Consider the following 144,179-nt stretch of genomic DNA (forward strand, 5'->3'; position numbering starts at 1 on the left):
GTCTTTGTTGGAACCTCCTGAGTAGTGTCTCTCCATTAGCTGCCCATCGGGTCCCAATACCAAAACCAGGGGCATTATATTCTCTTTCTCTGTAAAATCAAATGTGACCTAATGTGTGTATTTCTGGTCAAGGCATTTCCTGCTGGCCCAAATATAATAATGTTTTACTTTCCCTGCTCTAGCCTGGCAATCAGTGCAACATACTGCTGTTCAGACATCTGAGTTTAGGTGTTGAGCTCTCAGGTCAGCCATGGCTGTACATGAAGCAGAGATGGTATGATCAAACCCTATTAGTGAAAAAGTGGCATACTTTGTATTGTTCTTGTGATGCAGGGGTATCCCTTGAAATAATTTGAGTCCTCTTGAGCGCTCACTGTGTTAGATATTTGAGAAGCTGCTAGAACCTAGTCAAATCAGCAGTATGTACAGCTAGACTTTTCATGTTTGTATACAGTCAGTAAACAGGGTTATTTTGGATCCAGCTGTGCCCCTCTGGTTTCCTGATGGTGTTACTATTATGTAAAGAGCAAAAGACAATAAGACAAAAGACCACAATTCAAGTAATTCCCTCTTATCAACAAAAGCAACAGAGGGTCCTGTGGCACCTTTGAGACTAACAGAAGTATTGGGAGCATAAGCTTTCGTGGGTAAGAACCTCACTTCTTACCCACGAAAGCTTATGCTCCCAATACTTCTGTTAGTCTCAAAGGTGCCACAGGACCCTCTGTTGCTTTTTACAGATTCAGACTAACACGGCTACCCCTCTGATACTCTAATCAACAGTTAAGATTAGGGCTGATGGGCTTCACAGGGTGATATATTCAGTCCATCTTCACTGGATCAGGCATATTACAAGGTGTGGCCTTGAGGAGAGTAGAAAGAAGAAAAGGGAGCCTTGAAGATCACCTTAAAAAAATCTCCACTAAATAAACTCAGTCTGCTTCTTTGAATGGTGTCTTGTTTCAGAAAACAGCAGAACTTGTCATTGCTGGCAAGTCATAATCCAGGGCACAGTCGTCACAGCCTGGTACAGATTAGAAGTTCACTGACTTTTAAAAAAAGAACACGTCCTGTGAGAGTGCAGTAGCTCAGCTTGTAGTTCTTGTTCCACCATTGTGCCCTAGAAAGTAAGAACAGAGAGAGTGAGCAGAGGCTAAAAAGAGGACAAATACTTAACCAGGACAAATACATAAAGAAGAGTGTGACCAGATTCTCAGATGCCGTAAATCTCAGTGGCTTTATTGACTATGATGGAGCTATATACATTTACACCAGCTGAGGAGCTGGAGACTGCATCTCGTAGAGTTGGTACATGAGGAGCAGAAGCTACATTACTAAAAGTAATCTGCAGAGCCAACAAAGTGTTACTTTTGAGGGTACATAGTTCCAATAAACTCAGGAGTGTTGTTAGCAGCTTGCATACAGAATTTAAGATGCTCTGGAAATATGGAAGAGGAATCCAGCTGCTGGGTGGCAGCTCTCTCAAAGCATTCTTAGTTCCTTGCAATGACCTGTTGAACAGAATACTTCACAATCTTTGACAATTAAATGTCTTGAGTCCAACAAAATGAAAAGAACTAGCTGAAGTGTCTAATAAAAGTAATGGGAACAACTTCTTCCTCAAATGAAACAGCTTAAAAAAAAAGAAGAAATTGGAAAAAGCTGAGTCAGGCACATACAAGCAGGGAGTTTTGAGAAAATTGCACAAGGGGTGTGTTGCCATTACACCAAGTCATGTCTGAACTTTGGTCAAGATCCTTCTAATGCTTTTGGGAGTAATTTCTATTCTCATGAGAAGTGATCCCATTGCCTCCAGTGGGACTTGGGTATAGGCTATGCACATGGGTCTTTTAGATCCCTTGTTTATAAAGTTACAAGTGATTGAAAAATGCATACAGTTACAAGGGTGAGGCACTGTTCATGGCCATTACCTCCCTTCCCCTTGTTTTTTAAGATGGTCTTGTAGTGTTATCATTTGGGTGGGAGTTAATAAGAGTTATTTAAAGGGAAGACAGTGTGATCCATGGTTGCTCTGCTTTCTTCCAGGAGTTCCCTAGCAGCTCTGTTTGAAAAGGGCCTAGCATAATGGTGCCTCAGCCTTGGCTGTAGCCTCTAGACATTACAGTGTATAAAGACACTATTATTAGGTTGTCAAGGATCCCTTTGGGGTGTTCTTTGGGGAGTCGGAGAGGGGAAAACTAGCCAGGTAAAGCAAGTGAACTTGCTCTTCTAGTTCCGTAGTGCAACTTCGCTGAGTCAGCAAGTGAAGTACTGAATTCAGCACCCTTGGAAGGTGAAAAGCTGCTATCCTTCATTCAGTTACTGGCCTACAGTACTAAAGGCCACATATGAACACTGTTTGGAAATTGAACACTATTTTTGGATTTTTCATTAAGTATACTTACGGTGTGAAACTGTCACCCAAGAGAGCCCATTGTACCAGGAATCATGTCGCCTCCAAGCAAAACCAGTCTTGGGCAGAATATGGAATATTTAATTCTTCACACAACCTTCATAACAATTTAGGAGAGAAAGTGAAATGCTTTGGTTGTTGAAACTGCAGGGGGATACAGTAGGCAGAATACAATTGCTTGTGTTACCTTCCTCCAAATCCAAGCTATTGGCCTGGTGGCAAGGTCTCCTCAAAGTAATAAGACTGGTTAGAACTGTAAATTATGACAGCGGTTCTCAAACTTTAGCAACCCAAGGACCCCTATTTTGATTTTAAAATGTTCAGGTATTTCCCCCCGCCCAGTCTTTGCCCTTCCCCGTTCCCTGAAGCCACACCCCTTCCCTGCCCCTTTTCTGAGGCCCCGCCCCTGCTCACTCCATCCCCCCTCCATCGCTCACTCTCCCCCACCCTCACTCACTTTCACCAGGCTGGGGCAGGGGGCTGGGGTGCAGGATGGGGTGCGGGCTCTGAGAGGGAGTTTGGGTGCAGGAGGGAGTGAGGGGTACAGGCTCTGGAAAAGAGTTTGGGTGTGGAGTGTGGGCTCTGGGCTGGGGGTTGCGATGCAGGAAGGGGTGAGGGGTGAGCTCTGGCTGGGCGGCATTTACCTTGAGTGGCTCCCAAAAGCAACCGGCACATCCCTCTGGCAGTGGCTCCGAGGCAGGGAAGGGCCAGGGAGTTCCGTGTGGTGGCCCTGCCTGTAGGCACCGCCCCCGCAGCTCCCATTGGCCACAGTCTCTGGTCAATGGGAGCTGTGGACTCGGCCCTCAGCGCAGGGGCAGTGTGGAGACCCGCTGACCACCCCAGGCACCGCAGGGACATGCTGGACGCTTCTGGGAGCGGCGCGGAGCCAGGGAAGGTAGGAAGCCTGCCTTAGCCCTTCTGCACCAGTGGACTTTTAGTGTTCAGGAGGTGCTGGGAGGGAGGGGGAGGAGTTGTGGGAGGGTGTGGGAGGAGTTGATTAGCAGGGCCCATGGATCCCAGTTTCAGAAACACTAGATTACAAAATTGCCAGCCAGGGAAGAGAAAGACTACTTAGATATATCATGTTAATCTGCTGACAGTGTGGAAAGAACAGGCGGGACTCCTTGTCACTCCTCACTCTGTTCCCTCCTGAGCCTGAGCTCAGCACAGCCTGGCCCAGTCTATGTTGGTTCCCAATCCAGAGACGTTGCCAATCAAAGAAGGGATACAACCAGAACAAACTGGCAGTTTCATAAATTCATCAGCACCTTCCTGTCCATATTTTTGGCTGGATTTATCTGGTGTCCCACCATATAGAAACTGACCTTGGATGAAAAATGTGAGAGAATGGGCGACCACTTCCAGGAAAATGTGGGAGACCATGCAGCATGAACTGCAGAATATGTTGAACCTGGGTGTCATTGAGGCATCACACAGCAAGTGGCGAAGTCCAATTGTTCTCGTGCCCAAATCAGAAGGTTCAACAAGGATGTGCATTGACTTTTGAAAAGTGAATGCAGTATCCAAGTTCGACACTTATCTCATTCTTCGAGTGAATGAATTGCTGGAGAGGTTGGGAGTGCCAGGTATTTATTCACCCTTGATCTGACCAACAGATTACTGGCAGATCCCCCTCACTCCCAAATCCCAGGAGAAGAGTGCCTTCTGTATACTCATAGGCTTATTCATTTAAAACCATGCCCTTTGGTGGCATAGGACCACTGCCACATTCCAGATGTTAATGGACAAAGTGTTACCACCACACAGGCATCTGTGGCCATTTATATTAATTACGTTGTCATTTACAGTGAGACCTGAGCTGACCACATAAAACACCTCACAGTGGTCCTACAGGCACTCCAGGAAGCTGGACTGACAGCCAACCTCACTAAATGTCGTTTGGCCAACCATGAAGTGAACTTGCTGGGATACACTGTGGGCAGGGAGACTGTTATGCCCATTGGTGAAGGCCAAAGATGAAAATGAAGGCCTGATCAGAATGCCTGATTCCCTCGACAAAAGAACAGGTACACCACTTCTTGGGGCTTGCAGGATATTACAGATATTTCATCCCTGACTTTACCACAATTGCTGCCCCTTTAACAGCTCTGGTGAAAGATGCCTCACCAAGAGGATCCACTGAACTGAAGCCCATGCCAAAATCTTCTAGGTATTAAAGCCTTCTAGGTGACTGATTCAAGAACCTGTTTTGTTTCGCCCTGACTTCCTGGGGCCTTGTATTTTGCATCTGATCCTGGCCTTGGAACCACACTGTCACAAGAAGTGCAGGGAGAGAAATATCCTGTCCTTTATCTTAGCAGGCAGTTGTTCCCCCAGGAATCAGCCTATTTGGTGATCAAGAAGGAGGCCCAAGCAGTAAAATGGACTGTAGATGCCCTATGCTACTACCTATGGGGTCACCTGGTCTGGTTGGTGACTGACCAAACACCCCTACTATGGCTGCAGTCCATGAAAAACCACAATTCCTGAACCTACCCTGAGCTGGCAGAGATCATAAAAATGACTGGGGGTGGGGTCTGTTAACACAAGTCCACTTGGCGACTCTGGAGCTCAAGGGGAGGATGTGTGATGGGATTTTCAGACCCAACACTAAACCAGAGCAAGGCATGGAACAGTACTGGGCCAGGGGAGCCCTGCCCCATAACAGGTGCAGGGCATGCTCCACAGGGAGGGACAATGGTAGCCCAGTCAGAAGGGGGAAGGAGTTACAGGCTGCACCAAAGAGTGAGGCTGATGCCTGAAACTGTGGGCAGAGCAACTGCAACTGTGGTAAAGCCACCCCAAGAGCAGTGATTCATATTTTCCACACACGCCTAGCCCCACTTTGGAGCTGAGAACCCACAAGAGTCCCCAAAGAAGGGGACATTATGCCCTGGAAGACATAGCAGATACTAATAAGACTGTGACCATGTTCAAAATGGAGGAGCCAGAGCCTGGTAGGAAGTGACCCGTGAGAGAGTGTAACTTGGGGTGGAACACTGTGCTGTCCACACACTGCAACTCCCTTTAGGGCCCTGGTTGGAACCTGATGGAGGAGGAGGGCCTGGGTCCCCCTCTCCTGCTCCACTCTGTCATGACAGAATCCTGAAGCGGTGAACAGGGGACACAAAGGGGAGACTGAGGCTTGACATATACAACCTGACAGGATGCGCAGATTAAAAAGAGTGGTGAAGCCAGGTTCACCCGCTGGCCCTGTTCATACAAGACTCAATCCAACAGTTTCTGCTGTCATCCTGGGCAGAAAATTAAATAGCCCTTTCCCCACCAAGGTCTGCCCACTTCTCTCTGTTGCTGCATGGGCTGAAGGGGATGCTTCCTCCCTCCCTCTTCAGAAGCTCCAGTCAGAGATTTTAAACAAGAACCACTACCAACACTGGGCCTCCAGCCCATAGTATTGTACTGCCCCAAGCCTTTTCCTTCCGTCCTGCCTCTTGACAGACCTTTTCATAGCACCCCAGGCTCAATGCTTTCCAGGTTCACTTGACAGAGAGCCATCACAACAGATCTAAGCTTTCTGAAGAGCTTCCCGTAAGAAGTAGCTGCTACCTCCAGAACATCTTACAGAATCATGAAAGACTGCGTTATATGCTATTTCATCTTCCATCACGCATTGCAGCCTTGCCTACAATTCCCAGAAGCTGCAAGTCCCAGAATCCTTGGCCTTAAAGGACCTTGAAAAAGGAATGGTTTATAGAATCATAGAATCATAGAATATCAGAGTTGGAAGGGACCTCAAGAGGTCATCTAGTCCAACCCCCTGCTCAAAGCAGGACCAATTCCCAGCTAAATCATCACAGCCAGGGCTTTGTCAAGCTGGGCCTTAAAAACCTCCAAGAAAGGAGACTCCACCACCTCCCTAGGTAACGCATTCCAGTGTTTCACCACCCTCCTAGTGAAATAGTTTTTCCTGATATCCAACCTGGACCTCCCATACTGCAACTTGAGACCATTGCTCCTTGTTCTGTCATCTGCCACCACTGAGAACAGCCAAGCTCCATCCTCTTTGGAACCCCCCTTCAGGTAGCTGAAGGCTGCTATCAAATCCCCCCTCATTCTTCTCTTCTGGAGACTAAAGAATCCCAGTTCCCTCAGCCTCTCCTCATAAGTCATGTGCTCCAGACCCCTAATCATTTTTGTTGCCCTCCGCTGGACTCTTTCCAATTTTTCCACATCCTTCTTGTAGTGTGGGGCCCAAAACTGGACACAGTATTCCAGATGAGGCCTCACCAATGTCGAATAAAGGGGAACGATCACGTCCCTCGATCTGCTGGCAATGCCCCTACTTATACAGCCCAAAATGCCGTTAGCCTTCTTGGCAACAAGAGCACACTGTTGACTCATATCCAGCTTCTCGTCCACTGTGACCCCTAGGTCCTTTTCTGCAGAACTGCTACCTAGCCATTCGGTCCCTAGTCTGTAGCAGTGCATGGGATTCTTCCGTCCTAAGTGCAGGACTCTGCACTTGTCCTTGTTGAACCTCATCAGGTTTTTTTCTGCCCAATCCTCTAATTTGTCTAGGTCCCTCTGTATCCGATCCCTACCCTCTAGTGTATCTACCACGCCTCCTAGTTTAGTGTCATCTGCAAACTTGCTGAGAGTGCAGTCCACACCATCCTCCAGATCATTAATAAAGATATTAAACAAAACCGGCCCCAGGACCGACCCTTGGGGCACTCCGCTTGAAACCGGCTGCCAACTAGACATGGAGCCATTGATCACTACCCGTTGAGCCCGACGATCTAGCCAGCTTTCTATCCACCTTACAGTCCATTCATCCAGCCCATACTTCTTTAACTTGGCGGCAAGAATACTGTGGGAGACCGTATCAAAAGCTTTGCTAAAGTCAAGGAATAACACATCCACTGCTTTCCCCTCATCCACAGAGCCAGTTATCTCATCATAGAAGGCAATTAGGTTAGTCAGGCACGACTTCCCTTTCGTGAATCCATGCTGACTGTTCCTGATCACTTTCCTCTCCTCTAAATGTTTCATAATTGTTTCCTTGAGGACCTGCTCCATGATTTTTCCAGGGCCTGTAGTTCCCCGGATCCTCCTTCTTCCCTTTTTTAAAGATGGGCACTACATTAGCCTTTTTCCAGTCATCTGGGACCTCCCCCGATCGCCATGAGTTTTCAAAAATAATGGCTAATGGCTCTGCAATCTCACCCGCCAACTCCTTTAGCACCCTCGGATGCAGCGCATCCGGCCCCATGGACTTGTGCACGTCCAGTTTTTCTAAATAGTCCCGAACCACTTCTTTCTCCACAGAGGGTTGGTCACCTTCTCCCCATGCTGTACTGCCCAGTGCAGCAATCTGGGAGCTGACCTTGTGCGTGAAGACAGAGGCAAAAAAATCATTGAGTATATTAGCTTTTTCCACATCCTCGGTCACTAGGTTGCCTCCCTCATTCAGTAAGGGGCCCACACTTTCCTTGATTTTTTTCTTGTTGCTAACATACCTGAAGAAACCCTTCTTGTTACTCTTAACATCTCTTGCTAACTGCAACTCCAAGTGTGATTTGGCCTTCCTGATTTCACTCCTGCACGCCTGAGCAATATTTTTATACTCCTCCCTGGTCATTTGTCCAATCTTCCACTTCTTGTAAGCTTCTTTTTTGCGTTTAAGATCAGCAAGGATTTCACTGTTTAGCCAAGCTGGTCGCCTGCCATATTTACTATTCTTTCTACACATCGGGATGGTTTGTTCCTGCAACCTCAATAAGGATTCTTTAAAATACAGCCAGCTCTCCTGGACCCCTTTGCCCTTCATGTTATTCTCCCAGGGGATCCTGCCCATCTGTTCCCTGAGGGAGTCAAAGTCTGCTTTTCTGAAGTCCAGGGTCCGTATTCTGCTGCTCTCCTTTCTTCCTTGTGTCAGGATCCTGAACTCGACCATCTCATGGTCACTGCCTCCCAGGTTCCCATCCACTTTTGCTTCCCCTACTAGTTCTTCCCTGTTTGTGAGCAGCAGGTCAAGAAAAGCTTTGCCCCTAGTTGGTTCCTCCAGCACTTGCACCAGGAAATTGTCCCCTACACTATCCAAAAATTTCCTGGATTGCCTGTGCACCGCTGTATTGCTCTCCCAGCAGATATCAGGGTGATTAAAGTCTCCCATGAGAACCAGGGCCTGCGATCTAGCAACTTCTGCTAGTTGCCAGAAGAAAGCCTCGTCCACCTCATCCCCCTGGTCTGGTGGTCTATAGCAGACTCCAACCACGACATCACCCTTGTTGCTCACACTTCTCAACTTTATCCAGAGACTCTCAGGTTTTTCTGCAGTTTCATACCGGAGCTCTGAGCAGTCATACTCCTCTCTTACATACAACGCAACTCCCCCACCTTTTCTGCCCTGCCTGTCCTTCCTGAACAGTTTATATCCATCCATGACAGTACTCCAGTCATGTGAGTTATCCCACCAAGTCTCTGTTATTCCAATCACATCATAGTTCCCTGACTGTGCCAGGACTTCCAGTTCTCCCTGCTTGTTTCCCAGGCTTCTTGCATTTGTGTATAGGCACTTAAGATAACTCATCGATCGTCCCTCTTTCTCAGCATGAGACAGGAGTCCTCCCCTCTTGCGCTCTCCTGCTTGTGCTTCCTCCCAGGATCCCATTTCCCCACTTACCTCAGGGCTTTGGTCTCCTTCCCCCGGTGAACCTAGTTTAAAGCCCTCCTCACTAGGTTAGCCAGCCTGCTTGCGAAGATGCTCTTCCCTCTCTTCGTTAGGTGGAGCCCGTCTCTGCCTAGCACTCCTTCTTCTTGGAACACCATCCCATGGTCGAAGAATCCAAAGCCTTCTCTCTGACACCACCTGCGTAGCCATTCATTGACTTCCACGATTCGATGGTCTCTACCCCGGCCTTTTCCTTGCACAGGGAGGATGGACGAGAACACCACTTGCGCCTCAAACTCCTTTATCCTTCTTCCCAGAGCCACGTAGTCTGCAGTGATCCGCTCAAGGTCATTCTTGGCAGTATCATTGGTGCCCACGTGGAGAAGCAGGAAGGGGTAGCGATCCGAGGGCTTGATGAGTCTCGGCAGTCTCTCCGTCACATCGTGTATCCTAGCTCCTGGCAAGCAGCAGACCTCTCGGTTTTCCCGGTCGGGGCGGCAGATAGATGCCCCAGTCGTGGAACCCCCATCCCTAGGACAGTGCATCTTTTGCCTTCCAATCGGTGGAGTCTCCTTCTGCTCCCTTCCCTCAGATGAGTCATCTAGTCCACTCTCCGCATTAGTACCTGAAGAGAGAACATGGAAACGATTGCTCACCTGTATGTCCATTGCTGGTGCATGGACGCTCCTCTTTCTCCTTCTGGAGGTCACATGCTGCCAAACCTCTTCACAATCCTTCTGTCCCTGCTGTGCCTGCTCTGAATCTGCAGAACATTGTGGCCATAGAAGCATCTCCTGACGTCTGTCCAGGAAATCTTCATTTTCCCTTATGCAACGCAGAGTCGACACTCGTTTCTCCAGCCCTCGAACCTTCTCTTCCAATATGGAGAACAGCTTGCACTTTGTACAGACAAAGTCGCTTCTGTCCTGTGGAAGAAAGACAAACATGGCACAATTTGTGCAGGTTACAACAGCTGTTCGCTCACCTTCCATATCACCGTCCTCTTAAGAGCTTCCTCAACTGCTGCAGGAACTACTCAGAGAAACCTGCAGATGAAAGCCTCAGTGAGTTCTCCCCAAGCGAGCTCCCAGGCAAACTCCCGCTGTTAGCCTCTGCTGTTCGCCACTCAGCTGGTTCGCTGCTGACTGCCCTTATATACCAGTCAGGCCCACTCAAGGCCCACCTGGAACAAAGCACTCCCAATTCACACTTTTCAAACAAACAAGCAAGCAATCAAGCACACGGTCAAACTGACCAACTGTCCCAGCAGCAGGCACTCAGATACTCACCAACACAGCCCCCCTAATGCAGCACTTAGCGTACCTCCTCTTGGACAGCTCCCAGGCAAACTCCCACTGTTAGCCTCTGCTGTTCGCCGCTCAGCTGGTTCGCTGCTGACTGCCCTTATATACCAGTCAGGCCCACTCAAGGCCCACCTGGAACAAAGCACTCCCAATTCACACTTTTCAAACAAACAAGCAAGCAATCAAGCACACGGTCAAACAAAGTTTAGGCCCAGCCATGCCCTGAGGGGGGCAGACTTGCGTTACATGAAGAAGTTGTGAAAACTGAAGACTTTCACTGTAGTCAGTGATATCTCTTGAAATGCTAGAGGACAATAAGAGCTGAAGTTAAGTTGTGCATCCCTAGAATTGTCATTTACTACACCTTTGAGCAATGCTATACATGTGTCAATCTCTCTCACTGTTCAGCCACTGATGTGGCATGTGGGACTGGGTATCAAGTATCCTACTTCACATTTTTGTGTGAAAAAGCAAATGGTGCTTGTTGTCTTCTGCCCCAGGACTTTTTCTGAAAAATTGAATGTGTTTGGGAACCTAAGTACAATAGGGAAATATGATTTTAGGTAGCATGAGGAAGTATTCAGAAAGTGGAATGCTCATTACTGAATTGAGAAAGGGATTTAATCTGAAGCAGGTAACAATCTTTTATCCCATAAATTCTCATTTTGTCAAGCTGTAAAAAACAGACGTGTCAGGGTAGTTTAAAAATGCAAATTTCGCTTGCAATGCTCTGACCCTATTCTGTTCTAGATAGGTTCTTGTACTGTGCTCATCGCCACAGTATCCAAGCACCTATTAGTACATAAGCAAAATGACTAATATATTTCATGTGTTGTTTGTTCTCTCCTGGGGGAGATTTGTGTGCAGTGGAATGTTTTGTTTTTATATTTTTTTAAAAAATAAATAAACATCTTCCAATCTATTCATGTTAGAGAAGGAAGGGTCAAAAAAGAGCACCTTACACTTGGAGTGGAAGGTGGTGCAGTTTGTTATCTGTCGTGCATATAGATTAAATATACACATAACTCTCTTGCACTTTCCAAAGATCAAATATTATTTATTTAGACAATTATGCTTAGCTCTAGGTTCTTTACAATAAGTAAAATATACAAATGTCAAGGAATAATATCCACAAAGTACATATTAACAAAATAAAGTCAACTGTCCATAGACCTCAGTAATATTGCCTGTCCTCATAACTTCATATCTGATCACTTACATCCCTCAACCCAGCTCCTGCCAAAAATCCTGAAAGAAAAGATAAGCTTCTTTGCAGAATGTCCAGAAGTTTAACAAATTCAGGCTCTTACCAGACAATGGGAGGGAAGCAAGTTTTGTAGTTAAGGATCCTTTGCAGGAATCATCCTGCCAAGATGACTTTAGCTTTGCCATTTCCATTGCTGAGGTGGTATCTCAGGTATCCAAGTTTCAAACCATGTAGTACTTCCTTGTGTTTGTATTCCCATAGGGAAACAGTTTATAGGAATCTGGCAGGTAACCACCTCAGACTGCAGATCACTGGTATAATGTGTTCTGCAGGACATACAGCTTAACATCAAACATGACATAGCACTGTGTGTAGGCAGGGCCTGTCATAATTAAAATTGTACCTATTGGCTGTGGCTAAGCCTAGGATCCAGCTTGAAATGTCTGAGGACTTGGGCTCTCTGTAGGTTACAGATGACCTGTTATAGATGAAGTTAGAAGCACGAACACCATCCTGATGTGTGATAGCAGAGCAGGCCTTTGAGGACACATATTCTAGACTTTGTTTGTGTCACCTTCTACATATCTGGAGATGTTGGGGCACTCTGGGCTGGCTGGACCAAATGATTGAAAAAGGTGTTTACTTCTATTATCATATTTAAGTGAATTTAGTAATGTGCATACTTTAATGCTGCATCTGCTAGGCAGATCAGTATCCACTTCTAACATGTTCTTATTTACCTAAATGTAGTGTATTTTTATTGTCACACCTCTGTGCCCACAGCGAATCAGAGGGGAAAGGAGACTCAGTCACAGATGAGGGCAGGCAGCAATATCACTGTTGCTCTCCCCTGGAGTTTCTGCTGGGCAAGTGTAGCATTAGCCTCTGCCCTAGGCTCATAGGAGCCCTGTCAACAAAGGTTTCCAAGGAGTTGCACTAATCAGAATCTATCCGTGTCCTTGGCATAGTGGGGGAGGGCGGCAGTTGAGTGGAATCAGCCACCAGTCACTCCCTTTACTCCCTGTGACGGGGTGTTCATTGCACACCAGCCTTGAAAGGGTTAATGAAGCTGAGAAGGGGGCCAATTAACTTGATAGGCCACACCTGAGGGGAGTTATGCTGGGTAAGCAACCGCTGATTAGGAATAGAGCCCAGCTGAGAAGGAACAGGCAGTGCTATGATAAAGCCAGGAAGTTGACAGCAGAGGGGGCATGGGAAGGCTGGAAGATTTTCTGGTCCCCGGTGAAATCACTCTGGAAACTGAAGAAGAGCCTGTTAGAGAGGGAGAATGGATACAAAGTAGAGGGAAAAAGAGCAGAAGCAGATGATGATGATTTCAGCAAAAAAGCAAAGCCAAGGAAGGAAATAAACCAAAATGTTATAATTGTAAGATTCCCTAGCCCAAGAAATAAGAGTAGGTGATGTTAACCCTATGAAAATAGCTCACTGGATTAAAAAAAACCACCATAGGGGTTATTGTAAGAGTTAGGAGACTGTAAGATGGTGGTCTTTAAATTCACTGCAAAAACAAGCTGATAAACTGCTAAAAACTGAAATGCTAGGGAAAGTTAAAATAGATTGCCAGCTACCCAAGTATTTGACTGAAATAAAGGGGGTAGTATGTGCGGTGCCATTGGAGCTGTCCAATGTTGAGATAACCAATAGCATAGAAGAAGATAAAGTGTTAGTAAGTAAGCCACTTAGTAAATAGTAAATTTAATTAGTAAATGAGGAGGAGAAAACAAGCCATTAACAGCTGTACTGATTACATTTAAGGGACGGACTGTACCTGAGAAAGTAATACTAGGGTCCCAGATATTCAGAATCAAGTCATATAACTCCCTCCTCCCTCAGGTGTAGTGAGTGTGGTGGTAATCACAGTCTGGGATATAGAGGGTGTACTGTGGCTAGGCAAGCTAAAGAGATACAAAAAGACAAAAATTGTTAAAAACATATCTTATGTGTAAACTGTAAGGAGACTCTCAAAACATCAGGTGGAGAAGGAAGAGACAATCAGCACAGGAAAAGGGGAACTGCAGGTAGTCTCATTCTATAAATAATATGATAAACATTGTGGAAGGAATAGCCAATGATATACTAGTAATAAAAAAAGAAAGGCTTGTTTCATTTATGATAATGATAAATTTTACACCACAAACTGGGAAAAAATCAGAAACAATGAAAATTTTAACAAGGGCAGTGGAAAAATACCTTTATATCAGCAACTTGGCAATGGACCATATTCATGCAATTTTGAATAAAATTAATGGTGAAATATGACTAGTATGGGGATCTCAATCTTTTGTTGGAATGCATACAGTTTGATAGCACATAGTCAAGAACTAAAAGAAAATAGTCTGAAAATGTCATATGTATCCAGGACACATGGTTGGTTGAAAAGCTTACTTTTAAAATTCCAGGGTATATTGCCTCTAGGCAAAACTGAAAACTAGGAAGGAGAGGAGACATTTATAATTTCATAAGGAAAAAAATTAAACTACATAGCAGTAGAGAATGAAGCAATGAATGAAGAAGTAAGCCTAGAATATAATGCTGGTGAGATCCCAATGCAGAATAGTAATACTTTTTTAAGGATTTATGATAGCTATAACCCATGTGGGAAACTTGAAAGTCCAGAGTGACAAGAAATAGTGAAGAATGCTAAAATACCATATATCATATGTGATGACCTAATTAGTCATAATAAATTATGGGGAAGTAAGACAGCTGATAAAAAATGGTGCATGTTTAGAAAAGTTCACTGAGGAAAATAATCAAGTGGTTTTTAAACAATGGCACCCCAACTGAATTAAATGCAGCAGATGGTAGTTTTTCCTGCTTAGAGCTGGGAATTATAATATATATAGCAGCTATTGTAAAGAAATGCAACTGGGAAACATATAAGGAAGAAGGAATGGGCATTAATCATTTCCCTATACTTATTACTAAGGCTCTATCTCATTCATGATATTGCGAAATTGCGGATCCCACAGTTTTAGGCTTCCATTGCAATTTTGATTTAAATTGGCTTACTTTGCACAGTCCACAATTTTGCATACATTTTGAGTATGCAATTAGTACTGCACTAACATTGCAAGATGTAAAAGGCTAAAGTGACTGGACTCGATTTCTACAGTAGATGTATTAAGACTTTTAGTCTTCTGAATTTTATATTGTACCACTCACTTTTTTTGTTTTAGTGAATAGTTGCAGCAAAAATGTCTGGTTATATATTAAAAAAAAAGAAAGAGTGCTGAAAGAAGTACTGTGGGTAGATAAACAAAGATACCAAGACATCAGAAGTAGGAGCAGCCCAGGGAAACAGTCGCAGGGTTTGGAACTGTGACTAGATAGCAAGTGTGAAAAATTGGGACAAGGGGTTGGGGGGTACTAGGCACCCATATAAGAAAAAGCCCCAAATATTGGGACTGTCGCTGTGAAACCAGGACATGTGATCACCCTACTAGTGACTGGTAGGGGAACTTGGGCCCTCACACTATTCTGGTTTCCAGCCCAACAATCAGCAGCCAAGGTCTTGGCTTTTCTTATATAGGTACCTATTACCCACCACCCCCATCCTGATTTTTCACACTTGCTATCTGGTCACCCTAGCCACTGGGGAAGTGGCCCAACCCAGGCACTGGAGCAGAAGGCTGCATAGAACTGTCATCCAATGGGTCTTTCATCCCTGGAAGGGTGAAAGGACTATACCGACAAGTCTGGGGCCCTTAGCACAGGGTCAGACATGAGTGTCGCCTTAAGCTGGTTAAAGGCCTTCTGACACTCATCAGTCCACTGAACTGCATTTGGCTGTTTCTTTTTGGTTAGGTCTGTCAGTGGGGTGGCTGTAGTGTGGTACAAATCACCTATAATATCTGGCCAAGCCTAAGAAGAATTGGACCTGTTTCTTTGACTTTGGGACAGGTCACTTTTGCATAGCATCCACTTTGGCCTGTAGGGGGTTGATAGTTCCTTTACCCACCTGATGTCCAAGGTAAATCACTCTGTTTAGGCCTATTTGACACTCTTTAGCCTTAACAGTTAGTCCTGCCTGCCTGATGCATTCGAAGACTTTTTCCAGGTGCTCCAGGTGTTTTGCTCATGAATCAGAAAAAATAGCTACATCATCGAGGTAGGCAACTGCAGATTCTCCCAGTCCTGCTAGGAGACCATCTACAAGTTTTTAGAAGGTGGCGGATGTATTTCGCAGCCTGAAAGGGAGCACATTAAATTCATACACGCCTGCCTGGGTGACGAAGGCTGACCTTTCCTTGGCGGGTTCATCTAGTGGTACTTGCCAGTACCCCTTGGTTAAGTCTAAGGTAGAGATGAATTGGGCGTGTCCCAATTTCTCCAATAGCTCATCTGGGCATGGCATTGGATAGTTGTCGGGACGAGTTACAGCATTTAGTTTACGGTAGTCCAAGCAAAAGCGTATTTCCCCATCTGGTTTGGGAATTAGAACCATGGAGATGCCCATGCTCTATTAGAGGGGCGGATTATACCCATCTGTAGCATGTCCTGGATCTCCCTTTGTATAGCAGTTTGGGCATGAGGTGACTCCCGGTAGGGTGGGGTTCTAATTGGGTGAGCATTACCTGTGTCAATGGAGTGGTATGCCCGTTCGGTCCGTCCTGGGGTGGCTGAGAACATGGGCGCAAAGCTAGTGCACAGCTCCTTGATCTGCTGTCGCTGCAGACATCCAAGGGTCACGGAGAAGTTCACCTCTTCCACGCCACCCGTCACTTTTTCCTTCGTAGTAGACACCTTCAGGCCACTCCACGTCATCTGTTCCCTGGGCTGTAAACTGGGAAACCTTTAATTCTCTGGAATAAAAGGGCTTAAGAGAATTAACATGGTATACCTTAAGCTTTATGTTGGAGGTGGAGGATGCTATGAGATAGTTAACAGCTCTTAGGTGCTCCTGGACCGTGAATGGTCCTTCCCACGACGCTTCCATTTTATGGGCCTGGAGCGCCTTTAAGATCATGACTTGGTCTCCTACTTTGAAGGACCGTTTTCTGGAATGTCTATCATACCAGGCCTTTTGCTCTTCCTGAACATCCTTTAGGTTTTCTTGAGCAAGGGCTAAAGAGTGTTGGAGGGTGCTTTGTAGGTTGCTTACAAAGTCTAGAATGTTAGTTCCTGGAGAAGGTGTAAACCCCTCCCATTGCTGCTTCACCAACTGTAATGGCCCCTTAACCTTGCGGCCATACACAAGTTCAAATGGTGAAAACCCTAAACTGGGATGTGGTACAGCCCTGTAGGCAAAAAACCACTGCTGCAACACTAGGTCCCAATCATTGGAGTGTTCATTTACAAATTTACATATCATGGCCCCCAAAGTTCCATTAAACCTCTCCACCAGGCCATTGGTTTGATGGTGGTAAGGGGTGGCAACCAAGTGATTCACCCTAGGAGCTTCCCACAGGCTTTTCATGGTCCCTGCCAGGAAATTAGTTCCTGAATCTGTAAGGATGTCGGAGGGCCAACCTACCCTGGCAAAAATGTCTGTTAATGCCTGGCACACACTTTTAGCCCTGGTGTTGCTTAAGGGTACTGCTTCCGGCCATCGGGTAGCAAAATCCATGAAAGTCAGTACGTACTGCTTTCCTCTGGGTGTCTTCTTTGGGAAAGGACCCAGAATATCCACAGCTACGCGCTGAAATGGGACCTCAATTATGGGGAGTGGCTGGAGAGGGGCTTTGACCTGGTCTTGGGGCTTTCCCACTCGTTGGCACACCTCACAAGACCGGACATAATTAGCAATGTCCTTGCCCATTCCCTCCCAGTGGAAGAAGTTCCCCAACGGGTCTTTGGTTCTGTTCACCCCGGAATGGCCACTGGGATGATCATGGGCTAAGCTCAAGAGCTTTACCCGGTACTTAGTTGGAACTACCAACTGTCTTTGAGGATGCCAGTCTTCCTGGTGTCCACCAGAAAGAGTCTCCTTGTATAAAAGTCCTTGTTCTACAACAAACTGGGATCGGTTAGAAGGGCTGAGAGGTGGTGGGGTGCTCTGTGCCACCACCCAAGCTTTCTGAAGGCTGTCATCTGCTTCCTGCTCGGCCTGGAACTGTTCCCTTGATGCTGGAGACATCAGTTCCTCCTTGGACTGCGGACTTGGGCTTGGTCCCTCTGGAAGCGGTGCAGGTGGTGGGGTTGTTTCCATTGACTGTGAACTGCTCTCTGCTGGTGCACTATGTGGTATTTCAGGCTCTGGCTGAGCCTCTTGGGTGGGGTTCAGCCAGTTCAGGCTTGCTGGTGCCCTCTGGTGTTGGAGTTGTAGACGGGTTTGCAAGCACTGGACTCAGTGCTGGCAATGGTTCTGGTGCTGGTTGCGTTGCCAGTTCCAGTTCTGGGACTGGCTTTGGCTGGGTCTCTGGGATTGGATCCACTATGGCTGTTGCAGTCGTTGGCAGGGGATCTGGTTCCATCACCTCTGTTTGGGTCTCTGGTAACACAGACGGGGCCCTGGTGGACAGCTCAGGAACAGGGATGGATGTGAAAGCTTGCTTAGCTTGGCTGCGGGTGACCATTCCCACCCTCTTGGCCCCATCAGTAGCATGGGGATGGGATAATTGTCATAGACTGCAAAAGTCCACATTCATGACCAGCCCTTGTACAGGACAGGCAACTTGGCTGTAGGCAAGGTTAAAGAGTGTGACATGAAGGGTTGAATTGTCACCGGAGCCTCTGGGTTGATGAGTTTGGGGTCCACTAGGGATTGGTGGATAGTTGACACTAGGGCCCCAGTGTCCCTCCACGCGATAACCTTCTTTCTGCCCACTCTCAAGGTTTCCCTTCACTCCGAGGGTATTTGAGAGGCATCTGGGCCTGGGGATCTTTGGTGTGATTGTGGTGTAATGAACTGTAATCGGTTGGGGTTCTTGGGGCAGCGGGCCTTTATATGTCCCAGTTCATTACATTTAAAACATCACCCTGCTAAGGTTCACCGGGGCGAGGTTGGTTGGGGCAGACTGGTGTGGTGGGGTGAGAAGGCGTCTGGGGTTTTCCTTGGGCTGTAGATGGGGCCTGGGTTGCCCCTGGTGATAGGGTTTTGTTTCAGGTTGCCCCTTCTGATATTCGCTCCAACTGCTACTAGTTTTTTTCTTTTCTGCCACCTCCACCCATTTGGCTCCAATCTCCCCTGCCTCGGTTACAGTTTTGGGCTTCCCATCTAGGATGTACCTTTCTATTTCCTCAGGAACACCCTCTAAAAACTGCTCCATTTGCATTAGGAAGGGCAACTCTTCTGTGGATTTAACACTTGCTCCTGCTATCCAGGCATCCCAATTTTTCCCAATGTGGTAGGCATGTCGGGTAAATGACACGTCTGGTTTCCACCTTAGGGCTCTGAACCACTGACGGGCATGCTCGGGTGTTAGCCCCATTCTGATTCTGGCCTTGTTTTTAAAAAGTTCATAACTGTTCATGTGTTCCTTAGGCATTTCAGCTGCCACCTCTGCTAAGGGTCCACTGAGCTGCGGCCTCAGCTCTACCATGTACTGGTCTGTAGAGATGCTGTACCCAAGGCAGGCCCTTTCAAAATTTTCTAAGAAGGCCCCAGTATCATCGACTGCCTTGTAGATGGGGAATTTTCTGGGATGGGAAGCGGTACCTGGAGACTGGTTGTTAGGGTTGGCTGGTATATCCTGCCTAGCCCTTACCAATTCCAGTTCATGCTTCCTCTCTCTTTCCTTCTCCTCCATCTCTTTTTCTTTCTGCTCCATAGCTCTTTTGTGGGCATCCTCTTTGGCTTTCTCTTCTCTTTCAGTAGCTGCTTTCTCGAGTTCTTTTATTTCGAGCAGTCTCTTATGATTCTTTTCACTTTCTTCTGCTGCCAGTCTGGCCAGCTCTAGTTTAGTAGCAGTGTCATTGGTACTCATTTTCCTGCTTTGTTGGGCTGGGTTACACCACCTCTGCAGTTCACTGAAACTGGGATGCACTCAGCTCAGGGCTGCTTAGTTAACAGAGACTTTCTAACTAGCTATACCCGAGAGGTAGAAAGAAAAAAAAAAACAATTCAGCTTGTAAATTCCTTTTGCTGGCTGCTTGCTCACAGCATGAAACCTTCTCTTAACAAAGACCCTTGTTAAAAAAACTTAACACCTCTGCCTTCAGGCTAAGAAATAAGATATGTATCTACCTTCCCAGTTCTGCTTTCTAAGCAGCTACACAGGAGAAAAAAAAATCTTACTGGCTTTTGGTTTTAAAAGATCCCACTGCTCTGCCACCATCTCAAGGTTCCTTCCCCACTCTGAACTTCAGGGTATAGATGTGGGGACCTGCATGAGAAGCTCTAAGCTTAACTACCAGCTTAGATCTGGTTTTGCTGCCACCACTCCCAAGTGCTAACTCCCTTCCCTGGGTAGCCTTGAGAGACTTCACCACCAATTTCCTGGTGAACACTGATCCAAACCCTTGGATCTTAAAACAAGGAGAAATTAACCATTCCCCCTCCTTTCCCTCCACCAATCCTGGTGAGTCCAGATCCAACCCCCTTGGATCTTAAAACAAGGAAAAATCAATCAGTTTCTTAAAAAGAATGCTTTTAATTAAAGAAAAAAAGATAAAATTCATCTCTGTAAAATCAGGATGGAAAATAACTTTACAGGGTAATCAGATTCAAAGAGCCCAGAGGAACCCCCCTAGCCTTAAGTTCAAAGTTACAGCAAACAGAGATAAATACTCTAGCAAAATGTACATTTACAAGCTGAGAAAACAAAGATAAACCTAACACGCCTTGCCTGGCTGTTACTTACAAGTCTGAAATATGAGAGACTTGTTCAGAAGAGAGCATGGATTGATGTCTGGTCCCTCTTAGTCCCAAGAGCGAACAACCGCCAAAACAAAGAGCACAAACAAAAGCCTTCCCCTCACCAAGATTTGAAAGTATCTTGTCCCATTATTGGTCCTTTGGGTCAGGTGTCAGCCAGGTTACCTGAGCTTCTTAACCCTTTACAGGTAAAAGGATTTTGGAGTCTCTGGCCAGGAGGGATTTTATAGTATTGTACACAGGAGGGCTGTGTACCTTCCCTTTATAGTTATGACAGCCCCTCTCCCCACAGCTCTCTCCAAGTAGGCCATAATGAAGGATAATGTTGTACCCCCCCAAGCTAAAAGCTAGAGATCAGTTTAGGATCAGAGCTATGGAAAGGAACACTGATGAAGCTACAGACAGAATATTATATATATTCCAATAGCATTATGGAAAGTAAGTGTAACATCCTACAGGATGACAAAGTATAGTGTATATCAAGAAAGGCTAGAGGAATTGCCTCTGGGGCCTAAGTCCCAGATAGTTCTTTCAGGATGTTTATTTTCTCTTCTACGTTTTCAGGAGATGGATGCTTCATTCCTTCCTAAATGAAAGTCAACCAGCATATCTACTATGGTTTATGAGGCCACAATTTTTGATGTTTGTAGGTGAACACAGGCACACTATAGAAAGGTGATGTGCTTACCCCTGAATGTACAAATACTGAAGTAAAACTTGCAGTCTTTTTATCCTATTCCATGACTAGCTGATCTGCAAGAGATCTGGCACACCTGTGACAACAACTATGTGAACTAATTTGTTATCTGAAATGCCTCTACTGCAAAAAGATGACAATTATTGTATGTCCTCACATAAGGTTTAGCACAAAATTTTATTTTTCAGATAGTCCACTTCCCTTGTATTCTTCTTGTAACTGAATTAAATGTGTCTGCTGGGATCTACTTAGGGGAACATGGATTAGATTTTTTTTGTTCTAGTGATGCATTTATACCTTGAAAATGCTTGCCTGCCTACTTAAACATTTTGCTGAGAAACAAATTTTCTAATTGCAATACAAATCTTAAATTTATATTGTGACTTTCTTCTCCTGCCTTATCTTTAGAAATGTACATCTAGTAAGTGTCTGATTTGCATTGTATTCTTTCATTTGTCTTTTTATTTCTCAAGATTCTGCTTTGCACTGGATAGATTTATTCCAAAAGGCTTGCAAAAACGAACACTTATGTAACATGAAGAGCTTCTTCATACAGTGCTTTATATTTTCAAAGCACTTCTCAATCACCAGGTAATCAATCAGCATTAATAAACAAAATTAGAAAAAAATCCTGTAGAACAGGGATTGGTAAATACCCTTGGCAGTGAAGGGGCTAATAAAATAAGCACAAAAATAATTAACATCAAACTGATGCACAGTGTAATTGTTGGTACTTTCGTGCAACCAACCCTACACAAAGAATTTCAGACACTAAAAATGCTTCAAGTATGTAAATGTCCAGACAACCCTATTTGGCTTTAGCTTCTGTCTGATCCACGTCAGTGTCCAAGTCTGTCAGACAACAGTAGAACAACATCTGAACATATTTTGTTGTTGTGGCTGCAAAATAAAAAAAAAAACACATAGATGAGACAAACTTACAATAGAACTTTGGTCTTTTATAAACTTTGTGTCCAAGGATCTCAAAGCACTTTGCAAACATTAATTAAGCTTTGCAACATTTCTGTGAGGGGGATTAAATCCATGTTTCCAATGGGTAAATCATTCACACATCAAAGCCCCACTTTGAAATTCTTAATTTTTAATCAGCCCTTCACTGAATTTAATGGAAATTTGTAAGAGCTGGGATCAAACTGAACAAGGAGCCTTTCAAGACTAGTCTGAGAGTCAGTAGCAGAGATATGCATAATCATCTGCAGCTACTAGTTTCTGAACCTGCGTCCACTAAATTAATGATTTAATAATTTAGGAAACTTTCTGCTGATGTTTACATCAGCTCACATCAGTTTATTTATACAAGTTATGGCATCTGTCCCATCCTACACACACACACACACAACCACTTTTTCAATTGTTCCTGGAAGAGAGCACCCAGAAATAAGTATGTGTACAGCCCTACAGGACCACCAATTTTTTCCCCAATGCAAATGTTAGCCCCTTACCAATCTCAAATATCCATCATTATAGCAGTATTCACATTTTAATTGGGTACCAAAATAGGTGGTCTCCTCTCACTCAGATACTACACTAATTGGCCAGTCAGCGAAACAATACAGTGATATGGTACTTTCAGTCCTCCAGACCAAAAATGAGTGTGTTTAGTCTTTAGAGAAACAAGTTGGGTGAGGTAATATCTTGTTGGACCAACTTCTTTGGTGAGAGACACAAGCTTTTGAGCTTACACAGAGCTCTTCTTCAGTCTTCAACACTAGGAGGACTTTTGACCGAGCCAATGTAAATTATTCCTCCATAATGACTTATAATTAATGTACCGTAGGGTGACCAGACTGCAAGTGTGAAAAATCGGGACGGGGGTGAGGGGTAATAGGAGCCCATATAATAAAAGGCTCCAAATATCGGGACTGTCTCTATAAAATCGGGACATTTGGACACCCTAATCTACTGTAATATTTTTATTGAATCTACATGCAGGAAAATTCTGTAAAGTTGCATAGTTCAGGTTATTTTTTCCTCTAAAACATATAACAAACACAGCAAAACTTCCTAGACATGTAATGCATTATATATTTAAAATTTCTGAGGGAACAAATTTTACAAAAAATCCAGAAAAATAGCTAAGATTTTTTTTGTTTTCTGACAAGGTTCTCACAATTTATATTTACAGGTGCCTGCATGTAGAGATGTACATAATCACATACTAATGTAAAACTACATTGCTTACCAGAGAGCCACTGAAGACATTTAGGTTTCTTTTCAGATGGTAAATAAATTCCCAAATAATATGCAGGAATTCCAGAGAGGGCTATGCCAATTCCAATGAGGGTATTGATTGTATCGCTGAAGAGAGGAACCAGGACCAGGAAAATGGAACATAAACAGTATACTACAGGAAAGAAGAGGCTGAGCTGCAGATACAAAAAGATCAACATGAATTAAAAGAAACAACGAAACATACTGTTGAAAAATGTGAGGCCTTACAAACTGAAGCACTAATGAGGCCTGCCTGTAAGGCTTGCTCTGCCTGGAAGAGGGAGAGGAGCTAAAAAAGGGAAAGCTGCTACAGAAAGGAATGGTGAAGAAAAGGAGGGTTGCTTCACCTCAGAGACTGCTGACAACAGAGACACATCAGCCAAGAGGGAAACACTGTCGCTAACGCTGTATCGACCAGCTGTGAAGCAAGATGCCCCAAGATGAGGGGCTGGAGTTAGATCTAATAAAAGACAATAGACCTATTAATAGGCCAAGTCCAAAGAGCTGAATCTAGAAAGATGGCCTGAGAGACAGGCCCCCTTTCCCTTCACTTGAAAGGACCTTTCTTTTCTCTTTTTTGGTTTAACTTGAGGACCCTTCATATGCTACAAAGTGGGGGGAAGGACATTATAAATGACCTGAAGAGTCTGGAGGAGAATTGGGGAATCCGCTCTGCCCCCCAGGTGTAAATACATGTGTGTGTCTGTATCTGTCCACCCTGTTTCCAGGACTGCACAAACTCAGCTCCAATTGACATTTATGAGAGATCCACAAATGCAGTAAGAGCAGAGCACTGAAGCCGAGTGCTACCATGCAAGGAATTTTTTCTCTAAGCTTCTACTGTAGAATTTTTATCATTTGTATGTCAGAAATTGAATGAACCCAGCTTGACTTTCAAGAATCTAGTTAAGTTTGCAGAGGTGGTAGTTAGAAACACATCATTTTGCTTGTAAAATCAGTAAATCTGATATGGAAATAATTGGAAAACAAGTAGGGAAGCCCACAATAAACTTTTTTACAGATTCATTTCTTAAAGTAGAATTACACTTTGATACCTAGCCACTGTTCTCAAGAATGGCCTTTCAAAATGTCATGACATTTTAAGAGCTAGCTGTAACTTATAACACAGAGAGAGTTTTTGTATAAATATTATTTTTATGTAAGTAAAATATAAATTGAGGAAAACAATCCACTGTGCGTGCACAAAATTCCATGCAAAAATGTGAGGTCAGCTAAGCAGGCAAAGAATAATAGAAATTAATAATTTGGCACCCAGAGTCAGCTTATATAAACTCTCTGGGTGCAATCTTGGGTGTACTGAAGTCTATGGCAAAATTCCCATTGATTTTAATAAGGCCAGGATTTCACCCTCTCTCCTCTTTTCTGCCTATTATCTGGAGAGTTTGTAAATTAAGTGTGAAGACAGTACGTTTTATCAAGGCTATTTGTTGTCAAGCAGGGCTGCATATGGCAAAGCGTGGAATACAATAGTTCATTTTTACAACTTCAAGATTTGTGGGCTGCAGCAGACCCATGAACAGTTTGTGTTTCATCGGTCTGATGTCCAACAGAAAGCAGAACTGGCTGGTCAAAAAACAGGAAAAAGATTGAGCAAAATTTCCCTTGTTGGTTGTTGTGAGGTGGGTTTTTTGTTGTCTTTTTACATTCAAAATGTGAATGAAAGATCTTGTCAAACTTGACATTTCAAAAAAATTGACTAGCTTTGGAGAATTAGAAAGTTTACTAGCTTTAGAGAATGTACTTTAATGCTGATTGTACACAGGAGTTCTATTTTTGTTGTAGATGCTGGATAGGAATCAAAACATTTTGCCCTTTAATAACACACAAACAAAAACTGATGCTGGTAAAGATGGTACAGGAGACTGTGACAAGACAGAGTCAAAAATAAAAACGTCTTTGGAAAAGCTTGTGAAGAGGTATTAATTTGTATTCTAAATTCACTTGTCTGACTGAATGTAACACTCCTCTATACTTGAAGAGTGTATAGGGTACCATTTCTTGGAGGACCCAAGTAGCATTAATACACCTCACTCTCCCACTACCATGTGTGTCTTGGATGGCAAAATATATATGGATGAAGGGAAGAGGAAGTAAAGTACTAGTCCTACAAACGAAGGAGAGGTGGAACTATTGTCTGGCAGCTCAGAATTTCCCAAACTATAAGAGGTGTAATCAAACCTGAATACCCAACTGTGCCAGAGCCCTAGGCATCCTGTAACTATGGCAATGTAAAGATCCATTATGAGAAAAAATGACTACACAAAAATAAGGGCCTATCCAGCTACACACTATGGACTAAGGAGACCTAGACAATTTCATTTTAAAAACGAAGAGGGTTTTAAGTTGAACAGAAGCAAAAATGAGTCACAAAATCAATAAATGTCAATTTTTATACTATATATAGCAAAAATACCGTAATAGATATCCTTCTGAAAGCTGGGATACATTTTGCTCCTTAACTTGTGACAGTGTATGTTAAAAGGACTTTTGTGGCTAAAAGAGTAGCATATAAGGGAAATTCTGACACATCCTTAGTACCAATACTCAGGGCCAGCTCCAGGCACCAGAGAAGGAAGCAGGTGCCTGGGGCAGCCAATAGAAATGGGCAGCACTCCGTACGTTACTGGGGCGGCACCTCCCGGTCTGCAGCGGCAATTCGGCGGCGGGTCCTTCGGGTCCCTCTCTTCTTCTTCGGCGGCACCTCAATTGCTCCACTTGTAGTCGATTGGCTTTTTATTTATTTATTTATTTATTCCGCCACTTGGGGCGGCAAAAAAGCTGGAGCCGGCCCTGCCAATACTGTAATGTATATACAAACAGATGCATTGACTGTATATTATGTTTTATTTCCTTCTGTAATGTACTTACTTTAATAGGCCGTGGCCTATCAGGCTGAGTACGTCTCAGGTATATTAATCCTGCAATAGACAGCCCAACATACAGCCAGTAGTTGAAGCTGTAGTAATTAATGAGGAGAAAGACATCTTCCACAAGGAGGTAGAGCAAAGTCATTAAACCCTACAGACATAAAAGGTGGGGGGGGGAAAGCTTTTTTAAGTAACAAAATAGTTTTCTTATGAAACAAAAACATACTATATATTAAGTACTATATATCAAAGGCCTGATTTTAGTGGTGCTGAGCTCCTAAGTTCCAGCTGAAATCACTGAGAGCTGTGTTCTCAGAACCGCTAAGAAATCTGTAAGTGCACTGGTGGACAGTGCTCAGGGAATGGCCAGCTGTTCTACATTTTGTTTTCTCCCCACTGCTCAATGTGTGGCCCCATGCCTTTTTTACCTCACACCAGTCAAATCCTGCTCTGAAGACAGAACCATTGATTTCCTCATGAGCTTGTCTATGGTGCTCATTAGCATAGTATCTGATTGCTTCACAAATGTTAGTTTATCATCACAACACCCCTGGGAGGTGAGGGGGTCATATCCCCAGTTTACATATGGGAAACTGAGGCACAGAGGGAATAAGGTCCAAAAATTTCCACCTCTGTGGTGTCTAACTTGAGACACCTAGAACCTGTGTTGTCAGAGTTCTGAACATTATATAGTGCTCTATATAAAGCACAGCTCTCATTGACTTCAGTTGCAGCAGTGAGTGCTCAACACTCCTGCAAATCAGATCCAGGGTCTCAAATCAGGAACACAGAAAAAGAAGAACAGATAATTAGTGACCACCTGTGAAAAGTGTGGTCTAGGGACTTGCCTAGCATCACAGTGAAAACTCTGGCACAGGCAGGGATAGAATCCAGTTCTCCAGGATGACATTCAGCTGCCTTAACCATGAGGCCATCCTTTCTCTTCCTGAAATCCCCTGGCTTATTCATGACTCCCCTTCCAACTTCTAAATTAGGCAAGGGCCCAACAAACAACAACCTCGTTCAGAACACAGCCCTGATCTATCCCCAGAGCAGATCCATTGTGAGCACTGAATGAGGTAGGTGTCCAGTAGTTAAAAATAGCAGGTGATCATGCAATTAAAGACTGTATCATAATGCGTACAAAGGGGCACAGGCAGTTTTTCTGGCTTGTCCTAGCTTTTGAATGCTTGATTATGCAACCTTAATAAATGTTCTTTTGATGTACTTTGTGTGTAATTTCCTCATTTTTTGAAGAAGCAAATTGAAAAAAGAATTCCATCATGTGGCATTATACTGACACCCACATGGTTCATCAGCCACATTGGAACCTTTGGACCCACTTCACAGACCTCTGCCACTTGAACTAGCAGAGTAACTGGTAGCAATAGTAGTTTGTCATCTGCTCTGTAGACCAGCACTAGAGGGGGATGAGACATCCACTTTGCCAGTGGGTTTTACAGATATGCTGACAGCAAAGGAATGGCGAAACTCAGGAATCTTGGGTTCCAATCTAGATGATGGAAGGGAGTGTTCTCTAGTGGTCACAGCGCCTTCTTCCTGCCCTCCCCCACACAGCCAAGCTTGACTCCTGTTTCCCCAGCCCCTCCAATCTGTACCTATTCCAGTCCTTGTCTCTGGCTCCTTCTCTTTGCCTACCCAGTCCCAGTCTCCACTCCTCAGGCTTCTCGTCCCAGTCTCTCCTTGGCTCCAAATCATTCCCAGCCTCCCCACCCCACTGGCTCACAGTCCAAGTATCCTGGCCTAGCTAATCCTATTTTCTCTTCCCTCTCCCCTCCTCCATTCTCCAGTCCCAGTCTCATCAGACTCCTTATCCAATCTATTCTTTCCTCCACCTGCCCTGCTCACAGGCCCACCTCTTGTCCTCTCGGCATTTGTGTCCGGAAGCTTACACCTCCATTCTGCATGGGTGCCAGCAGTTTGAGCGGGGTGGGGAGGTGAGGTGTCTTTGAGGGTATGTCTACACTGGGATAAAAGATGCTTGGCCTCGGGCTGCAAGAGTGGAGTGTCCTGGGCTCCAGCTTGACCCTGAATGTCTATGCAGCAATTTTGTTTTTTAGCCCCACAGCCTGAGTCCCACAAGCCCAAGTCAGCTGACCTAGACAGCCACAGTCATGCCGTGGGTCTTTTATCCCTGTGTACATGTACCCTATGAGCATAGGAAAGAGACACTCCCTGCTCTCTGTTCTAGTGCCCAGTCCAGCCACAGCCCAAAACAGCTGGGAGCAGCCACTACAGGGAAAGTTCTGCTTCATCCTTGTTGCTCTGGGCTGGTGGAAGCATGGTCAATTGCTCTATGGGGACAGTCAATCTGATCAACAGTAGGAGCTGTCTCTCCTAAGCATGTGTCAATGGAGACTCTGAAAAGGCTTATCTCTTGGCCAAATTTGGGCAGATTTTCATAGGGTCAGCAAAAGGCACATCTCTGACACAAAGGCCACTCCTCCGCCAAATTTCAGTTAATTGCTCCAAAGCATGCGGGCACTAGAGCTGTTCAAAATAAAAAATTTTAAAAAGTCACCAGGATTTTTTAAATTGGGCAAAACATTATCATTCCTTAGCCTCATTCTCAGAAATTGCTGGACTGTTTTGATGCAAATTTTCCAAAATATTGATGTAGGCAGGCATCTGGCATGTAAAATTTCAACCCAAATGGTTAAATTTTGGCAAAGTTATAAGCAACACTAAACAGAGCCTCATAATGGGGAGCATTAGGCAACCTCACTAACAGTCGGTGCTACTGGCCCTGGATATATTTTAAGAGCATATTAAAAGAGGGTACTCAGGCCTATACAACTTCCTACAGTATCTCTCTGTCATGCCCCTTGCTCCCCTTAATGAATGCTTCTCCGAGGAATAGTCTGGGCTTGAAGTATACTCTAAAGGTCACCAAATCCAGGTTCTGGTGAACCAAGAGAGTATGCAGTTCTACAGACAATATATATATATTTGACTAAAACATGAAGTAATTTACCTTTCATTTGTTTTCAAATCTATTAATATTTAAAGAGAAGTTCTCTCCCTTGCATCCTATTTTTTTTCTCCTCATCCTGCAACGATGTCATAATGATGAATTTGTAACATCACAATCATTTTCATGGTAACTGGCTGATGTCACAAATCCAAGACTATGACAACTTCACTGCAGGACCAAGAAGAAAACACAACATGGAGTTATGAAGCGAAAAAACTAACTCTTATTAAGACATAACTATCAGAGAAGGTTACTGGCATAGTAACATGCTTCTTCTATACAGTGAAATCTGTGTTTGTGACCACACTTAACAAGGAAACGTCCAACTAAGGGACTACCTTAAAGTATCCCCCAAACTTTCAAATGCAAACTTACCTTTACCAGGTGAGCAACTCACTAACATTACCAGGGACTGCCTATGTTTAGTCCTAGTCACAGCCAAATCCTCTTCTACAGCTGCTACTGCATTGTCCCTAAAGCTCTGTGTGGGGCTAATGAAGACACCTCACATGCTCATGAGATTAGAGTTTGTCAAAAAGGGATATTTCCCCCCATCTCCTTTTTAATTTTGAAAAATTTCAACCAGCTAGATATTCCCCATTTGTTTTGAATTTGGAAATTTAATCTGTGGCAAACAGTATCCCTGAACGACAAGTCGCACAAGCTGAACCATCACATACTAGCCTATTCAGCATTTAAGAGTCCCAGGAGCTTTGTCATGGAATTGTTCAAGTAAACTATAAGGCAACCTTTATGAAAAAATGTAGTCAGTCCTCTAGGTGGTTACTTACCCCAGGGTTCAATGTCATCACTCATTCTTTCTTTTTTCTATGGACTGCTAGATTTGTCAAATTTTCAAACTTTACTCATTTTATCTAACGCACTATACTGATGTAGGGCTTGATCCTGTCCCACTGAAGTCAATGGGAGTTACGACATGAACTTCTAGGGATACAGGCCCTTAAATTTAATAGTAACAATAACAACACAAATATTTATATAATTATTTTGTATTCAAAGCACTTTACAAATATTAATCAGTCTTCACATCTCTCTGGTAAGGTAGGCAAATATGTATTGTTTTCCTCCTTTCTAGAGGAGGAAACTGAGGCAGAGATATTCAAGTGACTTGCCCAAAGCTAGAAGAAGAGTCAATATCAGATCCATAATTAGAACTGAGGTGCTCCTAGCTCACAATCCACTGGACAAGATTTTAACTTTTAAATATCTGCCTTCAAACAAACACTGTACAGGACATTGTATTTCTGTGCACTGAGAACAATTAAGCAAAGATTTCTCTCTCTAGAAGTGTAGTAGAATGTTCCTCTTTTTGAGCTTTCTACAAACAATTGGACTTCAATGAGAGTTACAGTATTTGGCCTCAAAGACTGCAGAACTGAGTCCAGATGTGAATGAGCCCTAAAATCTCTGAATCTTAACCACTGATTTATTAAAGAGCACAACTGAAAGAGTGCATTCTTCCCTCAATAAACACAGAAATCTTCTATTCTTATAAATGGGAATTATGTTCACGTGTTAAGAGAACAAACCCTTCCCACTGATACAAGTGTAATTCCCACTAGTGGGAATATTCAGACTCAAATGACTCATTCCTAGATTCCTACATTAAGGCAAAAAGGCACTTTGATCATCTGCATAAGACAGGCTATAGAATTTCACCAAGTGAAATGAATAGTTTAATAAGCAGCAATAAATGCTTTATGATGGATTTCCCCCCCTCACTTTAATCTATTTGATTTCTGGATTAATACTTGCAATCATTTGTACTAATTTTGTATCTTACAGCTCCCTGTCCCTGTGTCCCACAATCTCATTTACAATGAAATGTTGCTCTCGCGCCATAATATCTCATTTTAATTTGTAAATAAGATTTTAAAATACCTATAAGTGCCCATCACAAAGAAGATTCCTTTGTGCAATTAGAGAAGAACAAAGTAAATATGGATGTAAAAGTCTAGCTTTAGGAACCCAATTTTAAATACTTTGATCCAAGTATTTTAAGTGCTGTGACAAATGTGTGTATATATTGTTTTAAAATTCTTATATACTTTAGCACATGACTACATAAAGCATTCTTCATTGGGAAGCTGGTAGTATTTCATTGTGAGTCAATCTTCCTCTTTCCCAAAGCCAACTAAACTAATTCTCTTTTTAGCGTGTGGTATTCACCGAAGAATTTCAGTATGTGGCTTTGTGAATATGCAAACCCACACAAAGACTTAGGCTATGTATGCACTACAGCTTACGTCGGTATCAGTTTAGTCAGGGGTGTGAATAAGCCACCTCGCTGAGTGGTGCAAGTTACACTGACCTAAGTGCCGGTGTGGACAGTGCTATGTCAGCGGGAGAGTTTCTCTTGCCAACATAGCTACCATCGCTTGTGGGGACTAGAGTAATTAAGTCGATGGGAGAGCTCTCTCCTGTCAGCATAGAGCATCTGCACTAGCCGCTGCATCGGTACAGCTGTGCGGCTGTAAACTCTGTGGTTATGCATTTTAAACCTTCCCCTTTTTCTAACCTAGATCAGAACACAGAGACTAATTAATGTTAAATCTTGGATAAACTGAGAATTTTTGTTGCAATATCCCAACTATTTTTAAAACTGATTCAGATAAACCCCTACAGGTGATTTTAACACTAGTTTGGGCTGATTAACCCTACTCTCTGGGCCTACTTCTCATTCACACTAAGATCACTTTACCTGGGTGCCCTTAGTGTAAATGAGAATCAGGCCGTGTGGCTCCAACTGTTTTAAAAAACAATTTAGTTCAACTAGCTATTTTGGGGAAACTTCCCCAGTGTAGACAGGCCTGGAAAAATGGAGTGTAAAAGGGATTCATAATACTTTACCATTTGCAGAAAATTCCCAAAATAGTGAGGAAAGAAGTGGAGAAGTACTGTTACTTACATTAAAGAAAAGAGCAGGGATTGGTGTGAAACACTTTATATGAATCAAACTCAAACTATCAGGAAGGTGTCCTTCTCTGGCTCCAACATAAAAAAGCCTAACACAAAAGGAAAGAAAAAAAGTCTAATTAGCCAAGCAGAGTCCTTCTGTTTTTCCACAAAGGCAGAACCAATTATATTTTTTGTTGCTGTTGTAAACATTTATGGAGAAAAATGCTTTTTTGTTGTAAGTACCATTCTTTTGTCCACCTTTGCCTTTCACTGGATAATAGACAGTGCTAGTGTACATGCCAGGGCACAAAAACGTCTCCATCATTAAGGAATTATTTGACTTAATGTGACAAATGTAGATCAGACTGCTACTAGGTAATCAGAAGACTGCACTTGCCCCATTTTAAGTAGTCCTTCGTTTGAGAGTTCCAATAATAAAATCTGTGCTACTGAAAATAGTACTTCACTGCAAGCATATGTTTATTGTAGAAACATTGCACATTGCATTAAATATTCTTGAAAGAACTTCCTGTAGCCTGAAATATTCTGAATGCTATTGCTCCTATAATGTCAAAAGACCCTACCAGGACTATCAAAAGCCACCACAATGCTTAGAGAGGGGCAATTTGACAGCAAAAAAGGTATATAGTCCAGTCCAATCCTCTGTGCTGAGCATGCTTTCTTTTTTTGGGGGGGAGGGGGGGAGCCATATCTGCACCTTTGCATAGGTGGAGAAGCTCCATGCAGTCCTTTAGGTTGTAAGCTCTTTGGGACAGGGATAGTCATTTACTACTATATGTTGGCACAGCCCTAGCACAAAGGGACTTTGACCTGGTTTGCCTCTAGTCACTAGCACTAACTAACTAACTAACTAACTAATGCCCTGTGAATAGCAGTGGGAGGGAGAATGTAAGTTTCAAACAAACAGCATTGGAATGTGCTGGACTTGTCTCTTGAATTTGGTTCTTTCATACTTATAGCTGTAGACACAGAAGATGAGACCTACAGTATTATAGCTGCATCTTGGTTTTAAGTGTTTTGGTTTTCTTCAAGTGTTTCAAGTATATACCTGTCCACAGACAATATGCAATTATGCTAAATACGTCGCTATAAAGCATGAACTATTAGCGTTGAAATAAATATTTATTAACCCAAATATTAAAAACTTAATTTAGATTCAGATTAACTTGCAGCTATACACAGACAATTCACCACATTTGTTAGGCCAAGGGCAGTGTTGCTCCCCACAAATGAATAATAACTCCACACTAAACTTGCATATTCTGAATTATTTGCTTTGGCGTTACAGAAAGATGACCATGGAACTACATGATATTATTGGACAAAGATGGTGCTAAATGATGTCCTTATATCCTTGGATTGTGGCATTTCTTCAGGTTTGGTACTTCTAATGTATTCATGCACATGGCAACATTAGCAGACTTTCAATTCTGTTGAATAGGATCCGTGTCAAATTTATGAGATTGATGGTATGTAAAGGTCAATTCTGGCTTGACTGAAAGAAATTTTTTTTTCCTTAGGTGGTCCTTGTTTTTCTGTTTAAAGCAGTTCCAATACTGTTTATTATTTATGAATTATCAACAGGAACTATTATAGGATCAGTTTCAAATATCACAGTATAGCAATATCCAGCAAGACAAATGTCTTTGACAGATGAAAAAGGAAGAATACAAATATTCTTCAGTGTAATAGAAATAAAGTTGGACTATTAATTGACTCTAAAATAACACCGCTACTCAGTCATGCTATTTCTCACTGGAATCTGGAGGTGTGCTCAGAGGTCTTTGTTTTATTTATTCAGATTTTATCCTACAAGCTCTCTCAGCCACAGAGATTTGTGCTGGGCTTTACATACAAATAAAAGAAGAGAGGCGCATGCCCTCAGCGGCCTACAATCATAGGGCCACACTATGGCAGCTAATTACTGCTTGGCAAAGGAGGCTGTGCTGAGCTGTACTGCTGCAGCCAGAGCACCTGGAAACATTATGCCAAGACATGAGTGTACCTCATACAATGCCTCCCAAAGCACCCCACCATGAAGGGGTAGTGAATCTGCTGTGTCACTAACTAGAAGGGGCAGTATACACAGAGGGACAATGTTACAAGGCCTTTTCCCTACCATGTCTCATTTCTTTTGGGATGGTTCACTCCGCAGGTGGCACTAATAGGAAACATTCTTTGTGCACCAGGAATGCAACTGGTCTCAGCCATGCATGGGAGTCTTACACCCTCCCTCCCTATACCTGCCCCATCTTTACCCTAAATTTCTTGTAGCAAGTCTGCCAGTCAAGTTAGAACAAAGTGATAGAAAGAAACTCAATGGTCACTCCTGTTAACATTCTACTGCTACCTTTAGACTGCATTCTTAACATAGAGTGCATTACTTTTATCCTACAATACTAAACGCCTGAAATGGAGATAGTCACAGATTCTTAACTTCAGCAGGTCCCACTGCAATATATTATTAAATGATGCCACTTACTACAAAGTGCTATTGATTGTCCTTTGAGTACTGCCTGCCTTTTACATGTTTGATGTTTCATACCTGGAAGCTGCAATAGTTGATGAGTTTAATCCACCATAACAGGACATGGCCACTGCAATAGGAATTATCCACTTAGCATAACTAAGGGTTTCATTACCAAATGTCTGCAATAGAAAAGAGAGCGCATGAGGCTAATTACATTAAATATGCAATGACAGCCTTGCAAAACTGTCAGGAAAATTTATCAGTCCAAGCACAGAGTCTCCTAGCCCATTCTTTACCATGATGATAATGAAAACTACTCCTGCTGAGTGGGTGATTGGAATTTTGAAAGGCTGATCAATGCTAAAATAAATCCTACATTAGCATTAAAACAAAATTGGATTTTTGTTAATTTCTGTAAATTGGGTTTGAAATAGTGGTTTTCATGCAGATTAGGATGTATAAATCAATTGTTGAATTGTGTGTTAATAACTATAGACTTTCCGTATTGTATAATATGTTGACTATATTTGTTTGTATTTTGGGGGTGTGAAATGCTAATAAAAGTTTGAGCAGCGCTTAGCAACAATTTGTCTCAAAACTATTTCTGCCAGTGTAGAGTGTTCAGTGACAACACTGAACATCATGAAGCAGAACTATAGCAAAATTGGTTTATTTAAAACAACCGCTACATCTAGGTCATTGTTAGGATCAGGATTTACAGAGATTATACAATGGTTTAACAAGCATCAGTTCACAAAGAGATATGCATTATGTCTGAGCCATCACAGTGTACTGGTGTTATTACACAGAAACAAGTAGTTATAGCTCTTAAAAACACACTAATACACGAAACACCTTAATTGGCAGGGTAAGAAATCTGCTGTATAGGGGACCAAATGAGAATCTTCCACCGCATTATACGTATTATAAACATTTGCCTTAATAAACTTCACACAACTTACCACTGCCACTGCGTCGCTTGTTAGAAGAGCTGGCATGTCCAACACTACATAGTATGCTATGTTGGTCAGCAAGTAAATAATGGTCACAATAGGCATTGAAATTGCAATTGAGAGGGGTAGATTCCTACAAAGAGAGAGATAAAATGGTATTGCATCGTATTAAAATGAGAAATGCTCCTCCCAGATACAAGTGGGTGAGGTAATATTTTTTATTGGCCCAGCTTCTGTTCGTGAGGGGGACAAGCTTTTGTGCTTACACAGAACTTTTCTGCAGGTGTGGGAAACTTATTCAGGCTTGCTCCACAGGTCGATATAAGCTGCCAATCTAGCTGCGGAAGTGTCTTCACTTAAATTTGGCTCCTGTCAATGTATGTCATGCCTCTCCATGCTGATTCAGGCTTTGTCTACACTTTCCAAAGTAATCTAGTATCGAATAGTATCAGAGGGGTAGCCATGTTAGTCTGAATCTGTAAAAAGCAACAGAGGGTCCTGTGGCACCTTTGAGACTAACAGAAGTATTGGGAGCATAAGCTTTCGTGGGTAAGAACCTCACTTCTTCTGACTTGTATCCGAAGAAGTGAGGTTCTTACCCACGAAAGCTTATGCTCCCAATACTTCTGTTAGTCTCAAAGGTGCCACAGGACCCTCTGTTGCTAGTATCGAATATTACCCCTAAGAATGTGAACCTTTTAACCTTTAGGCGTAGACCAGGCCTTGGAAATGAACGTTTCCAGAACACTAGTATAACTCTTTTGTCTCTCCCCTTTGCCCCAGTTTATTATTACAATTGATTTTGGCTCATTTCCTCGAAAGTAAAATACAGCACTGGCTGACCAAAAAAAAAAAGGGAATTTCAAAGAGCCTGTGGAAGTTAGGCACCCAGATCCTATTCATTTTCAGTGGAAGTTGGGTGCCCTAATTCCTTAGGTGCCTTTGAAAATCCCATCCTAAAAAGTAAAGAAAATAATGTCACATATGGAGCTATTGACTTTTTGATATAATACATCTGAAGAGATAAAGGGAAATCACATAGTGGTATGGTGCTTAGTAGGTCTTTTCAAAAGCTAAGGAGTTTTTTATGGATAGTAGTTTGATTAATTTAAAAATTAGGACCCCTCCGCCCCCTGAAATACACACTGAACTCATCCATTGGGTTATTGAACAATCTATCTTGTCATGTTTTCATAATCTTTGTAACACTCTTTGGGGGATTTGAGAGTATGCACAAACCTTTCAGGATTCCTCATCTCCTCAGTGACATAATTCAGGGTATCCCATCCAGAGTAGGAAAAGAGGGCTGAATACAGAGCAAGTGCTATACATCCTACATCAGTTGTTGAACCTTCAAATGGAGCTTTAAGATTTTCTGTTTCTCCTATGTAAATATTATAAAGCAGTTATAGGTTATGTTTAAATGTTTTTCTATGTTATCTACGTTAGGTATATACACTTCAGCTAAACAAAATAAAACAAAAGCTACTATTCTCAGACCATAAAACCTTTTAAAAATATATAGATATTTTCATAGCATCGGAGATATAAAAAAGCTTAGTCAGTTAGAGACATCAGAACATCTCACAAAGAGTGACATGGAACTACACATGTAAGTAATGTTTTTCCATATTTGTTGTCTGACTATTATGGGACTATTTCTGACTTGATTAATAAGGGACTGCCATTGACTTCAGTGGGACCATTCACACCCTCTGTTAAAAGCCCAGGAGAGTGTGACCAGTGGATAGGATGGGAATCAGGAGGCTATAGTTCTATTCCTGGCCCCTTCTCTGACTTGATGTACGACTCACGTCATGTCACATCTGTGCCTCAGTTTCCCCATCTATAAAATGGGGATAATTATAGTTACTTTCTTTTTAAAGCACTTTGAATTCTATGGATAAAATTGCTATATAAAAGCATAATATTGTCATTTTTAGAAGTTAATTTCTGTAATGCATGTATTAATGTGAAATCAGATATGATGCAATTCTAATTATCTACAGATATCTTTGTAGATTTATTTAAGCATCCAGCAGGGGAAAAACTCCTGGGGTCCAGGTTTTCATTAGCATGCTAAAGAAACTGGTTTGAATAAAAATGTTTACCTCAAATACCCAGGGAAAGTGGAAGTGGAGGAAAGACTTTTAAAATTACCAAATATGCAGAAGGAAATTGAAAAATCACTTATGAATAGAAATAGAATTATGTATTATGGGTGAGACGACCATTCAGACATTTTACTCAGTTAGGAGCAAAGGGAAGCCTTCTTTATAAAGTCACCCTGAACACTAAGAAGGTAGTTAAATATGTGGAATTCATGGGTTACACACAAGCAGTAAGCTATGGAGACTGACAGAGTAAAGTTTGCAGCTACTAGTGTTTCACCTTTGTAACAAAATCTCATACACAGTTACTGTTAGAATTGGGATAGGTGGGGTTAAATCATAGGATCCATCTACACTCCATGAAGAGGGACTACAGATGTGGGTCTGTGCTCACAAAGAGAGACACCTCTGACTTTAGTGGTATCAAAACAGAGTGACAGGGCCGAGAAACTTACCTTCTAAAAACAGCATGGTTTCAAAATCACAAACATTCATAATGTCCAAAACATAAACACATTTGACTATATCAGGAATACGGAAGCTAGGGGAAAACATAACTGTTCTCAGTAAAATAACTGCTGAGCGAAAAAATATTGACCTGATCACAAATTCCTGAGTTTCCTTCATCCCTCTCCCCAACTTCCTATTGCTTCACCATTTTAATACCCTGAATCTATTTAAATATAATATAGATTAGGTTACGCTCATCCCCTACTAGTTTAGGGCTTGTCTATACTTACAATGCTGCAGAAGCTGTAGCAATTAGTGAAGATGGAGAGTGTCTCCTGTTGGTGTAGGTACTCCATCTCCATGAGAGGCGGTAGCTATGTAGCTATGTCGACAGGAGAAGCCCTCCCATCGACACAGCGCTGTCTACACCGGAGTTCAGTCAGTATAAAGCATCACTCAGGTGTGTAGATTTTCCATACCCCTGAGCAACGTAGTTATACAGACATAAGTTCATAGTGTAGACTAGGGCTTATCACAAGGATTGGCAATCTTTGGCATGTGGCCCATCTGGGAAATCCGCTGGCAGGCCGGGATGGTTTGTTTACATGCAGCATTTGCAGGTTTGGTCGATCGCAGCTCCCACAGACCACAGTTTGCCGTTCCAGGCCAATGGGGGCTGTGGGAAGCAGCGTGGGCCAAGGGATGTGCTGACCGCTGTTTCCCGCAGCCCCCATTGGCCTGGAATGGCGAACCACAGCCAGTGGGAGCTGCGATCGGCCGAACCTGCGGATGCTGCAGGTAAACCGTCCTGGCCCGCCAGCTGATTTCCGCTGATGGGCCGCCAAAGGTTGTTGATCCCTGGCTTATCAGATGACTTGACTCCCACTGAAAGCTCTTAGCATTCTTCATTCACAACAATAACATTTGCTACCTCTCCATCTCCATTTCCTAGCCAGATTAGAAAATATAGTAGAGAATGACTATCAGCAATGTTCTCCTCCCCCATTCTCACTCCTTGTCCTTAGAGCTATGTTCAGCAGTTTGCTTCTGATCAGAGCTGACAGATCAGAGACAACTCGCATATTCTGACCTACTAAGGCCTGTTTACACACCAAAGCTATACTACTTTTCCTATACCGGTATAAATAGTTCAGCTCCCTGAGCCTGGAGACAGTAATATCATTATAAAAGTGTTTGTGCCAGTGTAGCTTATTTCTGAACAGGAACTTATTTGTTGCTCATGTATTTCTATTAGTCTGTCTTGTCTTTTAGAGTGCTAGCTCTTCAAGAGAGAGACTGTTTTTTACTATGTGGTAATACAGTGACTAGCACAATGGAGTTTATAATCCTGGTTGGACCCTGGTTCTCCCAGAATACAGACAATAAAATATCATCCTAAACCCTGTCTTTATTATAGGCCTCGGTCCAATAACATTTTCTCTTCTATTAAACTGAAACTCCTCAGTCCTATCTACATTATGGTCAAAAAAGTGACCACATAAAATGGTCCCTACATATGCCACAGGACTGCTCCCTGTACATATTGACTAGGGGTGTCGACTAATCGCAGTTAACTCACGCGATTAACTCAAAAAAATTAATCGCAATTAATCGCCGTTTTAATTGCATTGTTAAACAATAGAATACCAATTGAAATTTATTAAATATTTTGGATGTTTTTCTACATTTTCATATATATTGTATTCTGTGTTGTAATTGAAATCAAAGTGTATATTATTTTTATTACAAATATTTGCATTGTAAAAATGATAAACAAAAGAAATAGTATTTTTCAATTCACCTCATACAAATACTGTAGTTCACTCTCTTTGTGGTGAAAGTGCAACTTACAAATGTAGATTTTTTGTTACATAACTGCATTCAAAAACAAAACAATGTAAAACTTCAGAGCCTACAAGTCCACTCAGTCCTACTTCTTGTTCAGCCAATCGCTAAGACAAACAAGTGTGTTTACATTTACAGGAGATAATGTTGCCTGCTTTTTATTTACAATGTCACGTGAAAGTGAGAACAGACGTTCACATGGCACTTTTGTAACCAGCATTGCAAGGTTTTCTAAAGATAACTACAGCACTTGATCCAAGGTTTAAGAATGTGAAGTGCCTTCCAAAATCTGAGAGGTATGAGGTGTGGAGCATGCTTTCAGAAGTCTTAGAAGAGAAACATTCAGATGCGGAAACTACAGAATCCAAACCACCAAAAAAGAAAATCAACCTTCTGCTGGTGGCATCTGACTCAGATCATGAAAGTGAACATCCATCAGTCTGCACTGCTTTGGATTGTTATTGAGCAGAACCCATTATCAGCATGGACGCATGTCCCCTGGAATGGTGGTGGAAGCATGAAGGGACATATGAATCTTTAGAGCATCTGGCATGTAAATATCTTGTGACGCCGGCTACAATAGTGCCATGAGAATGCCTGTTCTCACTTTCAGGTGACATTGTAAACAAGAAGCGGACAGCAGTAACTCCTGAAAATGTAAACAAACTTGTTTGTCTGAGCAATTGGCTGAACAAGAAGTAGGACTGAGTGGACTTGCAGACTCTAAAATTTTACATTGTTTTATTTTTTAATGTATTTTTTTGTACATAATTCTACATTTGTAAGTTCAACTTTCATAATAAAGAGATTGCACTACAGTACTTGTATTAGGTGAATTGAAAAATACTATTTCTTTTGTTTTTTTACAGTGCAAATATTTGTCATAAAAATAAATATAAAGTGAGCACTATACACTTTGTATTCTGTGTTGTAATTGAAATCAATATGTTTGAAAAAATGTAGAAAACATCCAAAATATTTAAATAAATGGTATTCTATTATTGTTTAACAGTGTGATTAATCACACAATTAATTGCGATTAAATTTTTTAATCGCTTGACAGCCCTAATATTGACACATTTATGGCTGCTTACTTTTCTGACAAAAATAATTTTTTACTATTTTTTTTTAACATTTGTTAGCATTGCAGAGTTTTCTCTGTGTGAGAGCAAGTCTGCAAAATGAACCTGGAATCTGAAATTTGAGCAGTCCTCTTTCTGATTCACACATCATCACTAGCAATAAAGATTCTACAAACGGAATTTGGTTAGCAATTCTGCTGATGATGCACAAACCAGAAAGCATGCAGTTTGCATTTCATATCCCAGGTTAAGTTGGCAGAGCTGGCATTTATTTAAAAAAATCTATTAATTGGAACCTGAGGAAAATTTGATCTGGAACCACTGACAGCCAACAAATATGCTCTAGTAAGCAGAATAACTTATTAGAGTATAACCATGTTGTAATCCTTATTGATCCTCTACAGCTAAAAATGAACCAAGGGTAGATCAAGGCAGTTTAGGCTAAAGTGTGATTTCAAGGTTGTATGAAGACTAGGGTTCAGAATTGCTGGCACTGAAAACTTTTCCTGTTCTCATGAAAATATTTGGCCCCATATTGCAAACTATTGAGACGCTGGGTCCGAGCCTGGGTTAGCATGATTTGTGTGTAGATGGAAGGGGGCTAGCCTTGAACGTGAGTTTGAACCGCGGGTTTACATTTTGGTGGCCCAAATGTCTACACTGAAATTTTATAGCCCTGCAGAACAAGTCCTGTGAGCCCAGGTGTGCCGTGGGTCTTTTATCACAGTGTAAATGGAGCTTAAAACATTCTACAGAGCAATATAGCTGTCACCTCTTTTTCAGGAAATTAACAGCTATTGCCCAGTGCATAACATTTTATATGAAAGTGTGGATTCTGATACTACTGTATAGATTTTGACTCTCAGATACTGTTCAGTTTTTTAAAAAAATGTCTAAAATGAAATATATTCTTACCTTTACTAATTTTATAAAGACCCACCGAGATGATCATGATAAGGGCCATAACTTTTGCATATGTGAACAGATCTTGTACTCTGGTTCCCCACTTCACATTGACACAGTTAATAAATGTTAAGGTGCCTATTGAGAAAAGGAATACAAATGAGATAGGTGTTTTCTTAAATAATACACCTTTCAAGAAAATGAAAGTTACAAGTACAGAAAAACTCTTTCAACACTTCAGAATTATCTAGACTTTTACTGAAAGCAATAGAAATTTACTATAATTAATTTTTAAGTCAGTTTTTATTTTTTGTTTTTTAAAAAGAACTAAAAAACTTACTGCATGGAGGCTGCCATTTCCTGGTAATAGGTTGGAAGAAAGAGAAATTAGGAGAGGAAGGAAGACATTCTGCATTGAAATCAGTGGGAAAGCACTGGGTTTTGAATTCTGATTTTAGGACCAACCACTGTTTACTTTATTTGAGTCATCTCATTGATTTCAGTGGAGCTACTCACATGAAGTAGGCAGGATTTTGATTATTATTTATTTGGATTACAGTGGTGCCTAAAATCCATGATGGAGATTAAGGCTCCATTGTGTTAGGCTCTGAGACAGTCCCTGCCTCAAAGACGTTGCAGTCTAAATAGACAAAGAATGCAAGAAAGGAATCTACATTTCACATCAGGAGAACTGAAACTATGTTGCTTTTCCATGGTCACACAGGAAAGTCTGTAGCAGCGTTGGGATTTGAATCCACATTACCTGAGTCCCTTCCTTAATCACAAATCCAATTTTCTTCTCTTGGGCCCTCACTTTATATTTCTTTGTTGCTAGCCAGTAGAGCTGGTTTGAACATTTTCACCCAAATATACTGTTCTGTCAAAACCAAAACATTCCTGGGTCCAGGTTGAGGCTGAGCAAAGAGAGAGACTCTGTAGCCTGTTGGTTAGGGTATTAGCCTCGAAAGACGGGGGTTTAAGTCTTTACCTGTTTGGAGTGATCTGGGATGAAAAACTCTGTTCTAAACAGTGAGTTTGGTCTCCCAGAACAGGGCCTTAACCACCAGCCTACACATGAACTCCAATGGTTTTTGTGAAAACATTCAGAAGGTTTTGTTTTCATTCCAATGCAAAACAAAAACAGATTTTGAAATCTCAAATGTTGCCTGGAAATGGAACTGTCCTCTTGTCAGCTCTACTAGCAGTGCCTAGGAATTCCAGATGGAGAGCAAATGTGCATACACCTCTTTGGAAAACATCCCCTTGTCTTGCCTTATTCAGGCAATCTTATTGACAATCTTTCCTCCGTCGCACCAGCTTGTCCTCAACACTATGGCCAACCTACCATCTGGGACAATGATCTAGGAAGGAGGCAGAGATTAGAGACACACTATTTGTCAGGTGGGTGGGTGGATGTGCAGTTACCTATTAGGTCATCCATTTAACTCATCTACTCAGTGCTTATCAATGCAGAATTTCCATTGCAATATGTTCTCCAATTCTTTGCTTGAGACATTTAAAATTAGATGAACAATGGGACTTCACTCACTTTCTTTGAGAGAGACTTTCATAGTATAGCAGATCACACTGTTAGGATGCTTTTCCTATTGCTCACCTTACATTTACAGAGGGAAGGAAAAAAGAAACTACAACATGGAAATGCTTCTCCTTTGGGGTCAGATTCTATACTGACTTGTGCAACCATGTGGACTGTGCGGGGAGTGTCTGAAGTTGCAAGTCAGCAAAGCATTTGGCCCTTAGAACTTCAGACTGGATCTCAGGAAGGAGCAACCAGCTGTAGCAATATCCAAAGATCATTTAGAAGCTATTAGCTGCCACGTCCTATTAGGAACTTAGTAACTTATTCCCTTCTCAGAACAAGGAACAGTGTGTGTGACTCCTTGTGTCACACTTTGTTCCCTGGTCTAGTCCTGTCCCTGACTCAGCTAAAGTCATTTTATTGCTAAACCAGATCTCCACCGAGCCGTGTGCTGATGGAAATAGCCATTCAGTTTAGTCAGAGAAGTTAAAACCTAATGAGGTGACAGAATAGTTTGTTAGTTGCCACATGTCAGCAGCACTAGAAGCTCAGGTAGTGGAGGGGCACTCTGCCATCATATCCTACCCCCAGCCCTCAAGAGAACCAGGGCTGGCTCCAGACACCAGCTTAACAATCAGGTGCTTGGGGCGGCCAAGGGAGAGGGGCGGCACCTGCGGCAATTCGGGGGCGTTAGGTCACTCACTCCCTCTAGGAGCGAAGGACCTGCCGCTGAACTGCCGCCGCCAATCGCGGCTTTTTTTTTTTTTTTTTTTTTTGCTTTTGGGCGGCAGAAATGCAGGAGCCGGCCCTGGAGAGAACACAGAGACGTAGAGGAGGTGACACGGTACAACTCAGCACTGCAAAATGGAGATGAGTAGGGGATGTGGGCACATAGCATGAATCAGCAAAGTTAGAGACGAGCAGCAGGGCTAACTGACTCTTCCCTCAACGCAACAGCAGCTGGCTATGACATGTAGAGTACCCTGGAGCACTGGCTAGGGACAAGGATTCCTTTTTCTGTAGCCTTTAGTAGGCCTTTTTCGACACAAGTTTCTCTCAGAAAATCTCCCTCATTTGGGCTTTGCTCCAGTGTTTTATCCTTTCATCCATACCTCACTTTTCTTTAGTTTTAAATGGGAAGAAAGCTATTACAGCCATTTAAATTATATTGCAACTTAAAAATTATTCTTTACAATGGTGAAAATAGTATCCAGTATATAAGATGCCAATCCTGTAAACACTTACACACATGCTTACCTTTATTACTGTGAGTAGTCCCGTTGATTTCAGTGGGACTACTGTGCCCTTTGAGGTTTGATACACCATGGCATTTCTCCTTTATATACCACTGTGATGCCAATGAAATCAGTGGTGTTACACATTGGCACACAACTGGAGTAATGCAGTGGTAACAGGCTCTTGGTCTAAAAAATATTAGATTTTACAGTGAATTGTTCTAAGACAAACACCTTTTTAATGTCAGAGTAGGGTCCAATTTGAAACATATCTATCTGAGTGATTTCTCTAAAGCCCACTCTATTAACAAATGTGGTGTGCACATTAAAATAGGATTCCGTTCTCTATAATCTAAAATCACCATCTAGGCACTGGTAACTTACTTAACTTACTTACTTAACTGGTTCCTTATTCCTAGAAGAGAACATTTGCTTTGACAGAGTTAGTAGCTAAGACCATGACAATGCCAAGCATCAAATTATATATTTCGACTGCCAAACCAAACATCTCTCTCAACTGTCTCATATTTTAGATCCAAATCTAACTCTTTCCCACCTTATGTTCTCCCTCTTTTTATGTCTGTAAAAGAATGGAATCAGGAACTCTACTTGATCAGGGTATGGAAATTTTCATAGTAAGGAATGGAACCCCCAAAGTTTTGCTATTTTAAAAAATGAATTCCTCATTTCGAACTGATCCAGTGTTGAATGAAGTGAATGGATGAACTCCCATTGACTCCAATGGGCACTGCAATGGGGCCTTAGCATGTGGGACATAATTGAAATTCCAGGGTCCTATATTTGCATATGGACAGATTAAATGCTGTGAAAGCCACCTACTCTAACACATCTGTATTGGGAAAGATCTAGAAAATAATTTTTATTCCTTTACCATCTTCCTTTGTTTCAGCAGAGAAAGCAATTAGAGCAGGGGCGGGCAAACTTTTTGCCCTGAGGGCCACATTGGGTTTCCGAAATTGTATGGAGGGCCCGTTAGTGGAGGCTGTCCCTCCCCATACAGTCAGGTGTGGCCCAGACCCTGCCCCCTATCTGACCCGCCCCCCCCCGCTTCTCACCCTCTGATGCCCCCCCCCCCCCCGGGACTCCTGCCCTATCCGGCCCCCTTGTTCCCTGACCACAACATCCCCCGACCACCACTCTGAACTCCCCTGCCCTCAATGCAACCTCCCCCCCGCTCCCTGCCCCCTTACTGCGCTGCCTGGAGCACTGGTGGCGCTACAGCTGTGCTGCCCAGAGCACCAGGACAGGCAGCCGCACTGCCCGGCTCGAGCCAGCCACACCACCGCGCAGCACAGAGCACCAGGTCAGAGTGTGGCTCTGCAGCCCTGCTGCCCAGAGCATTGCACCAGCAGCGCGGTGAGCTGCGGCTGCGGGGGAGGAGGGACAGCAGGGGAGGGGCCACAGCGGGGGAGAGGCCAGGGGCTAGCCTCTCTGGCCAGGAGCTCAGGGGCCGGGCAGGAGGGTCCCACGGGCCACAGTTTGCCCACCTCTCATTCTTTTAATATCCTCTAGCACTTAGAGGCAGAGTTGTAGATTTCTATGAATGTAATTGCCCCAAAAGGAGGCTGCTCTAGGTGAAAAATTGTAGCTTTTTAAGTTAGCTCAAGTGAATAAAGAGTCTTTTCGCTCCACTTGAAATTATTTGACCACTGAAAAATATTTGATTTAGGATTGTTGATGTATCCTTTCACTTTCAGGATCTTTATTTTATTTAAAAACTATGCAGATTGTGGGATAGCAGCACATTGTAACTAATGGTGTTACAAAACAGAGCAACTGATCCACATGAGGAATACAGCAAAAATCACTCAGACAGGATCCAAAATGAATGCTTAAAGAAACTGCTGTAATTAAACACCATTCCCCACCTCCCATTTAGTAGTTTATGGAACAATACCAGGTTCCATCTGGGGAGAGAGAAATAGATCCCGTGTGTGCAAGTATGGAGATGATCTAAATCAGTGGTTCTCAAAGCTGGTCCACCGCTTGTTCAGGGAAAGCCCCTGTCATCTGCAGGTTCGGCCAATTGTGGCTCCCACTGGCCACGGGTTCGCCGCTCCAGGCCAATGGGGGCTGCAGGAAGGGCGGCCAGCACATCCCTCGGCCCGTGCTGCTTCCCGCAGCCCCCATTGGCCTGGAGCAGTGAACCGCAGCCAGTGGGAGCCACGATCGGCCGAACCTGTGGACGTGGCAGGTAAACAAACCGTCTCAGCCCGCCAGGGGCTTTCCCTGAACAAGCGGTGGACTGGCTTTGAGAAGCACTGCTCTAAATCACAGTTAAGCTAATAAAATATATTAGAATAGATCTACTTTCTAATAAATTAGATATTTAGAATACTGAAGAATGAGGAGGACGGCAGTGTAAATCATGGTCTCTGTTTTTCAGACGTTAACTTCCTGTCTGCCTCAATGGGGAGTGTTAAAAGTATAAACAGGATTAATTGCAGAGAAGACATTTTCTCAGAATTCACAGCATACACTACTCTGTTATACTCATTCCTTAATATACACTAGCTGCATCAGCTGTCTTTTAGGGAATGCTCTGTCTTGCCTCATGGACAATTGATCATGCTGTTGCATATACCAAGAGCAGCACATAGATTATACACAGTTCTGTGTATGTGGCTCATAAGGTTTTATACTACCATCCACCACTGTAGTATCTGAGCACCTGGATAGCAGAGGACGGGACTCAATGCTGGTCCCTTCCAGTCCTATGTACCTACATTTACCTTCAAGGCTTCCACCTAAAATCCATAGCAACAGCAAAGTCCTTAGTGGACTTCATGGAGTGTCCGGAACTTCTACCTTTTGGGGGTCAAAACTCTGCTTGAGGTAGAGCTTTTGGTTTTTATTTTATTTTTTAAGATTTTATTATTTTTTTGGTTGGTTGGGAGGGGTTAAGGAAGAATGTCAGTGTTTCACCAATTTTCACTCACAAGCAGTTACTGATTTATCTGAGGATATGTGAACATTTAAAAGCCCATTGAAGCCAAAGGGAATTTTCCCATGGACTTCAATGCAGACTTTGGGTCAGGCTCTTGATCCATAGCAAAATGTTTTCTTTTCTATCACCAATCATAGTGTCTCTCAGCCAAAATGTTGGAAACCCTCCCTTCCTGCCCCCCCAACTCCCACTACCAACCCCCACTACCAACCCCATATCCCACAAAAATTCAATCCAGAAGAGAGAGAATACATTCTTATGAATTTGTCCTAGGTAAAAAATTGTTATTTTCACAGAAAATTAAGGGGGAGGGTAATCTGACAAGGCTTTTATGAGTACCTGCATTAAATTAATTCATTTCTACCAATCACAAACTTTACTTACAGATGCAAGCAGCTGCAATCAACCTGACTGCTTCGTATGGTGGCTCACAGGATGGAAAAATTGGTTGAACAATATAATTAGCAAATGTAATTGCTATTACAGCCTGAGTTGTTGGTTCAATAATGAGCAAGGAAGACCACAATCTGATAAAGGCTGTGAATTCACCAAAAGCTTCTAGTATATAAGCATAGCTAGCTCCTGATTTAACAATGGATGTTCCCAGTTCGGCATAACACAAAGCTCCAAACAACGAAAAGATCCCACCAAGGGCCCAAATGAATAGTGAGAGTCCATATGAGGCACTATACTTCAAAACACCTTTGGGTGACACAAATATCCCAGAACCAATCATGTTCCCTACTATTAAAGAAACACCATTAAGCAAAGTAATTTCTTGTTTCATCTTCATTTTTTCTTGCACATTTTCAGCCGCTTTGTCCGTTTCATGTACTCCATTCTTGGATGAGTTTTTTTTATTACAGCATATGATCCAGGAGCCTGACATTACCTGAAAATGAGTAATGAGAAAGAGACATTTTTTAATGCATATCACATATGTGATTAACTCTGTGATTAACTGGATTAACAGAATCCACCATCATGATCAGTATTTATAGGTAGGGCCTTATCGGTAGGCTAATTTTGATTAAAAAACAAAATCTACCTTATTGGTAGGACTCCTACAATTACAACATTGTGAAATTTCAGATTCTGTCTCTCTTCCATCAGCAACATGGTGCCACTTCAATGAACTATTTACTATCCCTAAAGTTTGTCCATTTCAGTACTGGAAATAAAAAGGGAAAAGTTAGAGTGAACTGATTTTGTTGGGCCAATCTGTGAACTCTTAATAACCTATTACCAAAAGCAAGTTCCAAACAGGAGTTTTGCACAGCATAATATGCTTAAATGACCAGAGCTTATGATTGCTATCAGAAAATGCAGAGCACCTGGCTTTTTTGAAAGTGCCACCACCAAGATTTAATTACATACATAAGTGTTATGCTGCTCAAGACTGTGTCAATGTCTATTGACTTGTAAGTTGACAAATATAGATGGAGAGGGTAGCTCTGCCTATATTGAATATGCCTGAACACTTTCTGTTATAAGATCCTATCTTCAGTTGCTTATAATTTTGTCAAACTTCAACCATTTGGGCTAAAATTTTCCATCTCAGGTGCCTGGCTCACTCTGATTTTTTTTTTATATAGTTTCAGCTAAAAAGTACAATTGTTTCTCAGAATTAAATTAGGAAAACAAAACAAACCATTGTTAGGCCCGCATTAAAATAAAATCTTACAACCGCTTTGTTGAGATGCTTTAGCACCTCCATGAAGAAGAGTGGGGCTTGAAATTTTGCAGGGGCATTACATGGTATCAAAAAATATGGCTTTTGCCAATCCCATGAAAACACGGTCCAGTCATAACCCTCCAAAAAACTGCACTTTGTAAAGACTTCTTAGCATTTGGTAATAAAACTCTACAAAACTTCATCTGCGCTAAGCTTGCTCCAGCTCCGGAATGAGTAGCTCTGTTTATCCTTGTGAGCTGAATGAAGCAGGGGTCCTGTGAACAAAATAGTCCATGATCATTTAATTAAAGACTATCATAGAATCATAGAACTGGAAGGGTCCTCGAGAGGTCATCTAGTCCAGTCCCCTGCACTCAAGGCAGGACTAAATTTTATCTAGACCGTCCCTGACAGGTGTTTGTCCAACCTGCTCTTAAAAATCCCCAATGATGGAGATTCCACAACCTCCATAGGCAATTTATTCCAGTGGTTAACTACCCTAACAGTTAGGAAGTTTTTCCTAATGTCCAACCTAAACCGCCCTTGCTGCAATTTAAGCCCATTACTTTTTGTCCTGTGCTCAGAGGTTAAGAAGAACAATTTTTCTCCCTCTTCCTTGTAACAACCTTTTATGTACTTGAAAACTGTTATCATGTCTCCTCTCAGTCTTCTCTTCTCCAGACTAAACAAACCCCATGTTTTCAATCTTTCCTCATAGGTCATGTTTTCTAGACCTTTAATCATTTTTACAAGTTTCAGAGTAACAGCCGTGTTAGTCTGTATCCGCAAAAAGAAGAACAGGAGTACTTGTGGCACCTTAGAGACTAACAAATTTATTAGAGCATAAGCTTTTGTGGACTACAGCCCACTTCTTCGGATGCATATAGAATGGAACATATATTGAGGAGATATATATACACACATACAGAGAGCATAAACAGGTGGGAGTTGTCTTACTAACTCTGAGAGGCCAATTAATTAAGAGAAAAAAAAAAAAAAAACTTTTGAAGTGATAATCAAGCTAGCCGAGTACAGACAGTGTGATAAGAAGTGTGAGAATACTTACAAGGGGAGATAGTCAACGTTTGTAATGGCTCAGCCATTCCCAGTCCTTATTCAAACCGGAGTTAATTGTGTCTAGTTTGCATATCAATTCTAGCTCTGCAGTCTCTCTTTGGAGTCTGTTTTTGAAGTTTTTCTGTTGTAATATAGCCACCCGCAGGTCTGTCACTGAATGACCAGACAGGTTAAAGTGTTCTCCCACTGGTTTTTGAGTATTTTGATTCCTGATGTCAGATTTGTGTCCATTAATTCTTTTGCGTAGAGACTGTCCGGTTTGGCCAATGTACATGGCAGAGGGGCATTGCTGGCACATGATGGCATAGATCACATTGGTAGATGTGCAGGTGAACGAGCCCCTGATGGTATGGCTGATGTGATTAGGTCCTATGATGATGTCACTTGAATAGATATGTGGACAGAGTTGGCATCGGGGTTTGTTACAAGGATAGGTTCCTGGGTTAGTGGTTTTGTTCAGTGATGTGTGGTTGCTGGTGAGTATTTGCTTTAGGTTGGGGGGTTGTCTGTAAGCGAGGACAGGTCTGTCTCCCAAGATCTGTGAGAGTAAAGGATCATCTTTCAGGATAGGTTGTAGATCTCTGATGATGCGCTGGAGAGGTTTTAGTTGGGGGCTGAAGGTGACAGCTAGTGGTGTTCTGTTATTTTCTTTGTTGGGCCTGTCTTGTAGGAGGTGACTTCTGGGTACTCGTCTGGCTCTGTCAATCTGTTTTTTCACTTCAGCAGGTGGGTATTGTAGTTTTAAGAATGCTTGATAGAGATCTTGTCGGTGCTTGTCTCTATCCGAGGGATTGGAGCAAATGCGGTTATATCTTAGAGCTTGGCTGTAGACAATGGATCGTGTGGTGTGTCCTGGATGGAAGCTGGAGGCATGTAGGTAAGTGTAGCGGTCAGTAGGTTTCTGGTATAGGGTGGTATTGATGTGACCATCGCTTATTAGCACAGTAGTGTCCAGGAAATGGACCGCTTGTGTGGATTGATCTAGGCTGAGGTTGATGGTGGGATGGAAATTATTCCCCCAAGTCATTAAATACCTCCCTGGCTTTTCCAGTCAGTCTGGTCAGCAGGACAGGCATTCGCTGACCCTCGGGGATCTGGTACAGATTGCAGAGGCGTTCAAAGGTAGACAAAAACTCCTCTATATCCTCAGTATCATTGTAAATGGGACACATCCTTTCCCAGTTTTTCTCATGGCGGGGGGGAGGTGGAGTACCAGGTGGGGATGACTTTCTCCGCTCTTCCATTACTTGGAGCTGAAGTCTGGCCGTCTCCTGTTCCATCCTGTGAGTCTCCTGCTCAGCAGCGAGCAGCTCTAGACGTCCCTTACGAGCTCTCTCTTCTCTCTCATCAGCCTCCTTCTTTCTTTGATCGGCTTCTTTCTCTCTCTCAGCAGCCTCCTTCTCTCTCTCAGCAGCCTCCTTCTCTCTCTCTCTTTCTAATTCTGCTATTTTTTGCTTCTCCAGCAATCGAAGATCTGCTAGCTTCTGTTCATGCTCAAATTGCAGTTTACTTGTCACCCTTTGCATTCTAATTTTTTCTGCCTCTTCTGCAGCCTCAGGTAAGGGCTGTGCTCTTGCCCCCTGATCACTGGCTATTAACAGGTTTCTCAGTTCTTGATTTGTAGCTTTCTTTCTAAAGCTTATCCTCTTTTCTGAACACAAATTTTCCAGGGCTTTTTTGCCAAGTCCCTCATATGCTCTTTGCTCAGCCATTGCAGCAGTTCTTTAACCAACAAAACTCTCAATCCCAAAACTCAAATTTGGACAGCGTGGGGTTCTGACCCAAAGCTTAATTGACCTGGTTCTGTGGATCCTGCCGACTACGCCACTGTGACAATGCAGTTCTGGTGGAACCCAACTGAGAGTGCCAACTCAGGACAAATTGCTCAAACAGGGCAGTTACAGCCCCAGGCTGGGGTTTTTTCCACCTCTAAGGCAAACCAAACCAGCCAGACTAGGAGGACTTCGGTCTCACCCCCTGGCTAACCGCAAGTCTCACAAGCAATCTCCTTAGACACCCCAGTTTCCCAGTATTACCACCAGTGCCACTCGTTATGGGGACAAATGGTTATGAATACCAATACCCCAGTAAAAGAAAAAGGTTCTCCCGATCCCAAAGGACCAAGCCCCAGACCCAGGTCAATATACAAATCAGATCTTATCCACAAATCACGCTGTTGCCAATCCTTTAGAATCTAAAATCTAAAGGTTTATTCATAAAAGGAAAAGGATAGAGATGAGAGTTAGAATTGGTTAAATGGAATCAATTACATACAGTAATGGCAAAGTTCTCGGTTCAGGCTTGCAGCAGCGATGGAATAAACTGCAGGTTCAAATCAAGTCTCTGGAACATCCCCCGCTGGGATGGGTCCTCAGTCCTTTGTTCAAAGCTTCAGCTTGTAGCAAAGTCCCTCCAGAGGTAAGAAGCAGGATTGAAGACCAGATGGAGATGAGGCATCAGCCTTATATAGTCTTTTCCAGGTGTAAGAACACCTTTGTTCTTACTGTGGAAAATTACAGCAAGATGGAGTCTGGAGTCACATGGGCCAGTCCCTGCATACTGTGCTGAGGTACAAGGCGTATCTGCCTTCTCTCAATGGGTCCATTGTATAGCTGATGGTCCTTTAATGGGCCATCAAGCAGGCTAGGCAGAGCTAACACCATGTTGTCTGGGATGTCACCCAGCAGCATAGCCTAAGTTTGCCATACAGACAGTATAGAGCCAATATTCCTAACTTCAACTACAAAACTGATACATACATATAGACAGCATAATTATAACCAGTAAACCATAACCGTGTCTTAGACACCCCATTTGACCCCCTTTATACAAGATCTGGGTGCCACTACCAGACCTTGGTTGCAACAATGATCTATATGGTCCCAGATTATATCAATAACGTCACAAGTTTGTTTTTTTTTTTCTCTTAATTAATTGGCCTCTCAGAGTTAGTAAGACAACTCCCACCTGTTTATGCTCTCTGTATGTGTGTATATATATCTCCTCAATATATGTTCCATTCTATATGCATCCGAAGAAGTGGGCTGTAGTCCACGAAAGCTTATGCTCTAATAAATTTGTTAGTCTCTAAGGTGCCACAAGTACTCCTGTTCTTCTTTTTGCGGATACAGACTAACACGGCTGTTACTCTGAAACTTGTCATTATGCAAGGCACTGCATTTAGCCGTATGGAATGGAAATCCATCAACCTCATGAAAAAACTCGTACAGATACAGACAGACATCATCTTCCTTTCCAAATGCAAGCAGATGGACATCATACCAAAAGGACTAAAGGTAAAAAATCCATTACAATCTACATATCACACAGACTATGCTGAGAGACTGTGTCACACACTCTCAAAGAAACTGCGAAACCACCTGATCAGCATCCTATACAGCAAACAGGGAAAGATTAAGAATGAGCTCTCAGAACTGGATACTCTCATAAGAAACCAACCTTCCACACAAACTTCCTCATGGATAGACTTTACAAAAACTAGACAAGCCATTTACAAGACAAACTTTGCCTCTCTACAAAGGAAAAAGGACACTAAACTATCTAAACTGCTACATGCCACAAGCAGCCACAACAGTAGCTCCCTTAACCCACCCAGCAATATTGTTAATCTTTCCAGCTATACTCTTAGCCCAGCAGAAGAGTCTGTCCTATCTCGGGGCCTCTCCTTTTGTCCCTCCAGACCCATGAATATGATACAGTTCTGCAGTGACCTAGAATCCTACTTTCGACGTCTCCGACTCAAAGAATATTTCCAACATACCTCTGAACAGCATACTAACCCACAGAATCCTCCCTACCAGCACTACAAAAAAAAGGATTCTGCATGGACTCCTCCGGACGGTCGAAACAACAGACTGGATTTCTACATAGATTGCTTCCGTCGACGTGCAAAGGCTGAAATTGTGGAAAAGCAACATCACTTGCCACATAACCTCAGCCATGCTGAACACAACGCCATCTACAGCCTCAGAAACAACCCTGACATCATAATCAAAAAGGCTGACAAAGGAGGTGCTGTCGTCATCATGAATAAATTGGAATATGACCAGGAGGCTGCTAGACAGCTCTCTAACACCACATTCTACAGGCCATTATCCTCTGATCCCACTGAAGATTACCTAAAGAAACTACACCATCTGCTAAAAAAACTCCCTGACAAAGCACAGGAACAAATCCGTACAGACACATGCCTAGAACCCCGACCAGGGGTATTCTATTTGCTACCCAAGATCCATAAACCTGGATATCCTGGACGCCCCATCATCTCAGGCATTGGCACCCTAACATCAGGCTTGTCTGGTTATGTAGACTCTGTCCTAAGACCCTACGCTACCAGCACTCCCAGCTATCTTCGAGACACCACTGACTTCCTGAGGAAACTACAATCCATCGGTGATCTTCCAGAAAACACCATCCTGGCCACTATGGACGTAGAAGCCCTCTACACCAATATTCCACACAAAGATGGACTACAAGCTATCAGGAACAGTATCCCTGATAATGTCACAGCTAACCTGGTGGCTGAACTTTGTGATTTTGTCCTCACCCACAACTATTTCACATTTGGGGACAATATATACCTTCAAGTCAGCGGCACTGCTATGGGTACCCGCATGGCCCCACAATATGCCAACATTTTTATGGCTGACTTAGAACAACGCTTCCTTAGCTCTCGTCCCCTAACGCCCCTACTCTACTTGCGCTACATTGATGACATCTTCATCATCTGGACCCATGGAAAAGAAGCCCTTGAGGAATTTCACCATGATTTCAATAATTTCCATCCCACCATCAACCTCAGCCTAGATCAATCCACACAAGCGGTCCATTTCCTGGACACTACTGTGCTAATAAGCGATGGTCACATCAATACCACCCTATACCGGAAACCTACTGACCGCTACACTTACCTACATGCCTCCAGCTTCCATCCAGGACACACCACACGATCCATTGTCTACAGCCAAGCTCTAAGATATAACCGCATTTGCTCCAATCCCTCGGATAGAGACAAGCACCTACAAGATCTCTATCAAGCATTCTTAAAACTACAATACCCACCTGCTGAAGTGAAAAAACAGATTGACAGAGCCAGACGAGTACCCAGAAGTCACCTCCTACAAGACAGGCCCAACAAAGAAAATAACAGAACACCACTAGCTGTCACCTTCAGCCCCCAACTAAAACCTCTCCAGCGCATCATCAGAGATCTACAACCTATCCTGAAAGATGATCCTTTACTCTCACAGATCTTGGGAGACAGACCTGTCCTCGCTTACAGACAACCCCCCAACCTAAAGCAAATACTCACCAGCAACCACACATCACTGAACAAAACCACTAACCCAGGAACCTATCCTTGTAACAAACCCCGATGCCAACTCTGTCCACATATCTATTCAAGTGACATCATCATAGGACCTAATCACATCAGCCATACCATCAGGGGCTCGTTCACCTGCACATCTACCAATGTGATCTATGCCATCATGTGCCAGCAATGCCCCTCTGCCATGTACATTGGCCAAACCGGACAGTCTCTACGCAAAAGAATTAATGGACACAAATCTGACATCAGGAATCAAAATACTCAAAAACCAGTGGGAGAACACTTTAACCTGTCTGGTCATTCAGTGACAGACCTGCGGGTGGCTATATTACAACAGAAAAACTTCAAAAACAGACTCCAAAGAGAGACTGCAGAGCTAGAATTGATATGCAAACTAGACACAATTAACTCCAGTTTGAATAAGGACTGGGAATGGCTGAGCCATTACAAACGTTGACTATCTCCCCTTGTAAGTATTCTCACACTTCTTATCACACTGTCTGTACTCGGCTAGCTTGATTATCACTTCAAAAGTTTTTTTTTTTTTTTTTTTTTTCTCTTAATTAATTGGCCTCTCAGAGTTAGTAAGACAACTCCCACCTGTTTATGCTCTCTGTATGTGTGTATATATATCTCCTCAATATATGTTCCATTCTATATGCATCCGAAGAAGTGGGCTGTAGTCCACGAAAGCTTATGCTCTAATAAATTTGTTAGTCTCTAAGGTGCCACAAGTACTCCTGTTCTTCTTTAATCATTTTTGTTGCTTTTCTCTGGACTTTCTCCAATTTGTCCACATCTTTCCTGAAATGTGGTGCCCAGAACTGGACACAATGCTCCAGTTGAGGCCTAATCAGCGAGGAGTAAAGCAGAAGAATTACTTCTTGTGTCTTGCTTACAATACTCCTGCTAATACATCCCAGAATGATCACTTTTTTTGCAACAGCATTACACTGTTGACTCATATTTAGCTTGTGATCCACTATGACCCCCAGATCTCTTTCCACAGTACTCCTTCCTAGGTAGTCATTTCCCATTTTGTATGTGTGCAACTGATTTTTCCTTCCTAAGTGGAGTACTTTGGCATTAGTCCTTATTGAATTTCATCCTATTTACTTTTAATTTAATTATTTAATTTATGGAGATATCCTATCTCCTAGAACTGGAAGGGACTTTGAAAGGTCATCGAGGCCAGCCCCCTGCCTTCACTAGCAGGACCAAGTACTGATTTTGCCCCAGATCCCTAGGTGGCCCCCTCAAGGATTGAACTCTCAACCCTGGGTTTAGCAGGCCAATGCTCAAACCACTGAGCTATCCCTCCCTCCAATACTTCAGACCATTTCTCCAGTTTGTCGAGATCATTTTGAATTTTAATCCGATCCTCCAAAGCACTTGCAACCCCTCCCAGTTTGGTATCATCCGCAAACTTTATAAGGGTACTCTCTATGCCATTATCTAAATCATTGATGAAAATATTGAACAGAACCAGAACCAGAAGCGATCCCTGCAGGACCCCACTCGTTATGCCCTTCCAGCATTACTGTGAACCAGTGATAACTATTCTCTGGGAACAATTTTCCAACCAGTTATGCACCCACCTTATAGTACCTCCATCTAGATTGTATTTCTCTAGTTTGTTTATGAGAAGGTAATGCGAGACATTATCAAAAGCCTTACTAAAGTCAAGCTATACCATCATCTACTGCTTCCCCCCATCCATAAGGCTTGTTAACCTGTCAAAAAAAGCTATCAGGTTGGTTTGACACGATTTGTTCTTGACAAATCCATGCTGACTGTTATTTATCACCTTATTATCTTCTAGGTGTTTTCAAATTGATTGCTTAATTATTTGCTCCATTATCTTTCCAGGTACAGAAGTTAAGCTGTCTGGTCTGTAATTCCCCGGGTTATCCTTATTTACTTTTTTATAGATGGGCACTATATTTGCCCTTTTCCAGTCTTCTGGAATGTCTCCCATCTTCCGTGACTTTTCAAAGATAATTGCTAATGGTTCAGATATCTTCTCAGTCAGCTCCTTGAGTATTCTAGGATGCATTTCATCAGGCCCTGGTGATTTGAAGACATCTAACTTGTCTAAGTAATTTTTGACTTGTTCTTTCCCTATTTTAGACTCTGATCCTACTTCATTTTCACTGGCATTCACTTTGTTAGACGTCCACTCGCCACCAACCTTCTTGGTGAAAACCAAAACAAATAAGTCATTAAGCACCTCTGCCATTTCCACATTTTCTGTTATTGTCTTTCCCCCCCATCATTGAGTAATGGGCTTACTCTGTCCTTGGCCTTCCTTTTGCTTCTAATGTATTTGTAGAATGTTTTCTTGTTTCTTTTTATGTCCCTAGCTAGTTTGATCTCATTTTGTGCCTTGGCTTTTCTAATTTTGTCCCTACAGACTTGTGATATTTGTTTATATTCATCCTTTGTAATTTGACTGAGTTTCCACCTTTTGTAGGACTCTTTTTTGAGTTTTAGATCATTGAAGATCTCCTGGTTAAGCCAGGGTGGCCTCTTGACATACTTCCTATCTTTCCTACACATGGGGATAGTTTGCTCTTGTGCCCTTAATAATGTCCCTTTGAAAAACTGCCAACTGTCTTCGGTTGTTTTTCCCCTTAGACTTACTTCCCATGGGATTTTACCTATCAACTCCCTGAGTTTGCTAAAGTCTGCCTTCTTGAAATTCATTGCCTTTATTGTGCTGTTCTCTCTCCTACCATTCCTTAGAATCATGAACTCTATCCTTTCATGATCACTTTCACCCAAGTTGCCTTCCACTTTCAAATTCTCAACCAGTTCTTCTCAATTTGTCAAAATCAAATCTAGAACAGCTTCTCTCCTACTAGCTTTCTCCACCTTCTGAAATAAAAAATTGTTTCCAATACATTCCAAGAACTTGTTGGATAATCTGTGTCCTGTTGTGTTATTTTCCTAACAGATGTCTGTGTAGTTGAAGTCCCCCATCACCACCAAGTCCTGTGCTTTGGATGATTTTGTTAGTTGTTTAAAAAAAGCCTCATAATATATATGCACAAGAGGACCAAATTGAGGTTGAACATTTGAATGCTTGACTTTGCAAACTTAATGTTCTTTTACCATAGCTTTTATGGATGTACTATTTATATTAGGTGTATCAAGGGCTAAATATGCATGCCTTCACTGTCTTTACCCTTCTTGCCCTGCCTGGTCTAATTTGTTCCAGGACATTTTAGTTTGGGGTGGGCCAATTTTCATCTTTGACCAGGTGTGAATGATCCCCCCTCATCTCTAAATGCTGGACACCCCAACACTAGGGTTATCATCCTATTGACTCTCTCTACAGTGCAATCCAGGAGGTGTAAATCCAGCTCCTGGAGAAATACCCATGCTAGCTTTGATTGAGCTAGAGATCTAAAAATAGCTATGTAGCCACAGCTGCACGGGTGGTGGAATGGACTAGCCTGAGTACAATCCCATCTGAAACTCTAGAGATACACTTGGAGCAGTCCCCACAGCTCTTTTTAATGCATTAGCTTGATCTCAGTTAGTACAGCCATGTGTACTGGAACTGGAAATTACACCTGCAACTCCACTGTAGACATACCCATTGTTGTCTGAGCTAGCTCAATCCAAGGTCACACAGGTATGTCTACATGTGATGCAGTCACACCTCTCATTGTAGTGTAGATTTACCCTATATAACAATAAATTATAACTTGCATCATGGAGACATATTCAACAAGTGCTAAGTGATAAGCAATGCTCAGCCAGGGGTTTAAAAGGTGTGAACTTTTCTACTGAAGAGATAGTCAGTCAGCCTGGAATTTTCAAAGGGCCTTGAAAGTTTGGTTCAATGGGAGTTACTTGCCTAACTCCTTAGGCACCTTTGAAATCCCCAGCCTTTAATGCAGACAACACTAAATAAAGATTAAGGTGCTGAGTACTTCCTATGAGGTGCTGAGAACCCCATCTCCTATTGATTTCAGTGGAAATTGAGAGCACTGAGCACCTTGGAAGGTCAGACCTTAATAAAGATGAAATACAGACAAAATGCATCAAATATGCATTGGTCTTATTCTTGTATTTCAGGCCATTTGGGGGGACAATCTCTTAACTGGGATGATCAGCTGCCCACCATCAGAGAGTCCCAGATCAGAGACTTCTGCTACGTCATCATCACTGAATCTAGCGCACATGAACTAGGCTGTAGAATCAAGGTAAACAAAGGCTTTCCAGTTTCACACATAAAGTGAGTGGTGTCAAAGAAGACAAATGCCATTTAAGAATGAAATCTATTTTCACATTTCCACTGTGTTTATCAGTAACAAATGCACATTTAAAAAGATGTTTTAAAGGCTATAATCCATCACATTGTGTCCTTAAAGCAAACAGAACAGTAACAATATATTTACAGTAGAGATAATGATTGAAAAAAATAGCAACGCATCTTTAAGGCACACACATTTATATGAATATGCTTGGTTGGACGTGCAAAGAACAGATGGGCCGAGAGTCACCACTGTACCTGAGGAAATCCTGCTGTGTGGCTCAAACTTCAGAACACTGACACTGAACATAAGCTACGGCAGATTCTAAATAGAGCACTTATGGCATGATCATGCCACTGAACACATTCCAGTGCAAGAACGGGCCAGGCGAACAAAACAAGATTATGCATTGTGAAGAAGCAACAGCAACAAAAACACTTTGCTGTGAAGCAAAACTTCATCTTCTATGATGGGAATACATAATTATTCAATAGGAACTTAACAGCTCCACAGATAGTTGTTCTTACTTTTATGTTTTTAAAAATAGGCAGCAAAATAATACCTAGTGTTGTCCTGCTTGGTTACTGTGCTCAAAATGTTTGTGGTTCACACAATCAATCCCACACACTCAATCCCACACTTTATCATTACCACCATAAGCATGTCATTATGGATGAAATAAAGGGAGAAGCTACTGTACTCCATATTTAAGAGTGGTATTAAAAAGAGAAAGTAGAAGCTTACCAGTTGACGCTGCTTCCTTTAGGGGAAAGACTGCTGTAACTTAAGCAACTGAACAGTGACCCTTTAACTTCCTTCTATGTCTAAATAAGCAAGCAGCTGGTTCACTAGGAGTGGAAAGTGATATGGATATAAGTATGAATAACTCTCTCTCTCTCTGCCTCCCAAAGGTTCAATTTAGCTTTGCTGTCAGTTGCTATTTTTAGTAGGAATATTAAAACCAGCAGCAGCTACCAAAAAAGAGGATGTGGGGCTTCTATGAAACAGGGTGTCTCCAAACAAACCAAGTGAACCAGAAGAGACAGTGCAAAAGTCAGAAGCCCTATTACAATATCTTAGAAAGGCACATTTATCAAGATCAATGGAAGTTTGTTTATTTATTTTAACGCATTTATCCACAGTCTCTGTTGAACTCAAAGATAGTGTCCCAGGTGACCAGTTAACATTTTCAAAATGAATGTAATCTCTCATTCACTGCAATGATCACAACATGAGCCTTTTGACAATGTGATGGTGGAAGAAGTCTGTTTTCAGGAAAGTGCATGGAAGAGCCGGGCAGAAATCTCTGTTTACTGTGCAGAAGGAGGGAGAGCGGAGGTTGTCTGCTAATTTCCCAAACACTTTGTTAACTAGCACAAGACAGCTGGTTAAATGAAAACAATAGATCTCACTTTACTCCAAGTACATTTTCTGAAAATTATCTCTGTAGTCCATCCAAGAATTTATAACGCAGTTATTCATTACGTGAAAAGCATGCTGACAATCTGCATAAATCTTATTTCAATTTAATGTGCTTTTGTTTCAACTAAGATTTAAAAATAAGTAAAGTAAAGAAGGACTTACCAAGGTGCTTGAATTTGTCTTCTGAAAGTATATAGTACCCTCTTTACAAAGTATTCTTGGAATACAAAGGCCAGGATGAAGCAAGGTACAATATCAAGCCAAAGAGGCCAAACAAGGAAATAATCTCTGGAAAGCAGAATAATAAGTTAATGAATGCAAGAACACTAACTTACCACCCTTGTTTTCCATGATCTGCTGGTGAACTGAGAGGCCAGTGTGAGTACAAGAGTTTACACTCAAAAATCAAAAGGCATCTGGAAAGAGCTGATCAAGCAGGTCAAGAGTTTTTGGCCACTGGACTGTGTCAAGACATCTGACAATGGGAATTAATAGGAAAGCAACTAGTAAAAAGATAAAAATATGTTTAATTAATGTGGATGTTTTTCCCATTCCTCCACTGATCCCAGCCCTAAGGAAAGCAAGTTGCAACATAGTATTAAAATGGGTAAAATTAATTGCAAAACAAAAAGCCTCTAGAACAAATCTGGTAGTGCTATTTGTTACTTTTCAAATACAAGCTTGTACATTTTTTTTATTACATGGTGGGGCATGTTTCTTTAAAAAAAAAGGACGCTAAAGGTCTGAGAAAGTCTATACTTAATGTAATATTGTAATGGCTGTGCTTTTTAAAAGCAGTATTAAAGGAAACAAGACTATGCAAGGCATTTTAATTAAACACTCCTCAAGCTATTTTTGCCCATGGATGGCAGGTATTTATACACTACGTTTTCTAAATTTAGTTAGGAATGTATATGTTTAATACTTGAATTGTACAACATTCATTAGCTGGCTGCATCTCTTTAGAGTTACACAAATCTGCGATTAGGTAAATTATGATATATCAAAAGGCTTCTTGGCAACAAAATTGTTTTGAAGACATGTCACTCTGTTTAAAAGTACGATAGGCCCTGCCTCACACGCCTCAATCCGGGAAAACTCTGTTATATTTAGAGTATATTTACATTGCAGATAAACACCTGCAACTGGCCCATGTCAGCTGGTTTGGGCTGTGGGGCTGTAAAATTGCAGTGTAGCCTTTTGGGCTCAGGCTGGAGGAGCAATGGGGGAGAATCCCAGAGCCTGGACTCCAGCCATACCCTTACGGTCACTTAAAGGCCTTTCCATGCTGCTGCACTCTGTAGTACAAGTGTAAATGGGCCTAAGTGTAACTGAGAAACAGGCCCCCAATCTTGATTTAAAGAACGATTAACTATTCTTCTTATTTAAAAAAAAATGTGCCTAATTTCCACTTTGAGTTTGTCTAACTTTAGCTTGCAGCCACTGGATCTTGTTATGCCTTTGTCTGCTAGGTTAAAGAGCCCTCTATTATCAGATTCTTATTCCTGTGTAGGTACTTTTTGCCTATTTATCTGGAAAATATTAAATGCTCATACCATAGCATGAGCCAAATATCCATAGCATGAGCCAAATTCTGCCCTCCATTTTGACTCAGTAAAAGTGTCTTTTATATTACGGTTAGAACATTCCAGCCCAAACAGTAGTTGACATTTCACAAATATCTACAAGGAAAAGTGCTTAGGTCAACATGAAGAGAAAACAAAATGAAACAATAAAGAATGTAAGATAAGCATATTTCCCTTGTATTTGCAACCAGCAATAATCCAGCAAGTTCACTCAGACACACAGCTGATGATCATACTAATATCAGAGGTGTCTGTGATACTGCATTACTACCTCAAAATCTTAAGCAATTGTTCACAGTTTGGCAAGGAACAAGAATCCATTTATAATTCATTTGAAAAAAGGGGGAGAGGATTTATTTTACATTGTGTTTAGCTCATACTCATTTTCTGTATTCCTCCACCCCCCACAGACATAAGGAGTGTGGGGGTTAGAAAGGAGATTGTAAATCACTATGTAGAGTTCCTTAATAATGTATATGTTTTCCTCATTCATGTATAAGTCCACAGAATTTGATGGATAAACCGATAGTTACAGTATATAACTCGTTTCTCCCATGCTAGAAGAATGCACTTAGCTATTCTTCTGTGCGTTATAGCTACACAAATATATATTTGATTTTGGAGAGATGAGGGAGAGAATAATATTTGACTGAATTAAAAACTACTGCCCCCCCCCCCTTTTTTTTCTATTCTCCTCCTTGTATTGCCCGGAAGGGCTCTTTTTATACTCTGCTCCTTGAGCCAAGAGTTCTCAGGTCACATTGCTCTCTTTGTGTGCCTATGGCCTTGTCCATATGCTGAATCAGAGCTATGGTGCAACTGATGTAACTGCACCATTGGTGACCTCTACCATGTAGACAACAACAAGCCAGGGATTGCATTTATCAACATGTCCTTGTTCACCTTTGGGATCAGCACCACTGCAGCTGTGCCGACTGCATTCAGGTTTAGCCCCAACTGAACAGACAAGGCCTATCTCCTAGGGTTACCATACGTCCGTTTTTTCCCGGACATGTCCGGCTTTTATTTCCAAAAAGCCAAACATGTCCGGGAAAAATATTCCCTGGCTTACCTTAGAGCGGGCACCGGGGGCTGCTGTGCTCCCTGACTCCTGGGCTCTGAAAGCGCCGAGCTGCCCGAGCACTACCGGCTTCGGGCAACCCCCATGCCTCTGGACCCTGCGCCCCCGGCACTTCCCTTCCCAGGCTCCAGGGGCGCAGGATCCAGAGGCATGGGGGCTGCCTGAAACCAGTAGCGCTCGGGCAGCTCGGCGCTTACAGAGCCCAGGAGTTCAGGGAGCACAGCAGCCGCCGGAGCCCGAGAGGGGAAGTGCCCGGCCGGGGGCGCAGGGTCCGGAGGCATGGGGGCTGCCTGAAGCCCGAGCGCTACCGGCTTCACGGTTTGCTGGGCAGCCTCCAGACCCTGTGCCCCTGGCTGGGCGCTTCCCCTCCCGGGATCCAGCTGCGCTGGAGAAGCACCGGCCGGGGGCGCAGGGTCTGGGGGCTGCCTGGCAAACCGTGAAGCCGGTAGCGCTTGGGCAGCCCTTTTCGCGTGGCTGGGAGGAGGGGGAACGCGGAGCACTCAGGGGAGGGGGCGGAGTTAGGGTGGGGACTTTGGGGAAGGGGCGGGGAAGGGGTGGAGCCGGGGTGGGAAAGGGGCGGGGCCAGAGCCCCGTGGAGTGTCCTCTTGTTTTATTTTTTAAATATGGTAACCCTACTGTCTCCCCAGGATGTTAGTGGTGGTGGTCTGAATGAAAAGTGCAGGAATAAGTTGTTCCTTTGATCCCAATCCCACTGAATCGACAATATCTCATAGCAAGCACCCACAGACGTCAAAAGAAGTTTATTTTAGTGAGGATATCAGGGTTTGGCTCCAGAGCAGTTAGTTACCAGAAATTTCAGATCTTCATTCAGGAAAGTCACTGAATGTTATCTGGTACTATTTGGCGCTAGAACATTACGATTGCATGCTCCAGGGAAGAAAAGGATGGGGGAATACAATCCTAGTACTTCTTCCAGGTTATTCAGGATTTTTAATTTAAGAGCCAGGAGAAATATAAGACACTAAATGTCCAAATTAAAACCTGCTATACAAATTATTCTCCCAGGTATTTTCAAAATATATAACAAAAAGGTAACCCCTCACCTATCTTACATTATACTGTGCTGGCTTTGTTACACAGGCTCAAAAATACATGAGCAATATTATTTTTTAAAATGTTACATTTTCAAGACAGCTGTGACTCACGAACCTCTTTGTTCCAACTGTCAGAGAGCACAGAGGTGCATAGAGTTTTACAGGAATCCCCTGGACAGGATGTATGCATAATAATTCACTAAAGGATGAGGTCTCTACCAAGAGCCAGTATCCCATCATAATCACTGCAAAATCTACGTACGCATAATATTTAAGAAGTTACATGTCTATACTGAAAATTATGTTCTTAAGGCAAGTAACCAGCAGGTGACATATCTTGGACAGGTTCCTTTCAAGCAGGAGGTAATAGAAGTTTATTGCTCCGTCATGTGGGCATTGGGCATTGTCTGACTCAGCAGATGTCTGTTTGCATAGTGAGCCAAATACTAATAAAGCGTTTGTGAAATCTTCAAAAGAGGAAATTTACAAGAAGAAATAAACAGTAGGAGGAGATCCTGCCTTTAGAGTAAAGACAATGGATTGTTGGGGTATATCTGGGCATTCACACTTCCCCCTTACCCCCGCAGCTCCTTCACTGAGGCTTTATGTCTTATGAATGGAGGGTCACTGCTAAGCTTGGCTGTCAAACATTGGAGGGACTTTGGGTGAGCATTCCTCTATTAAAACATGAAAGTATCTAGTTAAATAAGTCTACGATCTAGAATGCAGCTTATGATTTTATTTTATATGTAACTATTTGTTTACAATACTACTTGCTATCACTTGAATCTCTGTACTTTAAGGAAACTTTTAGTTGTTTCACTATAAACCAGGGGTGGGCAAACTTTTTGGCCTGAGGGCCACATCTGGGTGGGGAAATTGTATGCAGGGCCATGAATGTAGGACTGGGGCAGGGGATTGGGGTGCGGGAGGGAGTGTGGGTGTCGTAGGGGCTGCAGTGTGCAGGAAGGGGCTCAGGGCAGGGGGTTGGGATGCAGAGTGCAGGAGGGGGCTCAGGGCAGAGGGTTGGGGTGCAGGAAGGGTGCAGCAGGGGACTCAAGGCAGGGGGTTGGGGGCTCAGGGAACAGGGTTGGGATGCAGGGTCCAGGAAGGGTTTAGGTGTGGGCTCTGGCCTGGCGCCGCTTACCTCGAGTGGCACCGGGGTGGCAGCGGCATGCAGCAGGGCTAAGGCAGGCTCCCTGCCTGCCCTGGCCCTGTGCTGCTCCGGAAGTGGCCAGCATGACGGCAATGGCTCCTGGGGGTGGGGTGGGACAGGCGGCTCCGCCGCACGCTGCCCTCGCCTGCAGGTACCACCCCCAAAGCTCCCATTGGCCGCGGTTCCACGTTTCTAGCAGCGCACAGAGCCCTCTTCCCCCTCCCTCTCAGAGGGGCTGCAGGGATGTGGTGCCAGCCACTTCCAGGAGTGGCGCGGGGCCAGGAAGCCTGCCTTAGCCCCGCTGCACCACAGGGCTGGAAATCTTGGGGCCAGATTGAAAGCCCTGATGGCCGGATCCAGCCCATGGGCCGTAGTTTGTTCTCCCCTGCTATAAACATATCTAAGGGGTGTGTTAAGGGGAGCAGTGAGTTGAGGTGTAACTGGTAAGCTGGGGTGTACAGCTTCTTTGGCAGCAGTGAATCTGCGAATACAGTGGCCCAGGGGCTGGATCCTTCAGGGAGATGATTGGAGGACTTGGGCATTGGGGCATGCCTATTGCTAACTCAGAGAGAGCAGGACCTGTGTAGGCCTAAATGGGAGTGCTTGTGCTGCCTGGGGCCAGTGGGTTTTGGGGAGCTGACCCCTGGCAGGCACAGACAAGACTTCCTCTAAGGGCAGGTGGTAATGAGTGCCTCACAGCTGTGGATATCCCAGGAAGTGTCGCAACAGCATCTTAAAATATGTCTACCCTGGTGGCAGTGTATAGAGTACAGGCATTGCTCCCCAGCTAGTGTGGGTATAAACAGCAGGGTAGATGGCAAAGTGCAGCTTAAGTGAGTTGAGTAGAACGGAGTGCCCTACATGTCTGACTGTCCAGGCTATGGCTCTGTACAGCCCAAGCAGTACCTCCCAGGTCAACACTACTATTTTTAGCAGCGTAGCATCAGGCTGCCTCCCCACTAACAGAGCATTTCTCTGCTGCAGGGAAAGGCCATAGCAGGAGAGGAGGCAGTGAGGAAAAACTCCGGCAACATGGAGCTGCTGGAGCCTTTCCCTGCTCCTGGAGTTTTTCACTGCCATGTGTAGCTACACCCCACAGTGACAAGTGTGCATGCAGCCTGCCTTTCACTGCAGCATGTAGCACCTGTACTTACACCCCAGCATAAGTGTGGCATTGTAGGGGGAGAATTTCTGTATTTCTATTCTGGCTGTTAATACCCACACACCATTTTGAATCCCTGACAACAACTAGGAATGCATCTTGGCTGTCTTTCTTCCCCCTCCTTAGGGACAGTTTCCCGCCCTTTCATGTGACATGTGATCTGCCCAGTAAAAGCACGGCATATAAGGGCTAGCACATCTGAGGGAGGGTGCTGCCCATCTCAGTGGCAGAGTGCTGTACTCAGATGTGTATGCCAGAGCACCACACCTTAGGGTTGTCGGAGGGTTTAACACACTTGCACGCAAGGGTGAGCTGCCACCTTCTCATCCAGATCTTACTTACACCCACGATGCCACAGGGAAGAAGGAAGAAGAATCACCAGCATTAAGCAGAGTTACCACCTACCTGTCGCCTGAGGTCCACTTCTCACCCTGCCGAGTCACCTGGTCAGTCCTGGACCCAATTCGCGCCGTGAGGAGGCTCCAGACAAGTTGCAAGATATGGTAGAGATCTTTTAAGTCCTCCATACCCCTTACCTGGGACCCGTCTTTGGGAGGGAGTAAACCCTTTTGGTCACAGTCAGTACAGTTATAGTGTCACCTTTGCCTATTTAATTTACTTATCTGTGTTGAGAATCCTTTATACTATACCCAGTTTATTTACTTTGTTAAACTATTGTTAGTCTAATAAACATACCGGAGTTTTACTCCTGCACTTCCTTGTTAGTTTTTATTTTGGGCAATCTTAAACCCCGATGATAGAGGCGGGTAGGGTGACAAATCTCTTGACTGGTCTCCGGCCATTCTAAATCCAGTCAACAGCATAGCCTTAATGTTCTCTCATTTTCAACATGCTGAGCAATAGGTGATGCCAGCTGAGAGCTCCTGCCGCAGTTGCAGGACTATCTGCACCTCTGTTCCCTCTCTGAGGACACCCTCTCGTGTGTCATGCCTTGGGCCTTTACCTCTCCTGGAGTGGAGTTCACAATCCTGTCACTCTCCGTGCAGCCCCTACAGTACCCTGTGTATCAATCATGCTTACCTAGTAGGTCCAACTGAGTTCAGCATCTGCAATTCTTCCCTTTCGGAATCTGTGACCAGTGGTATCCAGTGACAAAACGGTGTTCTTCAAACCAAAGTATTGTTTATTTTCACAGTTGGAAAAAACATTTAGAGAAAAAAGGATTTCCACACCACACAGAGTTTACACATCTATCTTACCCTTAAGGAATGGTAACCTGTCTTTGGGTAACCTAGACAGGCCAGATTTCTTCAGACCCCTCACACTGAGTGCCTGTATCTCAGACTCATTCCTCCGAACAACTGCCCTAACCTTGAGAGGGGTTTCTTTTTAAACCTGACAGTTCTCTGCCCACGCTTTTTCCTATCCTGACATTGTCTCTTAACATTCCTCAAGTGTCTGTGGAGAAATGGCTTATCTTGAGCCATTCTTTTCCCCTTCCTGCTTGTTTTTCCTTATAGGCCCCTATTGAACCAAATCAATATATTCAGACAATAAACATACCAATAACCAGGTCAACATACAGCATTCATACATTTTTTTACAGAGCACCTCTAATTCCATCAGAGCTCTGGATTTGGTTTATGAGAAAAATCTATTTTACAAACCTCAATTAAAATTATCATTATTTGCAGAGATTGTGGCAGTACCATCCTTGTGCTAGATGCTTTCCAAACTTCTAGGCGCTTTCCCCACAGTCCTCTGTTCTCTTTGTTGTCCTTGAGGCAGACAAGTGCTCACCTGAAGAGCTGGTCTTGGTATTTAAGGGTATGCTTGCAAAACAATTATTTTTAGGGCCTTTATATCCTAGACAACAGATTCCCATTTGCACAAGGCCAGGCCTGGGATTTTGGGAGCATCAGGAAGATGGTTATTTGGATTGCTATTTGGATGGTTAACTGGATTACCAGCTATTTCATCACTGCACAGCTGACATGCCCCCAAACTCTTTGCATATTCAATTTTTAGTCAAGAGCTGAAAATTTTGTATTGGTCACTTCTGATGACCCGTTAGTTACCTGCCTTCAATTGAAAAGAAACTGACATTTGAAAGAACAGGTCAGCAGCAATAAATGAGTACCTAATTCCCAGTTTGGTACACTCAGGCTGCTCCAGTATAACTTCACAGTAGGACAAGAGCCGTACCTCCATCATCGTCCTCTCCATGTGTCACATAGTACATCAGACTACTGAATACAAGATCATAGACTCCTAGCTACTCTGTGCAATTCATTTTGTTTTATGCATTAAAATATATAGTTAAGAATTAAAAGGGAAAAAAAGTTAAGTTTCCAAGTGGCACACTAGTATACTTTGGCTCTAGAAATGCCGTAGGATGAAGTTCTTGTCAGTCACAGGGGCCAGGGTTAGTTCCCTTGTCAGCAAAGTGCCCAGCAGGGTTTTTAAGACTCTTCCTCCATTTACTCCCTTTCAGCAAAACCCATGAACCAGACGAATGTAGATTCATAGACACACACACACACAAGTAGAATCTGCCATAAATGGATAGTTATAAATGCAATTCTTTTCTCTCCACCAAATATGAATGTGTCGTCCATATTCTCAGTGAATACTTATATAGTGTTGTAAAAGATACATTCAGATAAAACAAAACAAAAAAATGCTGGGCACAGGTCTGTGGCTAAAATGCTGGACACATGACTAGCTGATGGTCAGGTTTTTGTTTAAGATATCAGTAGCAGAGATTATTATTAGTCTACCAAATAAATTATGAACACAGAAATCAAGACCTTGATTCAGCAATACACTTAAGCATGTGCTTAACATTGTGTTTTTCTAAATTGGGGCCCAAGTCAGTAGCTGTTTGGCTCTGGACATTTATAAGTTGTGAGGATAAAGATTTAACAGAATTATTTGGAAAGACAACCAGAAGATGCATACTTGTGCAATAAATGTATACTTGTGTGAAAACCTATGCACTGAAGTTATACACAGCATGTTAAATCTTACTAATAATCTGTCTTTATGCCTTTGGAGACTGGTGGAGGTATCACCCCCCTTCTGAGAACAGTCTAGAAGAAAATCAGTCTTTGTTTCAAAAGGAAGGGAAAAAAGGACAAACTTATACCTAACTATGCTAATACTCTTCCTAGGTTTCCCCTTTATCCCTGCTAAAGTTTACTTCTTTCTTTCACCGAGACCTACAAAGATGAAGAAACAAGATATGTAACAATAGTGTGTATAGCTTATTGAAGAGCATTGTAATCTGTTATGAATTTAAACTAGCAAAATGAAAATTTCAGCCTTTTTATTAAGGTACTCCTTGTATTAGTGTACCACAAGAGAACCCAATCCCATAAGCAGACACTGTTTCTACCATATATTTAGCAATGCCCATTCATTACATTTATTTGATAAAAATAAAGACATCCTGCATCATTTCAGAGGGCGAGACTGAGACCCAGGGGTAAAACCATTAATGAATTAATGGGAAGGAGTTGGGGATGGAAAAATGGAAGCAATATCCAGGCATGCAGGTGAAACCTATGGTTACAATATTTCTTTTCTCACTGTACTGTTCCAGTCCACTTCCGATTTACTCATTATCATTTAGCGCCGTCTTCAATTTTGCTCTCAAATTTGCAAGCAGCATGTCTGGTACAGTCAATTACTGATTTGTCTAGATCTTTGGCACTGCTCATCTTCATGTCTGAAGTGCTGCTGGGCCCTATGACAATTTTATAGTATAGGATGAGCCTAAAGGAAGAGGATTTGCAATTATTTATTGGTGCAACAGTCTTGCATTTAAAAAAAAAGCACATTGTAGGGACATTATGTAGGTCTGGCATCACTAGCAAGACTGGCACAGCTCACTATGCCATATTCCATCAGTCATCTTCAAATCTATTCTATAAAAAGTATACGCACTGGAGCTTGGCATTGTCCCATTAGGTGCTATTGGTGCCCCAGTCAGAACTTTTACATTAGTAACAAGTTTAAATATCTGCACAGAAACAGGGCTGAAATGCAAAATTCCAATTTACTGCAAAAACGTGAATTTAGCTAGTAAAGTCTGCAAAAGTTTACAGTAAATTATAGATCACATTCTGGTGACTCAGTTCACAAAAGAAGTTAAGACAGATACTAAAATATCACTGCCATGTTTAAACACATAGGCAAGCAGTAACGCACAATTTAAACCTTGAACTATTTTGAAATGGGTCAGGCCCTAGCTCATCCTCCAAGATTTTCCAAGTATCAATAATTTGGATTCTTCATTGATTTGGCTTTTATGACAAGGGCAGTAAATTACTCATGATGTTTGTAACCTTCTTGGAGGGGGAGGTGGGATTTTCAATTGCAAAATTCTTATTAATGCCAATGGCATTCAGTGCACAGCATAACCGAACAACTCAAATTCTTACTGCTGTAAAATGTAGATGGTGTGTATGTGCTGCATCCAAGAAAATTAAAAAGCTATAAATCGGATTTATAACCATTCATACTGTATTAAATGTGCTAAAGAGAATTAAAACAAAATCAGATTCCTCCTCTCAGACTTCTCTCTCAACAATGGCTGTCCCTCAAACAAGAAAGGCGGAACACCAAGGGGGTAGTCTGGAGGGAGAGAGGGGATAAGAAAGGGGTATTGCCCACCAAACTGAAAGCCTCAGGCAAGCACAGAATTCTGCCCCACTCCCAACCCGCACATCCCCATTGGCCTGACTGGAGCTGCCCTCTCAGCTATAGAAGTGCTGAACACCACTATTTTCAGTGCTGATAGAGGGGATTGCTACAGATCAGCACACAACACTTTTCCTCCAGGAAGTAAGTACACTAGCTCTGCAGCACTCTCAGTGCTTTTGTGTCAAAGGAGGTCATGTGCGTTTATTGTGTTACTGCTAACCCACCTGGGCAGCTTGATCATTATACACCACATAAAATCAGTGCTTACTGCAGGTCATGTAGACGTTAAAAATAAACTGGAATTAGAAGCTTGATGGATCAAATGCAACATTTTACATTTCACATGTGATTTTGTGTCAAGTTTGTGGAGGCAAGAGATGAGTTAGACAGCAACGTTCTACCAGATCACATGCTGGTCTGTGGATCCCATCACACTCCCTTTGACTGAAATGGGAGCAGGTGCAGGTCTTGTATCATTAGGTTTACTACTTGAGTGAAGAGACAAAATTAAAATCTAAATACAGGCATATGGCAGTCTTAGTGTTCTTTAGGAAGGAACAAATCTACCCAGAAGGGTAATGTGAAAATAGCTTACAACAGAAATGAACATTGGCAGAACTCTACAGGGTTGGTTGTAGGGTTTTTTCCTTTTATATCAATCCTACCACGATAGTGAGTGAGCAGCATCCCCATCATTTGAAGACAGTTACAACTTAAAGGATTTTTATAAATGGAATAATTATGATTATTTAAAATAGAGAATAGGGAACATTTTCTCTTTTTATGTATAATAAAAATACTTTCAAATACTTCATTAGAGTGTATGTCTTTCCAGTTGCTCTTCAAAATGACTAGTTTTAACCTTACAATGTAACCTTAGTTACATCTAATTCTTTCGCTTACCAGACTTACATAAGTGCAATAAAGACCAAAGCAATACAGATATAAAGTAACCTTTCAGAAACAGAAACCTACTTGTAAGGAAACATTTACATGGCTTTATACTGATATGATAAATTTAAAGATGCAGTCTTAGAAGCAGATGATAAATCTGGGTAAGGCTGAAGGCCCATCTGTTTATTGTCTTTCAACTTTTGTATTATAACTTTAGCAAACTCCTCTCCTTGGCTGTCAGTAGTATCAAGCAGTTGTCGGACTTTTGACGTCCTCGTAGGTTTGGTGCTGATAAGTTCATAGTCTTCTTTCATGATTAAATCCCTTGATAGGAGGGCATCCAGAGACTGGTTCAGACATGCTTCAGTCATCTGGCTGACAATGTCCTCTCTCCTAATTTGGATCCACTGGTGAGCTACATCCTGTTGCATGGATTCCACAGCAAAACCTAACATTGAAGAAAGATTCAGAAATCTAGTGTCATAGTTGCAGTGAATTTATAGTGCTATAAAATGAAGAGTGAGTTGAGAAAGAATGGTCCCAAACCATACCTGTAGTTAAAATAACAGCCTCGTAATACTCTGCCAAAATGTTGCTACATTAATCCAGATTAAAACTCTGTTAATTGTACTAACTGTTAATTAAAATATTTCTTTAGTTATTCTAATGCTGGGTCTTTATTTCTTAGGGGAAGTAAAAAAGTTACAAATACAGCTGCTCTTCCTAAAATGCCACCATTATTCTGAAACAGAAACTCGATTCTTTCAACCACTCCCACCACCAATGCCTCTCCCCGACACAAAACCACCTCCTCTTGAAACAGCTACAGGGATGGATCACAACAATCTGTGATGATGCCTTTTTTTCCCTATTAAAACAATGTCATTCCTTTCACCTTTTCTGGCTTGCCCTATTATCCCATTCTTATGTTTCTTAAAACTACCACATTACAGACAGAAGAATGATAATTGGTTAAGACACTGGACTAGGACCCAAGACCAGCATTCAAACCCTAACTCTACCACAGACTTCCTGTGTAATCTTGGGCAAGACACAGTTTCTCAGTGCCTCAAGTCCTCATTTGCAGAATAGAAATATAACACTTCTTTTCTCCTACCCTATGTCTGTAGGAGAAAGGCAGGATTAGCTATACCTTGACCATCCCTGGTAAGTGTTTGTAATTGTACCATTCTGCATTGTAATACCCCTTTAACAAATACCACACTGAAGCAGAACCATCATACACACCTCAGTCACACTGTATGTGCCATCTTCCTTATCCTGGAAGTAAAGAATTTCCTTAAACTGGAAATTCTTTAGAGCAGTATTGCCTGCATATTGTGTTTTGTATTGCTTTGTTAGTGCTTAGTAAATAATAATAGGCCTAGTCTTCCCTTCAGACACATACACACAAATTGGTAGTTGCACATCAAGATTGTGAAGGCATCTCACTGACCATTCATTGTTTCCCTCTGATATTAGTGGGATTTAAAACTCCATCAGTTTGTGTTGTACCTGGGGTAAGTGCTGATGACTGCAGCATGTGTGTCATAGGATTTGATGCGTCTGAACAATCTGCACCAAATGAGGAAGGGTAGCTGTGGTAGGGCACATACAATTTAGCACTCTGGGCTGGAGAGATATTTTCATCCATGCTAACAAGAGAGCACGGTCCTTCAGAACTGTTGTCTTTACCTTAAATAAAAGAGAAAGAATCACATTACTTTTAGGTTCAGGAAAGAAACAAAAACATGTTAAAAATTATTTACAGCACCCTTAAAAAAATTGTTAGTTGCATGCCTTTCATGTCTGTTCTCTACAAACAACATTCAGATTTTTCATGAAGCTAAGGTTCACAGCGCTTTTACATTTTTTTCTTATTTTCTGTCAGCTTTGGAGGATTTTTTCTTTGCCAAAACATGGTTGAGAAAACCAGGTTTGGTCTGTTCCAACTTTAAAAAGCCTTAAGCAGCAGAAAATTCCACAGTGGCTAGACCAACCAGAGCTCTGACTTCCAACTTTCATGTTGTCAATTATTTCTTATCAGATTTATTTTAGTGCCTTTTATTTATTTTAGCACAACAAGTGCAGAGGGGCTAAACCTTCCTAAAAGAGACTCAAGCAGAACGGTAGCATCTCAAAGACTAATCGTGTTCTTTATTGGAAGTCCAATAGAAAAATCTGCTTTTTTATTTGTTCTATTAGCTATCTCTTGTGAGGATTCCTATATACCTTCATAAAAATTTCATATGAAATCTTCTTATGTAATTCATGTGGCAATACAGGTTTGAATACTAACTATGTCTAACTTAATTCATGGATAGACAATTCATTCAACTGCAGAACTGACTGAGTACAAGAACAAATGACATTGTGAAAGAGATGCAGCAGTATGGTAATAGGTTTACCTTAATGCAGGGCCTGATAGACAATAAAATCATAGAATTTATATGGACACCTTAACCAGTGTAAGCCTAAAACTGTATGTCACTTAAAGGACCCTTTACACCAAGTTTGTATCCAGACACATCCAAACAACAGATAGGTTTCCATTTTTTAACAAAAGTATAATGCCAAAATAAGCAGTTTTAACACAAACATTCCCTGCAGCATTTGTATTTTATTATTTTTATTACCATAGTGCCTAGGAACTCTAGTTATGGACCAGAGTCCCCTTTTGCTAGGCACTATACAAATAGAAAAAAACCACAATATTTGCAACATTGTGCCAGTGCATGAAAATCTGAGAGTTGAAATTGATCATATACAAAAGGTTAAAACACAATCTGTATTGATTATTCAAATCAGGGGAAAGGAGTAAAATAGCTGAATGTTTTATTTGCAACACTTTTTAAAAAAAACACATTGGCATGAATTACTTGCTCATGGCAGCCAAGGACTAACAACATCCTTCTGCTATGCTTCCTAAAATAGATTAACCAACATTTAAGGGCAGTTGATGGAAGTCAATTTTTATTTTTCATGTGTTTACAAAGTATATTTGATTGTCTCCCCGTGCCACCTCTACAAATTTCTTGTCTTCTTAGATTGTCAGATTTTCAGGTCTGACATTGTTCCTACTTCTGTGTTTGCCTGGTACCTAACACAATGGGACTCTGATCCAGACCAGTGCCTCTGGACACTATCATAATAAATAATAATTGTTCAAAACTATCTTCTGTGACCTTTCACAAAGAACGGATCAGAGCCACTTGAGAAATTTCATACACACCCCATAGAGAGCACAGACATGCCAACAATACCTCACAGTCAGCTGTGTGACAGAGTGCTAACAGGGCCAAAAGAATCATTACTGGCATTTAATCTTCATACCATGGCTAGATGAAGATCATTGGCCAATGCCATCAGCAGAGCTTCTGTCCTATAGATGGAAGCCTGAAGTCTGACAGGAGACTCCAGATACCACCACCAATGAACATTCCCCCCCGTGGGAGATTCTGTACATGGCAGTACACAGTCAATGTCAAGAGGTTTTGAGACTCACCAGTGTCTTATCCAGTCACATTCATACGCATCCTTCATACTGAGCCTAATTTTCCCATGTCAGTTTCACTACATACTTCTAGTTAAACTACTTTATATCACTCTAAACAATCCTTCTCCAGCTCTTTTGTTTCTACTCTGAAAGTATTCATAAACGGGCTGTCATGGCTCAGTATGGCCCGTGATCTAGCACCTACTCCTCATCCTGGCCCATGATCTGGCCATATAGGGGGCAATTAGTTGTCACAATGGGGTGTAATGGAGTTAGAGTGATTTATTCCAGCTGCAGAGGACTACTTAAGTAGAGCTGGGATCTCAGTGTAGGATGAGTACTCCTGTACAAATGCAGTGTCACAAATAGAGTATAAAGGTGCAATTCAATAATAACTGAATATCATGAAGCAATATTGTGCAGCAAGGTTACATACCTGTTGAGAGGATATTATACTTTGGTATAGACTTGAGTCTTGGTAATTCAGGTGACATGCTCCGGAGCGGGAGTGCACCACTTTGTAGGAAGGGAGCACGTGTTTCCTGAAATGAATTCAGTTATATAGTGAAGATGTACATTTTTGGAATGGTTTAGTAATTTCTAAAGTGCTTTCCTTTTGTTGTCTTTTCCTTGTTATTAAGATGCTCAAGTTCACAATTAAAATATAGTAAGACATTGAAAAGAAGTTGTTAGAGAGCTTATTCCTTCACTCTCCCACTTCCCTGGTCCTTCTCGCATGAACAGAGAGCAACAATACCCGAAGTCCGAAGGTGCAAACAATTCGATGTTTATTGGGGTGAACTTCCAGCAAGCTTAAATCCAAGTTCCTTTTTCCTTATTTTCGAATCCCAACTTACTTCCCGTTTGCCCCTAATTTATATAGTAATAGTCTCAGCTATACCTTAACCAATCATTCTACTGAAATTTAAAATTAATTCTACAGCAGACAGAAACAATCACAGAACCAGACAGAGACCATGCAAATAAACATAGCAAAGTGGGAACTATAATGACAAAACAATACAGAAGTGAGGATTTCACAACTACATCTATAAAGACATAAGGGTTTCCCAGCTGTCTCTCTTGATAAGTGAGTTCTTACCAGACAGAAAACTATCAAACTAAATTTCCTTTTACATCTTCTAGGCTCTTCCCTTTCTCTGGAGGTGATAGATTGGATCACCTTTCTAACAGCCCCCGATTGCCTTATTTCAATGTGACTAGTTTGCAATGGGAGGATGTGACCAAACGCTTCCCAGCTTATGGCTGCCTCTGCTGCTTGGCCAAAGGCCTTAGCCTAAAAACAGGGCCTCAGACTGTCACAGTGAGAGAAGGCCCTGACACAGATTCTCTCTTTTATACCTCTTTAACTAGCTAAATGATAAACATATACCTAAATTCTTCAAGTATAGGCCTTTACAGACAGGCTTGAATAGCTATATCCTAACAGAAGTTAAAAACCAAATGCAAATGTTCTTCCACCATCTGCCCAAGATATTACATGCTATTTTAATTATTAGTAGTAAGAATGAAAAGAAGCAGCACTAAGGGACACAATAATTTAAAAACAAATCCTGAGCAACATCAGTGGGAGTGGGGGATGAAATCATCTCTTCCGACCCCGAAATCGCCCATCGTGTGGCAAAGAACAGGCTGTTGCAGCAGATGTGGTCTGCTACATTCTCTGTAGAGGTATGTGTGTGCTCCCTATATTCATTGGATAACATGGTCATGTCTTCCAGCTCCCTTGGGCCACCCACAACTAACTCCATCCATGCTGTTGTGCAAACACTGCACTCTGATGTGCAGAAGATAGAAACAGACTTTCCTACTGCTGCCTGCCCCACTGACTCTGCTAGTTTCATTGCTTTTATGTGTTTCATGGCTGTGCAGCTGCAGAAGAGGAGAGGGAGAAAAGTTTTCCCCATACTGAACTAAAAACCATTTCAAAATGTTTTAGTTACCCCAACACATTTGGGAAAGAACTTGAATTCAAAATTAAGAAGAAAAAGATTTACCTCCTGTGGACTAAGATTCAGAGGTATATTTACAGATGTCAGCTCCACATCGGATGTCTTGTGACTGAAGCGAATACATTGAGACTCATATTTTGACTGAAAGAAACATTGGTATTCTTATTAGTTGTGCATTATAAATCTACCAGGCCAGGACAGTATGGACTCAATTCTTACGTTAGTTACACTGTGACAAGCACAAGTTGCCATTTCAGTGTATTTTCATATTACATTGTAATAAAAGCTATTTACCTTATCTCTCTTTAAGAGAACTACTGCTTCAAGCATAGATATCTCATCAAATGTTCTCAACACTGGTTCAAGATCTATTAAGCATTCTAAATAAGAAAAGAATACTCAGGTCAACATTAACTTTTAATAACAGTAATTTTTCTCATGCTCATGAAAAGTGGTAGATTGACATCCCTGGGAGATTAATGCCACCTATTTATCTAGTGATTTTATGTCATTTTAATAATTAGATGACAGGAAGTTCAACTACTCCATCCCAGCATATGTGTGTTGATGTAAGGCTTACATAGCTGATTTTTAAAATTTCTGGATGGCTGTTACTTGCAGAAATGTCTAATTTAAGTTGAGCTCAGCTACAAAAAAGTGATATATTTAAGCAAACATAAGGGCCTGGGAAACCCCACAACTTCCACTCCCATCTTACAATATACTGCATAATTTTGTTAAAAGGGAACTATTAAATACTTGGCACCAGATCCTCAACTGGCATGACGAAGCAAAACCTCATTGACATTGCTGTGCTGATTTACACTGATAATCTGGCTCTTTGTCTTTTCTAATTTAGTCTCTATTCTTTGGTGATACTTGTTGAAAGCTTACAACCAATTTCCCCCTCTAATCATTATGTCTTTTATTTTCCCTAGGCTTTTCTAGTGGAGAGAAAATTTACACTTTTAAAAAAATATATTTCCTTCTTTGAGCAATGCCATTCTCAAGAGTAATGTTCTGTAGTTGACTGCTTCTGAACAGTCACCTGAGGGAGTAAAACATCATGAAGTGCTTCTCTGGCATTAGGCCAACATAATGTAAATAATAGCTGGTTTAAAACAAAACGACCCTTCACCTCCTTTGCAATAGTGTGGTGAAATCTCTAATTAGAACAAAAAAGATATTTAGCATTTGGAGATATTCTTTATCAAAAGCTTCAAGGTGGGTCAAATTTTGAGCTTAAATTACTGTATCCCTTCAAGGCAGGCATACATGGTATAACATGTCAAAACTCAGAGTCCATTTGACAGTATTTCAAAACAATTATAGAACATCAATAGAGAAAAATATTTTACAGAAAACTTGCAAAATGATCCATAGTACCATTTAAAGTTAAAATAAGGAAGATAAGAAGCTATTTCTGATCATGCAAACTATGTTTTAAGGCAGGAATTTGTAGAAACAAAGGGATATGTTATTTGATGCACACACAATTCCTATGAACAATAGTGAGCATTACAAGGATGCACTGAGAGGAAAACATACTTGAGTGAACAAAAAATACATCCCCACATAATATCGACAGATTATGAGCAAAATTGCTTCTCAATTTTCTCTTTCAAACTGAAAAGCACTTTTCAGAAACCGAGCACGATACTCTAAAAATGGTGAAGAGGTAGTCAGAGGGAAGGTAGCTGATTTATCTCGGCATCACTAATTCTCCTAATTTACTATCAATGAGTATCACAGAAATATAAAGAGGAAGCAAAAAAGTAAACATTTCAACCCTTACAAGTACCACTGCAAAATGAAGGGAACTAAAAGTAAACTGAGTAGAAAATTCCGCTTTTACAATAATACAGCAGAAAAAGTTTTCTCCTTAAATAAAACCACCTGTTTTCTTCCTTTTATTAAAAAAAAAAGTAAGGTTATTTATTGTTATGAAGTCACATAAGATACATACTACTTTGATTATGTAACCCAGATAAATATAATTATAACATTAATTAAACAATCCTTACAATTCTAACATTGTGCTAACACTACAAACAACATTTTAGCTGATGCAATTCATTACAAAATAAGAATACCCAAGAAGTATAAAAACACAGAAACATTTCTCTGCTTTTATAAAAGGCTGTGATATGACATATTCATTGTTTTTGGTTAAAACAAGAGACAAGGTAAAAGTTCATAAGCCCCAAACTGGACTCTGTCTTAAAACTGACATTCAGTTTCAAAACATCCACCAATATTAAAAGACTTGTCCATGATCCAAACATAAGGTTGTAAATCCCAAATACTAGACTGAGTTTCCCATTAAACCATCCACTAGTATGCTGTGTTGTGTGTTTGGATTAAAGACATAAGTATGCCTCATTTTTCTCTCCTGCCAGCTTCACTGAAGGAACTGAAATTGTCAAAACAGTCTGCTTTCTGAGCTCTTTGGAAAGCAACTTTCAAAACACTTTCCAGCTCAAAAGAACAGAACTGGCAACAGTTTTAGAGAAATGAAGCTACTGTGCAACCAAACCACCCTAGAAATGGAGATGTTAAATTTGTTGAAACCCTCAGTTTGAAAGATAAAAGTTTAGTGTTTCATACTGGGGATGTTTTAAAATAGAAAGCACTTTTTTTAAAGGAAACTGCAGGTCTAGGCATGTAAACTGTCACAGAGCTTCTAAAATACAGAATTTTGTACCCCAGCACAATCTTACTGTCTTCATTTTGCAACACTAATTGGGAGGGCAGAAGAAAAGCACCAAGGCCATTAAATTTTGAACAATTAAAGATTGCTACTTTTCTGCTTTTACAAGATAATCTGACATCCCCCCTCCATATCATGTTTGCCTTCTGTATTCAGTGTTCCAGGTTACAGGACTCACTGTAAAAGAGCTAAAGGCATTAAGATAGGATTTCATAGTAAAACCTGACAGCATTAAAGGTGAGAAGTGTAGAGGGGAGGGATAGCTCAGTGGTTTGACCACTGGCTTGCTAAACCCAGGGTTGTGAGTTCAATCCTTGAGGGGGCCATTTAGGGATCTGGGGCAAAATCAGTACTCCATCTTGCTAGTAAAGGCAGGGGGCTGGACTCAATGACCCAACGTCCCTTCCAGTTCTAGGAGATAGGATATATCTCCATTTATTTAAAAAAAAAAAAAAGATATTTATAACTAGAGTGAGTCACCTAGTCAGTATGATAAACATTTAAAATCTGTCAAATGCCACTTTAAGTCTTAAATATACAATTAGTTTCCGATTATCATTGCAACTGGTGGTAGGGACCGATCTAGTAAAGACTGCAACATTGTTTACATTATAGTTTCTTATATTTCTCCACACAATATTCACCTTTTAGGCTCATTGGCACTTAGGCTCAGCTCTCTACCTAATGGTGATTTGGAGGGAAAAGTATAAGCAAAATGAGTGAGAGAGGAAGGGGAAACCCAGAAAGCATTGTTCCCAGTGGTTTTTTTTTTTTTTTAAATCTAGCCACAACTTTTTAAACATTGCTGTAGCAATATGCTGAAAGTTGGCACTAGTGTCTTGCATGAAAAACTAAGACTTTGGGGGTTGTGTACTGAGCCTGCATAATAGACATTTAAAATTCTATGGGTGCACTTAGGGGCAGAGCCAGCTGCCAATTCCACAGCCATGAAATCCCACTGGCAGTGGAACTACTGTGCAATGGAGCTGATGAGCTTGATGTGAAGCAGGCTGAAGGGGCTTGTGCAACAGCAGCCCCTCATTCAGGAAGGTGGGACAGTGTTTTCACACTGCTTCCCCCAGAACACAGGTGTGTTCCGGGAACACACACATTTGTTTATGAAAGGGTAAAAGTTTGATCGTAAAAGGCTGGTTCAGTTTTTTTATAGGAATTTCTAATCTAGGGCTCACTGTTAGTTCAGCAAGCAAAACACCTCTGACTGCTTACAAGTTCCACTAGCCTTATTTTATCTGTTTTCCTCTAATTATTTTCCTCCTTAAAACTCCCACCCCTTCAAAAACAAACAGTAAATTAAGTGCAAATAAATAAATCATGTTAAGGTTGCACAATTAATCACAAAAAGACAGGAAATACAAAATTGAAGATTCCAACTACAATATAAACCTGGCTGCATTGTACATGTTCCATTTTTATTATTGTTTGACTTCTAGCATGAGAGCTTAATGTTACTGTATATGCTGTTAAATGTAAAGCGTAAATTATATAAGATATTTGACAAGGCTGAGTTAAAGCTGTTTTGGATGCAGTTGTTTACATTTCCTTTTTGTGACTGCAATTAAGCAATCTCAACATTGTATTAACATACAGGTATTTTGGGGGATACGGTTTTCCACTTAACCTATACCAAGCAAGTAAACTCACTTGAAAAAGAAGGTCTTTCATCTGGATTTTGTGCCCATCCACTTGCCATTAATGTTACTATCAGCACTCGGTGGGGTATGTCCATTGATAAAGTTTCTTCACTAGTGTCTGGTCGCTTTCCTTGTGACACACTATACATAATCTGCAAGGGGTTTATAACTTCTGTCAAAATAGATATCAGGCATTTATTAGAAATATATGTACTATTGATAGTGATTGTTTACTATAGGAGGATAAATTAAAATTGCAGACAATAATTAGGGATGTTGTAATTCTGCCAAAATAATTGTGTTCAGATTACTGTACAGAGGCTTTAGCTAAATGTAAATAAGGCTATAAAAGAAAACTAAAGAACACATTCTCACCTTCAAAGGGCTGTTTTCTTGACATTACTTCCCACATAATAATGGCATAGCTGTTAAAGTAAAAATGTGCATTACTTTAGAACATTTTATTATTTATGCTGACAATGCACTCAGCATCATACAAAATATTTCATTAAAATAAGCTTGCACAACACCAACTTAAATGGTTGACTATAATAATGTCCCCCTTCATACATGTTATGAAAACCAACAACAAGGGTAGCACTGAGTAAAGAACAATGTGCTATAGCTGACTTTATTTATGGTGGCCATATGTGCCTTTGAAAACCTCACTGATTTCACATAAAAAAATCAGTTTATAAGTAGAGAGTTTTTTCTACCTGCTAGCCCTTCTCATCCTGGGCTCTCAGTGTTAAGAGGGCTTTCTTTCACAGGCCCATTCTACACCTCAGAGTAGGTCCACATAAGGCAGCTTACGTCAACCTAATTAAGTGTCTACACTACAATGCTCCTCCCTCTGATTTAACTCACGCACTAGGCCAACCTAATAACTCCACCTCCAGGAGAGGCATAGTGATTAGGTCGATGTAGTTAGGTTGACGCAGTGTCCATGTAGACACTGAGTTGCTTACATTGCTTATTGCTGCCTTTGGTAGCTGGAGCCCTGCTGACCCATGGCTGACAGCCATAATCCCGCTGCCCCAGGTGGCGGGGTTCACAGCTCCGGGGGGGTCAGCGGGACTGGGGCTCTGGCTATCATTGCCCCACAATGCTCCACTTAAGTTGGTGCATGCGCTGCTGGCGTGGATGCACACTGACAGAAGGAGCATAGTGTGGACAGGAGGAGCAGATTTAATTACCACAGTGGCTGTAGGCTGACCTAACATAAGTCAACTTAATTTTGTAGCGTAGACATGCCTAAACTAACATGAGTTCAGCAGGCCATCATCTATCCTTAGTTACACCTGTGCAAAGCCTTTAAACAGACTGCGAAGAGGAAACAGGGGAAAAATTTGGTCCTGCAATTGGAACTCAGTTAATAATTCTATTAATTATAGGCAAGTCATATGTGGGAGGGATAGCTCAGTGGTTTGAGCATTGGCCTGCTAAACCCAGGGTTGTGAGCTCAATCCTTGAGAGGGCCACTTAGGGATCTGGGGCAAAAATCAGTACTTGGTCCTGCTAGTGAAGGCAGGGGGCTGAACTCAATGACCTTTCAAGGTCCCTTCCAGTTCTACAAGATAGGTATATCTCCATATATTATTAAAAAAAAAAAAAAAAATAGAATCTAGCTCCCTCTCCAGAGTGGTGTTACCTATGCAGTGCTAACACGAGTGAAAAGTAATTCAATAAATATTTTTGTCCATAAAGAATGCTGTTGGGACTCTGAATATAAACAGTGATCAGTTGGGTTAGGTGTCATACACGCCATATTCAGTCTGCAGAGAAGAATCAGAAATAACTCCAAACTTACTAAGCCTAATTGTGTTAATATATAAATCAATGGGACTTTTCCCAATAATCTCCATGGGAGCAGGAATAGGCTCAGAACTACACTTTTAATAAAGGAGAAGCAGAACACTACTTCTATGCAGCAACACATTGTTGGTCCCCTGAGTAGTGACTTAAGAGAGAGTTCACTGTCCCTGACATTTGGTAGAAAACAGTGGATTTTAAAGGCAAAAATTCTGCTTTTCAACTAGAGTAACTGAGTCAAACTGGTACAGAAGTCAAAGACTCATCCCTGACAGGAAGGCCTAAGAGCATTCAGAGGGGTGAATGAACTCTGCCACAGCCTGGGAAACCCCCAACATCACCCTCCCATTCAATCTGAGATATGATATAATTAAACATTTTCATCTCTTCTGTCACATTGTAGTCTGCAACTTCCTATTTGTTTTCCTTTGTCTCGTGTTCCTCTTTCCCTCACTATACCTTTCTCTTTCCTTCCATTGTATAGCTTGATTTGCTCCTGTTCTCTTTTTTAGTATGTAGTGTTGTAGCTGTGTTGGTCCCAGGATATTAGAAACACAAGGTAGGTGAGGTAATATCTTTTATTGGACCAACTTCTGTTGGTGAGAGAGACAAGCATTCAAGCTACACAGAGCTCTTCTTCGTGTCTGGGAAAGGTACTCTGAGCATCATAGCTAAATACAAAGTGGAACAGATTGTTTAACTACTACCTACCTATGCTAAACCATCTGTTCCATCTTGTATTTAGCTGTGACACTCACAGGATCTTTCCCAGACCCGAAGAAGAGCACTGTGTAGCTTGAGTGCTTGTCTCTCTCATCAACAGAAGTTGGTCCAATAAAAGATATTACCTCATCCACCTTGTCTCTCTTCTTCAATGGATGTTCTCGTCTCTTGTCTTCTTCTCTCCCTACATCGGTCTTCTTCTCTACTCCTTTGGTTTGGGTTCTCTCCCTTCTTTCCACCCATGTTCTCAGTTTCTTCTTCTCCTCTTTCTAGACAATCTCTCCCTCCTTCCAAACCTCTTTTTCAGTCTAGTTTTCCCTCTAAACTTACTCTTTCTTTCCCTTTACTCTCCTTCTCTTCTCTCTCTCCTAACCAACCTCTTTAGGCTCTCCCCCACTCTAACCGATACTGTCACATCCTTCTAAAACCATAAGCATAGACAGGGCCTGCTGCAGGTTGCACTCCCTCTCCTGCTCCTCCAATGAACTGCCTTGAGCTCCTGATTCTTCTCTCTTGCTCCACAACCACTTACACCTCTCAAAAGGTGAGAGTTACAGGGATATTCTCTCTCCCTGATTTCTTGCTAGGAATGCCAGGTGCTTCCTCTGCACCTCAAGGGAAAGAGCTAATTATGAGAGTTAATGCTCTCTCCTCCAGGAAGCCCGGGCTTTGTCTTGGCAGTTTAGTCTCTGAAACTGGTTCATCTCTTACCACTGCATCCACACACCTACATGTAAGAGTCCCAAAGTGTCAGAAGTCCTAGATATTTTTAAAATATATGAAAATTATGGAATCCATGACTCAAGTAGCAAAAATGCAGCCTTAATAGATATTCTTAAAAACTATGCTTGACTGCCGTAGGCCATCTGTCAACTGTTAACTATCCACTTCCTCAACTCAATCCCCTCCTTGATTGTTTAGACAGGCTTTAAGGTGGTACCCTTCTGAGCTAACTTGTTCAGTATCTCTTACACGGAGAAAGCAACTGCTGTTTCTTTTATAGGTAGCTATTACTCTATATGTGCCATTCAAAAGCTTACTGGAATAGCTCTCCCTGGATTTCTATATGATGTATACTCTGTTTTTGCCTGTCCCTTCACCTGACCTTTTGTAAGTTAATGCTTTTTCTCTCACCCCATGCTTGTCTTGCAAATTACATTAATCTCTGCACGTTAGCCACGGAGATCTCTTAAGTAGGTGTGCATAGTTCGTTCATCTGGATGTTTGCACTTTGTTTTGCTACACATTTGCTCTCTCCCCTCATCCATCCTGTTTTCAGCAGGGTAATTCTATTCCCTGCAAGCCCTGATTTGTGGGATGTTCAGAAAATTAAACAACATTGGGTTAACTCCAACCAATCCCTTTTTCTAGTTATCCTGTTTTTACCCTAATCTCTAGGGCATTATATTTGTCCTAATGTTTGCTAGGGAAAGAGGTTTTCAAAAATTGTACTTTATCCATTTAGTCTCCCAAAATAACTTGTTCTGGTTCATTATAATCAAGTTCCTTTGACAATTTTTACTTTTCAGTTTGCAGTGCCCACTGTAGGATAACAGGCAGTACCTGTATATATCATGCTTTACACTTGCACGGGTTTTCTGATTGGGATTATAGTCTTCAGGTGGCATGTAGATAATAGTCCCTCCCTCTGGCAGAGATTTGTCACCTCGTGATTGTGATGTGGACACCATGCGCCATTTCGATAAACCAAAATCCGCAATCTGGTAAAGAACAAAAATCTGTCATTCTGAGAGAGCAGCAGGTCCCATCTATGCACTGATGTTAGTGCAAGTTGTCAAAAATAGAACTGAATGAAGAGTTTGTTTAAAACACTCCATCCCATTTGAAATGAAAGTGGCTATGGTGTTCTGCTAGCTACAAAAAACACCAGCCTTGATTTAGAAAATGTTTCCAAATCAGGGTTCATGTTGTCACCACAGTATTATTATTTATTAATGATTTGAACTACCGTAACACTTAATCGCCATAGTTATGGACCAGGACCCCACTGTGCTAGGTGGTGTACAAAAATAAATAGAATGAAAAGATGTTCCCTCCCATTGCTCCCTGTGGGCAACACCTCCCATGTAGTCCGTGATTTGGCTGTGGAATTCACCCTTGCTAAAAAACTGCATTTCAGAATATCAGCTTTCATTTCCAAAGACCAAACACTTATGTTTCTAGCTCTTATGGTTGGAAAGAAAATCTTGAAAACATTAATCAAGTGTAAAATGATGCAGCACTATCCAAAAACAACAACAACAACTCAGAGAGTGGTGCAGTTCTTATCATCTCAATCAGAGCTCCTTGGACCTAGCATTTTTCCAAGATGCCATAGAATTAATCATTTTGGCTGCGAAATTTGCCATTTTGCTGCAGACAGGCACCCAATATTTTGTTTGCTGTTTCCATGTCTGGCTGGGACATGCCTGAAACTGCTTCTTGTTCTCTATCCTTCCCTACAAACTAAGAATTAATTGGTTTGCAATGCATGCACCTGTGATGGGGTGTCCACCTCAACCCCTCCCCCCCCCTTGCCCTGAAGGAATTAATGGAAGCCAGATGGGCCAATTAACCTTTTAGTCCGAGAGGAAAGTGAACCTGTGTGAGAACAGGCAGCGGTTCTATAAAGCCAGGGAGCTGATGGTAGGAAGGACTACAGGGAAGGAGTCTGCAGTCACTTTCTGGGAGAAGGGAAGTGTGTTGGGAGGGCTATCAAGACAAGTAGCCCACTAGTGCTCCCTGGGAGGAGGGAGTAGAGAGACTGACAAACCCCAGAGAGTGAGGGAGTGCTGGGGTAGGAAGCAGCCCAGGGAATAAGCAGCAAGGTTGGAGACTGAACAGACGTTGGTTGCATGTTGTAGGGTCCCTGGGCTGGAACCCGGAGTAGAGAGTAGGCCCAGGTTCCTCTGCCTGACACTGGGAAAATGGTACTGGCAAGGGAGTGAACTGGAAGACTGCCTTGGCCACTATGGGAGTGACAGAAACTTTGAAGGACTATACCCCAGAAGGGGGGCATGCTGAGCAACCTGGTCAGAGGCCGAGTCACAGAGAGGATAGCTGCGGCTCCTGAGAGCAAGAAGAGCAGCAGAGGAGAAACTGATGGGGTTTAACCACTAGAATGGGCGTTGCTGTGACTGAGATAATCCCCAGAACCGCCAGGAGATGGCATCATCCAGCAGTGAGTATAGCAACCTGTCACAGCATCCCACACTGTTCCACTGAACCAGGCAGCAGGGGATCAGGGAGCAAGAGCTGGACTCCAGCTTCCAGCATGGGGGAGAGAGAACCAGAAGTGTAGGCTGTCCAGTTGGGATGCCTAGAATTCAGGACAGTGGCCAATGGGTGGAAATCCAAGGAGATAAAGCGAGCTACCCACTCCACACTTTTCTGGTACACACACGATAGGGAAAAAGGGTTCTGAGCAAGGCTGCCTGGACAACATTGCAACAACTAAGATCTATGGATATGAGCTTCCTGGAGAATACACGCGGAAAAAAAAAAGTTAAAAATAATTATTGACTGGTGTTATGTCACTGACTGGGCCATAGTTATGTGTATTTATGTAGGACAGGTGGAAGTGAAGGAAGAATATTTAATTAGAACAGAATAAATTAAAGTTCTTGTAATGGACTTGATTTCATTGTGTCATGGAGTACATGGCCTGTCTATAAGAGCTTTCTTCTGACTAGCTTTTGAGGTCATTGGGGGAGGAGGGAATGATTTTAAAACCAATTTGCATAATGCACTTGTGTGTGTCTGGTCTCATTGTAATTCAACAGAAATCTTACTAATTTAGCAGATATTTGATGCAATCAGACACACTATGACTGCATATTTTCCATATGTTCAATACTTTCTTTTTTATAATACACAGCAGATGTATCTCCTTCCATTTTCTGCCAGTTATTAAAAATCTTAATTACACTCCACCCAAAGGCAGCTCAAATAATTAGAGAGCTACTTAATAAGCAATGAGCAATTAACCCCCACATAAAGCATCTGTAGAAAAATTCATCTTAAAGCATTAACCATTCAAATTTAAGGCAAAGCATCTCCCTCAATTACTGTAATACTAAATGTTCCAGATTGTCCATTTCAAATTTTCAAACTATTGATGAAAGGAAACAAAACTTTATCAAACTGTTTTTATTTCTATTCAAATTATAAAAGTGACCAACAGTTTTCTCAACAAATGGATTCTTCATCACCAATACTTCCTTCTCTTTGCCTCTGAATTAAAGGTCCATAATAAACCATTAAAGTTAAGATGGCTCAGAAACAATTTCACGTATGTTTTGTTCTATTTTAAGGTGAATATCCAGCCTAATAAGCAACCAAGGCCTTGATTATCCCCTCATCAATTCTCCTTCAGGAAGTATCTGCCAGGTAGGTTTCTCGCCTTCCCATACTATCCAAACTCAGAGCGTGCATATTTGAAGAGATGTTCTAAGGCTACAATAAGCACTGCTGAGTGAAGAATGACAATTTGGAAGCAAGACAGTACATCACATATTACACTGTTGCTGGGCATGGGAAACCCACCAGGGCCTACCTGAGCTCCTCTGACTTCAGAACTTGAGCAGTCCTTCGAAGGAGTTTCTACTCTGAAAGGACCACATTAAGGGTTATCCTCAAGGACTTTCATAAGAAAGTGTTACCACTTCTGAATATTAGCCACTGCTATTATTTCTTGCACTGCCTAATTACTTCTTTAATTCCTCTCTATTTTGTTACCATGAACTAACATTTTGCTTATCTTAACACTGTCTTATTATAGTACCTCCAACCCCTCTTCTCTGTAACTAAAACTGTGAAATCATGACTACTTTTATGTTAATTTTGCTGAGAATTTGGTTATTTTCCCTAGGTATAATCCCTTCAGATATCCACAGGTTTATCTCAGTTAAATTTCTCATCTACTAACTTTGCTTTATTTAATCTGTATGGCATACTGCATAGGCCAACATTATGGAAAGGCAGTGTGCTGCTAAAGGCCAGGAATCTGCAATTGGATTGGTGCAAGTCAACCCATTTCTGTGTGGAACCTCCCTGAAGAAGATGAGGCTCTGCCTTCAAAGACACAACTGCAGGACTGGAGTATAAGTTTGTCCCTTCCTATCCTCAGTCCTTGTCTGCAATATTAAACACACTTCAGTTCTGCTATGTGTAAGGGGACTGTTGTCCCCTTACTAAAACTCAGTGGGGGTGTTTTGGGTGGCTAGCTCCCAGTACTAAAAGTAAGGGGAAGGATCGATGGGAAATCAGGACCCTGAAACTGACAGCCCCCCAGGAACAATGGGGAGAGGCCAGTGCTCCAGGTCAGCCTGATTGACAGGGCGGGCAGGCTAATCAGGGAGTCAGGAGGCCATCGGATCCCGTCCTCTATGTGAGCTGGAATTGCCTGGGTCAGACAGAGTGGGGCCCAAGGAGAAAGCAGGGGCCCAACCTGAGCTGGGGAGCAGAGCTGTGCCACCAAGAGGGGCCAGAAAAGCATCCCAGGAAGCAGGTCAGAGCTGGGAGCAGAGTCACAGAAGCAGCCCACAGAGCAGACCTGTGCTGGGAGGAGAGCTGCAGCAACCAGAGCCAGAGAAGCAGCCTAGGGAGCTGGAGGCAGAGCAGCAACAGCAGCCATGCTGAGGCAGAGTGGTGGAGCTGGAGCTGAGGCAGCAGAGTGGTGGAGCTGAGGCAGAGTGGAGCTGGAGCTGAGGCAGAGAAGCTAGAGCAGTCTGGAGCCGAGTGCGGTGAGCAGCTGGGGAGAGCGAGGGTGACCCTGGGCAGCAGGCCCAGTGTAGGGAGATGCCCCCAGCCAAGACTCCTGGCAGGCCAGACTTGGAGGGAGATCATAACCCCGACAGGGCGGGGGAAACGCTGGGAAGAAGGGTCCTGCCACCTAGAGCCTGAGAGCGTGTGGCCACCACCAGAGCAAATGTCCGACCCGCAGCATCCCTGCGGCACAACCAGGGCCTAAGGAGGAGGCCTGGGACTTGTGAGGACAAGACTGAACTTCCCTTACATTCCAGAGATGCTGGTTGTGATGTCCCTGTGCCACAGAGAAGGGTGACGGGTTTTCTTTTAACCTTTCCCATTTTTTCCTTATTTTTTTTTCCAATTGATTGCTGTTTAATAAATTGTATTTGCTTTGAACTGTATGTAATGATCAGTGGGTCAGGGAAGCATCCTGTGCAGAGAAAGCACCCTGGAGTGGGGACACCCTAGCCCCTGCCCTAAGTGACCATGACAAGGTTGGGGGTCAAGCCCCCCAGGAATCCTGAGCCCAGTCTTGTTGGGGTTACGAGGACTCTGCCATACAGGAAAGTGGAAGGGGAGCGCTTGAGGTCAGGCAGGCCTCTGGGTAAAGGAAGTGGGAGCGAGGACTCAGATCCTTTCACTAGCCCACTTCACTGGGGGAGTGTATAAGCCAGGAAAGTTCCCCACAATAGCAGGACCATTCCCCCACTTACATATATTCACTGAAGAAGAATATAGGGACTAAAATAATCAGAACTTTACCTTAACATGAAACTCGCTATCCAGTAAAATATTCTGGGTCTTCAAATCATGGTGCAGCAATGGAGGACTCATATTGTGCAGATAATTCACTCCCAAAGCAATTTCATACAGAATACGGAATCGTAGTGACCATGCAATGTCAGGATACGCATTTTTCTACCAAAGAAAAAAGAAAACCAGAAAAATCACAATATGATCATCCATTTAAATATTTTAACAAAAATCTTTGAGTTAGAGGAGACATACTTTGAAAAGAGGTTTTTTTACATCTTGTATTCGCAAATTTAAAATGACAAATCAGTGATTGATGTTAATTTATATATGTTTTAACATTATGAACTATTTAATCACTCATTACTATGCTCCTATTCTTTAGCAATTATACTTTATCAATTCACAATTATATATACTGTTACTAATACACATACTGTATGACCTTGCGATGATAAAGTTCTAGATAAGATTTAGATATCATCAACACACTCCGAGTGCTTTACAAAAGTGAGCAAGTATCGTCTTAAACCTCGCTATTCCACTGCCGAACACAGGGTCTTAACCACTGCCTTCCACCTTCGCTGGTCTCCTCCTGCAGTCTTAGTTTTCAATTCTGCTTATATTATGTAGTTCAACGTTATCATTGGTCTACCTCATTGCCTCTTGCCCTAGGGGTTCCAATCCAATTCCTGTCTTACGTTATTTAGTTTTCTAACTCTATGTACTGGCTATCTCCATTTTCATTCCAGAATTTCTTGTCCTAGTGGCTTTTGTTTTATCCTCCTCAAGAATTCTTTATTTGTGACTCCTCTTCCCCCTGAGGATACTGGGGATTATTCTGTCAGCTGTTTATTAAAACTTGGAGTTTAGATAGTGAAGTCTTGAATCTCCAAATTTCAGCACACTATAGTAAGACCAACTTTACAACAGTGTTAAATATTCAAAGTTTTTAGTTTGGAAGCAAGATGTCTGTTTCTCCAGATTGGCTTTAGAGTTACAAAGGCATGTCTGGCTTTTGATACTCTAGTTTTAATGTTTTCATCTGCTCTACTTGCTGTGTCACAGATCAGGGCATTTCCCTGCTTCCTCTCAGTCGTCCAGCTTGCAGCAACCCAGCCGGTGCCTTTCTTGGGTGGAGACCTATATCTCACTCCCTTCTACCCTTCTGGGTATTTCCAGGCTGAGATGTTCCCTGCCTTCGCTGTGTTATTCCCAGCAGAGTGACTTCCCATGGTTGTAATTTACCACACAGTTCTTTTTAAGCAAGCCTATTTTATTCTTAAGATAAAAAACATTACAGAGAATATGTTTAAAAATAATAAAACTACATGCATGCTCATACAATTACCAGAGATCACCCTAACCCTAACATTGTAGGGATATTAAAGAAGGTACTAACAGTGATTCCCCCAAGTGACAGTGACCCCCTCATAATTTGGCCCCCACACTTTAAAATCCAACAGTTTCACCAAGTACAAAAATCTCTTGGGTCTTCTGTTAAAACTTGTAAGCTACTGTCTGTAGAAACCATTGATTATATCTATCCTGTGAAAGATATTTTACTACTATGTAAAACTTACAAACAAGTTAACTGACTTTGTTCTTGAAGTAATTGATACAATGTAAACAAACACTATAAGCTGTTAAGTGACTTTCACTTCATTCAATGGCTCCTAGGACAGACCCCCACCCTTTGTGATTAAAGGGCCGGGAGTCTCAAATGAATTAGCACACACTCTGAAAGTGATGGAGACAGCAAATTAAAATATGGTTAAGGGATGGAATGTATGCTGATGAATGCTTGATATACATGGATGGTTAGGGAGGTGCCAGCCTAGAAAAGGAGTATCCATCGGCCGAAGAATGTGTCAAGTGGATGACCAGAAACCCCCGGAGGGTAAACTGGGACCCACCCCATCACCTGGAAGGATGAGAAACACAAACTTTGGACAGTGTGGAGCCACCAGGAATGTGCCACTTTGGACAGGAATGTGCCATCTGCTGATTGAGTCAGCAACAGCAGGATGAAACAGTTCCCATAGACTAACATAGGAACTAATTCCTATAAGAATGGACTCTAAAGACTGATGACTTTGAGTCTCTGGTTCTGCTGCCAGCCTCCAGGAGCATCAGGTGCACCTGACACAGACTCGGCTCCATCCTCATGACCAAGATACCTGGCCAGTAACTTGGCATGAGCAACTTCTAGGCTGGTAACTATAACACCTATACAGAACTTGAATGAATGATTGTGTAAATGAATCTCTCTCTCTCTCTCTATATATATATATATGTATGTGTGTATGTATAAGAAATAAGTAGTCAAACAACGTTGTTTACTTTTATCTTTTGCTTTATCAGTATATTTACAATAAATGTGGCATCTTTGCCTTATCCCTCTTAATAAGATCCTGCTGTTTTTTATTCTATTGGTATAACAACATGGGTTCTGGCATTCACCAACCCCCCCAAAGGGGTTTCCCTCTTGTTTCAAGTTCATCATAGCTTCAGCTCAGAACAAGCACACAGTCTTATGGGACCTCAGTAGGCAAAGTCCTTCCAATCCTTCCTTAAACAATGGGGGCCTCTATGGACTAGAGATCCTGTCCATTTGCTGGACCAGGAAGAAGGGCCTGGACCAGGATAGTCATCCAAAAGTCTTTTCTTTGTCTATTGGTCCATGGAGAATCCATTTTGAACTAGTATATGCAGACCTCACTAAGGGGTGACTTCAAAGGGGCTCATAACCTGAGGAATTACATTAGCATCCCCTTCATCCTAGAGGAGTGACCTACAATTCCATAATAAATATGCACAACTGCATTTTTAATACCATGGACCCCCAAAGTATTAAACATAATTCAATCAAGTTTACAGAATTAAGTTAAACCTTATCCTAATTCCATAAGGATTGTGCAGGATATTGTCGGTCTGTTGCATGTTGTACTTACAATGCTGTCAAGATATGTGAAATATCGGACCTCTTTTGTGTCTGTCCCAGAAAATGTTATTGGTGTTGTGTGTTGATTCTTGAGGTTTTAGTTTTCTCAGTGTTGATTTTCAGTCTTATTAATTGTGCATAAGCCTGAAGATCATTTGTTTTGGCTTGCATGTTCCTATGGGTAAGTGATAGCATGTTGATGTCATCCACAAAGTCAAGTTGGTCTAACTTCTGTTTGAAAATTCATTGTATGTCCTTTCATTGTTCTGTACTCCCTCTCATTACCCAATCCACTATCAGTAAAAAAAGTTCTGGGTGACATAAGACATCCTCACCTGATGCCCAGAGTGACTTTGAATGGTTTAGTCGGTTCTCTATTATGTAGTACTTGGCATGTCATATTTTCATAGAAGCTTTGAATGATCCTCACAAATTTTGGAACGATTCCATAGTTGTGTAGCAATTTCCATAAAACAGTTCCATCTGTTATGCCAAAAATTTTTTGGAAATCTAAAAAATTCATATAAAATGGTGACTGTCATACAAGCAACAGTTCTATGTTGATACGCAAGATTATTATTTGATATGTACCTGATTTATCCTGTCTGAACCGTGCATGTATCTTGAATCTACAGCGGATCTAAGCTTTTTAGGTGACAAATCTGTGGAACTGTCCCAGATGTCAATAGAGAAGGTTTTGGAATAAACTGCTAAATTAAATAGTAGAGCTATCAAATAATTTTAAAAAAATCTCAATTAACCAAGATTAAAAAAAATTGTGATTAATTGCAGTTTAAATCACACTGTTAAACAATAGAATATCATTTATTTAAATATTTGTGGATGTTTTCTACATTTTCAAATATATTGATTTAAATTACAACACAGAATACAAAGTGTATTGTTGTAGCCGGCATTGCAAGATATTTACGTGCCAGATTTGCTAAATACCCCTTCCTGCTTCAACTACCATTCCAGAGGACATGCTTTCATGCTGCTGGCAGGTTCTGCTTGATAATGATCCAAAGCAGTACAGACCGACGCACGTTCATTATCATCATCTGAATCAGATGCCACCAATAGAAGGTTGATTTTTCTTTTTTGGTAGTTCTGGTTCTGTAGTTTCCAAATCGGAGTGTTGCTCTTTTAAGACTTCTGATAGCATGTTCCACACTTCGTCTCTCAGATTTTTGGAAGGCATTTCAGATTCTTAAACTTTGGGTTGAGTGCTGTAGCTATCTTTAGAAATCTCATATTAATACCATCTTTGCGTTTTGTCAAATCTGCAATGAAAGTGTTCTTAAATCGAACAACGTACGTTGGGTCATCATCCGAGACTGCCATAACACAAAATATATGGCAGAACCCAGGTAAAATCATGGAGCAGGAGACTTACAATTCTCCTCCAAGGAGTTCAGTCAAATTTAATTAACACATTTTTTTTTTTTAAACGAGAGTCATCAGCATGGAAGCATGTCCTCTGGAATGGTGGTCAAAACATGAAGGGGCATACAAATGTTTAGCATATCTGATGTAAATACTGTGCAACCCCGGCTAAGAGCTAAAACACCCGTTCTCACTTTCAGGTGACATTGTAAATAAAAAGCAGGCAGCATTATCTCCCATAAATGTAAACAAACTTGTTTGTCTTAGTGATTGACTGAACAAGAAACAGGATTGAGTGGACTTGTAGGCTCTAAAATTTTTAGGATTTTTGAGTGCAGTTATGTAACAATTCTATATTTGTAAATTGCACATTCATGATAGAGATTGCACTACAGTACTTGTATGAGGTGAATTGAAAAATACTATTTGTTTCTTTTACAGTGCAAATATTTGTAATCAAATATATAAAATGTCACTGTACACTTTGTATTCTGTGTTGTAACAAATTAATATATTTGAAAATGTAGAAAAATATTTATTAAACAAATTGGTATTTTATTATTGTTTAACAGTGCGATTAATATTTTTAATTGAGTGAATCTGTTTGGAATTAATTGCTTGAGTTAACTGCGACTAATGGATAGTCCTACTAAATAGTAATAAGTCACCAGAACGAGATAGTATTCACCCAAGAATTCTGAAGGAACTGAAATATGAAATTGCAGAACTACTAACTGTGGTATGTAACCTATCATTTAAATCAGTTTCTGTACCAGATGACAGGAGGATAGTAAAGTTACACCAATTTTTAAAAAAGGATACAGAGGCTATCCTGGCAATTACAGGCCGGTAAGTCTAACTTCAGTATCTCACAAATTGGGTGAAACTATAGTAAATAACTGAATTATCAGACACATACATAAATACACTTTGTTGGGGAAGAGTCAACATGGCTTTTGTAAAAGGAAGTCATGCCTCACCAATCAACTAGAATTATTTGAGGGGGTCAACAAGCATGTGGACAAGAGGGATCTATTGGGTATAGTATATTTAGATTTTCAGAAAGCCTTTGACCAGGTCTCTCACCAAAGGCTCTTAAGAAAAGTAAGCAGTCATGGGATAAGAGGGAAGGGCCTCTCATGGATCAGTAACTGGCTAAAAGATAGAAAACAAAGGGTAGGAATAAATGGACAGATTTCAGAATGGAGAGAGGTAAATAGAGATGTCTGGCAGGGATCCAGCACTGCTCAACATATTCATAAATGATCTGGAAAAGGTGGTAAAATGGGGAGGTGGCAAATTCTGCAGATGATACAAAATTACTCAAGGTAAGTCCAAAGCACACTGTGAAGAGTTACAAAGGGACCTCACAAAACTGGGTGACTGGGCAACAAAATGGCAGATGAAATTCCACATTGATAAATGCAAAATAATGCACATTGGAAAACATACAAGAATACATACAAATGGTGGTATCTAAATTAGCTGTTACACTCAAGAAAGAGATCTTGGAGTCATCATGGATAGTTCTCTGAAAACATCCGCTCAATGGGCAGCCTCAGTCAAAAAAAAAAAAAAAAATTACAGAACGTTAGGGACCATTGCGAAAGGGATAGATAATAAAACACAAAATCATAACACCACTATTTAAATTCATGGCGCATCCAGACCTTGAATACTGCCTGTAGTTCTGGTCACCCCATCTCAAAAAGATATATTAGAATTGGGAAAGGTACAGAGAAAGGCAACAAAAATGATTAGGGGTATGGACCAGCTTCCATATGAAGAGAAATTAAAAAGACTGGGACTTTTCAGCTTGGAAAAGAGATAACTAAGGGGGGATATGGTCAAGGTCTATGAAATCGTGACTGTGGAGAAAGTGAATAACGAAATGTTATTTACCCCTTCACATAACACAAGAACCAGCGGTCACCCAATGAAATTGATAAGCAGCAGGTTTAAAGCAAAGAAGGAAGTACTTCACACAACACAGTGTCAACCTAACACTATAATGAAGTTCAAAAAAGAACTAGAAAAATTCATGGAGAATGGGTCCATCGTTGGCAATTAGCCAAGATGGTCAAGGATGCAACCCCATGCTCTGGGTATTATTAGCCTCTGATTGCCAGAAAGAGGGAGTGGACGACAGGGGATGAATTACTGCCTGTTCTGTTCATTCCCTCTTAAGTATCTGGCATTGGCCACTGTTGGAAAACAGGATATCGGGCTAGATGGACCATTGGTCTAATCCAGTATGGCTGTTCTTATGCACTGATTTCTTTATTTTGCCTAGAATAATACATGTAAATACCTGTGAGAGAGATCCGTTCTATGCCCCTCCAGTTTTTACACTGAGGTTTTCTTTCTTTGGCAGCTTCACTATATGACCTCTTTATTTTTATTCTCAAAATATCTACCACTAATGCATGGTCTGTCCCCATATCTGCCCCGTTCCTTCTATGTACATCTTCTAACGTTCTTCTTCATTTGAGCCACATTGTAATGTGATCCATTTGGTTCCCTGTTCTGTGACCTGGTGACCTCCAAGTTATCTTAGTAATACTACAGTGAAGGAAAATATTTCCTCCAATGATCAGGCCATTTGTTCCACAAAAAATCAGCAAACACTTTGCCACCTTCTTTCCATTGACGCCTTGTTTCCATAAAATAGCTTCCCTGACAGTGTTATTGCTCCCTACTTTAGCATTCATGTCTAGGTCAAAGGGTAAGAGCCAAACTTAAAGCAGTCCACCGGCCCACTTGCTAGTAAGCCACTACTGTGAGAAACAAAGTTGTTAGAGAAATCTGCACTACCCCTCAAGTTCACAAACTCAGTCGAACTCAACTCCATTCAAATAGACTTACGAGAGATAATGGCGTGAAATGGCCAAACACACAAGGAAGTACTCTGCTGATTAATTTTCTCTCTCCGAAATTGGTATGCAGAATGTGCGGTGTGAAGGTACGTACCCTTCTACTGGCTGCAAGGAGGCTAACGAGATCCTCTGGGCCTGTGCTGCTCCAATGAGGTGCACCTGTTCCTGGAGGAGAAGGGGCTTATTAGGGGAAGCCTACCATAGGAAGGGGCGGTGACCAGGAAGAGGCTGTGAGTAACCGAGGCAGCCTGGGTGAGGAACAGACAGTCACAGAAAAGAGCCACTCCGGCTGACAGCCAAGTAACACACCCCAGAAAGAAGGGTGGGGGATATTAACCTTATGTAGGCCCAATAAACTTTCAGAAACTGAGCCTGTAAAGACCTATCCAGGGACTGTCTGAGAGGCTGACTACTGTTTCAGCCAGAACCTCCTCTAACAAGGGGCAGGGACAAAGAAGAACCAACCCTCTGCCAGGGAGCAATTACTCCCAGAAAACTCCCCTAAGGGCAGCCACTGGGGGAGCAGAGAGAGTAAACGAAGGACAGTGGGACCTGGAGGAGGGGGGAGGGGGAAATGTGTCTAGGGAGTGCTACCCCTCTTATATGTGAACACTATATAAGCCTAGAAAAGTGGTCCAAATAACAGAAATTGACAGATATAAACTAGATATACTAGGCCTAAGGGAAAAGAGACAAATACCTTTTGTCAATTGAACGTATATTACTATATTCTGGGCTACCAAATGCCAGTGATATATGCAGAGATGGTAAAGGTTTTATATTATCAAAAGAGGGCAACCAAAAGCCTGACAGAATGGGCACAAGTTCTGGAAAGGATTATAACAATACAATTTACATCAAAGTTCCAGAAAGTGTCCATTATTCAATGTTTTGTGCTCCAACAAATCAAGCTCGCCAAGAGGAAAAAGAAAACTTCTACTTGTGGCTACAGAAAACAATACACAATATTCCAAGAAGAGAGGTCTTCCTAGTAAAGACAATATAATATCCCCATTTTATAAATTGCAAAGCAGAGGAACAGATGAAATGACATGTCCAAGGTCACCCAGCAGGCCAGCGCCAGTTGCAAAAAGAGAACCGAGGTCCTCTAAGTCCCAATCGAATGCCCTGTCCATCAGACAATACTGCCTCCCAGTGATGCTAGACTACACTAAAACTAAACACAAACACTATCTTTTAAAAATGTTATGATTGAATTTCTCAGCTTTTGTGGGTATGTTTCACAAACTAATATGGAAGTTCAATCCTTCATTTTATAAAAGCACAACTGAGTGCCTGAAAGACATGCCTGTTTTAGTTTTGCAATTTCTGACTTACCAGTTTGAGTCATAGTCTTCTTTTAAAAGACTATTCACAGTAAAAAGAAAATGAATGCACATTATTCACATGAATGAATTACTCCTGCCAAAAAAATAATTAAATTCTACACCAAAAAATTAAAACTCTGTGCACAATATTTTAAAATTCTGCAAAATTCTGGATATTTTATTTTGTCAAAATAACACAATATAACCACACCAGTTTCAATTATTTTGGTAATTTATTTCAAAATACCTCTCAGGAAGTATGTCTGTATCACTACAGACAACAACAACAAAATTCAGGAACTGATTTTTTGACAAGTAGATTACTTACTAGGCATATAAAAACAGAACGTTGAGTAATTCATTTAAACTACACTACAGAAACGTATTTCCCACACCCCTCAGAAGCAGTGCAAAGGCTTGGGGAAGTCGGGGGTAATGGAGGAACTGAGAGAGAGGGAAAGCCTGGGAGTGAACCTGGACAGTTGTTGGTGTGGATGGTAGAAGTATGGAAAGGGTTTTTTCAGGAGGTGGGGGGGGGAGGGAGGGATTGTTAGGGAGTTGGGGAGCCTCCCCCATGCAGACCTTGGCTGACCCCTAGCCTCTCCAATCAGTCAGGCACATCTGCCCCCGTCTCCGTATGTCTCCTACGCCCTGTCCCCATGTGGCCATGCAACCCCCATGCCCCTGCCTCAAAGCTGTCACTATACTAGCTCCTGAGCCTGCGTCCCAGTCTGTTTCCTACCCCTGCCCCATCAGCTCTTCTGAACCCCATTCTGTGACCCCTAGCAAACTTCTGTGCCATACTCTGTCCCACCCGTGCCTCCTCAACTGGTGCTGCTGTAAGGAACGCAGCTGCCAGCTGACTACCCTCTCTTCTGGTGCCGTAGCAGCCCCTGGTAGCCGAAAGGCATAACTGCAGAGCCTCTCCAGCAGAATCTATATTCTGCGGAGAAAAAAAATCTGACGGGGGGGTGAGGAGCAGAGAGGAGGGCATGAATTCTGCACATGTGCAGTGGCGCAGAATTCCCCCAGGAGTAATGAATAAATTCATGGATGCATAGGAAAGGGCAGAGATTCTGAAACCAGTACAGAAATGAGTACAGCTATTTGAGCTCTCACTGAATTTCTAATTACTTGCAAATCACAGCTGATTGTTTTTAACTCACCATTCATTTCCTTGTAATTTCTCTAAAGCCCCAAATACTGCAACTGTCTTAATGGGGGTAGACCGCTGTACCCAGACAAGGCCCCACTGACTTTAAAGGGGCTCTTCATAGATGTCGCAGTCTGCCTGAGCAGAGTAAATTGCAGGCTAGGGCCCAATATTTTTTTCCATTAAAAAATGTTTACTAAATTTCCTCACGCATGCAAAACAGACCATTTAACAACAACAACTAGAAGTGACACACAAAAGGCTTTAGAAAAACACTATACACTTACCCCATGCAAAAGTTGGTTTAATGAGCCATTTGTCATGTATTCAGTCACTATTCCCAGAAATTCAGGCTCATTGCAAATTCCCAAAATTGGTAGAATGTAACTGAACCTGGCTTTGTGTAAAATCTCTGCTTCTTTTAAGAGATTGGTTCTTTCACTGCAAGAAAAAAAATTAAATAACTAAATCAGTGCTAAGAAACATGCAATTATGATTTAGTTAATTTAAATATATTATGTTTCCTTTTAAGGTAAGAAAAGAAATATGCAGATGAAAGGTGCACTGAATTAGCTTTACAAAATTAAGATCTCACTATACGAAAACATTGACAGCACTACAATTTATTTTTTACTGGACTGTTGTATACAATTATCACAAAATGCTTCACAACAGATTACTATCTATAGATGCAAATACATCTCATAGAATCATAGAATATCAGGGTTGGAAGGGACCTCAAGAGGTCATCTAGTCCAACCCCCTGCTCAAAGCAGGACCAATCCCCAACTAAATCATCCCAGCCAGGGCTTTGTCAAGCCTGACCTTAAAAACCTCTAAGGAAGGAGATTCCACCACCTCCCTAGGTAACCCATTCCAGTGCTTCACCACCCTCCTAGTGAAAAAAGTTTTTCCTAATATCCAATCTAAACCTCCCCCACTGCAACTTGAGACCATTATTCTTTGTTCTGTCACCTGGTACCACTGACAACAGTCTAGATCCATCCTCTTTGGAACTCCCTTTCAGGTAGTTGAAAGCAGCTATCAAATCCCCCCTCATTCTTCTCTTCCGCAGACTAAACAATCCCAGTTCCCTCAGCCTCTCCTCATAACTCATGCGCTCCAGACCCCTAATCATTTTCGTTGCCCTCCGCTGAACTCTTTCCAATTTTTCCACATCCTTCTTGTAGTGTGGGGCCCAAAACTGGACACAGTACTCCAGATGAGGCCTCACCAATGTCGAATAGAGGGGAATGATCATGTCCCTCGATCTGCTGGCAATGCCCCTACTTATAGAGCCCCAAATGCCATTAGCCTTCTTGGCAACAAGGGCGCACTGTTGACTCATATCCAGCTTCTCGTCCACTGTAACCCCTAGGTCCTTTTCTGCAGAACTGCTGCCTAGCCACTCGGTCCCTAGTCTGTAACAGTGAATGAGATTCTTCCGTCCTAAGTGCAGGACTCTGCACTTGTCCTTGTTGAACCTCAGCAGATTTCTTTTGGCCCAATCCTCTAATTTGTCTAGGTCCCTCTGTATCCTATCCCTACCCTCCAGCATATCTACTACTCCTCCCAGTTTAGTGTCATCTGCAAACTTGCTGAGAGTGCAGTCCACGCCATCCTCCAGATTATTAATGAAGATATTGAACAAAACCGGCCCCAGGACCGACCTTTGGGGCACTCCACTTGATACTGGCTGCCAACTAGACATGGAGCTATTGCTCACTACCCGTTGAGCCCGATGATCTAGCCAGCTTTCTATCCACCTTATAGTCCATTCATCCAGCCCATACTTCTTTAACTTGCTGGCAAGAATACTGTGGGAGACCGTATCAAAAGCTTTGCTAAAGTCAAGGAATAACACATCCACTGCTTTCCCCTCATCCACAGACCCATTATCTCCTCATAGAAGGCAATTAGGTTAGTCAGGCATCCTCTCCTCTAGGTGCTTCAGAATTGATTCCTTGAGGACCTGTTCCATGATTTTTCCAGGGACTGAGGTGAGGCTGACTGGCCTGTAGTTCCCCGGATCCTCCTCCTTCCCTTTTTTAAAGATGGGCACTACATTAGCCTTTTTCCAGTCATCCGGGACCTCCCCCGATTGCCATGAGTTTTCAAAGATAATGGCCAAAAGCTCTGCAATCATATCCGCCAACTCCTTTAGCACCCTCGGATGCAGCGCATCCGGCCCCATGGACTTGTGCTCGTCAAAGTTTTTCTAAATAGTCCCAAACCACTTCTTTCTCCACAGAGGGCTGGTCGCCTTCCCCCCATACTGTGCTGCCCAGTGCAGCAGTCTGGGAGCTGACCTTGTTCATGAAGACAGAGACAAAAAAAAAATCATTGAGTACATTAGCTTTTTTCACATCCTCGGTCACTAGGTTGCCTCCCTCATTCAGTAAGGGGCCCACACTTTCCTTGACTTTCTTCTTGTTGCTAACATACCTGAAGAAACCCTTTTTGTTATTCTTAACATCTCTTGCTAGCTGCAACTCCAAGTGTGATTTGGCCTTCCTGATTTCACTCCTTCATGCCTGAGCAATATTTTTATACTCTTCCCTGGTCATTTGTCCAATCTTCCACTTCTTGTAAGCTTCTTTTTTGCATTTAAGATCAGCAAGGATTTCACTGTTTAGCCAAGCTGGTCGCCTGCCATATTTACTATTCTTCCTACACATCGGGATGTTTTTTTCCTGCAACCTCAATAAGGATTCTTTAAAATACAGCCAGTTCTCCTGGACTCCTTTCCCCCTCATGTTATTCTCCCAGGGGATCCTGCCCATCAGTTCCCTGAGGGGGTCAAAGTCTGCTTTTCTGAAGTCCAGGGTCCATATTCTGCTACTCTCCTTTCTTCCTTGTGTAAGGATCCTGAACTCAACCATGTCATGGTCACTGCCTCCGAGGTTCCCATCCACTTTTGCTTCCCCTACTAATTCTTGTAAACCAGTCGGGTTATGTTTTACTACACAGTAGCATTGATAGATATGCCACAACAGGAATTAATTTTTTTAGAAAGAATAATTGTGCCTTGCTGTGGCAGGTTGTCTTTCTGGTATTTATACTCTTGGGTGTATTTCTATAATAATTGAAACATGGGTAATACAGTGGGTGCCATTAACATTTCCAAATTTATCACTCTAGTGACAATTAGTATCTCCTTGTATTTTTGGCATATAGTGGTACCACTATAACTACAAATGGGAATTTTCAATTATATCCATTTCTTGTTTAGTATAAAGTGGGGGAATTTCCATATTCTTCTAATGAGCCAAAGCTAATGGAATTCAAAAGGTTTCTAGCTTCTTTGACTGAGCAGACACCAGTGCACTCTAGGAAAATACAAGTTAAGATAAACATATTCAGTGAAAACATAATTATCCAAAGAGGGGAAAAGAGAAATGGCTCAAATTAACTATTTTTGGTTACCAAGAAAATTTTCCAATCTTGCTTATCAAATAAAGAAATATCACCAAAGGCTGAAAGACATCAAAAGCAACACCACCCACAGGAGATGCTTTTCAGTTGTACGTGAAGATGTACGCCTAGTTTTACAACAGGTTATATAAAAAGTACTAGCAAAGTTAGTAGAAACTAAAATTTCATACAGACAATAACTTGTTTATACTCCTCTATATATTATATACTGAAATGTAAGTAAAATATTTACATTCCAATTAATTTATTTTATAATTATATGGTAAAAATGAGAAAATAAGCAATTTTTCAGTAATAGTGTGATGGGACACTTTTGTATTTTTATGTTTGATTTTGTAAGCAACTAGTTTAAGTGGTGGTGAAACTTGGGGGTATGAAAGAGAAATCAGACTCCTGAAAGGGGTACAGTAGTCTGGAAAGGTTGAGAGCCACTGCCTTAAAGGGTAAGAGCCCATTAAGTTCTGGAGGGGAAAAGGGAGTGTTTTGGAAACTAAGATTAGATTTTGTTACAGGGAAGGTTAGAATCTATAGGCCTGTGAGACAAAACAGGGTCTTTAGAAAAGAAGTGTAGCCATCAGACCTTGAAGTCAAATAGGTATAGAGAAGCAGGAGTTGTTCCTGATGTTGCAAGAAGGCAGGATCTTGCTATTAGACACTATAGAAAATGAAAATTAAAAAGCAGTTTGAAGTATGGAGAAAAATCTGAAAAATCCATAAATGACTAAATCAGAGAGATACGAGTAGGGGTTTACCCAGCCTAACTCCACAAGGAATATTCATTCTGTACTGGACTGTGATGTAAACAGGAAACCAGTGTAAATTTCTAGAGGGAGGAAGTGATGTGTACTTATTTCTAGGAAAGTTGATAGGATGAGACAGCTCATTTTGGATGATGTGGAATTGAAGGAGACATTAAAAGAAGAGAATTGTAGTGGTCAGGTAGAAAGGATGAAGACCTGAATAAGAGTTCTGCCACAAAATTGGTTGAGAATCTGATGCTTCATGGCTGTAAGTTTTCCAAGGCAACAATAAAGCATATTTACACCTGGTCGATGAGAAGCAAAAGAGTTCGAACAACAAGATACTAAACAACTTGTCCTTATATTTTAAAATTTACCATATTACTTAGCAGCATTTGGAGTGCCTTTCTTTGCTAAATTTTGTCTAATCTCAGCAGAATGATTTCTCATCTTTTTGAAAGCCTTACATTTACTCTTGGGGATGCCAAGACTAATACCAATAAACACCTTCTCTCAGCAGCCACTACTCTTCAGTAGCTGAAATAGGAAAAACTCAAAGATCAGTATTTTGAATTTGGCAATTCAATTTAAAAAAATAATTTTAAAGAACTGGCTTTTTTGACATAACTTGGTCAACGTTCTGTTGTCAAAGATAAAGACAATGATCATTACTCCGATCAACTTCTGATTGAGAGAGCTACATTGAAATATTTGGGGTTGTCACCCTTTGGAATTTGTTTTCTAGTGCTAAAAATCACAACTTCATTGTACATGAAAACACTATTTTAAAAGTTCATGAGGATATACTGTCAGCCAATGAATGCATCTGGAACACAGAGGAGGCTGATATACAAATTAAAATGGATTTGATGACCTCCTATTAGCAAGTAACTGTACCATCATTGGTGATCTTCCAGAAAACACCATCCTAGCCACTATGGATGTAGAAGCTCTCTACACCAACATTCCACACAAAGATGGACTACAAGCTATCAGGAACAGTTTCCCCAATAATGTCACGGCAAACCTGGTGGCTGAACTTTGAGACTTTGTCCTCACCCACAATTATTTCAGATTTGGGGATAATTTATACCTTCAGGTCAGTGGCACTGCTATGGGTACCCGCATGGCCCCACAGTATGCCAACATTTTTATGGCTGACTTAGAACAACGCTTCCTCAGCTCTCGTCCCCTAGCGCCCCTACTCTACTTGCACTATATTGATGACATCTTCATCATCTGGACACATGGGAAGGAGGCCCTTGAGGAATTCCACCAGGATTTCAACAATTTCCATCCCACCATCAAACTCAGCCTGGACCAATCCACACAAGAGATCCACTTCCTGGACACTGCAGTGCAAATAAGCGATGGTCACATAAACACCACCCTATATCGGAAACCTACTGACCCCTATACTTACCTACAGGCCTCCAGCTTTCATCCAGACCACAGCACATGATCCATTGTCTACAGCCAAGCTCTAAGATACAACTGCATTTGCTCCAATCCCTCAGACAGAGACAAACACCTATAGGATCTCTATCAAGCGTTCTCAAAACTACAGTACCTACCTGGTGAAGTGAAGAAACAGGTTGACAGAGCCAGAAGGGTACCCAGAAGTCACCTACTACAGGACAGGCCCAACAAAGAAAGTAACAGAATGCCACTAGCCATCACCTACCGCCTCCAACTAAAACCTCTCCAGCGCATCATCAAGGATCTACAACCTATCCTGAAGGACGATCCCTCACTCTCACATACTTTGGGAGACAGGCCAGTCCTCACTTACAGACAGCTCCCCAGTCTGAAGCAAATACTCATCAGCAACTACATATCACACAACAAAAACACTAACCCAGGAACCAATCCCTGCAACAAATCCCGATGTCAACTCTGTCTGCATAGCTATTCAAGGGACACCATCATAGGACCTAATCATATCAGTCACACCATCAGGGGCTCATTCACCTGCACATCTACCAATGTGATATATGTCATCACGTGCTAGCAATGCCCCTCTGCCATGTACATTGGCCAAACTGGACAGTCTCTATGCAAAAGAATAAATGGACACAAATCAGACATCAAGAATTGTAACATTTAAAAACCAAGTATCAGAGGGGTAGCCATGTTAGTCTGGATCTGTAAAAAGCAACACAGAGTCCTGGGGCACCTTTAAGACTAACAGATGTATTGGAGCATAAGCTTTTGTGGGTGAATGCTCACTTCGTCCGATGCAAAAACCAGTAGGAGACTACTTCAATCTCCCTGGACACACAATAACAGACTTAAAAGTGGCAATTCTTCAACAAAAAAGCTTCAAAAACAGACTCCAATGAGAAACTGCAGAACTGGAATTAATTTGCAAACTGGACACCATCAAATTAGGCCTGAATAAAGACTGGGAGTGGATGGGTCACTACAAAAAGTAATTTTCCCCTCTGCTGATACTCATACCTTCTTGTTAACTGCTGGAAATGGGCCACCTTGATTGCACTGGCCTCGTTAGCACTACAAAAGTAATTTTACCTCCATTGGTATTCAACATTTCTTGTCAACTGTTGAGAATAGGCTGTTTCCACCTTAATTGAATTGGCTCGTTAGCACTGACCTCCCACCCCCCAACTTGGTAAGACAACTCCCATCTTTTCATGTGCTACAATATATATTCTTCTTACTGTATTTTTCACTCCATTCATCTGATGAAGTGGTTTTTAGCCCACGAAAGCTTATGCCCAAATACATTTGTTAGTCTCTAAGATGCCACAAAGACTCCTTGTTATTTTTGCTGATACAGACTAACACGGCTACCACTCTGAAACCTATATCATCATAAACTCCACCAAGCAATTCAGCACAGTCAGCACACTCACTTCTGATTAAACCAGATTGTAAACGATTTTGGGCAGGGCTTTCCTTGCTTCTCACTATGTGTTTAGGCAGTGGCTGCAACAATGGGGAAGATGTGGACCTCCATGTGCTACTTCTCTATAAATGGTAATTATTAAGAGGAAGTGGAGGGCTGAAACCTACAGGGGTTCTGTAGGTCAGACTGGGCACACTGGCAGGATCATCTGCTCGCACTATACACATTCCATCTCATCCTGATCCTTGCTCTTGACCTCACTGGGGCCGAAAAAGCGCTCAATACCTCACAGCCCTGGGCCCTCGAAGAGTAGCCACTAGCTCCCATTACTCTTCATGGGGAACACGGGCAAACAAGCCAGACCTTTGAAGTAGGCCAAAGCCACGGAAAGATTAAGGTAGGATCAGCTCCCAGGGGCGAGTCTGCGAGCAGCACCCGCTGGTTCCCCGCAGGGAGAAGGTTCGGGGCCATGGATGCAGGGGGACTGGCAGCCCCGGAGGCGCTCCCTGGACCAGACTGGGCGGCAGGGGATCCCTGTGGGGGAGGGAAGGACCCGTGGTGGGGGTTGGGAAAGAGTCAGGAACAAAACTCGCCGGCGCCGGCCCCGCACGCGCGCCCCAGTTACCTGTCTAGCAGCGGCCCCTGCAGGCACTTGACGGCCACCGGGACCCTCCAGTCGGCGTGGCGCGCCGAGGACACGGTGCCGTAGGCGCCCCGGCTGAGGAAGCACAGGTCGGGCAGCTTGCTGGAGGGGATGGTGGGCAGCGCGCAGTTAATGCTGCGGGACGAGCCGCCGCCGCCGACCCCGCTGCTCATCGTGGCGCCAGGCCCCGCGGCCGCCGACACGACCCGGCTGCTGCCCCGCTGACTAGGGCTGGGAGGCGGCTCCGGGCGGCCGCCAGAAGGACTCGCAGGAAGCCGGGTTCCGGGTTGGCTGGCTCCGGGACGCCGCCAGAGGGACTCGCAGGAAGCCGGGTTCCGGGCTGGCTGGCTCCGGCCTCTCCCTACCCCCACGCACCGGCAAAGGGCGCGGGGACGTGTCCCGAGCGCCCCCTGGCCGGCCTCGCCTCTCTCCGCGTCGCCAGCCTCGTCGGGGGTCCCGCTAAAAACCCCGTCTATTCTCCTCCAGCCGCCGGGACTTCCCCACAGCCCCGCCTCCAGCCGCCAGGACCTCCCCCGAACCCCCCTCCAGCGACAAAGCGCGGCTGCGGCTTCAGCCCCTTCCCGGCTCCGAGCGTAGCCGCTAGCGGCTAGAATTCGTCCCCCCGCTTCCCCGTCTCCGGGCTCCTCTTCTTGCAGCCACCAGAGCCCCCCAGAAGCATCATCGCACGCGGGGAGCCTCCTAGCAGCCTGGGCTGAGAGAGGGGGATAGGCGCGCACACCAGATCTTCAAAGATCAAAAGTAAGGGGAGCCCCAGTCGCTGGGGACAGGAGCCTCGGAGAGCGCCGGGGCCCGAGCGCCGCCCCCAGCCTGGCCTCCTCCAGGGAGCAGCACACACAGGCAGCCTCCAATCTCAGTTGCTCTCGACGGCGGCGGCAGCGCGGGAGCCCTCACCCTTCCCTTCCCGGAAATCGGCGGCTTGTAGTCAGGGAAGTCTGAGCCAGAGCGGTGCGTGAAACCCCGCACGGGCCGGCTGGCTGGAGCTGGGAGCGAGCGCGGAAGGGTGGGCTTGCGGGAGGGGAGACCGAGTGGATCAGTGTCTGGTGCTGTCTGCTTTCCCACGTCCTTTCTCGGAATACAAGCGAGGTGAGCACTACAGCTCAAGCGCGTCATTATTGTAGCAACATTTTGATAACTGTCATAAGTATCAGTGGCAAGGGTGTTACTGTCTTGTAACTGGTTTTGATGACGTGTAAATGCCAAGCAAGGGAGGAGTGCGCTGTTCGGAAGGAAACATTTGAAACAAAACTTTTAAAGAATCCGCAGTTCTTTCTCTACAACGCTATTCATAAGGTATGGCAAAGTGAAGGAAAGCCGGCGCATAAAGCCTTTGTTCAATAAAATCTATTAAAACGTTGCAATTTGCCGTTTTTCCTTGACAGCCTTTTTTGTTACTTTTGTTGCCTTGCAAGTGGGCTTTAGATCAGGAAAAATCGGGTAAGTGCTTACTTTCAAAGTGATTTTAGAGGTGATGCGTTTGGGAAGAGTCAGTGGACCCACGAGCGTGAACTCTTCCTTGTCACTTTCAGCGACTTTCTGCATGTTGAGCTGCTGCAAACATAAAGCTCACTAACCTTATTAACAGGTTTCAGAGTAGCAGTCGTGTTAGTCTGTATCCGCAGAAAGAAGAACAGGAGTACAGTAACTTGTGCTGAGTGTCCTAATACTAAAAGTTCTTCTCTTTGCCTCCTTCAGTTGCTCAGGTATGGGAATGGGTGTGGTATAAGAACATCAACAGAATAAAATCTTCATTTCCACTATGCAAATACTGAGAAATGAAAGTAATTGAAAGCTGTGGGTTGTTGAGGTTTTTTGAATCTCACTTCCACTTGTACTTTATGTCAGAGAAAAAATATAAGGGTAGATGGACCAGATTAAAATGCTAATTGCCAATATGGCAGCTCTTGTATTATTTAGATTTTTATTTCTTAGAGATTTTTCTGTACTGTTATTTTAAAAGTAGCAAATAGTTAACTCCCAGTGGCCCCAATTCTGCAAAAATTTAGCTACCTGATTCACTTTATACAGATGCTTAACTTGACTCCCGTGTACATCGTTGCAGAATCAGGACTAGTATTTGCATATTTGCCAGTTATAGTTCTATTGTAATGAAGAAGTTTTAAAGTAAAAAATATAATTTTTCAAACAGAATTGACAGATACTCCATTAAGTCATGATAGTGGGCCTACCTGTCACATGTTGAAACTGAAGGCCATATGCACTACCATCTGAGGAGTATGGTAGTAGCTTACAATTTAATTTCTCCTGCTGTGGTTTTATTGCCATTAAAGGACCATTATATTTCAATTTTATTTTAAAAAGATCCCTACATAGTGTTGACAGGTGTTCAGTTTTTTACCAGAACACCCAGTCAAAAAGGGACCCTGGAGGCTCCAGTCACCGGCGCTGACCGGGCCGTTAAAAGTCCAATTGGCAGCACAGCGGGGCTAGCAGGCTCCCTGACTGGCTCCGCACAGCTCCCAGGAAGTTGCTGGCATGTGCCTCTGGCTCCTAGGTGGAGGAGCAGCCACAGGGGCTCTGTGTGTTGCCCCCGCCCTGAGTGCCGGCTGGGAACCACAGTCAATGGGAGCTACAGGCAACGTGTGGAGACCCCTGGCTGCCTCTCTGCATAGGAGCTGGAGGGACATGTCGCCACTTCCCAGGAGCCACCTGAGGTCAGTGCTCCCTTGAGCCTGCACCCTGAACCCCCTTCTGTACTCCCACCCACTGCTCCAGCTTGGCACCCCTTCCACACCCAAACTCCAGGAGCCGGCACCCCACACCCAACCCCCCTGCCTCAGCCCAGAGCCCCCTCCTGTACTCCAAGCCCCTCATTCCTGGCCCCACCCCAGAGCCCTCACCTGCTCCAGCCTGGAGTGTCCTCCCACACTCTGAATCCCTCAGCCCCCTCTTACATCCAAACCCCCCATCCCTGGCCCCAACCCAGAGCCCCAACCCCCTGCCCCAGCCCGGTGAAAGTGAGTGAGGGTGGGGGAGAGCGAGTGATGGGCGGGGGGTATGGAGTGAGCAAGGGCAGGGCCTTTGGAAAGGGGTGAGGTTGAGGGCAGGGCAAGGGTGTTTAGTTTTCTGCAATTGGAAAGTTGGCAACCCTATCCCTAAAACTTCAAGAAGCTGGTAAGTCGAGTTAAAGGAAGAGGAGAGAGATTCTAAGTGTCCTCCTATGAAAAGTGGTTTCTAATAAATGGAGGACAAAAAAAGTGCTGTTTTTAATATCCGCAACATATTTTTCAACTCCCCTAACCCCCCCACTCCTCTATTGATCCATTGGATAATTTGTATCTCCTTGTTGTGTTTTTGTGCCCCAAGAAGCTTGGTTGCCCTTTCAGCCACAGATTGTAATAATTGCTTTTCATTTTCTATTAAAGGAAGTAAAGTTGGAATATTTAATAATTCCCACTATAGTCTTTGAAACAGAAAGTGAGCTAAAAGGGGCTGCAGAGCTACAAACTGCTACTGAAAAGGCAGTGTGTCACTTTGGAGGGAGAGAATCAGTTTAAAAACTATTGCTTTCTTTTCCAATCCCACAGCCTCAGCTACCTCGCTTCCCTCCCTCCCTCCCTCCGGTCTTGTCTACATTACAGAGTTTTGTTGACTAATGTTATGTCAACACTCAAAAAGTGCTATAATAAAAATCAGTATTTCATTTTCACACTATACGCCCTCTGGTGGCAGAGCCTGTCCACATTTGGAGCACTAACATTGACAGTGTGAGCAGTGTACTGTCCCACAGTCTAGCTCAACACCTACTTCCGCTAGGTCTTGTGGGAAGGTAGAGCAGATTGCGGTGCATCTTGGGACTGGGTTCAAAGTCCCATGGGGCATTGTTTTCTATCCTAGGATTCCACGGGCTTACAGCTTTCTTTTGTGGCATTTTTCAGTTGGTTTGCTGTGCTCCCCGGCATCTCTATGTGAAGGGATGGATCCCTCACTGCTCTTCCATGCTCTGATTACTGTCATTAACACATTGTGCCTGGCAGTTCGGTTAATTATGAAGTTGCTAACTGAACAGGACTCCCAGTTGCCTGACCTGCTGTGATATGGATAGAAGCAACTTTAGATTTTCTTTGGCATTCAAAGAACAGCTGCACAAGGTGAAACATCCCTTTTGGGCTCAGGAAACAAGTCCTGAGTGGTGAGATTGTATTGTCAGGCAGGTCTGGGATGACGGGCAGTGGCTACAGAACTTTCGGATGCGGAAAGCCACCTTTCAGGAACTGTGTGGAGCTTCCCCCAGCAGTGCAGTGCAAGGATACCAAAATGAGAACTACCTTATCGGTAGAGAAGCGCATGGTTATCACAGTGTGGAAGCTGGCAACTCCAGACCGCCACCGGTCAGTCGTGAATCAGTTTGGAGTTGGGAAGTCAACTGTTAGGGCTGTGTTAATGCAAGTGTGCAGGGCCATTAATCGCATTCTGCTATGAAGGACCAAGACTCTGGGAAATGTGTGTGAAATAGTGGACAGCTTTGCAGAAATAGGTTTCCCTAACTGTGGCAGGGTGATAGATGGCACACACATTCCAATTTTGGCACCAGACCACCTCGTGACAGAGTACATCAATAGGAAGGGGTATTTCTTCATGATGTTGCAGGCACTTGTGGATCACTGTGGGTGTTTTACTGACAGCAACGTGGGGTGGTTCCAGAAGATTCATGATGCATGCATCTTCAGGAACTCCAGCCTGTACAGAAAGCTGCAAGTGGGGATTTTCTTTCCAGACCAGAAGATTACAGTGGGGATTGTTGAAATGCCCATAGTGATCCTGGGAGACCCAGCTTACCCCTTACAGCCATGGCTCATGAAACCTTACACGAGAAACCTTGATAGCAGTAAGGAGTGGTACAACAACAGGCTGAGTAGATATCAGATGACTGTGGAATGTGCCTTTGGAAGATTAAAGGTGCACTGGCAATGCTTTTATGGCAGGTTAGACCTCAATAAGGATAATATTCACATGGTCATAGCCATGTGTTGTACATTGCATATTTGTAAAGCTAAGGGTGAAAGGTTTGCTCGGGTGGAATGCTGAGGCAGACTGCCTGGTTGCTGATTTTTGAGCAGCCAAATACCTGGGTTATCAGAGGGGGGCAATTTGAATCAGAGAGGCTTTGAGGCAACACTTTGAAAATTAGAACCAGTAATGTATATCCCTGCGCTTAGTACTGCAATGTTATATTACTTCTAGTTATCCTAGGAAGGAATTGTATATTTTGGGATCTTAAATTCCAGTAAACAAACGATTAAATTGCCTGTGTGTGTCTTGGTAGTGCCTGCTATCTCACTTTGTAGGACACAGATAAAGATTACTTACTGTGCAAAAACTTTGTTTTTATTGCACAAAAAAGTACACACACACACACACACACACGCTTGATGGGAAAGGAGGTACCAGGGAAGGGCAGACTTTCAGAGCTGTGGGTAGGTCCAACTATTATTTTGAAAGTTGTCCGAGGAGGTGGAGTGAATGGGAAACTGAGAAGTCCCAAAAAACAAAAAGGAATGTATGGGTGGAGTTTGGAGGTGAGCACGGAAAAGAGTTCTGCATGTGCTGCAGGCGAGGGCGGGAATGTATCTGCAGCATTATTAAGGACTTCAGCATCTGCGTTTGCTCCTCCATGACTTTAATCATCTGCATATTAGCTTCCTTAATGAACTCCTGATTTTCTTTTCTGTCCTGCCTTTCAGCTTTCCTCCACTCTCTGTATTCCCTTTTCTCTGTGTTGAAGCACTGCAGTACCCCCTGAAACAAGCCATCTTTGCTCCATCTTGGGTGCTTTCTTATCTGTTGAAGACGCTCGGCTGGTGTGTAGGGGATGCCCCTGAAGGCCACATCTGTGAAAGCACAACAAACAATACACAGAAGCTTGATTGTTAAGTTCATTCACAGCATTGAAACATTTCAGTAAAGTATATCTCTGGTAACATAAATCACTTTCTCACTGACCTTTGGCAAGCACAAATCTTGGTGAACACCCCAAGCATGGTGAGTATTGGCTGGGACAGGGGTGCTCTACCTGGGGAATAGAGCACTCTGGAAGGGTCACGGTGCAGCCAACTATGGACAAAATTCTAAATCTCACACACTTTTCCACAGTCGGGGGTCATTGTAGCAGATATCTCACTGCTGAGGGAAGCAAGGGTACATCTACCACATTCTTGTGGCTTCTGCCCCGGTCTGTATGCTGCTCGCCTCTTTGGTCCCTGCACAAGTGTCATAACTATAAAGGGAAGGGTAACAGCTGTCCTGTGTACAGTACTATAAAATCCCTCCTGGCCAGAGACTCCAAAATCCTTTTCCCTGTAAAGGGTTAAGAAGCTCAGGTAACCTGGCTGGCATCTGACCTAAAGGACCAATAAGGGGACAAGATACTTTCAAATCTTGGGGTGTGGGGGAGGCTTTTGTTTGTGTTCTTTGTTTGGGAGTGTGTTCGCTCTCGGGACTGAGAGGGACCAGACATCAATCCAGGTTCTCCACATCTTTCTAAACAAGTCTCTCCTATTTCAAACTTGTAAGTAAATAGCCAGGCAAGGCGTGTTAGTTTTCCTTTGTTTTCTCAACTTGTAAATGTACCTTTTACTAGAGTGTTTCTTTGTTTGCTGTACTTTGAACCTAAGACTAGAGGGGAGTCCTCTGAGCTCTTTAAGTTTGATTACCCTGTAAGGTTAATTTCCATACAGATTTTACAGAGATGATTTTTACCTTTTTCTTTAATTAAAAGCCTTCTTTTTAAGAACCTGATTGATTTTTCCTTGTTTTAGATCCAAGGGGGTTGGATCTGTATTCACCAGGAGTTTGTGGGAGGAAGGAGGGGAATGGTTAATTTCTCCTTGTTTTAAGATCCAAGGGGTTTGGATCTGTATTCACCAGGGAACTGGTGAAAGGTTTCTCAAGGCTTCCCAGAGAGGGAATGGTGGCAGCGGGACCAGAGCTAAGCTGGTAGTTAAGCTTAGAAGTTTTCATGCAGGCCCCTACATTTGTACCCTAAAGTTCAAAGTGGGGATACAGCCTTGACAACAAGTGATTGCCAAGTGGCATGGGAAAGTTTCCTATGATGGGAGAAGGAATAAAGCAGCTCTGTCCAGGAACCTGCGGTGGAGGATTGCCAAGTACCTCCAAGAAAGTTTTCTACAGATCCTGGCGTGCATCAACACCCTGTTCTGCTGTACTGATTAGCTGCACAGGGAAGTGTCCAGCACACAGAAACACAGCAAGCCTTGTATATTTCTATTCCCTGAACCCACCTCTGTACTACACAAATCCCTTTCCCGGTGTCTCCTCTCCTTCTTGCTTGCTGGAGAGCAACTGGTGAGACTGGCTAGTCTCCTCTGGAGTGGTGAACAGTTCCTGGCTCCCTTCCCCACTGAGTGACCCCACCATGGGCTCTAAATCATTGTCTAACTCCACCTCTTCATCAAGAACTTTGTCCTCTGAGTTAGGTCCTCTTTCTGCTGCCGCCTCCAGACCCGCCGCAGTATCCACAGGATTCTTAGTGATGGAGGTGGGGTCACCGCCATGGATAGCATCCAGCTACTTATAAAACTGGAAGGTCTTGGGTGCTGCACCGGACCCATGGTTTTCCTCCCCCACTTTCTGGTACGCCTGCCTCAGCTTTATCTTCACTCTGTACTGCACTGTATCTTGGTCAGACCCCTTTTCACACAAATCTCGAGAAATCTGCTTGTAGATATAGAAATTCCTATGGCTGAAGTGCAGCTGGGATTGCACAGCCTCCTCTCCACAAATACTGAGCAGAGCCAACAGCTCCACAGTGGTCCAAGTGAGAGCGTTTGGTGTGTGAGGCTGCCATGGTCACCTGGGAAGATGCGATGAGACTCTCCATGCCAAGCAAACAGGAAATGGAAATTCAAAAATTCCCGGGGCTTTAAAGCAGGAGGGATGGATGGTTGTTTACCTGGCTGCAGGGCAGCAGAGTTCAAACTGCTGACCAGAGCGGTCAGGATGGGCATTGTGGGACACTTCCTGGGGGCCAATTAAAGTGATAAAATCAAGTACAAAATCTACACTGGCACTTTGTTGACAAAACTTTTGTGCATAAAACCTTATGTTTCTCATTAGAGTGGTTTTATTTTGTCACCAAAACAGGGCATTTTTGATGCCAAAAGTCACATTGTAGTATATGCATCCACCATTTTGTCAACAAAAGTCTGTAGTGTAGATAAGGCCTCAGTCTGTACTATCTTTCTTCCCTGGTTAGCACTTACTTAACTTAACAGATAAAGGGGTTTTTTTGTTCTTCAGTAATGCCCCAGTACTGCACCATTGGGACTTATACAGATGTAACTGATTCAAAAAGTCTCAACTTGCCAATCAGAATTTAGTTTGAGCAAGTCAACTTTCACTGATGCTCTTGCTCCTAAGCCCCTTAGATGCTTTTTTCAGTCATACTATATTAACCTAATGATCTAGAAAGAATGAACCAATCTATGTTTCAATATTATATTGTACATAGTAACCTGTGGAAGTAATAGGGGAAGCTCAGAATTACTCTAATTTCAGCTTTCACTTTCATCTGTTCTTTAAGAACACTGTGGTTTTCCCAGAAGGATGTAATCTGCCATAGGGTGTGCATGTTTTTGCATATATATATTCCTTATTTGCATGTTAGTACCGCTGTGCTATTCATCAAACTGTCTTTTATATTGTTGCCCCTTTACAATCTGACTGGCTACTCAAAGTTTAGGGCCCTTAGAGTGTTCGAGTTAGGAGGAGAAATTGGGGATAGTCAGGTATTCCCTTAATGCAATCTTGTTTATTTATAAGGAATGTACAAAGTTCTGTGTCTCTGAACACAGAAGAACAAAAATCAAATGGCAGTAAACAGTTTCTCTTGCTCACACTACCAGGCACACTTTTCATCCTGCGCCTCAACCCAAAAACCTCTCCCTCAATTTTTTTTCATGGTCAGACGCTATGCTTTCAGCTGCTCCTTCTGGCTGTTTGCATGTGTCTCTGGTCCTCTGTTTTTTGTCTTCCCTCCCCCCCCCCCCCCCCCCCGCGCACACAGACGGAATACTCAGCTAGGGCAGGTTCACATACTCTTTTTGTTGTAGGTGGGCAATTACCTTTACAGTTATGTTAATTGAAGGGTGTGTTTACGCATCAGTTTTAACTCAACCCATAACAAGGTTTCCCCTGGATCATAACAATATTAATATTTTAATAATGAAAATATACAGTGGGAACTATTAAAATGTGCCTTTACTACACTGCAGTTTTACTGTTATGCTGGTATTTGTTATACTTAGAATGGGAACTACTTCAAATACTGTGATAAATTTAACCACACTAAGTGGTAAATATAATGGGTGCCATTAAAACTGTACAATTGTTCATCACAAATTATAAATATCACTACTGAAGATTTAATGAGTCCATACAAAAAATATATATTATGTATCTTGGTATCTTTTGTACATTTTTGTATTGATATTTTGTGTTATGTAAAATGTAAACTTGCAAAAAGATAGAGATTAAAAGTGGTGAAAGAGCATTACATTTTAAAACAAAACAGTAGCAGAAAAATATTCTTCACAATGGTTCAGCACTTACTGTACAATATCACTATGGTCTGAAGTCTGTTGTTATAGATTATTTTCACAATTTGTAAAGCTGTGTAAAACATGCTGCACACCTGTTTTATTAACCAGAGATGAAATCTTGGCCAAGTTGAAGCCAGTGAGAGTCTTACCCTGGGTGTCAAGCTCCCATTGACTTCAAAGGAGCCAGGATTTTACTCCAGAAGTACAGTAAGTTACACTTAGAGCCTGATCCAAAATCCACTGAAGTCAATGATAGCCTTCCCAACTTCTGCCTGTTGGGTGTGAGCAGAATTTGCCCCACTTTGGTAACAAAAAAATAAAAGGAAAACAAATGTGCTGACTATTTTTTTTTTTTTTTTTAGAATGACAACTCAGGGACTTGAACTGAATAGCACTTCTGCTTGTTAAAATATAAGACAGAAGGAAAGCAGCATTTTTTCCATTTGATTCAAGTTCTGTGGCAGTAGCTATCTTAATTTTTATAGCTATGTATTTTATTTGATGAACTGAAACCAACAGTTCAATTCATATTTAAATGTATTTTAAAAAGGAAAAAAAAAAGTTTTGTAATCTAGTGGGAATTCCCCAGGCAGGACTGAGTAATGGCCGGTCATACAGGGAAAATTTAGAAGAATCTGCAACTGATTCTGGAAAATCCTATTCTTTGGTATTTTATTTGGCATCCTACCAAGTAATCTGAAAGGCTTTGGGTTTCACATCACTGTAAATTTAAGATGTGTGGCATTAACTGCTGCTAGAAAACAAAGTGATAGTTTTGCATCTCAGAAGTTACAGAATGCTGCAAACTGAAATTGTAAAATATTTTGTTTCAAGACACCATTAATGCTGACATCTATTTTTGCAAAGTCTAATCAGCAAAGATTGAGGATATTTTCTGGGTGGACTGTGATATTAAAAGGACATTGTCAATTTTGTGAGAGTTACCATTCAATATAATAGGTGAAATCTTGGCCTCATCAAAAACAATGAGTTTTGCTATTAGCATCGATGGATCCAGGATTTCACCAATTATGCATGAATGTGGCATACTGCTAAATTCTGACTGCAGTTATGCTCATGGAACCCATTCAAATTCAGCAGAATTGCACAAGTGTACAACAGGACGTGTCCACCCTAGCATTGTTCCTCAAAATTTTCTAGCACTGCACTACTTGTGATAAAAATAGAGGGAGCACCAGCGTAGACCGTCCCATGTGTTAGCCACCATCCTGTCTAATGCTGCTCAAAGAGGTCTAGACTGTCTGATTTCAGCAACTACTATCAGCCTGTCTACACTTGTGCTCCCACCATTGCTATCACTGGCTGCACAGGTGACAGTGCAACAGTGGGAAATTAGAAGAAAAATGCAAGTGCAGAGAAAGCAATAGTGTCTTGGGCAAGTTGAGCAAAAACAAACTTGGAGCAAGGACCTAATCTTGTGAGGTGATGAGTGACCTCAAATATTATATTACAAGATGGGGCTCAGAGCATAAGGGGTGGGTGGGGGGAAGGGTTGACAAATGTATTTGAGCAAAGTGAACAAGATAAGTGGCTAAATTTGTATTCAAATATTGTATTTATAAATAATGGTAAATACAGGTATTATATTTAAAGATTATGGCATATTAAATACATTGTTATTTTTTTCAATTACGTATCTGTATAATTTAAGGCACAAAAGGGGAAAAACCCTGAATTATACACACACCTGTATATTTTTTGTGTATACCAGTAATCTTAATTGCATATAGCTAATACAGGATATTACAGCATTTCATAACAATCTTCTAATCAAACAAATCACAGCTATCCAAACATTTATGATGTCTATGTTGTCTGTCTTTCCTAATAGTAATTGCAACAAGATCTGAAAGACTGGTATGCCACATCGCAACATATTTTAATTTATTTTTTTAAATCCTCCTTGTTTTGATCATCAATTGAGAATTCCCTTGATATTCATTTGTTCTTTCCTCAGACATCTGTCTCAAACATTTCACACATGAAAAACACTTAGCTTTTAAGGCCCCCAGATTTACTTAAATTCCCTTTGATTGTTTTTACTGTTAGAAGGATCACTGAGTTATAGTAGGTGCAAAACCACCTGCAATACTACATTCAGTGGTGATCAGTAACAACTGATTTTCTTACTAAGCTGACTAGAAATGATTCTGCTCTTTTGGAATTTTAAAGGGTGAAGAGCACCTGCAAAATTCCTGTCCAAAAGTTTACGTGCAAGAATCCATACTTCTGTCATTTTGTTTAACAGCAGCAGCAGTGCAGCCTTTGTTTTCAAACTTGGGTCACACTGTATGGGAATATAAATACCTTATGAGTGGATGATGGGAAGTCTAATGCCTACTAAGTCAATGGCTCTAATCAGAAGTGCAAAGTAACTAGCCTGGATTACAAGAGCAAGTGAGTGCTTGAGGTGATAGCTAGTCAAATTCCCATCCCTGCGGTAACTTGGTGCCTATGTGATATTGCTAATAAGAAATTTTTCTTTCCTAGTTAAAACTTATTTGTGTTTCAAGGAACTGGAATTTCCCAATTTTAGGAAACTGATTTCAGACATGAAAGTGAAGAGTTAAAGTTTTAGGAGGTCTTAGAGCTGCAAGCAACAGGGCTGGCTCCAGGCACCAGCCCACCAAGCTTGTGCTTGGGGCGGCACCTGGAGGGGGGTGGCGCGGTGCTCCGGCTCCGACTGGGGAGAGCGGAGCTGCAGTGGGCTTGCCGCCGGGGAGAGTGGAGCCCCGGCCGGGCTCTCCGCCCTCCTCCTGGTGCTCTGGCCGCCAGCGGAGCCGCGGCGGGCTTGCCACCTGCCCCCCAGAGCTCCGTCCGCCAGCGGAGACGTGGCGGGCTCGCCGCCCGCCCCCCGGTGCTCTGGCCGGTCGGGGAGAGCGGCCCGCGGCCGGGCTTGGCGCCCTCCCCTGCCATGCCCGGGGAGGGGGGCGGGAGGCTTTTTTGCCTTGGGCGGCAAAAAAGCCAGAGCCGGCCCTGGCAAGCAAGCACAAACTTTCTCTGAAAATATTTCAATACTTAAAATAAAAGCTTAGCTTCCCCACTCCTGGTTTCAGTAGGATGTGACCATCCCCTGATTATTTCTAATGAAGGGAACATGCAGATGCTCTCAGCCCAGCAGCATGAGACTGGGTCCCCAAACCTTGGATTTGGTTGAATTATGCTGAGTGCAAAAACTGAGCAGGGACAAAAGTGGCTGTATGTCTACTCTCTGATCCTGGACCTGGCCTCAAGCACAAGTTAGAGCAGCCCAGCTTTATAAATGTCCAACTAAAACCTCTGGCAAAACACAGACTATTAAACTTTGCAGTAGAGAAGATAAACCACATCCAGTAAATTAGCCCTCTATACTAATAAATGTGATTGATTGCTGGTATGACTCATAAGTAACTCGAGTTTTAGCATGTACTTTTAGATAATTCAAGACCTTTGTTTAGTTAAATCTAAGCTCTTTTCATGACAATGTTGCTGTTTGAACGAACTTGTGATGTAATCCAAAACTTGTCATCTGTCTGATTTTGCCATGTGATGTATGAATTTATTTCTACACTGTTGTGATGTGCCTTTCTGATTTCTTGCTATCTGATGGACAGTAATAAAACAGAATCTAATGTGCTAAATGAGTGGCATTCAAAGCCCTCTGCCTTGGATTATGATGTGTGAATTTGGGCTTTATTATTGGTTACTTGGTTTTCAAGTGACCTTTAGCCCCTGCAGCAGGTAACATGCACTTGTATCAGCTCCTTGCCCTTTGTTTCCTCTTTCACCGCTCCTTGTACTCATGTCTTTCAACGTGCAGTTAGCAGCCCCTTTCTCGTTCTGGAATACTTCATTAATTTCCATGGGTTCATCTATTGCCCCTGTGCTAAGAGACTCCCAAATTTCCCTTTCCCTTCTTGACCTCTCATTATCTGCCCACTCCTTCACCTGTTCAAGTATTCATGTAGCACTGTAAATTCACATTGTGGTGTACACAACAAACAACACATTTCTGCACTTCCAAAAGGGCTATCATTTAAAAAAAAAAAAAGTATCATTTGCCCGTTTTGCAGGATGAGGACAATTGCTCTTATTTGCCTTCTTTCTGCAGCATGTCATGCTGTATCATACAATCACAGAATAATCTAGACCAAGGGTGGGGAACCTACAGCCCAAGGGCCGGATCCGGCCCCTTGATCATTTTCATCCGGCCTGCAGGCCACACATGTTCAACACACCCGCCGGGAGGGAGGAAGGGGAGCGGACGCTTGGGGCTTCCCTGCGCAATGGGGTGAGCCGGTGCTCGCAGCTCCAGCCCTGTGGGGAGGTGCCGAGGCTTGTGGCTTCCCACCTGTGGGGCTGGAGCCGTGAGCGCTGGTTCACCCCGCCATGGGGGGATGCCCCGAGTCTGCAGCTATGAGCGCCGGCTTGCCCTGCGGTGGAGAGAAGCCCCAAGTCTCAGCACCCCCCCATGGGGCTGGAACCGTGAGCGCTGGCTCACCCCATTGTGGGGGAAAGCCCCGAGCCTCCGGGCCTGCCCCACCCCTGGGCAGCTGAGTTGAAATTGCATGGCCTGCTATTGATTTTTTTCAGTGGGTCAATGGCCCCGGTACAAAAAAGGTTACCCACCCCTGATCTAGACCATTCCTGACAGGTGTTTGTCTAACCTGCTCTTAAAAATCTCCAATGATGGAGATTCCACAACCTCCCTATTTATTCCAGTGCTTAACCACTCTGACAGTTAGGAAGTTTTTCCTAATGTCCAACCTAAATCTCCCTTGCTGCCATTTAAGCCCATTGCATCTTTTCCTGTCCTCAGAGGTTAAGAAGAACAATTCTTCTCCCCCCTTGTAACAACCTTTTATGTACTTAAAAACTGTTATGTCCCCTCTGTCTTCTCTTTTCCAGAACAAACCAACCCAATTTTTTCAATTTTCCCTCATACGTGATGTTTTCTAGACCTTTAATCATTTTTATTGCTATTTTGTGAACTTCCTCCAATTTGTCCACATCTTTCCTTAAATGTGGTGCCCAAAACTGGACACAATACTCCAGGAAGGGCCATATCAGCGCAGAGTAGAGCAGAAGAATTACTTCTCATATCTTGCTTACAACACTCCTGCTAATACATCCCAGAATGATGTTCACTTTTTTTTTGGGGGGGGGGGGGGAGGCAACAGTGTTACACTGTTGATTCATATTTACTTTGTGGTCCACTATGACCTCCGGATTCCTTTCCTTTCCTACTCCTTCCTAGGCAGTCATTTCCCATTTTGTATATGTACAACTGATTGTTCGTTCCTAAGTGGAGTACTTTGCATTTGTCCTTATTGAATTTCATCCTATTGACTTTAGACCATTTCTCGAGTTTGTCCAGATCATTTTGAATCCTTACAATCCCTCCCACTTTGGTATCGTCCGCAAACTTTATAAGTGTACTCTCTATGCATTATCTAAATCATTGATGAAGGTATTGAACGGAACCAGACCCAGAACTGATCCCTGTGGGACCCCACTCAGTATCCCCTTCCAGCATGACTGTGAACCACTGATAACTACTCTCTGGGAATGGTTTTCCAACCAGTTATGCACCCACCTTATAGTAGCTCCAGTTAGGTTGCATTTCTCTAATTTGTTTATGAGAAGGTCATGTGAGACAGTATCAAAAGCTTTACTAAAGTCAAGATATACCACATCTACTGCTTCCCCCCATCCACAAGGCTTGTTACCCTGTTGAAAAAAGCTATCACGTTGGTTTGACAAGATTTATTCTTGACAAATCCATGCTGACTGTTACTTATCACCTTATCTTCTAGATGTTTGCAAACGGATTGCTTAATTATTTGCTCTATTATCTTTCCAGGTTCAGAAGTTAAACTGACTGGTCTATAATTCCCTGGGTTGTCCTTATTTCCCTTTTTATAGATGGGCACTATATTTGTCCTTTTACAGTCCTCTGGAATCTCTCCCATCTTCCATGACTTTTCAAAGATAATCGCTAATGGCTCAGACATCTTCTCAGTTAGCTCCTTGAGTATTCTAGGATGTACTTCATCAGGCCCTGATGGCAACCTTTGCTCTCCCCAGCCCTACTTCCTCCTGCCTGCAGTTCCTTGAAAGGTCTGTTACCAGAATCTTCTTCCCCTGCTGCTCCACCCAAGTCTTATCCCTGGACTTACTCCTCACCCCTGCTTTCTCTCCCATCATCCGTACAAAGTTTAAATTCTTTCTCCACCTTCAAGCATGTCATAACTGCATCAGCTTGACTACTCCTTTACTGCCTCTTATCTGCACAAGGCCTTCTGCTCATAGCTCCTACATCTCCTGGACCCATTCTCCTCTTCATGCTTTCTTTTGTGTTGTCCCTTGTGCCCTGCTAATTTTCAATTTAATGTATAAAAGCTCTTCAACCTCCTCTTATTTCGGAAAGCATCACAGATCTAGTAGAGCTTCACCTCGTGGATACTCACCAGATTGCTATGGGGTTTCTAGGTGCACCCTCAGGCAGCACATTCTCTGTCTAGCACCCCTTCCTGCGAGCTTAGATCCTCTGTCTAGCATCACCTCCTGAGAGCTTAAACCATGTGGTCCAACTGCCTAGCCTTTGAGACTAGTGCTGACCCCTCAAACTCTCCTGTAGATTAAACACAGCCTCTGTGTTTACAGTTTCCCCTGCAGGGGCTTGATGTAGTGTAACATGTAAGATACACAAACTTTGCACAGGATTCTAGAACACCATTGATCTTGAGAAATACCCAGCTCTAGACAAAAATAAAATCTTACATTTATCTGCCTCAGTTTTCTCAACGCTTTAGAGAATTCTTTGGACAGGGGTCAGAGTCCTCTGGGGGCATCCAGGACCCATCTCCTGCAGCTCATGGCTTGTCTTCTGAACTAGGTTAGCTGTTTTTTAACTTGCTTAGTCGCACAGTTAAACTAGCCCTCTCCCCCTGGCTATAAAAGCCAGGTCATTTCTTCCCTCTCTTGTCCAAAGCTTCATGTTTCTCCTAAAGCCTTCCCCATGAGTTCTTTTTAAATACCTGCTTTGTTACTTCTGATTATGTCCTGTGAGAATTTTCTACTCCCTTCACTCCAACAGCCCCCTGCAGAGACACTTGGTCACACTGGTTTCCCATCTCCGTTATCCTCCTTAGCATACCCATTGTTTGGTGCAAAGCACAGTTGCCAAGTTCAATGACTCTCGGTTGTCCCCAGTCTGATGGGTACATGCTACAGGTCTTGTCAGCAAATCGTGGATTCCACATTCACATAAAAGCATTAAAAATGCAGTATTTCATAACTTCATAATCACCCAGAATTTATAAATTGGACAGTTTCCCCAAACCATCACAGAAACAAACTATTCTGAGAAGCACTTTTACCTATGCTGATCACCTGCCCCTTCTGTGATTATTTATAGTATGAACAACTGTCATGTAAACAATGTATAAAGCTGTTACCACTTATGTCTTAAGCTTGTGAGGTCATAAAGGACAGCTATTATATTCTCAGTATGTCATGAAGTCAACATTCAAAATGGAGTGCACATGTTATGTCTCTCTCTACATGATCATTGATAAATATAACAACAACTAAGGTTTTCAGAAGTTTCTCATTACTGCAGTCACATAAAGTAAGAATTCAGGTCAGTATCACGCCTGACATCCTTCCCTGTGAGCAATGTGAACTTCAAAGACCTGTTAGGTTTCCCATTTAATTAAGTAACTATTCATATGGTAGACAGAGGGCACACAATATGGAAATATGTAATGTCCTTTTCTGAGCACCTTGCAGTCGGAGATGGATTACACACATGCTTTGTCTGCTGGTGGCCGCTGTATGCTTAGGCATCCACTGACACTTATAGTTTGCCACACTGACATACATATTTCTGCTGTTAGCAAGGCTGTCACTTTTTTAGTAATTCATGATAAAAATGTTGCTGATCCATACTTTACTAATAAGCCCACAGAACTGGCAACCTTACTCCTCCTCTCAGCAAAAATTTAGTAACTGCAAACTTAAGGTGGTCACATACAAGATTTTATTAATTTTACAGCACACAAGATTGGATGTTTTTCTATAAAATGCTCTAATTTCACCAGAAGGTGTGAGCTTGATGAAGTAATCACTTACTGAAATTCTATGGCCTATGTTATGCAAGAGGTCAAAGCTGATCATCATAAAGGTCCCTTCTGACCTTAAAAATCTATGAATCTACAAAGATATTATAAATAATTAAAACTAAACTATAATTATCAAAATAATGAACAAAATCAGGCTCTCAGTACTTTGGCTTTGTCCTGACTCCTACCACGTTTCTTTGAACCACACCTTCTTTTGTGGAGTTTGCAGATGTTTTGGAAGTATTCTGGTGTAATTATTTTTGTGCTGGACTTTAGTATGACAGTACAATAACTAAGAATTTTTAGCTTGTGGGTAGAATTTTATGGCAGACTGTATAGTAAACTGCTACAGTTTTGGCATATAACTCAGGAACTTCATGACTCAGTGATTAAAATCAAGTGGTAAAGGTGGTTGTGTTTTGTCAAAATAATTTACTGCTAAATAAACTTTATATTAAATATGTAAACTCTAGTAATCATTATCACAATTTACTACTTATGACTAACATAAGAATAAACAAATGTTAATCTTAAATGCAGCTAATCTAGCTCACCTAGATAAGACTATTTACAAGAGCATATGAGGCAACACCAAAGCATGTCAAGAACTCAGAACATAGCCCTCTTCTGTATTAAGGTACGGATGCTTATAACACCAATTTTACTGGTAGATGGAAGACTGACCTGACTCTTATCTATTAAATCTGAAAATATGCCAAGTTCCTGTTAATATTTACACATTTCCATATTCTGTGGCCCTTGCTGCCGTATATGTAGTCAGGGATAGAATAGAGAAAATAGTGTTTTAATAAATAAATGTTGATTTGACCATGACTGCCATTCTTTTGTGTTTGCTCTACGTGAACTTTTGAGCTTAACTAACACATATCAGTGGAAAGAGAATGTTAAGTTAAAGTGTTCAAAGATTCACGATAAGCAAATTTCAATTTGTATTTTCAGTTATAATCAAAATTTGTGTTCTGTTAGATAATTATCCAATCATAGAACATACTTTATATAGCTAATTAACAGCATGAATTTCTTCAAAGTTTGAATATTTGCAATGAACTGTTTGCAAGATTATCATATAGGCAAGATGTTAATGAAATTGAAGAATTTCACAATCTGCCTGTTAAGGGAACAGAAAAAGATATGAAATTCAACCAGTTATTTGTCATGTTATGAACTATATGCTCAGTTCCAGAGCAGTCCTCTGTATCTTCTCCAACACAGTCTAAAAAGTTTTCTTTAAAATTTCTTCAGTGGGTGTTTTTAGTCACACCCACTGATTGTTACATTTTGTTCTCATGACTGTATCATATGATACAGATACAGCTATTCTCTGCAATATAATTTTTGAGGCTCTTGGCCCTTGCTGTACTTTTTTTTTTTTTTTTTTTTTTTTAACTACAAAGAGGACCATGTGGCTTTTTGTTTGCTATTCAATTACTTACCTATATGGTGTGGAGTTGGGATTATATAGCAAGTGAAAGACAAGAACAAGCTTTGTGTGTGCATATACTTCCTCTAGTTTTTAATACCGCTTCTGCTGGTGTAGGGAATTCCCAGGATTCATACAAACCTCAGATCAGATGAAGTAGCCAAACTGGTTTGGTGAAATGTACATATTGGCATACTCACCTAGATATAATCAGGTTACATCTGAATGAAGAAGAAGTTTGCATTTTGATTTGCAAAACTGTTTAGCTTCATATATTGAATTTTCTAGAGGTAAGACTTGTTTTTCTGTTAAGTTTAAAGTATGAAAGTTGTTTTTTTCTGTTAAATTGAAGGAAGAATATTTGGGAAATCATTATGCCCCATCCTAAATGTACACTGTGATAAATGAAGAGGGGGTGGGGTAACTCCCTTTTATGGACACCCAGCCAACCAGTAGCTATAAAATCCTTCTTAGTAGCTGTTCTCTAATTGCTCTACCTGTAAAGGGTTAAAAAGTCTCGCTGTTATGCATAGGTAAAAGGAGGTGAGTGGGCACCTGGCCAAAAAAGCTAGTGGGAAGGCTAGAACTTTTTTAAATTGAGAAAAGACTCCCTTTTGTCTGTCTGTTTGTTGTTCTCCTGGGGAGAGGCAGACAGGGCAACAGCTGTGCTGTAAGAAGCTTGGGCCAGGTATAAAATAATCATGGTAGCAAAGGTGGGATCATTTTGAACCAGAGGCACAGACCTCAGGATTTTAAAAGGACACATTTTTCCTTTTGGCAGTCTGCAAAGCCAGGGAGTCCCTGCCCCTCCCCCCTTCCTTTTCTTTTCTTGCTGCCTGAGGGGGAACAGGCATGCAAAGGGTTCAGCCTGCAAAGCCGGGAGTCCTACAAGCAGTTTATTTTTTTTCTAACTTTGTGGCAATAAAATAGTTAGGTTAGAGTAGGACAGCCCTGTGAATGAGGTTGCGGTTGGGCACTGAAACCCTAGAGCAACCAGTCTTCCCAAAGCGGCACGCCATGGAGAAGACAGACCCAGATCAAGCTCAGACATCCAGCTTCCTACAGATGAAGCGCTTGGAAGCGGAAGCAAAGGAGAAGCGCTTGGAGGTGGAGGAGAGGAGAGAGGCGAAGCGCTTGGAGGTGGAAATGGAGCTGAAGCACTTACAGCTGGAAAGGACTAAGCTGGATCAACCAGGTAGCCCTAACAGTCCTCCTCCAGGTACTGCTCCCCATTCCAAGAAATTCCCCACATACAAGGTAGGCAATGATACAAAGGCCTTCTTAGAAAATTTTGAAAGGGTCTGTCTTGGGTACAACATCCCTATAGACCAGTATATGGTGGAGCTGAGGCCACAACTTAGTGGACCCTTAGCAGAGGTGGCAGCTGAAATGTCTAAAGAATACATGAACAAGTACGAACTTTTTAAACAAAAGACTAGAATTAGGATGGGGCTAACACAGATGTCAGCTATCCACCAGTCCCTGGTGGACCCCAAATTCATCAGCCCAGAGGCCCAAGTGACAGTGCAACCCTTTACGGCCAACTCTTAACTTGCCTACAGCCAAGTTGTCTGTCCAGTACAAGGGCTGGTCAGGAATATGGACTTTTGCAGTCTATAATGATTATCCCATTCTCATGCTGCTGGGAGAAGACTTAGTCAACCATGTGAGGCTAACAAAAAGGGTGGGGATGGTCACCCATAGCCGGGCCTCCACACCTAACTCCATTCCTGAGCCTCCTACAAGGACCGAGTCTCTGTCCCCTGAAACCACAGGCCCGGGGACCCAGCCAGAGGTGGTGGAACCAGACCCCAGACCAGAGTCAATGGCAGCAGTTAGATCCAGTTCCTGGGACCCAGCCAGAACCAACCCAAGGATCAGAACTGGCAGAGCAGTCAGCACCAGAGTCCATGCTTATAACCCCACCAGTGTCAGAACCAGAGGAGAAGCCCATGCACTCTCAGGGGGCAGATTACATCCATCTGTAACATGTCCTTGATCTCCCTTTCTATTGCGGTTTTGGCTTGAGGAGCCATCCGGTAGGGTTGGGCTCTAATTGGGTGAGCATCGCCTGTGTCAATGGAGTGGTATGCCCTTTCTGTCCATTCTGGAGAGGCCCCATGGTCATAGAAAGGCTTTCCTTCGCAGTACACTCCTTCAGGCCCCTCAGTGTTGTCTCTCTCCTGGGCTGTAAACTGGAGAACCTTGATTTTTCGGGAATAAAAGGGCTTTAGAGAATTAACTTGGTATACTTTAGGTTTTAGGGTAGGGTTTGGGAACGCTATGAGGTAATTAGCAGCTCCCAGGTGCTCTCGGACCATAAATGGCCCCTCCCACGACGCTTCCATCTTATTGGTCTGGAGCGCTTTCAGGACCATGACTTGGTCACCTACTCTGAAGGAATGCTCTCTGGCATGTTTATCATACCAGGCCTTTTGCTCTTGTTGAGCATTCTGTAGGTTTTCTTGAGCAAGGGCTAGAGAGTTTTTGAGGGTGTTTTGAAGGTTGGTTACAAAGTCCAAAATGTTAGTTTCTGGAGAAGATGTAACCCCCTCCCATTGCTGCTTCACCAACTGTAATGACCCCTTAACTTCGTGGCCATAAACAAGTTCAAAGGGTGAAAACCCCAAACTGGGATGTGGTACAGCCCTGTAGGCAACAAGCAACTGCTGCAACACTAGGTCCCAATCATTGGAGTGATTCACAAATTTACGTATCATGGCCTATTAAACTTCTCCACTAGGCCATTTGTTTGATGGTAGTAAGGGGTGGCAACCAAGTGGTTCACCCCATGATTTCCCCAAAGATGTTTCATGGTCCATGCCCGGAAGATAGTTCCTGAATCCATAAGGATGTTGGAGGGCCAACCTACCCTGGCAAAAATGTCTGCCAATGCCTGGCTCATGCTTTTAGCCCTGCTGTTCCTTAGAGCTACTGCTTCCGGCCATCGGGTGGCAAAATCCATGACATCCTCTGGGTGTCTTCTTAGGGAAAGGACACAGAATATCCACAACTACATGCTGAAATGGAACCTCACTTATGGGGAGTGGCTTGACCTGGTCTTGGAGCTTTCCCATCCTCTGGCACACCTCACAAGACCGGACACAGGTATAAATGTCCTTGCCCATTCCCTCCCAGTGGAATGACTTCCCCAAATGATCTTTGGTCCTGTTCACCAGCCACTAGGGTGACCGTGGGCTAAACTCAAGAGCTTGTCCCTATACTTAGCTGGAACTACTAACTGTCTCTGAGGATGCCTCCTTGTGCCCACCAGAAGGGATTTCCTTGTATAAGAGTCCTCCTTCTACAACAAACTTGGACCTATTAGAAGAGCTGAGAGGTGGTGGGTCAATCCGTGCTGCCGTCAAAGCTTCCTTGAGGCTCTTATGCACTTCCTGCTCTGCCTGGAACTTCTCCCTTGATGCTGGAGACATTAGTTCCTTGCTGGGTTGGGCTGACTTGGGCTTGGTCCCAATAGAAGTGATGCAGGTGATGGGGGTGTCTTTGTCGACTGTGAACCACTTTCCACTGGTGCACTAGGTTGTATTTCAGGCTCCAGTTGAGTTCTTGCGCCAGTTTAGCTGCTGCTGCACGTGCAGGTTCTATGGTGCCCAGTGGAGGTTAGCTCTTAAACTTTAATTTTGAGATACAATACATTTCAGAAGCCTCTAACAAAGTGGCTGATGCACTCTCCCGGGAAGGTTTCCCAGAATCAGCTGGGTAAAAATGTCCCTGTATCCTAAGTCATTGTAGTCCTTAATGTTGAAAATACTGTTTAGTTCTTCATGTACTTAGTAGTAAAATTAAAGATGCATGTATCTTATTAACTCTGTTTTCCTAAACCTCCAGGAAGAAATCCCACCAGGTGTCAACCCAACCTGAACCAGGCTGGCCAACACTGTCTGTTATTTGGGGGGCATGTGATAAATGAAGGGTGGGGGGTAGCTCCCTTTTATGGACACCCATCCAGCCAGTAGCTATAAAATCCCTTTTAGTAGCTGTTCTCTAATTTCTCTACCTGTAAAGTGTTAAAAAAGTCTCAATGCTATGCATAGGCAAAAGGAAGTGAGTGAGCACCTGGCCAAAAAAAGCCAATGGGAAGGCTTGAACTTTTTTAAAATTGAGAAAAGACTCCCTTTTATCTGTCTGTTGTTGTTCTCCCGGGGAGAGGCGGACAGGGCAACAGCCACGCTGTAAGAAGCTTGGGCCAGGTATAAAATATCATCAATATCATACCTAGAAACTACTCATTTAAAACCCCAGATACTTAAGTAAATCAGGAAATGTCTAGTAAGATATTGTTAGGTTTATCCCTTTTATTTCTTTATGGCTTGTGGATTCCTCTGTGCTAACCTCAGGTGCTTTTGTTTTGCTTGTAACCTTTAAGCTGGACCTCAATAAAGCTATTTTTGGTGCTTAATCCTTGTAGTTGCACTTTTAAAATCTAGCAATAGCCTGAGTTCCCAGATGCATTTTCTTTCTTTTCTTTTTTTTTTTTAAATAAAATTTACCTTTAAGAACAGAATTGGATTTCTGTGTCTTAAAAGGTTTGTGCACATGTTGTTTAATTAGCTGGCGGCAACAGCTAATTTCCTTTTTTCCCCCGTCTCAGCTCTTCCCGGAGAGTTGGTGGTGAAAGGGCGTGAGGGTACCCCACCGGAAGGAATTCCCAAGTGCGCCTTCTTGGGCTATCAGAGGGGTTTTGCACTTGGGTGGTGGCAGCATCTACCAATCCAAGGTCAGAGAAAAGTTGTAACCTTGGGAATAATACAAGCCTGAAGTGGCCAGTATTAATTTTTAAAGTCCTTGCGGGCTCCCACCTTCTGCACTCAAAGGGCCAGAGTGGGGAATCAGCCTTAACATACACACCCCAACACCATAACCTAGTTCTAATCAGCTCTGGAACAAGCACCCCATTCCAACTCCATAGTCCAAAATAGCCCTGTTGACCTGCAGGGCACACTGCGAGGTATAGGGTCACAACAGATAATCCTATTCTTTTTTATCATGAATTATTCCAGATATTTTTTCAAAACTTTACATACCACAAGTACTAATAATCTGGTGATTAGTTCTGTAAAGTCTGTTTTGCTTAGATAATCAAGTCAGCATCAAAGAGAAATAGTTCCCAAATCCTGCTTTCTTCAGGGACAAAACTTCATATTCTTCTTCAAGTATTGTCTGTGTGCCATGTTAGGATATGTATGCAGCCATGTGCTCTTGGTTGGAGATTTTTGTTGGCAGAACATAGGAGTAGTTTGACTTCTGTATTTGGGTGGGCAGCTCCAGTTAGGCCAACAGGGCTGCATATGAGGGGACAAATTCTGTACCTGCCCGAGGCTTGTAGTTTTGGGGGGGGATGCTCCCCTCTCCCCCCAAACTATGCCTATGCAGCAGAGCCCATGGAACTGCACTGCGCCGTAGACACCTTTGTTCCCCAATATGAGGATATATAGGGAAGACTGGACCCACTACCACTCCAGTTCCTTCTCAACTGCCTGTGGCTTGAGATGGAGCATCATGGTGTCTGTTAGCTGAGCCACTCAGCTCGCTACACTTTGCTTTTTTATACTTTTTCCCTTAGGTATTTCTTTATTTTTTTCTATTATCAGCACAAGTTTATGCTCTGAGGGGGTTCCCTGTCCCCTTTTCTTGTTTGCCCATTTTGGGCCCTCAGGGTTTTTTTCCCTTGGGCCTCATCCACAGCATCGATTGCAGGTTATGCCCAAGATCCTGGGCTTCAAATCCTGCCAGACCTGCCACAGGTCCTTTCCTCTCAGCAACAGACATTCACGCTGCCTTCGCTGCTTAGAAGAAACCCATACTCCTTCTAGATGTAAGATCTACTTAGGATTTAAAAGAAGATCTAAAATTCTGAGTTGAACTACTTGTGGAGTGCGCTCTGAGGCCCTTTGGTTCTGCTGACCACCTCTGCTTCCATGGTATGCAAAGACCCTGGAGGCTCTGGGGTACTCTCCAGCCCCTCCAAGAAGAAGAGACCCCATTCTCTGGAATGAGAAAAGAAAAAGGGAAAGTCATCTCCTTGATCTGGGTCTTCTGAGACCTCATGTCCTAATATGGGTACTGCTGAGGCTCCCATTCCTTTTGGTACCATAACCATGGTACCAACTAAGAAGACCATGTTGCACACCGAGAAGCCAAGTAGAGCCATTTCCATTGCCCCAAGGGTCTTTATCAAAGTTTGGTCAACCGTAGCAGCCTATGTTTGCCAGATTGGCATTATCTTTCCCTACTTGGACGATTTGCTCCTGCAAGGCTGCTCCCTTCTAAAGCACAGCCAGCAAGGCCCCGTCTTTGTTTCACTCTCTGGGTCTCCACATCAATGCGGAGAAGTCTACCTTAAAACACACACAATGTATAGACTTCATTGGCACCACTCTGGTATTCCTCTTCTGCCACAGCACAGGGACAGATTCACCACAATGTCCAGCGCTGTTACAACAACCCAAGGGAGTCCACAAACTACTGCAAGGGCTTGCCTACAACATCTGGACCATATGGCAGCATGTATGTTTGTGACTTCCCTAGCAAGACTTCACTCTTGGATGTCTTCAAACATGTTTGAGAACAGTCTACAGTTCTAAACGCCTAACAGACACAATCTATCCAAGCAGGTGTCCGTACCTCTGAAGATCCTCGATTCCTTCTGAACTGGTGGAAGTATCCCCAAAGTGCATGGGAGTTCCATTTGTACAGCCCCTTCCCACAAGGATTACCACCACAGATGCCTTTCTAATAGTTTGGGGTGCATGCTTCCAAAACATCATAGCTCAGGGAAAATGGACCATTCAGGAGACAACCTTTATATCTACATATTGGAGCTCAGAGCAGACCCCTACACTTGCCCACACTTCCTACCACACATCAAGAACTATAAGGATAAGGCCTTAGGCTTTAGGCCTTACAATATGGCTGCAGACAAAGGCCTTTGCCTGCAGCTAGATTAAAAGAGCAGCCAAGCAGTAGCCATTAGCTGAGAAGCAGGAAGTCACATCCTCACATTCCATCTAAATTACATTAAAACAATGTAATATCGGGCTGTTAAGAAGGAGACCCCGTCCTAATGGCACCCACTATCACCAGATAAAGAAACAGATCTTAAGATGGTTAAAGAAAACTTAGTTTGATAGCATTCTGTCAAGAAATCACTTATCAATAATTGTGGTTGTGAAATCCTCATTTTTCATTATTTTGTCATTATGGTCCCCACTTCCCTATTGTTTATCTGTATGGTCTCTGTCTGGTTCTTTAATTGTTTGTTACATAATAAATTTTGCTAGGTGTAAATTAATTAAGGTGGTGGGGTAGGATTGGTTAAAGAATTTTGTTACACTATGTTAGGATTGGTTAGTAAAATTTTAGTATAATGATTGGTTAAGGTATAACTAAAAAGGACTCAAATTTCACTGTATAAACTGGGGTCCAAAAAGAAGTTATTTGGGAACCCCTCCAGGACACAGCCCCAAAGATCAGAAGTGCCAGACCTCAACACTCTGCCAATGACACCGTGCAGAAACTGAAGTCTCCCAGATAGACCTGATCCTGACTGGCCATCAAGAAAAGTTCATCTGTCTTATTGGGAGTGGTGAGCACTGTATGCGTAGCGTGTGCATTCTGTTTTTGGTGATTGTTAATAAATAGAGGTTATGTAGTATATTACTGTGTAAGGCTCTTTCACTGGTAAAAGACCCGGTAAACTCACAAAAGATTAAGCCCTGAGTCCACAGGGAAAGGGCATTTGCCTGGAGCCCACGGAGGAGTAGAGCCCAGAGCCCACGGAGGAGTAGAGTTAGGTGCTTTTTGCCTGGGAGCCCTAGGAACTGGGTAAGGGTGAGGGTGCCTAAATTAAGAGGATTACGCCTTGAGCCCTAGGAACTGGGTAGAGGTGAGTGCCCTTGAGTGTGTGAGTAACAGAATTTTGTGTGGGTAACAGAACCACTCAATTAAAATAATTCTGGATAACAGAGCAACAATGTATTACATCCATCTGCAAAGAGGAGCAAGATCCTTAAGTGCTGAAGCCATGAAACTATGGTACTGATGCATATCACACCACATACAGATCTCAGTGGTTTATCTATTGGGACTACAGAACACAGTGGCAGATTCCCTCAGCAGACATTTCAGCATCGACCATGAGTGAGAATTGAACAACAAAGTGTTCTAAGAGATATATTTACCTGGGGCCATGCACAGGTAGATCTCTTTACAACTCCATTCAGTGCAAAGTGCAAGTTTAGGCATGAAATTAGATGAAGGTTTCTAACCATCAGAGTGAAGTTCTGGAACAACCTTCCAAGAGGAGGAGAGGGAGCAAAACCTAACTTGTTTCAAGACTGAGCTTGATAAGTATATGGAGAGGATGGTATGAGGAGACTGCCTACCATGGCATGTGGCCCATCTGTGACTGCTAGTAGCAAAAATCCCCAATGGCGGTAGATGGGGAACTAGATATGGAGGGCTGGAAGTTCCCATGGAGAATTATTTCCCAATGTCTGGCTGGTGGTTCTTGCTGACATGCTCAGAGTTCAGTCAACTACCATATTTGGGTTCAGAAAGGAATTTTCCTCTAGGTCAGATTGGCAGAGAACCAGTTTGGGTTTTTTTTCCCCGCCTTCCTCTGTAGTATGGGCCATGGGTCACTTGCAGATTTAAACTAGTGTAAATGGTGGAGTCTGTGTAACCTGAAGTCTTTAAATCATGATTTGAGGACTTCAGTAACTCAGTCAGAGGTTATGGGTCTATTACAGGAGAGGGTGGGTAAGGTTCTGTGGTCTGTGATGTGCAGGAAGTCAGACTAGATCAGGGATTGGCAACCTTTGGCACGCGGCCCGCCAGGGAAATCCGCTGGCAGGCTGGGATGGTTTGTTTACCTGCAGCGTTCGCAGGTTCGGCCGATCGCAGCTCCCACTGGCCTCGGTTTGCCATTCCAGGCCAAGGGGGGCTGCAGGAAGTGGTGTTGGCCGAGGGATGTCAGAGCCGCCGCTTCCCACAGCCCCCATAGCGAACCGCGGCCAGTGGGAGCTGCGTTCAGCCGAACCTGCAGATCCTGCAGGTAAACAAACCATCCCAGCCCACCAGTGGATTTCCCTGATGGGCCGCATGCCAAAGGTTGCCGATCCCTGGACTAGATGATCACGACGTTCCCTTCTGACCTTAAAATCTGACACTTTACATCCACATCCTTACCTCCTTCCTAAAGGATCTTCTAAATTCCACATTAACCAGGAGAGTCACCTACCAGTATTTTACCCCAAGCCTCCCTTTTCTAGAGAAGAAGTGTGAGGCAAACCGACAGCCAGACCAGGGCTGCTCACTTAGCTGCCATGACTCATCCCTCCAGCAAAGCCTGCAGTGACTCATCACTCAAACATGCTGCAGCAACTCAGCTGTACGGAGTGATCTCATAAGCAGAACCTGCAGTGACTCAGTAACGCTGCAGCAGCCTATCCCTGAGCAGGGCCTGCATCAGATTACCCCCAGGTACAGGTATTTCACTGACCATTCAAGAGTTGCAAGTTAGTCTGAGCAACAGCACTGCTTGGCCAGAAACACCCCTTCTTCTGCCTCCTGGTGTCAGACTCCCTTGGCTTCCAGCCTGCCCTTGATCCATTTCCTGTCCCTGCCCCAGTCTTGCCCAAGCTTGGTTCCAGCCCACTTCAGCATTGTCTTTGGCCTACCTGGATCCTGTTCCAGCCCTGTTCCTGACCCTCTCTAACTTTGCACTTACCTCTTGACCCCAATGCCCTTGGACTTACGCCAACCCGGCTTTGACCTGATTCTGAATACAATCCTGATTTGGCTTGTCCATGGAGTTTAACCCTGGTTCTGAAATGTAGCCTAGCCGTAGACCCTGGTTTCAGCACTGCCCCTGTCTCGGCCCAGTCCAACCCTATGTCTGGCTTTGACCACTTATCCAACCACCAGGCCTGACCATCTAGAACCCAGAGCCTGACAGCAAGCCTCAATGCATTGGATATTAAAAGAGCTCTTGATTTTTACCTCAACAGGAGTGTAGGCCCTTTTGGGTTTCCCCTAGACTCTTCATCTCTACTGCAAAACAAATGAAGGGACATCCAATCTCCCACAGACTGTCTAAATGGATTGCAGGTTGTGGCCTGCTGTGCTTTGAAGCCTCAGGGCAGGGGTTCAATCCCCTCCAAGAGTTATTGCTTATTCCACCAGGGCTCACATCACAGCAACACTTCTCAAAAATGTACCCATCTCAAACATTTGCAGGGTAGGCACCTGGTTTTGCTGCACATGTTTTACCAGCATGATGCTCTCATGCCTGCTTCCAGGAGATGCTGTCCTACAATATGTCCTACAATCTGTACTGAATCCACCTCCTGGGCACCCTCTTCCACGATGAAGGTACTGCTTGGGCGTCTCCTGACATGGATCGCCCATAGGGATGCTACTCAAAGAAGGACAGTAAATGAAGTTCTCCAAGGTGTGTTCCCCTATGGGTCCTCCATTACTCACCTTCCTCTCCTCTGCTTCAGAGTCTCTTTCATGGGACTTTTGAGATTGAGAAGGAACTGGAGTGGCAGTGGGTCCACCCCTCTCTATATACCTGATATGAAGGTTACAAGGGTGTCTAGGGCACAGGTGTGGCCCCACGTGCACTGCTGACAAAAATCTTTGATCACGATTGCTCAGGTGGAGCACTTATAGAGGGACTTATCTTGAAGAACTCAAGTTACTGTACAAGGCGAGTAACCGCTCCATGTTTGCCCCATGCATCCCCTGGCTTAAACCCTGGTTCTGTCTACTTCAGCAATTGTATCATGAGGAAACACACGGAAATCTGGTTGACAATGGCAGCTACAGCAGTGGAATTTGGTGGAAATTGGAACCCAAAGAGGCTGCCTCATTACCCTGTATGCCTAAAGTACTCCTTGGTACAGCTTCTTTTTTAAATTAGCATGAGATACATGGGAGAAAGACTACACTTGTCCCAAATCATTTCATGGTTTTTAAAGACCTAAACTCTTTTAGGAATTACCTGAAGTCTTCATAATGTTTTGGTGAGTGGTTTTTTACATTTGGAACTGTAGCACAGCATCAACTCACCCCTGTGGCATTTCCTGCTGGTCGTCCTGGGGAATTAGCTCTTTGACCCAGGAGCGCCCTCTGCAGGCCAGTGATCCACTTGCCGTTGCCCCCCCCCCCCCCCCATGTCCCTCCCAGGACCCCAGTGCCCTTCTCTCAGGGTTCTGCCTCCTGCAGTACCCCACAGTCTTCCTGGGTTCCCCCTACCCCCACATCACCTCAGCCATGGCTACTGCCAGTCTCTGTTTAGCCCCTGCCACGGACTGCAGTCTATCAGCTGATCATCACAGGCAACAAGGGATTTGGACTGGCTGCCTTTACCCACCCTCCAGCTGCCCCTCTGTAAGCCCAATACCTAGGTAGGTCTAGAACTAGGCCCTGCAGCCTGGGGAGTTGCTGGCCTAGGGCTTCCCAGCTCCTAAGGCCTGTCCCCACTCCTGCCTCACTCTAGGTCCCCTGGGTGAATTCCCCAGCAGCCAGGCCTGTCTCCCTCTCCAGTCAGAGAGAGACTACTCCCTCTGGCTTCCCTGCCCTTCTCATAAGGCCCAGTTGCTTGGTTTGGGGCGTGGCCCCAGCTGCAGCTACTTCCCCAATCAGCCAGGGTTTTACTCCCTGGCACCGCCCCAGCCCTCTGCAGGTTTTTTCCAACCCCTCAAGGCAGGAGCGGGTGTCCACCCCACTACAGAGCGTGCTCAGAGTCCTCTGTGGCTGCCCTCCTGGCTGGAGCTCTCCCTTCCCCTTCCCTTTCTTCTCTCCACCTGCCCTGCTAGTTGGAGCTCTCCCTTACTCCCTGGGCTGCTGCTGCTGGCTAGAGCTCCCTCCCTAGACTGCTGTTGCTGCTACCACTGCTGCTGAGTCAGGGGTGGGGGGGCCTTGCTGGCCAGCCCCCCCTCCCCACCATCTTTGGAGGGAGAAGCTAAGACCCCCCACCTTCACCATCACCACTACCACCTGTGAGGGTCCTTCCTGCCTGGCTGCCAGGGTTGCCGGAGCTGCTGCTGCTGCCGCCGCCGGTGCTGTGCGTGTCCTGGGGAGCTGCTAGAGCCTGGAGGTGGAGGAAGAGGACTGCGCGGTCCATCTGCTGCTGGGGGAGCGCTTGAGACTCTGGAGACCACTGTGGAGGGGGCTGTTTTGGACTGAGTAATTTTCGAACTGTGCTCTAGTGGTGGGGGTCTAGACTGTGTTTGTGGGAACGCAGGGGGTGTGGTGTGGAGCCTGCCCCCTGGTCCATCTGTGTGTGTCCCCCCCCGAACCCCCACCACCGCCGTTGCCCCCTCCACCACCCACCACCAACCCCACAGCCCATTTTCCATCTATCTCCGCTCCTGCCTCTGGGACTCTGCTGCTTTCCTGGCCTGCCACGCCCTACTGACAGCGTTTGGGCCTGCAGCGGCGGGCAGGCGGCCCGCACATTGACTTTTCGCAAGCGCTCGTGGGCGCACCTACCCCCCCTTGGACTGACCCCTTCCCCTTTTGCAACAGGCCCCCCAGCTTTGCCCTTTGCTGCCTACCCCCTTTGCCCTCTGTAGCCTTTTGCCCTTCCCCAGCTTCAGTTTGTTTGCCTGCCCTGCCCCTTTCCCTCTGTAGTTTGGTTTCCTTGTCCCACGCCAGCCCTGCGGTTAGCCCTTTGGTTCCTCTGCCCCATTCCCAGCCTCGTTGCTCCCTTGCGCCCCCCTTGCCCTGATTGACCTTTCCCCTCATGTGCCCATGCCCCCTCCCGTGCGCTTGTGCCCCCCATCACATTTTGGTTATTCACTGCACCCCCTTCTGTTATTGTGACCTTCCCTCCCTTAGTGTAACTAGAGGAGCCGGTGTCGGTGACTGTCCCCCCTCAGCCCTTGATACTCCCGCTTCTCCCTGCGTTTCGGTGCCCTCCTCCCCTGCCTGCAGCCTAGCGAGGAGGAGTGGTTGACCTGCCTTTCCTTTAGCCGCCCCCCCTTTTTTTTCTCCAGTGTGTTTTTCCCTCCCTCCCTGCTTAATATGGAGGGGAACACGGCGGGCGAGCCCCCCCAAGTAGGCCCCACCACCCCTCCCCCGCCTGTCCCCTTAGCCTCTACCTCAACTTCCGCTGCCGAGCCACCTGCCACCGCTGCGGCATTGGCAGGGGCAGGCGACGGGGTGACCTCCGCTGCTGCCACGTCCCTAGCTCCCTCCAATTATGGGGGAGCTGCCCCAGCCGGCAGGAAAGGCCAGGGCAAGAAAAAGGGAAAGGGCCCCGCTAAAAAGACTGGGCCCTCCATGGCAGGGGCTGCCTCCACTGCTGCGGCCCTGCCACCGGCCGCAACAATCCTTCCTGCTGCTCCCTCCACCAGCTCTGCGGGTGCCCCTCCCCCAGCCCCTAGGGCGTATGCCCAGGTGGCAGCGGCCACCGGTATGCCATCTCGCCCATCCACCGCCTCCGCTTCCAACTATAGTGGCCTGGGCCCCTTCCCCACCTTGACTAGGAGGCATGGCATCCGTTGCCTCCAGGTGCCCGCCTCGCCGCACGTGGAGACCTACGTGCGGGCATTGGCGAGGGTGGTGGGGCCCACGGCCATCGTGGCGGCCTCCAAAATGTATGGCAAGGTTGTCTTTTTTCCTTGCCTCGGAGGCCGCCGTCCAAGAGGCGGTGGAGGGCGTATTCGTCCCCCTGGAGCCGCTAGAAGACCTGGGTGTCCGTGTAGTCCTTACCTCTGTTCCTCCTTATCTTCCCAATGTCGCCCTGCTGCCCGCCCTTTCCACCCTGGGGAAACCTATTTCCATCGTTCGCCCTCTCTTGCTAGGCTGCAAGGACCCCGCCCTCCGTCACGTCCTCTCGTTCCGCCGGCACGTGCAGCTCCAACTGCCGCCGGCGGCACGTGCTGGAGAGGCGCTTGAGGGGTCTTTCTTGGTCCCCTATCGGGGGACCCATTGCCGGGTGTACTATTCTACGGGGGAGGCCCGGTGCTACCTCTGCCGGGCGATAGGGCACGTCCGGAGGGACTGCCCCTTGGCCCGGCACGGAGGAGCGTCCGGGACCCCCGAGCCCCGGCAGAGTGCCAGCCCCACCATTGCTGGCGCTCCTAGTTGCCCGGTACCCGGAGCCGCCCCTCCTCCTTCTCGGACCACCACTGCTCCCGCTCGGGCTCAAGGGGTATCTCCCCCACCATGCCCAGATGAGCGAGAGAGCCCCGTCTCTGCTATGTGCACTGTGGCGGGGCCTGTAGAGGAGGGTGCGGTGGGGGTATTGCCGGGCGCGAGAGAGGGCCCTCCCCAGGGGGATTCTGCCCCCCCTCCTACTACCCCATTGTTACCTCCTCAGGTCCTCAAGCCGTCATCTCTGCCCCCCGACCCAATCCCTGTCACCCAGCCCGCAGACGATGCCATGGAGGGCTGGACCCTAGTACAGGGAAAGCGGGGCAAGCGGAAGGCTCGAGCTCCACTCCTGCCATCCGGTGCGGAGGCCCCCCGGAAAACCAGGAAGGGGGGCTCCGCTGCTGAGCCTTCCGCTTTGCCCGCGGGCGCATTACATCTACCGTTGCCGGTTGGGGAAGCTGTGGCAGCACCGGAGGATGCCGCCATCCATTCTCCGCGGTCCTTCCTCGCGGAGGCCCACGTTGCGGCCCCTCCTACCCCCTTACCACCTGTACCCTCTGCGATGCTCGAGGCAAGCGTCGCCTCGGGTGTTAGCGGGGATGATCCCGGGGTGGTGGGAGGTGAGCTGCCCTCTATCTATGAGGAGATCGAGGCCCTGGGTCTGACCCCGGTCACCCAGGGGGAGGACGACCCTCTGCCAGCGGGCCTTGATCTAGCCGCTCTCACCTCAACCCCCCCTTCTGCGTCTCCTGTTCCCCTGACCGCTGCTCCTGCCTTCGAGGAACCCCTGGACTCTTTGCCCTGCCCGGCTGCGGGTGACACATCGCTGACGGCCGCCGAGCCTCTTCAGGCGACGGCCGGTGCCTCGCGGCCGGGACTCGTGTTACCAGGGGTATCCCTTGTTGGTGTGGGGCAACCGAGTTCCTTCCCGAGTGGGGGCCCCATTGCAGATTGTTCACCACCTGCTGCCGTGGCTGTTCCATCTGCCGTAGAGCCTGAGCCCGGCATCCCTGGGGACCCCCTCCCTAACCCTCAGACCCCTGGGCCCGACCGAGAGGAGCTACCTTCCAGCTGTCCAGCTCCTGGGGCCCAGGATCCCGCCTCTGTCCCTCTTCCCGACCCTACTCCTGCCCCCGGCCCTACCCCTACTCCTGACCCCAGCCCTGTCCCCTCCACCTCCCACGATGCCATTGCCGCCTCTGGGGATGTGTCTTTCTCTTTCCCAGAGGGTGACCCCCAGGGAGCGGCCTTTGTGTTCCCCAGTCCCGACCCACTAGGGGCTGCTCTTCTCCCTCCGCCGCCGCCCCCCATTAAGCCGGGGTCTGAGACGGACCGTGTGGCGCCGGTCCATCGGGCGCCACGTCGAGGGTCCGCCCCTTGCCTGCCCGTCTCAGTGGGCCACGGGGCCGAGCCAGGGGCCCCACTGGGGGATGATCTGCAGCCAGTGACCCCACCCCCCCATATGCTGCGAGAAGAGCTGCGGGAGTTTTTAGAAGATGTGCGTGGCTCCCGCAATAAGGTGCCGCTCGCTCTCCAGCGATGGGGGGATTTCCACCAGATCCTCCGGGCCGCGAGGGCCCTCATGGGGGAGGGTAAAAGGAC

The 144,179-nt window shown here is 43.4% G+C and overlaps 2 protein-coding genes across 6 annotated transcripts; both read right to left on the reverse strand.

The window, feature by feature from the left end:
* Nucleotides 1-21,192: 21,192 nt before the first annotated feature.
* On the reverse strand, nt 21,193-61,841 carry LOC128831811 (Y+L amino acid transporter 2-like). Of its 4 annotated transcripts, XM_054018581.1 has the most exons (11): nt 61,598-61,714; nt 48,695-48,817; nt 48,031-48,538; nt 41,916-42,041; nt 36,752-36,896; nt 35,522-35,645; nt 34,635-34,738; nt 32,079-32,175; nt 26,156-26,305; nt 23,238-23,421; nt 21,193-21,934 (listed from the first exon to the last, which is right to left on the reverse strand). In XM_054018581.1, the coding sequence occupies exons 3-11, from the start codon at nt 48,533-48,535 to the stop codon at nt 21,843-21,845; spliced, it is 1,527 nt and encodes a 508-aa protein (XP_053874556.1). In that variant the 5' UTR covers nt 48,536-48,538; nt 48,695-48,817; nt 61,598-61,714; the 3' UTR covers nt 21,193-21,842. The 4 variants fall into 4 exon arrangements, with proteins under 4 accessions (XP_053874556.1, XP_053874557.1, XP_053874555.1 ...); XM_054018582.1 differs by lacking the exons at nt 48,695-48,817; nt 61,598-61,714 and adding an exon at nt 61,771-61,841; XM_054018580.1 differs by lacking the exon at nt 48,695-48,817.
* An 8,908-nt stretch (nt 61,842-70,749) lies between these two features.
* On the reverse strand, nt 70,750-109,707 carry RIPK2 (receptor interacting serine/threonine kinase 2). Of its 2 annotated transcripts, XM_054020197.1 has the most exons (11): nt 109,264-109,707; nt 101,882-102,035; nt 91,917-92,072; nt 86,967-87,124; nt 83,244-83,293; nt 82,879-83,040; nt 78,801-78,886; nt 78,552-78,647; nt 76,970-77,075; nt 74,553-74,732; nt 70,750-73,485 (listed from the first exon to the last, which is right to left on the reverse strand). In XM_054020197.1, the coding sequence occupies exons 1-11, from the start codon at nt 109,452-109,454 to the stop codon at nt 73,133-73,135; spliced, it is 1,692 nt and encodes a 563-aa protein (XP_053876172.1). In that variant the 5' UTR covers nt 109,455-109,707; the 3' UTR covers nt 70,750-73,132. The 2 variants fall into 2 exon arrangements, with proteins under 2 accessions (XP_053876172.1, XP_053876173.1); XM_054020198.1 differs by lacking the exon at nt 101,882-102,035 and having other exon boundaries at nt 109,264-109,321.
* Nucleotides 109,708-144,179: the final 34,472 nt, after the last annotated feature.

This window comes from Malaclemys terrapin, chromosome 2, assembly GCF_027887155.1.
Source record: "Malaclemys terrapin pileata isolate rMalTer1 chromosome 2, rMalTer1.hap1, whole genome shotgun sequence".
NCBI lineage: Eukaryota > Metazoa > Chordata > Testudines > Emydidae > Malaclemys > Malaclemys terrapin.

Excerpts from the sequence above, each read along its gene's own strand:
- LOC128831811 (XM_054018582.1), bottom strand. The coding sequence starts at position 48,535 with ATGTCAGGCTCCTGGATCATATGCTGTAATAAAAAAAACTCATCCAAG. Across the intron at positions 42,042-48,030 it reads GATTGCAGCTGCTTGCATCT|GCACCTTAACATTTATTAAC; the intron begins GTAAGTAAAGTT and ends TTTTCTCAATAG. Across the intron at positions 21,935-23,237 it reads ATGTCTTCAGTGGCTCTCTG|CCACAACAACAAAATATGTT; the intron begins GTAAGCAATGTA and ends TTTATTTTGCAG.
- RIPK2 (XM_054020197.1), bottom strand. The coding sequence starts at position 109,454 with ATGAGCAGCGGGGTCGGCGGCGGCGGCTCGTCCCGCAGCATTAACTGC. Across the intron at positions 74,733-76,969 it reads GTATAATATCCTCTCAACAG|GTAAAGACAACAGTTCTGAA; the intron begins GTATGTAACCTT and ends CTTTTATTTAAG. Across the intron at positions 73,486-74,552 it reads GTCATCAGCACTTACCCCAG|GTTTTGCTGTGGAATCCATG; the intron begins GTACAACACAAA and ends CTTCAATGTTAG.